We start from the raw sequence: 144,179 nt of genomic DNA on the forward strand, positions 1-144,179 counted from the left end.
TTTTACCCATTGAGCCATCTCTTCAACCCCCATTTAAATAATCTTAAAGTGCCTAGTTTGAGAGCACTGCACATGTCCATGATTACATACCAATTTCCAGAACATTCTAATTTTACAAAACTGAAATTCTTTGCCCTCTAAACAACTCTCCATTTTCCCCATCTCACTCCTGATAACCTTCCTCTTCTTTCTTAAGAATTTGATTGTACTAAATATTTTATATGAGCAGAATCATGGAAATTTTACCTTTTTGTCACTAGCTTATTTGCTACGTGTAAGATCCTCAGGGTTCACTGATATGGAAACTTTAGTCAGAATTGTCTTCTCTTTAGAGTTTGAATAATACTCTTCTGTTTTTCCATTTTTCTGTCATTGGGTCTGAGCTAATTCTACTTTTTGCCATTGTAAATAATGCTTCTGGGAATGCAGGTCCACAAGCATCTCTTTGGGACTCTGCTTTCAGTTCTTTTGGGTCAGAAATGGAACCTTTGATTTGTATGCTCCTTTTATTAATTATTTGAGGGATGTCATGTTATTTTTCTATAGCATCTGTATTACTTTAACATTCCCTCCAACCATGCACAAGGGTTCCAGCTTCTCCTTGTCCTTAGCACCTACGATTTTCTACGATATAGTGTTATAGTTATATTAAAGAGTGTGAGGGGGCACAGTGTTGAGTTTTGAGAATTCTAGTCCTTTATCAACTATCTGCTTTTAACTTTTTTCCGGTCTGTAACTTGTCTTTATTCTGTGAATGTGGTTCCTTTTAGAGTAAATTTTATAATTTTGGTAAAGTTTAACTTATTAGCTTTTCCTTTTTTATGAATCAAGATTTTGGTGTCATGTCTAAAAAAATCTTCACTAAGCATGGTTCAGAAGACTGCCTTTCTTGTTTTCTTGTAAACATTTTCACAGTTCAGTGTCTTCTATTCGAGTTGATCTATTAAGTGGACTTTTATAGGAGGTGCTAAAAGGCACGTAGATTATAGCTGCTTCAACACCAACTGTTATGAAGGTTCTAGTATCATTCCCTTGGCAAGTTGACAATACAAATCAACCAGTTAAGTTTTCAACCATTGAACTTGTCTGTCATTCCTAGAATAAATTTTGCTTAATTGGGGTTTAAATTTTTTTTGTTTATGGGTGCATATACATTGAAGCTGTTCCAGTGGGTGCACAACAATGTAGAAGCACCTTGAACTTTTGCTAGACTCATTCTATTATGTGGTGCTGATTTCTGACTCTGTCAATCTTCTTTAAGCATATTTCATTTGACATCGATCCAACAGTCCCTGGTCTTATTTTCAGTGACATCCACATGACATCTTTCTAATTTTTTTTTGAAAATGAGTTTCTTGGAGAAACCACATAGTTGGGCTGCTAATTTTTTCTCTGCCAATTTTCATCTTTTGCTTGGTATATTTAAACCATTTACATTTAGTGTAATTGTTACGTTGTTACGAGTCAAGATGATCTCAGCTATTATTTTCTCATTTGTTGTTGCTTTATTATGTCAGTTTTGCTGAGCACATGGTATTTTAAAGAATCAATTTTAGGGATGGTGAAATGGTCATTCACGAGAGTGTGGTCAACCTAAAAGGGTAACTATTAAAGGCATAATGAGAAGGTGTTTGGAATAAATTCTCTTTGGTCCATTTGGTTCCTAGTAATGGTCACAGTACTTAAATGTTGAGCAGATAATTGCCAAGGATATCCTTGTCGTCACTCTTCTCAATAGGGCTAAAATGGCCTCTGCGCTAGCTGTGGTTCTGACAGGCTCCTCTGAGAGTCACTGTCAGGCAACAACGTAGGCAGCCTTCTTTCTCAAGACCCTGGCTTTATTAATTTCTGTTTGCCAGCACGGATACTCCCGAATCCACTCTAATTCAGCTGGTTCTCATGGGTTCATGTCTATTAGCAAAAAGAATAGAGGAGAACATATCTATGTTCTGTTTCAAAGAAGGAGTACAACCCCATTTGCTGAGACAATGGTGTGGAAAGATAACCACACAATCTCGCTGTTGATACACCTGGGGATGCTGTGATTCTCTCTCCTCTATGAGTTCAGTAAATGTCAGCTTGCCAGGGGTCTCAGCATCCTGTAAACAACCTCTGGCCTTGTGATGAGTGGTGATTGTTATTAAGGTTCACTGATTTTTACTTGAGTGTTTTGCCTGTATGCACATAGGTGTATCATGTGTGTACCTGATGCCCTCAGCATCCAGAAGAGGGTTCTGAAGCCCCTAGAATGGAAATTAAGATCAGTTGTGAGCTGCCTTGTAGGATCTGGGACTCAAATCCAGATCCTCTGGTAGAGCAGTAAGTGCTCTTAACCACTCTCTCCCGTCTTGCCTTACAGAATTTTGACAGTCAAAGCCTTGGGAAAAGAAGCTTGCTGCCTATGCTGGCTGATGCAGTGCATTGTTTTATCATTGAGGTAGAGACGCAGAGCCCCTCTGTCCTCCGGCAATCTCACTTTGGTCTGATGTGTCAGCCACCAGCTGTCCTTTTACAAAGCGAGAGAGGGGCAGCAGCTTTCCATGGTGCCTTCACTGAGTAAATACACCAGTGTGTCCTCCTCCCTCTCCCCAGCAAAAACACCACAGCTGCCTCTCCACTGAGCACTAGAGGGAGAGACATGTGAGGTGAGGAGGAAGACAGCCTTTGGTTCTAGAAGTTTCCCGCACCTGCCCCAGGGCTGTGATGCCTCTCCTGGGCCAGTGTTCCATGTCCATCTGTTCGCATTCTCTCATTGGATCCACTGCATCTCTGGAACTCATATTATCCTGTTGAAATTTCCTTAACTGGTTATTTTAACATCAAGAAATTTACATTTAATGTCTTATCATTGTAGCAGACTCTGGGAACACAGCCCCATAAAATGCCCAGGGTACCGACATCTGCTCAACCCCAGGATAGCTAGACACAGGCGTGCTTCTCTTTACCTCTCTGACTCGTTCAAACAGGCCCTCAAGCATGCTAACTGCACTGTTTCATGACTCAGTGTGGGCACCTTTCCCAGTGTAGCCGTATCTCTTTGTCCCTAAACATCCAGCCGTTTTTTGCAGCTCAGTCCCTCATCTTTCTCCCTTTGTCACCATTAACCTGAGTTTTTCCTACCAAGGCAATTTTTTTTTATTGAAAAATTATGGTAAAATACAGAAAGCACGGCATCTGCTGTCTTATCCATTATTAAGTGTAAGTTCTGAGACATGCAGTACACGCCTGTAGTTGGGGCAGCCAACACCTTTCATCTGTCTTTGGAAGTGAAATTGTCCCTTCCCCAAGTTCTAGCAACTACCACCAGACTTTCTATGAATCCTACAACCTGAGATGTGTATGAATGGAGTCTTCCCCTGTCTGTGCTGATGTGTGTGAATGGAGCCTCCCCATGTCTGTGCTGATGTGTGTGAATAGTCTTCCTATGTCTGTGCTGATGTGTGTGAATAGTCTTCCTATGTCTGTGCTGATGTGTGTGAATAGTCTTCCTATGTCTGTGCTGATGTGTGTGAATAGTCTTCCCATATCTGTGCTGATGATGTGTGTGAATGGAGTCTTCCCATGTCTGTGCTGATGTGTGTGAATGGAGCCTTCCCATGTCTGTGCTGATGTGTGTGAATGGAGCCTTCCCGTGTCTGTGCTGATGTGTGTGAATGGAGCCTTCCCATGTCTGTGCTGATGTGTGTGAATGGAGCCTTCCCATGTCTGTGCTGATGTGTGTGAATAGAGCCTTCCCGTGTCTGTGCTGATGTGTGTGAATAGTCTTCCCATGTCTGTGCTGATGTGTGTGAATAGAGCCTTCCCGTGTCTGTGCTGATGTGTGTGAATGGAGCCTTCCCATGTCTGTGCTGATGATGTGTGTGAATGGAGTCTTCCCATGTCTGTGCTGATGATGTGTGTGAATGGAGTCTTCCCATGTCTGTGCTGATGATGTGTGTGAATGGAGTCTTCCCATGTCTGTGCTGATGTGTGTGAATAGAGCCTTCCCGTGTCTGTGCTGATGTGTGTGAAAGGAGTCTTCCCATGTCTGTGCTGATGATGTGTGTGAATGGAGTCTTCCCATGTCTGTGCTGATGTGTGTGAATAGAGCCTTCCCGTGTCTGTGCTGATGTGTGTGAATGGAGCCTTCCCGTGTCTGTGCTGATGTGTGTGAATGGAGCCTTCCCATGTCTGTGCTGATGATGTGTGAATAGAGCCTTCCCGTGTCTGTGCTGATGTGTGTGAATGGAGCCTTCCCGTGTCTGTGCTGATGATGTGTGTGAATGGAGCCTTCCCGTGTCTGTGCTGATGTGTGTGAATGGAGCCTTCCCGTGTCTGTGCTTTTGTGAGTGGCTTACGTCATTTGGTCTAATGCTGTTCGAGTAGGTTCCAACACCATATCAGTTCCCCCCTCCTCCCCAAATACATGACAAAAACAACTGAAGGATGGGCTAACTTTGGCTCCCAGTTTGAGGGGATATGGTCAGGGTTAGGAGGGGAAGCATAGCTGTCACAGAGTGCTCGTTGGTGTATGATGTGGCTGGTCACAGCGCACCTGCCATCAGGAGGCAGGGCGAGGTGAATGTTGGTGTTCCGTTCACTCCCTCCCCTTTTGCATTGCATTCTTGGGGCCCCCAGCCCACAGGGTGTGCTGACTACATTTTAGGTGGATCTTCTCTTCTGAGTTAATCCTCTCTAAAAGACTTATGGAGATTTGTTTTCCAGGTGATTGTACATCCAGCTAAGTTGATAATGAAGTTTAATCATCACAACTACTATAACAAAATGCCCAGGGCATGATCATGTTGGCAGAGAAAAGAGGTTTATTTAATTCAGGGTTCTAGAGGTTGAAAGTGTGAGATTGACAGCCACATTGGTTTAGCCTCTGCTAAGGCCCTAACAAATTGGGTGTCAATGGTGACCAAAAGTCATATGGATCTTATGTGTAGAACTATAATGTATTTTCTATGCCTGCCCTAGCTCTGAATAAAGACACAGAGACATATTTTTAAATTATAGCTTTAGGCCTTGCTTACTCTTATTCCTGACTAGTTCATATAACTTAATTAACCCATTTATTCTAATCTAAGCTCTGCCATGTAGCTTGTTAATTATCTCTCCTTCTGCCCCAGCCTGCTCATTCCTCAGCATCTCCCTTCCCACTATTGACTTTCATGCCTGACGATTCCCCAGAGTTCTCATCTCTGTTGAAGTCCCGCCTATTCTCCCCTTTGCTTCTGGACCAATCAGAAGGTGGGAGAGGGAGTATTTACAAAATATGATGTAGCCACATGGGTAACACTCAATTCTCTACTCACACAGATATCAGCATTTGAGGACAATCTTTACAATGGTATACAAAAAGATCACCCCAACACATCTGGAAACAGGAAGTGAGGACAACTCAGAATCTGAAAGTTGGGTTTGCCCTCAGTCGTCTCTGAGGGCAGTGCTCCCGCTGACATGAGGACTCCCAGCCCCCACCTCTCACAGATGCCCCCGTCTTTCAGTACAGCTGCACTGAGTCCAGTCCACCCACTCTTGTGTGATACCCTCAAGCCACGTATAAATCAGACCAAATGCCCCCAAGGCTCATTGCTGTGGTCTCATGTGTCAGAGTTACCCTCCTTTAACAGAATTCATTTTTAAAGGCTGAATAATTTTCCTTTGCATGTATATACAAAATGGCATTTACTAATCTGACGATGGACCACTTGAGCTGAGACTGCATTTTGTCTATTATGAATAATGATGTCATAGATAAGTTATCAAACATATCTGTGAGAGTCTTCACTTAACTCTCCAGGGCATACTTCTGGTTCACATGTAAATTCTAGTTTTAATTTACTGAGGAGCCATCACGTCTGTGATGGTTAGTTGTAACTGTTAGCACAACAAAGCCTACAACCACCTGGGAAGAATCTCAGTGAGGGATTGCCTGTGAGCATGTCTGGCAAGGAATTGCCTTAAATTGGTGTGGGAAGAGCCAGGCCACCCGTGGGCAGCACCATTCCCTAGGAAGGAGTGCGTGAACCACAAAAGAGAAGAGAATCTGAGCTAAGTGTGAGCAATGAGTTAGCATGGACTCCCTCACTTATCTCTGCTCGGGGCTGTGAACATGTGGTGACTGGTCACTTGAAATTCATGCCTTGACATTTCCACAATGGACTGTAATTCGGACTTATAAGGTGAAACCGAACTCTTTCTCCCTTAAGATGCTTTCGGACAGGATATTTTAGCATAGCAACAGAAATGAAACTAGGCCAGTGCTGTTTGTTGTCGTCCATGGTGACTATGCTATGCCAGTCTTCTCTGTGTTGTTCCAGGCTCAGTATGATGAGATGAGAACCTGGGGTGATTTGCACCCACGATGACAGAGGTTTCAGACACATCCCAGCTTTGTTAAGGTGTAATTGACAAATAGAACATCATGTGTTTTCAGTGCATGCTGCGATGCATTCATATCTCATACATATTCATATTCATAATCATACACATACACACATATATACATATATACATATCTTGTGATGTCACCACTGCAGCCAGGCCTAACTAGCATGTCTCCTACCTATGTTCTTATTTCTTTTCCTTATTTACTTATATGTGTCCCCCGAGAAAACGTGCTGCCCTCCTAACAGATTCCAGGTATTTCGTGTGTTATTGTTAAATGTAGTTTCTACATTGCGCATGAGAGTTCCAGAATATTCTCATCCTGTGTAAGGACTTAACATGACTAGCTGACCTCCTCCCACGCACTCCTCCCCGCCCCGGACCACTACTCTCTTTTAGGCTTCTGTGAGTGTGATGGCTTCCGACCCCACAGGTTAGATTCAGTGTGGTGCTTTTTTTTTTTTCTGTGTGGCTTATTTCACGCAGTGGGATGCCTTCCACTGAGGGCTGAAAATGAGTCTGCTGATGGACATCGGCACTATTCTCAGAGCTCAGCTATTATGCACGAGGCTGCAATAAGACAGAGGTGCAACAACCTCTGAGGTTCTAACTTCATTTCCACAAATAAAAACCTGTTAGGGCTGATGAACAAAGTCAATGCAGTTGCATGACACAAAATCAATATATAGAAGCTACTGAGTTTTCTCTATACCATTGGTGAGTTGTCTAAAAGGGAGAAAAAAAAAGAATAAAATACTTAGGCATAAACCTAACCATATTAGTGAGATACAGATGTTGAACATCAGAAGCATAAAACGACTCTGAACAGCCAAACCATCTTCAGTAGGAATGGTGAGGCCGGGACTAGCAGTGTGTTTTCAGTATGTATTACAAACCTGCAGGGATATAAGATAAGCCTGATAGGGATAGGCATGTACAGACCAATGGTTTGGAATGGACAGCCTAAAAATAAGTTAATGCATTACAGAGTGCCAGCAATGCTTCAGCAAGCAGTGCTGGGGAAATTGGGTGTCAATGGGCAGAAGACTGAGACTGGACTGCATCGTACATTGCATACAGAGCACGGCTCGAAATAGACTAGAGAATGAAATGTAAAGACTTGGATGGCAAAGCTCCCAGCAACACAGGCATACATACATGCACACTTATCCACGCCCAAACCAGCATGCACATGCACACACACACACACACATGCACATACACACATGCACACACACATGCACACACACGCACACACACATGCACACACACATGCACACACACACACATGCACACACACACACACACACACACACACACAGTGGAAATGAAATTAGGATCTCAGACGTACCTGCACCTCTATGTCTACTGTAACGTTGTTCATAGTAGTCAGGGTATGAAGATAACCCAACTGTTCATCAACAGACTAATGAATAAAGATGAGAGGTGAATACCCAGCCCTAGGTGGAAGACGGTACGTTAAGTAAAATAAACCAATTCTCTGCTCTTCCCTATTTCCTGGTTCCCATGATGTTTTGAATCCTTTAGGACTTACTGGAATGTACATTACCCAGTGTTCTTTAAGAGTCCATAGACCTTGTGGAAATTAAAATAACAGATAATTAAAGAATGGTTGGCTATGAATATGTGGAAGGTTTTTATTAGGTATTTAATTTTGTCATTGATAACATCCGATTTGTGGTAGCCAGTGGTCCAGTTTCAGTAGATTGCACATGCCTAAGATTTCCTTGCCCTTCCTTGATTTTCCTGTTTGCTGATGCAGTCCTCCCTGAGGCCCTCAGGGATCCTTTGTGTTTCTGTGCTGTTGTCTCTAAAGCCTTGTTTTTCCATGTCTGATTTTATTTGGGTTTTCTCCCTCAGTTAGTGTGTTACTGTGACAGATACCTGAGAAAACAACATAGGAAAGTTTATTTGGATTCAAGGTCCAGAGGTGCCAGCCCTTGGTTGATTTATTTCATTGTCCTGGGTCTGTGGTAAGCTGAAGACCATGACAGAAAGGTGGGGTGGAGTAGAGGTGTTCCCATCACAGAAGCCAGGAAGCAGACACAGCAAAAGAGCAGTGTGACATGCTGCCCTTCAATGGCACACCCCAGGGACCTGCTCCTGCCAGCCGGGCCCCACCTTAGACAAGGTATAGCGCCCCCTGAAGTAGCACCAGCAGCTGGGACCAAGGCTTACACCCCTGAGCCAGTGGAGGACTGCATATGACGGCCACAGCAGTTAGTGTGACCAAAGTATTGTTTTTGTTCTTATTGGAGATGGTGAGCCTCTCCATTTTGTTTAATCTTAAAACAAAACAGAACAACTATCATATTCAAAAACAACTAATCATTTCTTAGGTAGTTTGTATTTTTATAGTTTCAGTTTATTTTGGTCCTAGTTATTTATTTATGTCCTTCTAATTTATGTTTGTTGGTTCCTGGATTTGAGATTTCCTGAGCTGCAGCATTAGGCTGTTCATTGGAAATCATCCTTCCTCCCTTTCCCTCTTTCCCTCCTCCTTTTCTTCCCGTTCTTACACTTCTTCCTCTTCCTCTTCTTCCTCCTCTTTTTCTCCCACCTCTTCCTCTCCTCCTCTTCCTCTTCCCTCTACCTCTCCTTCTTTTCTTCTGCTTCCTCCTACACCTTTTTTGACGTAGGCTCTTCTGTCCTAGGCTTTTGCTGTATTCCACAGCTGTGTAATGTTGTATCTCCATTTGTTTTCAGAAAAATTTCAAAAAAAAATGTTTTTGATTTCTTCATTGGCCTCTATGTCAGCCAAGAGAATGCTGTCTGATTTCCACGTGTTTGTCTCACTGTTCTTAAAGTTTCTCATTGATTTCTATTTTTATTACCTGGTGATCAAAGAGTTAACATGTTGTTATTTTATTTATTCTACCTGCTGAAGCCTGTTTTTGCCCTAACATGTGACCAGTTTATCTTGGAGATGTTTCATGTACTGGTGAGAAGACCGTGTTGTAGCCTGCAACTATTGATTGAAATGTGCTGTGATTTTTCTGACATCATTTGTTCAAGTGTGTACTATACTATACTTCAACTTCAGTTTTTTCAGGGGTTTGGTGTGTCTGGCCAATTTGTCCATTAATAAAAGTAGACATGAAAGTTCTCAACTATTTTAGTAGAGTCTATCTCTTAGTTCATCTGTCAGGTGTTTGGCTTATGTGACTGTGTGCTGCAGTCCTGGACACACACACTCACATATACATACCACATAACACACTCACCCACTTATGTAATTTTTATCAGTGTACATTGACCTGGACCTTCTTTATCAGCTTTATGCTTTTGACTTAAAATTTATTTTGTCTATTTTACCTGATACAGATACTGTCTTAGTCAGAGTTTCTATTCCTGTACAAACATCATGACCAAGAAGCAAGTTGGGGATGACAGGGTTTATTCAGCTTACACTTCCACATTGCTGTTCATCACCAAAGGAAGTCAGGACTGGAACTCAAGCAGGTCAGGAAGCAGGAGCTGATGCAGAGGCCATGGAGGGATGTTTCTTACTGGCTTGCTTCCCCTGGTTTGCTTGGCCTTCTCTCTTATAGAACCCAAGATTAGGAGCCCAGAGACAGCACCACCCACAAGGGGCTCTCCCCCTTGATCACTAATTGAGAAAATGCACCACAGCCGGATCTCATGGAGACATTTCCTCACCGGAAGCTCCTTTCTCTGTGATAGCTCCAGCCTGTGTCATGTTGACACACAACCAGGCAGGACAGCTATGTTGACACACAACCAGGTAGGACAGCTACTGATGCTCTGACTTGCTTTTGCTTCCTGTTAGCCAGTGCTACATCTTTCCTCACACCTTGGACTTCCAATCTGTATCTTTGTTGTTGATCTGAGTTTTCTGTGGGCAGCATATCGTTGTTTCTTGTTTGTTTTATTCAGTCAGCTCATATGTTTTAACTGAGAATTTAATTTATTTAAATTGAAGGTTATGGTTGACTAATAAAAACATTGCTCTTGTAATAATTTGTTTGGTTCCTAGCTCTCTGACCTATAAGTACTGCAATGCGCGCGCGCGTGTGCGCGCGCGCACACACACACACACACACACCTCCCAACAGTGCACCCAAAAGCCTCAGAATCCCTTGACACTTGCATCAGGCTATACTCATTTCCATCTTTGGAATGTTATGAGCTTTCCCGCTCCTGGTAGCCATAAAGTTGAGACAGTTTCTATTTAAGCACATTCTCTTTGTCTGGGTATGAAGAATAGAATGGCCAAGTCAGACTGAACCGGTTTTGGGTGCACGCAAACTCTATGCCCTCTAGTAATCTTTTAGGGAGAGCACCCTGTTTATCATCTTATGCCTATGCATTAATTAGGCATATGTATTATTGAAAGCACATTTATTATGGGAAAGAACCTGTGCAGTAGAGAGATAATTGTATAACCTTGTCTATCAATCAAAATACAGAACCACCCAAACCATGCCCTGTGGAGAGCAGTGGAAGTAGGGCTGTGAAGTCCTGAGTGGGTGTGTGTTGTTGACAGGAGCCAACCATGTTAAAGACCAAAGCCTCAGCCCAATGAGAACTTGGCAAATCCTTCCCTCAGGCGGGCATCAGAAGGACGGCCAAGTCTTCCTCTGGTCTGAGTTCAAATGTTGATAGTATGTGCAGAAATTGCCTACTATATATCTTTTCCCCCAAGATCTTTATAGCCCAAAGCATGCTTCCTCTAGAGACTGATCCTACCAAGATTAGCTAAACCTGTCTCCTTAATTTAGTTGTATGATTTAGAGGTATTCTGAATGAAAATGGCCCCCATAAGCTCATAGGGAGTGGCACCATTGTTGGATGGGTGTGGCCTTGTTGGAAGTGTGTCTCTGGGGGAGGGCGTTGAGGTTTTAGATGCTCAAGCCAGGCCTGGTTTCTCATTCTTTTCCTGATGCCTGCTGATTAGGATGTACAATTCACAGCTACCTTTCCAGCACCCTGTTTGCCTATGGGCCACCGTACTTCCTGTGTGACGTTATAGACTAGGCCTCTGAACTGTAAGTCAGTCCCAATTAAATGCTTTTCATGTTAGAGTCGCCATGGTCATTTTGTCTCTTCACAGCAATAGAGCACCGTCTAAGACAATGCCATAAACCCTGCTTCCCTAGTCAACTGTTTATAATAAGTGTGCTCAGTTCCTAGTTGCTGCAGTTTCTCTATCAGAGTCCAGTACACCCAGTCCTAGCATCTCTCTGTGTCTTCTGGGTCTTCCCTTTCTTCATTCCTTTGCTACCTCAGTCAGCACAAGCAGCACACTGTGTTTCCACTTAGTAACAAGCGCCTCCTTACCTTAGACCCCATGAAAAACCCTCAGTCTGGGGTATCTCCATTCATGGGATGCCATCTTCATGGTCAGTGTGTCCTGGATGTGTAATCTTGACCATGCATTTTAGCCCCAAATAAAGTTATTTGGCTTCTTTTGCAAGTCTGCATGAGCCCTTATTTTCTATTCTCTGGATAAAAGTCTAAGACCCTAGACTAGAAGTGCCTAGCTTCCAGCCTGCACTGGTACCTAGCCCCCATCTTGAACTGGTAACAGTTGCTGGTGCTTTTATGTCGGTGGATGCTTTGTTTGGGGCATAGGGATCAAGCATCAGGCCCCACTTCTGGATCTTTCTCGAGGAAGCAGGGGCTGTGGAGGGAGCTGTGTCCCCCAAATGGAAATCAAGGTAGTAAAATGGGGGAAGGAGTAGATGCTAGCCAATGTTGAGTTTCCAGCAGAAATTCCCCAAGTAATCGTTGTGAAGAAGCTTGCGGTTAATACTGACTAGAGGACCCAAAGACCCAAAGTCACGTTCTCTGTCATTCAAAGTCAGCACAGGTGGTGGGATATATGGATGGTGAAAGAACAGTTTCAGCATTAACGTTTACAAGCCTGTGGGTCCAGCTCCTTGGAAGACTGAGGCAGGAGAATTGTAAGTTTGGGTCAAGTTGGGCTATGTGGTGAGAACCTCACTCAAAAATCTGTAAACATCAGAAACACCCTCCCCCAAGTGTCAAAAACACCCTCCAAACCCGAAACAAACCCTCTAAGCTTTCATCTAAACAAAAACAAAATAAAAACAAAACCTGGTTCAACCACAGGGCCTGCGCTTGCTGGCGGGCAAGGATGCGGAGTCCTCGGCTTCGTAACCAGCTCCCTCCCAGGTGTGCTGCAGTCCTCGGCTGCCAGCCCACTACTTCCTCTCCTTGGAGAATGAGGAAACATGCTCTAGTTTGAGGAGTTGAGAGAAAAATACACCAAGATAAGGGGCTTTAAAAGTTTCAAAACGGGAAAGTCCTATTTCCCCAGAGTGCCAGTCTTGGGTCGTCCCCCCATCCCACCGGGGGCACCGCTCCAACCCCACACAATGGGTCCCACAAACGAACCGGACAAAGATGCCACTGAGTACTCTGCTCACTCTCTTCTTTCCCAAGGAGGAGACCCTGGGGTCATATCTGTCATCCTGCTTTTTTTCACATATGTCCTCCTGCCTCTGCTTTTTTTTTTCCTTCTAAAGGCCACAAGGCTGCTACAGCAGTTCCCAAAGACCCTTTCTCTACTGTACATCGGAAGCCTGATCCAAAACTTCCTGTATGCCCAGGGGGTAAGCAAAGTGTAAAAGAGCTGGTTCTGGGGTGCCAGGGCACAGACATGGGGTGTGCTTCGTGGGGAATCACCCGTGAAAGAGCAGATCATAAAGAGGGAGCCTGGTCAGGGCAGTGTGAGTCCTCCTTGCTGCTCTGGTCCTCCCTGCTACAGAGGTCCTCCTACTGATGGGCCTGAAGACAAACCTCCTATTATCAAGGCAGAACCTGGTACTGACAACTCAGAGCTGTCTTCAGAACCCATAGCTCCCTTGAGAAGTTTACTGAGGGAATAAGTTGTCACTAACTTGAGGGCAAATTACATCTGTATTCAAGACAGATCTTTTAATTAATTAATAGATTGATTGATTAACAAATTTCAAGACTGTATCTTGAGCACCTCTAGTTTGCCTTGAGCTCCTTATGTAGCTGCCGACCTTGATGGCACGATCCTTCTGACTTCACCTTGAAAGTACTGGGCTTGCAGATGTGTTCCCCAATATTAGGCTTATGTGTAGACAGGGATTGAACTGTCTTGTGTGTGTATGTGTGTGTGCGTGTGCGTGCGTGTGTGTGTGTGTGTGTGTGTGTTGGCAAACACTACCAGCTGGGCTACATCTCCAGCCCCAAGATGAGTCTTTTCATATGATGTTGGTTCTATAATCGTGATGCCAAACCCTCCTTTCTGAAATGGAATTTGGGGGAGGTAAGACATTAGACCATCTTACAAGGCATTAGCAGTGGAATGTCACTTTGGGCATCTGGGAAAGAAGAGCATGATCCTCTGACTGGATCTCAGAGAAGACTGGGCTGGGGTGAGACTCTCCAACCATGAAGAATGAGCTGAAACAGGACTATAGCACAGGGGATGCCTTGATAGTGTGTCAGGCAACTGCAGTGAGAGCCAGAGCCAGTCACCCACTGCAATCCCCTCCTGCTCCCCACAAGCCTTCCATAAAGTTTTCTTAAATGTGACCATCTGGTCTTAAATGTGCCTGGGAGAATTAGGATGGGACTTTTACAAGAGCAGAAACCATCCAGAGAAATGCAATGCGGATGCAGGACCAAGCTGCAGGAAGCCACAGCAATTCAGGATGGAGCTGTGGGAAACCAGGTAGCTGCTTGAGTTTCACATGACAAACCGGGACTGTTTTGCAGGACACGGGGCTGGAAGGGATGGGGGAGGGCTTAGACATCCTTGGGGAGATAACTGACAAAGAGCCAGGCTTTCTTTCAGACCATTTGGGGACTTGAACTGTCACTCTCTAGATTTATAGGAGACAGTGGATTTTGGAAGGCTGTAGAATTATTTAGATGTATAGAAATTTTATTAGAATGTTTACTTGTTTATTTATTTATATGTGTGAGAGGTGTGTGTGTGTGTGTATGTGTGTGTGTATGTGTGTGTGTATGTGTGCATCACAGGCGTGTGCAGGCGCACAGGCATAGGCACTGAGGCCAGAGCGTCTTTTTTAATCACTCCCTAAATGCTCCTTTGTGGCATGGTCTCTCTCTGAACCTGGGTTCACTTTTCCTTGGCTTGGCTGGAAGGCAGCAAGCCCCAGGCATCCTCCTGCCTCTGCACCCACTGAAGCTGGGTTACAGGAGTACACTGGGCCACCTGGTATAATGTAGGTGTTAAGATTGGAACCGTGGTCCTCCTGGTTAGGCAGCAAGTACTCTTTTTTTTTTTTATTCAATCTATTTTTACATTTCAAATGATTTCCCCTTTTCTGGCCCTCCACTTCCCGAAAGTCCCATAAGCCCTCTTCCCTACCCCTATTCCCCCATGCACCCCTTCCCACTTCCCTGTTCTGGTATTGCCCTATACTGCTACACTGAGTCTTTACATAACCAGGGGCCACTCCTCCGTTCTTCTTGGACATCATTTGACATGTGGATTATGTTTTGGGTATTCCAATTTTCTAGGCTAATATCCACTTATTAGTGAGTACATACTGTGATTGATCTTTTGAGACTGGCTTACCTCACTTAGTATGATGCTCTCCAGCTCCATCCATTTGTCTAAGAATTTCATAAATTCATTGTTTCTAATGGCTGAATAGTACTCCATTGTGTATATATATACCACATTTTTTGTATCCATTCCTCTGTTGAGGGATATCTGGGTTCTTTCCAGCTCCTGGCTATTAAAAATAGGGCTGCTATGAACATAGTGGAGCACGTATCCTTATTACATGCCGGGGAATCCTCTGGGTATATGCCCAGGAGTGGTATAGCAGGATCCTCCGGAAGTGGTGTGCCCAGTTTTCTGAGGAACTGCCAGACTGATTTCCAGAGTGGTTGTACCAATTTGCAACCCCACCAGCAGTGGAGGAGTGTTCCTCTTTTTCCACATCCTCGCCAACACCTGCTGTCTCCTGAGTTTTTAATCTTAGCCATTCTGACTGGTGTAAGGTGAAATCTCAGGGTTGTTTTGATTTGCATTTCCCTAATGATTAATGATGTTGAGCATTTTTTAAGATGCTTCTCAGCCATCCGAAGTTCTTCGGGTGAAAATTCTTTGTTTAGCACTGTACCCCATTTTTTAATAGGGTTATTTGGTTTTCTGGGGTCTAATTTCTTGAGTTCTTTGTATATATTGGATATTAGCCCTCTGTCAGATGTAGGGTTGGTGAAGATCTTTTCCCAATTTGTTGGTTGCTAATTTGTCCTTTTGATGGTGTCCTTTGCCTTACAGAAACTTTGTAATTTTATGAGGTCTCATTCGTCAATTCTTGATCTTAGAGCATAAGCTATTGGTGTTCTGTTCAGGAACTTTTCCCCTGTACCGATGTCCTCAAGGGTCTTCCCCAGTTTCTTTTCTATTAGCACAACAGGGGCAGCAAGTACTCTTAACCACTTAGCTATCTCTCCAGCCCTATCAATTCCCCGGAAGGCTTTTTAGTAACATCTGGTAACCTCTCCTGAGTCATTGTCACAATTGTTTAGTGTGTGCTTGCCTGTTCGGCATAGGAATAAAGTCAGTAAAGGACATCTACAGTCACAACTCTCATTAGTTACTCTCAGACAGCTGTCACCAAACACCTAATAAGAAGCAACTTAAGAGAAGAAGGCTTATTTTGGCTGAGTTTAAGAAGGGCTGTAGCCTGGAGACAGATGCATGGAGTGACTGGTTACTTTGTATCCCAGGAAGAAATGAAGCAGCAAACCGGATGTGGCCCTGTCATCACTATGAAACCTCAAGGGCTGTCCCCAGGGACCCATTTCCTCCAGTGAGGCTCCACCTTTTAAAGATCCTACAGCCTTCCAAAGCAGTGCCACCAGCTGGAGACAAAGTGTTCAAACACAGGAGCCCAGAGGGGGACATTTCACATTCAAGCTGTAAAACCAAGCGGGTGCCAGGCACGGAGATCGTCCCTATGTGTATTTGCTGAGCCAATTATAAATAGTCACTTCCCCACAAGCTCCTTCCTGGTCCTCATAGAGTCAGGCACAAGCAATCCCTGAGCTGTCTCTCAACTTCTCACTGGTATTATACTCATATGCTCCACCTCAGACTATCACAGACTGTTCCCAGATATTTCTCTAAAAACCAGACAGACAAAAAAACAAAACAGCGAACAACAACAACAACAAAAACAACAAAAAAAACTCACCCCAAACCATGGAGGCCTCTCAAAAGGGAAAGGAAGCCAAAAAAATTTTTTTTTAAAAATAAAAAATTAAAAAATTAAAAATAAAAATAAAAGCCACATCAAGGAATATAGAAAATTCTAGAACAGCAACACTGCCTCCTCCGTGTTTTCATGGATTTCACTTCCAGTAGAATGTCAGATTCTTTTTTGTGAGCAGAGCCCTTGAATCCTACGCTAGGGTTTTGAATTGTAGGTTGAAGGCACTCCCTTCCAAACACAACAGGTAAAACATCCATTCCTCCCACAAAAACAACAAAAGACACACCAAAAGATTTGACTGCTTATGTCATCAGGAAAGGAGATGGTACCACACCTGCCATACCTGATGACAATTAGCTGGATGTGGTGCCTCACATCAGCAATTCCAACACCCAGAAGGCTGAGGCAGGAGGATACCGAGGTTGAAACAACAACTTAGAGTTATATTTATTTATAGAGCCCCAGATTTGTGTTTCCAGGTTTGCTGATGTTGTCTTCCAGTTTGTCCCTTTTATTAATTGACAGAGTGCTGGCTTCAAAATGAGCTAGGTGTTGGGGGGTGATGGTGCCCAGTCAATTGGAACTTGGAGAGGAGGGAGTCCCACACGTTGCCCCTTCTCCTGGGCAGGCTCTTCCTGGGCAGGCTCTTCCTGGGGCTTCCTTTTCCAACTGTTAGCAAGCTCAGCATTCCCTGAGTCCCCTCTTCTCCTGATCGTCCAATCCACAAGCCTCCAGCAGTCTTCACATGCATATGCACAGGTGCATTACAGAGGTCAGGACGCTGTGCAGAAACTGGCTCTCTCCATCACACAGGTGGATGGCTGGCCTTGAACCTGGGTATTCAAGCATGACAGCGGGTGCCTTTTACTCATGGAGGCAGCTCCTTGTTCTCTCGATTTTTTTTTTTTGTCCCCAAATTGTAGCAGTCGCCTGTCCAGGCATTTGGCAAGAGTCAGAAGAGCAGATGGTCTGACCAACTATCTTTGGAATCAGAGAGCTTAAGGTTAGCTCCTAATTCACCAAGTCACCTCTAGGTGAGCCTATGTGACTGTTTGTAATCTAATTCAGGGTCAACACAGCCCTAGTTGAGGGTGGAGGTGGGGAGTGGGGGTGTGGATGGAGGTGCTATGGTTAACAAGATGAGGAGAGTGTTCCCTGAGCACAGTGTCCCCTCAGCACAGAAACGGTTCAGGCAGCTAATAATATCACTTCCTCCCTGCAGGAAAGGAGAGTGGAAGGCCTTTAACTCTAAAACAAAACAAAAACAAAAAAAATCTGTATCCTTATATAAAATTCAGTGAATAATGGCAATTGTTGAGCTGAGACCTTGATAGCTTTTATTTTAGCATTTTCTCAGAGCAGAAACAGAACAAACTGGATTGTTTAAAAAAAAAAAAAAAACAAAACACATTAACTCCTAGCTAATCAATACAACAAAAGCATCATTTGAGCAGGCCCGAGGAGCAGAACAGACATTTATCCCTCAAACGAGGCCCTCCAGGATGGTGGCTAGGTGACTAATATCTTGCCGCCGCCCTCTGCCTTCTGCCCCTGCTGTGGCAGACATCATTAATCAATCAGAGCATCTCATTTTGTGATCCTGGATTCTGTCTTATCGTACTTTTCATTTCCTCTTTTATCCTCTGTGCTAAAGTGTTTGGAGGAAAATCTAAGATATTACTCTGTTCCATACCAACAGAACACATCTAAAAAATATTACACATTTTCTTATATAATTACATTATCGTATTTAACAAAAATTAACTGTAAGCTTTTTTGTATTTTCTAATATCCCTTTCCTAAGTAAATGTCCCCAACTATCTCAAAATAGTTAAGGTTTTGTTCAACATACCTGGGGAGTCCCTCTGGGGACCAGACAGAGTTTTAGGCAGAAGTAACTTTTTGGATGGATGAGTCAGAAATATTCCTGATCATCCTTTGGGGATTAGAAGGAGGGGTGTCTCTGACCTCAGGTTGATTTAGTACCCTGAAGTGTGTTTCCTAGGTAGGGCATCCACTGACTGACTTCCTTTGCAAAATCCTAATTCTTTGACCATTTTCTACTCCTGAGGACACTCCTGCAACAGGACACCAGGCCTTGGATTGTCCAGGTTTGAGCCACAAGACAACATACTATCTTGTCGCTTGTCCTGTAGCAAGTAGCTAGGCAATATGAGAGAGGGGTCATGGGGCTAATCCCACCCAGCAGGCTGACCATGGGAGAAAGATTTCCACCCACCCAGGCTTTACCAGGTCATCTAACCTCTCTGCAGCCCAAGAAGCAGGTCTCCTGTGTGCACTGGGTTCAACAGCCAGTGTTCTATCTGGGACCGGCATAGATTTTCCATTTCCTGTGCATGTCTGTGAGGAGATTGAAGGCTCAATTTCTGGATGCCTGGGCCTGCACAAAGGCTGTGATGATGGCTATTGTCTGCAAAATGGTTCATTGTGGAGATGGGGTGAGGGTAGGGAATTAAGGCAAGAGTCTTCGATCAATGCCTGTTGATTCTTTCTTCAGGAGCTGAGATTGGACTCTGGCAGACAAAGGTCTGATTTAGTATGGGACACTCTGAAGTCCAGAGATAAGATGACCTGGGGGCAGGCAGCTGTGAGACTCCACAGCACTCAAGGGTCTTGCTGTCCAGCTAATGGAGACCAGGGATTTAGGAGACAGGGCAGCATTGGGAGTAGGCAGACCAGTATGGTATTACAGGCACCCTAAGAGATTCCGGGACAGAAACAGCTGGGGTTTTTTCTCTGACCTCATGGTCCCCACCACATGCCTTTGTCCAGTTGACACCGAGGGAAGCCTTGTCTTTCCTGGGTCTTTCATCCTTGGTCTTTTTTCTTCCTTTCCTTACCTTTGATTTTCCTATTCACTTGATCGCCTGTATCCAGTGACCAGTGGCTACACTGTCTGCAGGGCTTACTCTGAGATAAACCAAAGACCTAGTGTGGAACAGATGGGAAGCTATAGCATACAGATATTGCAGTGATCTCAAATCACTTCGGTCCTCCGTGAAGGGAGTGGAAATGCTGAGACAGGAAGCCAGCTCTCTTACGTCATTTGTGTGTTACCTACTACTGAGGTAGGGGACCTGATTTTGGTCTTCCTGGGGCTATTCTAGCTGAATCAGTAAGCTAAAGGTTCAACGAGTGAGAAATCCCTTCTCTAATCATAACCTAGAGAAGAAATTAAAGAAGGTACCCAACAGTGAGTTCTGCCTTCCACACATGGCTGCACATGTGCATGTGTGCACATGAATAAACAGACACACGCAGGTTGTGTGCATTGTCCCTTTTTCTAAAACACCTCGCTGTACTGAGTTCACCCTTCCCCTGGTGTTGGTGTGAAGTGACACACTGTCTGCATGATGACATCAAGGGGTGTGAGCCATGCAGGCCTGTGTTAAGATGCTCCCTGAAGGCTCCCTGAGCATAGGCTCTGTGATCCTGACCTGATAGCCCGTGAGCTGATAGCCAAGGAGATGGCTCTGATTAAGGAGCTGTGTCTGTAGCACAGATAAGGAAAGATGACTCACATTCAGGGTGGAATGGAGCAGGACAACAAGAGAGATCATCACCATGCTAAGAATTTAAAACTTAATCAGGTGCTCATTTCTGGAAATTTCCACTTAATCCTTTCAGGTTGTGGTTGGCTGTGGTCAATTTAGACTGAGGACATAGAAACTGCAGATATGAAGGACCACTGCTCTCAGCTCTGTAGCGATTGCTTCCGTATGCCCTCGCTGATGGGCACCTCCCTGGCTTTGGGAAGGAGGGACTGAGATTCTGGTACAAGCCTCTGAAACACTGAGTCAATATTTCCTGGTAACTGGTTAGGCTTTGACCTTGCACTGGTTCTTGAGCCACAGAGGTTTCTACATAAATGCATATTCTAATCTTCATTGTGTTATAATGTGCATACAGTAGAACACCCTGCTGGTCCTGTTCTGTCCTTACTCATTTATCTGTTAAGACTCAGAATTAGATAGCTATTCACAGTCATGATTCTATCTTGATTGCCTCCCACCATGGTCTCTACTTAGCTCCAACAGCTGTCTCGTGCTACATTTGCTTTGTTTCATATTATTATGGCCATTTTGAATTTATGTTCTTGTGGTATATCCTTTTCACCTTCCTCTGCTCTTATAAGATATTATTATATGCTGTTTTTGTTTCTAGGAATTCCTGTCTTTTCGCTTGGAATTTTTGGTTCATTTACATTTAGTGTGATTATTGATTTGATTGATTTTGAACTTATGATTTTGTTATGTGATGCCTCTGTTATCTTCTCTTTACTTATTGTTTTCTTCCCTTCTTTTCTGCCTTCTTTAGATTGTTGAATTTTTTTTTAATATTCTAGTTTTATATGGCACTGGGAATGGAACCGGAGCCTTACAGATGCCAGGTAAGTATCTTTCCACTGAACCATGTTCCCAGCCAATATTCTAACTTTTTTGGCTCTCTATATAAAGGTAATTGGTTTAGGAACATCTATATACATTTTTAAATTACTTAATTAATAAACAGGATCTGTTTACGTAACTCAAGCTAGCTTCAAATTTACAATCTTTCTGCCACAGAATCATGAATGTGAGAATTGTAGATGTGCACTACCATGTCTCAAGCATAAGACATTAAAAAGTCTCTCTCTCTGTGTGTATGTGTGTATGTGTGTGTGTGTGTGTGTTGGTGTTCTCCTCCTCCTCTGAAACGCCCTCCTATTGAGGCTAGAGAAGGCAACTCAATAGGAAGAAAAGAGTCCCAAGAGCAGGCAAAATAGTCAGAGGTATATCTGATCCTACTGTTAGGAGTCCCACGAAACTACCAAGCTAACAGCCATAACTTATATGTAGAGAACCTGGTGCACATCCATGCAGGCCCCATGCTTGCTACTTCAGTCTCTGTGAGCCCATATGAACTCCCTTTTGTTGACTTGGTGGGCCTTGTTCTCCTAGTGTCCTCCATACCTCTGACTCCTATAATCTTTCCTCCCTATCTTCCTCAGTGTTCCCTGATCTTCAATGGGAGGCACCTGATGAGACCTCCCACGTAGACTGACTCTCTTTCCATATGATGTCTGTCTGTGAGCCTCACCTGCTTCCATCTGCTGCAGGAGGAAGCACCTCTAATGACAACTGGACAAGACACTGATCTATGAGTATAGTAGACTATCATTAGGAATTATTTTATTGACATTTTTGCCAGTTGGGTTGGGTTCTACCCAGGTCTCTGAGCTATTTAGTATCTGGTTCCTGGCTATCTGGGCAGTGTAGGTAATGGACTCCCTCCTGTGCTGTGGTCATCAAGTCAAGCCAAACATTGGTTGACCATTCCCACAAGTTCTGTGCCATCACTGCCTCAGTACATCTCTCAGGCAGGACAGACTGTAGGTTGAGGTTTTTATGGTTGAATTATATCCAGGTTTCTCTTTCCATAGCCTGCCGTGTGTCCACTCATACCAAACATACTAAAACATACCAAACATACTAAAACATAGAGGTGAAGCCTTCATGCCGACACAGCTCACCTGTCAATGTCCAATGAGTTGTGTGGGTGTTGTCCTCTGTCCTAGCTTCAGCCTGGGTTATTTAGGGATCTCCACTGACCCCCCCTCACAACCTGTGCAATCCAGTCCCATGACTGAAAGCCTGGCCTTGCTACCAAAGATGTCCAGTGTAGGCTGAGGGTTCTCTATTAATAGGAGTCCTTCCTGGGGTCACCCTCACAGATTCCAAGAAGTTTCCATTGCACCAGGTTTCCACCTCTTCAAAGACCCCAAGTCCTGATGTTTTTCTTCTTCCCAGGGACCTGTGCTCCAGTTAGTGTTGCTACAGTGGCCTAAAGAATTTCTGTAATATCTTAGAGTTCATTATCTGTGGATAATCAATTCCTCTGCTTTTACTTTTTAAATTTTCTCATTTGCCCTCACTTCTGAATTATTTTTTGAGCACAGACTTTCAGAATGATGAGTTGATTTCCTTTCATCTAAGTCACTCACTGCCTTCTGACCACCACTGTGTCATGGTGAATGAGGGGGCGTTCTACCCTCTTATCTTTGCTTCCTATCTGTGTGCATTATCTCTTCCTACTGCCTTCAGGGTTTTCCTTTTATCCTTGCTTTCTTCTGTTTTTCCTCCAGAGATTTGATTATTATATGTCATGGAGGAGACCATTGTGTGTGTATGCATGTGTGTACACGTGCACATGTGCGCGTATGTGCACATGTGTGTGTGTGTGTGTGTGTGTGTGTAGGGAGCCTGTTTATGTTTATGTTGCCTGGGCTTCATTAAGTTTTTCTGAGTTGACACCATTATCCCACTTTAAACATTTCTTTGTCTTGAAAGTTAAGAAAAACTCGCTTTTTAAAAGGACAGTTTTAGGTTCACAACAAAACCATGTGGAAAATGTAGAATTCCTCTATAGTCCATCATCCTTTTTAACACAGAGACTTCCACTGTCTCCATCCCACATCCTCGTGGTACGTTTATTGCAACTGACAAACCAACATTGACACCTTGTTATCACCAAAGTGCATGTCTCATTTTAAGGTGCGCTCTTGGTGCCATACAATCTGTGGGTTTTGACAAATGCATGCTGACCCATATCCACCACCACGGGAGTCCAGGATGGTCTTACAGGACGGCCTTCCTGCTCCAAATCTCCCAGCCGTGTCTGTCTTCTTCTGCTTTTTAGCCAGCAACCTCTGATGTTTTCACAAATCCCATAGTTTTGCTTTTATCTAGAATGCTGAATTATTAGAATAATAAGGAATGTCTTTTTTCCCAGACATACTTCCTGCACTCAGTAACATGCCTTTCAGGTTTTTCCGTGTTATCTTGTCGCTTGATTGCTCATTTCTGCCCAATTCTGAATAATATTTCATTATTCATTGAATGGATGTGTCATAGTGTTTGCTTAATTTACCTATTAAAGGCCATCCTGTTTATATCCAGGGCTTGGTGATTATGAATCAGGTTATTTATGTACTTATTTATTTATTTATTTATTTATTTATTTATTTATTCTCTCATATATTACAACCTGACAACAGTTTCCCCTTCCCCTTCTCCTAGGCCCTCCTCTCCACAGCTCTCCTCTACCCCAGACCCACTCCTCTCTGTTTCTCTTCAGCAAAGAGTTGGCCTTCCAAACATTCCATTACACATTACAATAACACTAAGCACATAGCCTCCTATCAAGGTTGGCCGAGCAACCCTGTAGGAGGAAAAGAGTCAGAAAATCAGCAGGGCGGGTGGTGGGGTGGTGGGGTGGTGGAGAGTTGGAGATAGCCCCTGCTCCCACTGTTAGGAGTCCCACAAGAATACCAAGCCACATCACCATAACATATATGCATAGGACCTTAGTCAGAACCACAGAGCTCCTTGCCTGTCACTTCAGACTCTGTGAGGACCCAGGACCCCCAGTTAATTGATTCTGTGGGCCATGTTTCTATGGTGTTTTTGACTCTACAATCCTTGCCCCCTGTCTTAGTCAGGGTTTCTATTCCTGCACAACATCATGACCAAGAAGTAAGTTCTTTCCACATTGTTGTTGATTACCCAAGGAAGTCAGGACTGGAACTCAAGCAGGTCAGGAAGCAGGAGCTGATGCAGAGGCCGTGGAGGGATGTTCCTTACCGGCTTGCTTCCCCTGTCTTGCTCAGCCTACTCTCTTATAGAACCCAGGAATACCAGCCCAGAGATGGTACCACCCACAAGGGACCCTTTCCCCTTGATCACTAATTGAGAAAATGCCCCACAGCTGGATCTCATGGAGGTGTTTCCCCAACTGAAGCTCTTTTCTCTGTGATAGCTCCAGCCTGTGTCACGTTGACACGTGACACCAGCCAGTGCACTTCCCCTCTTCTGTGAGATCCCCTGAGCTCTATCCAATGTTTGGCTGTGGGTCTCTGCATCTGCTCCCAGCTGTTGCTGGATGGAGCCTCTCTGAGGACGATTAGCAATCCTTCCTGGACAGGTTTGGGTGGACACAAGGGTTTTACTCATTTGGGCAAATACCAAGAAATGCAATGAATGCACATCTAGTATTGTAATAAACTACAAGACTGTCCTCCCAAGTGACTGAGCCATGTGCAGACTCAGTGCATTAAACTTACTGTTGTTCTATCTCTTTGTCAGCATTTGGGGTTGTCAGGTATTGGATTTAGGCCATTCCTTTAAAAAACAATGTTTTCACTCACAGACAATAAACGAGTCTCTTTTAACAGTGCAAAGTGATGCTTTGGTGGATACAGGCATTACACACTGGTCAACTTAATAAGCTCAGGCTATTCATGGGCTTGTCTGGACCATTCTAACATCTATGGAGTTTTAAGTTGCAATTGCCTACTGTGATGTTGATTATCTTTCCGTGATGACAGATTTGCGTGTTATTTGCATATCATTTGCATACCATCCTTGCTGAGGTGACCACTGAAGTATTTTAATTGGGTAGCTTTTTATTGGTGCATTTTAAGGGCTCTTTGCATATTTTGGGCAATGCACTTTTATCAGATATGTCTTTTGCAAATACTGAGTCTTGGTCTGTGGCTTGCCTGTCCATTCTTTTGCTAGTTCTTCAAGAAAGCTTTTTGCACCCATCTCTCTTTTGTGGGTTTCAATTCTACCCATACTATAAGCATTAGAATTTTTCCTGGGACCTTCAGTTGTCAGGATTTCAAGGGTTCTGTTTTCCAACTCACCGAACTTTTCTTTTTATATTCCTGTTGTTTAACATAAATTTTTCTATTTCCACTTACCATTCCTATCTGAGTCTTTTTTATATGTTCCATTTTTCCCCTTTGAGCATCCCCATCAGTTCACTCACACCATATATATCCTTCCTTAAATCTCTGGGCATATTTCCAGGGACTGCTTTGAAGCCCTTTACTTCTATGTCTGACACCAGAGTCATCTCCATGTCTCTTTCCCTTGATCTTTTTCTTAGTTATGGATTATATTGTGCCGCTTTGTGTTTTTATTTTGTTTTTGTGATAGGGTCTTGCTATGTAGTTCAGGCTAGCTCCAAATTCAAGTTCTTGCTTCAGCCTCCTGAGTGCTGGGGTCTTAGACCTTAGTATAACACCACAATGATTTATATTAAAAATAATAAAAAAACTTTAAAAATTCTATGCTGGATACTGCAGATATAGCCTTGGGATCTAGAGTTCTGTTGATGTACTTTGAAGAGGACCTTGCTCTATGGGCAGCGATTCATTGATGAGCCGGCTTGGTTCTGCCATGGATTGGTTTAGGTTTTTATAGGTGGGTGTGGAAGGGTTCCCCCTCCCCCTCAGGAGTCTCTGCTGAATGCAGGTGTTCAGTAAGATCTTCCCTCACCATCACTCAGAACTGTGTGGCCTCCAATACTGCAGTCTGGCTTTCCCACCAGACACTCTTGAGAAGCCACCCAGCCTTGCCCCATGTATGGCTAAGCATCAGCTGCCGATGCCAGCCTTGCCCCATGTATGACTTAAGCATCAGCTGGCTATGCAGACCCAAGCATTCCACTCTTCCAACTCTGCTATAGCCCACACCTGAAACCCCAGCTGTCCCAAGAACCTTTCTCTCCTCTTCTTTGGTGAGACCTCTGTTGTCTACCTGGTCGAATTCTGTACTGAGCTCTGGAAACTGTCCTCTTGCAGAGAGGTGGAGTGAGGGTCAAACAAACCTCCCTTTTGCAAGGGCTATAGACCTAGCAACCTGAGGCCTTCAGTCAAGTGGAAATCTTGCATCTCTAGACAACCCTTATGACCCTCCTTCCTGGGCTGTCCTGCAGCCACACCCCTGGGGGTGGGGCAAAGGAGCACTAGGGTACTGTAGGCTGCATTTTGTTTGTAACTCCTCAATGGAGCCCCAAATAGGGAAGCAGCTGTGTTCTGTTGAGCTCCGTGAAGAGGCAGGAGGGAGGGGCTGCTGGGGAGTGCAATTAGCTGACGGTTTGAGACTGATGAAGTGGATAATGAGAGGTGCTAGGGCGGATTTTCATGCTAAAAAGAGAAGAAAAAAAAAAAAAACCCAGAGAGACAGACAGACTGTTATGTATTACACATTACCTGCTCGGGCCTGGGCTGCTCTGGACTACCAAGAGGCCAGGAAGCAGAGAAGGCAAGCCCAGGGCAGGGTCTCTTTCTCAGGTGTAAGTTTCTTGGGTAAGTTTCTTCGTTAGCCTCAACATGACCTGCATTTGAAAGGTCTAGGTCCGAGGCCAAGCCTCCTCTGGCCTTCATCTCCTTCAGTTGTCCTAAAGCAATGCTGTACTCTCAGTTCAACTGTAGCCCACCTTCCAGACAGGCAACCTGGGTACCAGGAGACATAGGATCTTTCCTGAGAGTCATTGTCAGTGAGTGATAAAGCCAAACTCCTTCGCCTTGCTCTCAGTCTCACACACGGGGGAACTTAGCCCATGGTCCAGCTGTGGAAGGCAGACTCTGCAGACTGAACCTGGCACATCCCATTTCCTTGGCCTCGTTCGGGCTGTCAATCATTCCTAACCATACTTGTGAGTGAGGGACCAGCTTCACCTGCCTTTCACACATGAGGAAGAAATGGCAGACCGTGTACAGAGTTGGATCAAAGAGCCTTGCTTTGCATGTAGAGGATTAGCATAAAAATTGATTAGACTTTTATGTAGGGGCTGGAGAGCTAGCTCAACAGTTTAGAGCACTTGCTGCATAATCCTGAGAACCAGAGTTGAGATCTGAGCTAGATATTCTCCACCAAGGCCTATAACCACAGTGCTAAGTTAGCGGGTGGAGACAGGAGCACTCATGGTGCTAGCCAGCTTCCAGCCTGGATGAGACCTAAGCTTCGGGTTCAAGAAAAGACCCTGCCCCAGAGGAGCAGTGGGGAGTAATGAGAGAGGACACTTGACGCCTCTTCTGGTGTCTGTGTGCAGGCTCAGGCATGTACACCTGTTCACGTAACCCTCATCCTCATACGGACACACACAGGTAAATAACTAAGCTCTTAAATCTTTGTCCAGCAATTTCATGCTGAGTGCATACTATGTGTCAGGGATTATGATCTGGTTCCTGAAATGAAGCCACGAGTTGAACAGATGGAAAGCCCTGCCTGTGTAAAGCTCACATCTTAGCGAGCGACCAACTGATAGTGGACCAGTGAGCAAGCTGGGAGTCACTGGTATGGAGGAAAATCAGGTGGGGAAGTAGGAAGGGAGGGTGTGAAACGCATGTTGGAATTTGGGGCATGATTCGCTAAGGTTGTGGCTTTGGCGGCAAACCCGCCAGAGTCCCTGGATATCCTACTGAAGAACACACGCTGGCTGGAAAGGCCTAGAGGCCCTGGGCTGCAAGGTGGTCCAGGAAGGCAGCTAGGGGTGGTGTTTCTCCTGAGGCTGAGCTGGAGGTTACTCTGTGGGGTACAGGGGCCCTGAGACCCAGTGGGGTGATGACAGAGTAAGGGGAGCAGTGTGGCTAGGGCTGTTGTAGCAGGACCGTGGGGACATTTTTGGTTATCATGCAGTTTGGTTCCAGCTGAATAGGAAATGAGGGGTTGACACATTTTGAGCAAACAAGCAGCCTTTCCCACAGATCCTCTTGTCTGGTGTCTGCAGTGAGACAGGCAGGCCGACCAGCTGGAGTCAGAGCTGACGGTGGCCTAGGGCCAGGTTGGTAGCCGCAGAGGTGGGAAGAAGAGATGGGATCCTGTTACTAGTTTGAAAGCTAATAGATGCGATGTTGAAGAAAGAGAAATGTGTCTGGGCTTATGTCAGTGCTGGGTGCCAAGCTTCTGGGAGGACGGAGCTGCCTTTGTTGGTCTAAGGAGCAGGCTTCCAGGGAAAAAGAGGAGTTAGGCTGTGTAGGGAGGGACTGTCTGATGATCGTGAGATGTCCCTCTGAATTCAGAGACCAGGCACTGGGGAGACTAGAAATCAGGAGGGCCCTGTGAGGGGGCCAGGAGAGTTATGTGGGAAGGGTCTGGAGAACCAGTGGGAGGGGCCAGGAGAGCTGTGTGGGAGGGGCCGAGAGAGTAGGGTCTGGTGGAGGTGTGGGGTGTGGGGTAGGGTATGGAGTGGGGTGGGGATGAGGACTCTCTCTCTCTCTCTCTCTCTGTGTGTGTGTGTGTGTGTGTGTGTGTGTGTGGTCCTTGGCTCTTTCTCTGGCTGAGAAGACTGCTTTTTGCTCAGGCAGGAAGCTGACTGCATCAGGAAAGGGCCAGGGGATGAGCCCCAGAAAGCTAGAGCTGAAACTTTGACACTCCCACCGGCTCAAGGGTTGTCTTCTTTTGGAGTTCTGACACTCTGGTACCCATGGGTGGATCTGATACCAAGCCCCAAAGCATCTCACCATCCCTCACTCTCAGCCCAGGACAGTGGATCTGATGTACCTGAAAGAACTCACTGCAGACACACACGAAGAGGGAGGACTGCTCCCCCATCACGTGCCATCACCCACCTCTCTGGACTTTGCTCCTCCAGCTGCTGAGCGGGAACCAACTGCAGAGTTTGGCCATAAGGCTTAAGAGAGAAAACGCCCACTGCGAGACAGTGCAGTAGACAGTGGGATCACGGTCTTACCAGGTCCAGCAAAGTTAAACACACCGTACCCTTTCTCTTCTCTGTTTCCTCTTTCTCTCTGCATTCCAGCATTCTGCATGCCAAATGACAGATCCCCTGAGAGATTTCCCTGTCTCCCTGGCACTCACCAATTAGCATCTTGATCGGGCACAGTGTCCAAAGATGTAAGAAATTGGTGCCAGATAGGACCTAAGTTTCTACCTTGTCTCTGCCTGTGGATGAGCGTTAGAACCTCCAGGGTAGAATTTTGCCACTGAGACCTTGCAAGAATGAAATAAGTTATTCCAAGAATGAATTTGACACAGTGGGCTCCAATCAATACTACAGTGTGCACTTGAGTGCCATCCTATAGCTTTGCCCAAAACTCATTCACCTGGAGTTTATCTGGACCAGAGGCCAGCAAACGTTTGCTATAGAGGTCTGGGGATGAAATATTATAGACTTTGCGGGATAAAGCCTTCTTCATAGCCACATGTCTCTGCTTCACAAATGGGCAGGGCTGTGCTCCAGCCTCACTTACTAAATCATGGCAGGCTGGATTTACCTTGCAAGCCAGCTGTAGCTTTCCAATTGGTCTGGTTCAATCAGATCATTTAGCACGGAAAAAGGAGAAAGAAGTGCAGAGCTAGCAAGCCATCTACAGGGCAGGCAGGTAGGCAGGCAGCCTGACTGAAGATCTGAGCCAAAATCTGTCTTCTGTGGGTCAGCTCTCTCATTGATTTGCATGAGAGTTACTCATCAAACATTCATTGGATTGGTTCAGAATAATGATGCATCTTTGATAACGCATTGAAAGCTTTAGAAATTGGCATTTAGAGAGAGCTGGGAAATGGGAAATGGAGGGATGGGAGGGTGCAGAGGAGGGATTCAAAATCAATGGCTGACCTAGAGTCCTCCCATTGAGTCAGGAGTTCCTAGTTCCCAGTCCTAAAGGACGCTGTCAGGATGACAAGGTCAGCCCTAAGGCAGCTGCCTCCGGTGAGACATGGCTCAGAAGTCCTACTGCTATTCCTTAGTCTTCCCCAAAAAGACAATTCTCCAAAAAAGAATCTCATCTATTAATGTGATTATTAATCTAGAAAAAAAACTCGTACTTCTCAATAAAATGAATCTATGACAAGACAGATGTAATAAACCTGGTGAGGATTTATGGTGTGCCCAGGCATCGCCGTGCAGAAGATAATGTTCCCCTGTAATGTTGATTTGCTGGATGAGGACCATGTAATTTATTCTGTCAATGTACATAAGAAATGTTATCTGTGTGGGGAATGACTGATGGCCCAATGAAAGCTGGCAGGGAAACAAGTGAAACAATTTGGGCCTTAAAAACATAATCACCTAATGATCTCATCCTCGTGTTTGCGATGCACAGTGCAGCAACTGTGGTTGCTGTCCAGTCGTGGATGATTTACCCTTGAGCTTGGCCCCTGAGGGCAGCAGGGACCTTCTTCTGCTCCCTGCAATGGCCAGCTGTCTCTCCCCAGGCCTTCACTCAGGTAGCTCCCTCTTCCTGGAAGTCCTTCCTGTATCCTTCAGCTCCTTCCTCACCCAGTAGTTTATTTCCTTGGGGTGGCAGCGAGCATCCATGCCTGCACTCCGCAGCTGTACACCGCAGCAATGGCCAGGGTTTTGTTCCCTTGGGCCTCCCGTGGCACCCTCTGGATCTCAGTGATATCGTGGAGTGCTCAGCACTTGCTCCCTGGAACCTCACCAAGTGATGTCATGTTCTTTCCAGACCCAGGACATTTCCAGAGAGCTTCGGCACTCACTGGGGGTATTCACACAGAGCGTGATGGCACTCTCCCTAGGAGGAAGGCACCAGTGTTGTCACCTTTCTCCATGGAGGGAAGCCAGGATCAGAGGCCATTCACCTTGTCCAAGGCCGTATAGCAAGTGAAAGAAACACCAGCATACCAGCTGGCTACAAAGCCTTCTTCCAAGCTGTACCAGCTCTGAATTCTCCGACTTCCTCACTGGCCTTTCCCTTCTCCAAGTTCTTTCCTGACCTGGCTTCCAGATGAGACACCCTCCTGCCTCTTCCACATCTCTGAGCCTCCCTCATCTTTCCAGAACCTTCTTTCATAAATGTTGTTGTCCTGTTTGGTTTTCATGGCCAGGTTTTGACTCCCAAATTTCTATCTATGCATCAACACCCTTCACCTAACTGGGCATGCCCAAATAGACAATCCACATGTGTTTCCAAACCAAATTAGCCATCGCCACCTGCATCCTCTACCATTCCCTCAGTCCTGTTGTCTGTGGTTGGACCTTCTCCCATCCACTCACCTACATGTGGAACTCCAAGCCTCAGGGCAGCCATGATCCACCCACCATCTATCTTCCCATGGTGCATGTTTCATGAGGTTCTGTAGAGACCCCTTGTTGGAGTCATCTGTCCATCACTATCCCTCTAGTCCTAGGCATTGGTATCTGCTGAATTTTTAAGACTCAGCGGTGACATCGCAGACCTTGGTCCCTGGTTACTTTCCAGAAGAACTCACTGCCCCTGGGACGATGCCACTGTGCCCTGGAGTGCTGGCCTTTCAGAAGAAATGGTTGTTAAAGGGTCCTGAGGCAGGAGACGCCCAGGGACTCTGCTGAGCAAATGAAACCAAACAGAGCCGTCACCGAGGCCCAGAGGGTAGCCACGGGAGTCCCAGGGGAACAAAACCCTGGCCATTGCTGCAGTGTACAGCTGCGGAGTGCAGGCATGGATGCTCGCTGCCACCCCAAGGAAATAAACTACTGGGTGAGAAGCTGAAGGATACAGGAAGGACTTCCAGGAAGAGGGAGTGACCTGAATGAAGGCCTAGGGAGAGACGGCTGGCCGTTACAGGGAGCAGAAGAAGGTCCCTGCTGCCCCCAGCAGTAAACTCAAGGGTAAATGGTCCCAGGACTGGACAGCAACCACAGGTACAAAAAGCTGCCTTCAGTCTCTTCTTGACACCAAGAATGTTCCAGAACTATGGTAAGGATAGGAACTCAAGTCAGATACCAGGAATAATTATAATATAATTATTATATTATAATTATTATAATATATTATTATTAATAATGCTGATGATAATAAGTCTTCCTCCTCCTCTTTTCTAGAGAGTGTCTTCACATTCTAGTCCATGGTGGCTTTGAATTCTAAACCTTCTTGTTCCTGTGTCCTGAGTGCTGAAATTGTAAGGCCACGTCAGCCCACCTGACAGGAACACCTTCTTTGTGATTTCCTGGGCTATGGATTTAAAAAGCACAGCTAGGTAGGGAGGCTAAGACCAAGGCTCCAGTGGAGGCCAAGCCATTGAGGACTTAAGGCAAGCTCTGGTCCTGACAGTTGAGGAAGATGAGAGATCAGGACGATGAGGCCCCACTAAGCTGCTTTCTAGGGCAAAGCCTGGCATGGCAGTGACTTGGAGGCCAAGGCCAGTCCTGGAAGAGGCCAGTGCTGGTCAAGGTGGGAGAGACAGGGCAGGAACATTCAACTCTAAGACACTCAGTTCCAAATGCTAGGGAGATCATGAATCTGGGGCCATCACAGGGGCCAGACAGACAATCTTTAGACCAGCCACCATGGTTGACCATGGGAACCTTGGACCAGAGTCTGCAGAGTGTGACTGGATCATTCAGTGTCTGTAAAAAGTAGAATTCACCTCACATGACTGAAATGAAAGAACTGGAATGGAGGGATAACTTACAGAGAAAAAAACAAAATTAGGGGAACTGACAAGGGCTCCCCGGAGTACCACAAGAGCCTATCCAACCTTCTCTGTGGTAGCGTGCATGGAAAGACCAATTTGAAGCAAAGTTAGCAACACCCTTCTATGAACAAAGCAGCTAACGTGTATGAGTGATGCTTGCTGACATCATGAGGTCACATATAAAGAACAGAATGCATCTCACACCAGGGCAGCATCTGTGCATACACAATTTTGGTTAACACTCACCACAGCCATCTGAGGTTCTGCTTTTATTATTCCCCAATTATACAAGTGGGGAAACTGAGGCTCACAGAGGAAGTGCATTGTCTGAGGTCACACAGCAACAAAGACATAGAGTCTCTGTGTGTGTGACAAGTCTGCTGAAGGCGGTTAGAAGGGAACGATGCCCCTGCACCGCGTGCTAAAGGGGCCTTTTGCAGCCACACACTGAGCAAATGGTATGGAAACACGGGCAAGCCCAGGGCAGAGACTGATCGATGGCGCCGGCTCTGAGAAGCAGGGCAATTAGATGAAGGAACGCGACTGCTCTCTTGCCTCTAAAACAATAAGCATGTGTTAATTTGAAAATGTTTTCACCCCATTGTCCATGATAGGAAACCCCAACGCCATTCCTTCTGCTTGGTTGCTCCTTTCTCCTTTTGCATGGCTGGGTTTTCTCATTCTTCAGATTACAGTTTAGATGCTTGGAAGTCATCTCCTCAGAGGGGTGTTTGGCCGTAGTTTGGATGTGATATGCAGCCCCACCACACACACACACACACACACACACACACACACACACACACACACACACCCTAGGCACAGTCACGTGTATTTGAATACTTCGTTCTCCAGCTGGTGGCGCTGTTTGGTAGGTTGCGGAACTTTGAGATGCTGGAGGAAGTGGATCACTGTGGGCGGGATTAGAGTTATTATAGCCTAGCCCCACTTCCGGTGTTCTGACTGCTGTTTCCTCTTTCCCCAAGGGAACTGGTGTACATTCTGACCATTTGCCTTCTGTGCTGGCTAGTTGTCAACTTGACACAAACTAAAGAGAACCTCAGTTAAGGAATCGCATCTGTCAGACTGATGGGTGATCCTTGGGCGTGTCTGCAGAACAGAGGGCTTCCTTTGCTGATTGAGGAGAAAGGCCACTGTGGTCGGGACGTGTGCAAGAAAGGTGACGGAGCAAACCAGTAAGCAGCATTTCTCCTTAATCGCTGAGTCAGTTCCTGCCTCCAGGTTCCTGCCTTGAGTTCCTGCCATGGGCTGTGATTAGGATGTGCAAGATGAAATAAACCCCTTCCTCCCAAGTTGCTTTTGGTCAGTGTTTTATCATAGCAGCGGAAAAGCAAACTCTAGGATTCTTTCCCTCAGCGATGGACTGTGTCTTCCCCTGATAAATCCTTCTTCCTTTATGATGCTTCTCGTCAGGTAATTTGGTCACAACAGTGAGACAACAATGAGTGTCCCTTGAGTGACCCTTGTGTGATAAAGCACGCCCAAATGGCAGGCCACAGAATAAGCCCAATCCAGAAAGAAGAGTAGCGTGCCTCCCCCGTCATCGACGCTCTGAATCTGGGTGATGGGGAGACTCCTCCACCCTGACAGTGCTGTGACCAGCTGTGCAGACGGGAGGCACCCATCTGTGCCTCTGCTGTCCTGGGTTTCTTCTCTTTTTGGACTTGTTCGCATGATATCATTTGCAGTTGTTGGCATGTGCATGCATGTTTGTCCCCACCCCATGCGCCTACATACGCACCAGCATGATCACTCGATCTCCCAGGTCTAAGAACTACACACCTTCCAAGCAGTCTCCTCTATGGAACTCATGCCCAGCACCAGGTTCAATACCTGGCCAATACCCAGTAAGCGGCTGTCTAGAAAGGATGAATCTGTGTGCTTACATTTATGGTAGTGGGGAAATTTTGATGTGATGTTTTTTGGTTGTCAATAACATGCCTCTTGACTACGTACCCTCTGCAATAGGCAGAGTAGGAATCATGCAGATGTGGTTATTGGTTTCTTTATCGATGCTTTTGTGTTGTTAGAGGGGAAGAGAAACAGGCCATCAATGGGAGCACTGCACAGCTGCAGAGAGAGTTGACAGTACTGGGCGGGAACTTTGGCATTGCTGTCGCTGGATTGGATGACCTTGAGTGTGACCTTTCCCCTCCAGTCCTGAGTTTCCTCAGCTGTAAAATGAGCTTGGAACAGGGACTCTCTGGGGCTCTTGCAGCAGTAAAAGCTTCATCTCTGAGAATTACATACACTGAACTTGTATGTGGTTGAAATGATTAGACTGGAGGCATCAAAGCGTGTGCTTAGCCGCATAAGAACCAGAGTAACGTTATGCTGGGATCCTGTCTTAGCCCTCCAGTCTGCATGACTGGTTACATCACTGTTGGGGTGGCGGGAGCCCCTGGCCCATCACCCACAAGCAGAGTGGCGGTGGTTGGGGAGGGCAGGCTGCTCTTCCTTCTGGATGGGGCCTATTCTGTGACTTCCCATTTGGAGAGGCTCGGAAGGCTGATGCTTTGTAAGAAAGGAGCTGCAGAGGAAAAGAAAGATGTTTTATGCACACGTGTGCCAAAATGTGTGCGCATGCCAGAGCCTGAGGTCAGCCTCACGTGTCCTCCACAGGTGCTGTCCACCTTGGTTTTGTTTGTTTGTTTTGAGATGGGGTCTCATTTGCTAGTTGTTCACAATTTCAGCTGTCTGGCAAGCCCTGGGTTGTTGTTGTTGTTGTTGTTGTTGGTTTACCTCTTCACCATTGGGATCATAAACTCATGCCATTGTGTCCCTCTCACCTTTAAAAAAAGTGGGTTCTGGGCATTGAGCTCAGTTCTTCCAGCCTCCTCCATGTCCTCATCCCTCCGCCCCTCTACTATCCCCTCATCCCCAGACTGCATAGCCTCTGAGGGGCTGGGGATGGAATGAGAGGCAGACATGAGTGTGAGCTTTCTGGCGCTGAAGCCTGAGGAGCCCAGGGTTCACTAAGCCTGCCCGGGCCACTGCTGCAATGCCTATTAATCGGTATTTAAGTGGGTTCATCAGCTTGGAGCAGCCTCCGTGCTGCTGAGCTCAGCCTGGGCCCAAGGAGCCGGGAGCTGGGTTAATAACACCTTATTTAGCAGAAAATTCCACTCCACTGGAGCATGTTTCAGAGAGAGTTTGATTTCAATGAGGATTGATGTCAATCCTGCAAGGCAGAGGCGCCTGAAGCCGCCGCCACAGCCTCGGCTGCTAAAGGAGCCATTTGTGGTGACTGCAGGGAGGTGTGAGGAATGTCACAGGGCTCCAGCCCTCCCCTCCCACCCAGCAGCAGGGGCGCCTGGGACATCCATCTGGAGTGTGAGAATGGGCAGTCCCCGTGTCACCCGCGTATTATAGGGAACTGTGTTGAGCTAGAGAGTCTTGCCCAAATTAGGAGTTCCAGAGCTTTGCCGTGTGGCCTCAGTCGACTGGGGTATCCTACAGGGATATCCTCTCACAGTTTGGCTAACTCATCCTTGCCTCAGAGACCACAGTACCCTTCCAGGAGGTTGACGGGAGCCATGGGCAGTGAGATGCAGAGCTACAAGTTTTCATGGCACGAGGTTGGCTCTGAGACCGTATGAAAGCCCACTTCAGTCTGTTCCAGGGCCAGGTGAAGTCGTGGTGGGTTTTGGTGAGAGCAGTGGATGTTAAGAAAAACGCATGTCCTCACACAGGTGGGCTTGACTGTGATGTCTTTGTAGCATTGCCGTGAGCGCTGGCCCATGAGACCCCTTGGGCCCAAACGGCGTCTGTCCTCATTTGGCTTCTCCTTATTCCCAACGACATCACTTGCAGACTCCTGTGGCTCCAGGCTCAGAGTGACCCTAGAACTCCAAACTCAAGACAGTGTCGGCATGTCTGTCTGTCTGTCTCTACAGATCCTGGCAAGGGCAGCAGGACATGAAAGATCTGGGTTCTTAAGTTTTCATTCTTTCTATCATGTGATGCTCAGCCTGCATTTTGCAGCATTACCTATGCAGGGTTACACGGCTACAGTCTCTAACATGCCTAAATTCGAGAGACCATGAGTCATTGTCTTGACAACCCAGGAAGGGAGACTGTTTTCCCCCACTCCAAGCAGCAGTCAAGAGCCAAGGCCACACGCTTCTCTAGCTGCAGAGGGACAGGGATGTGAAAGCCACAGCACTGGGTGCCATTGTGTCTCCCCTGAAGGGCTTTGCAGGCTCCTCTGAATGGGCTCTCTCAGAGGCTTTCCCGTTTATTTTTAAAAAATCTCTGCATTTGCTGTTCTTGGTGGAGCCGGCTTAATTCTTCTTCTTCTCCGGCCTTTTCCCACATGCGCTGGGTGACAAGCCCCAGCTCCGATTGTGTTTGCTTGAGAGCAGATAGGATCAGTCGTGGCCGATCTGCTGAGCCCTGGCATCCCAAAGAGAGGCGGGACATAATAAACAGGTACCAGAGAAGGGATAAATAGGAAGGATTAGACCCGAACAAAAGCAGAAACGTCGGAGACTTACAAAAGCTTGTTCAGAGAATTGCTTGGGAGAGAAAGGATTGAAGAAGAAAGCAACCACTTCACCCGGGACCTGGCTTCCCCACTAGGCTCCACAGAGGCACAATGCACAGGCAGCAGCCTCTTGAGAAGGTAGGAGAGGCTGGGGCTCAGCACAGCCCATGTTTCCCAAGGACCCTTCAAGGCAAAGCTCTGATGGCCCCCAGCTGTCTGTAGTCTAGGGCCGAAGTACACCATGTACACCGTGGGACCCCTGCACCGCCTTTCTCCAAGCCCTATCCTCCTCCTCCAATCCCTCCTCCTCCTCAGAGATGCTGGGTCTCTTTCTCAGCAGGTTTTTCTTTCCCCAGAGATTAACAGCAGCCTAGCTCTTCCTACTCTCTGGGCCTCTTGTCTGTGGACCTTCTTTGCCCATATAACCGGGACCCCATTCCAACCTTGTATGACTTATGACTGCTTGGTTCTAGGAAAGAATTTGGTCTTTAAAAAAAAAAACCTGCCAAGTTGCTGGGGATGGTGTGACTCATTGGTTAAATACTTATGGGAACAAGTATGAGGACCTGAGTTCGGATCTCCAGATCCCTGTGAATGCTGGGTGGGCGGGGTGGTGGCCTGCCTGTAATTCCAGCCTCAGGAGGTGTAGATGGGCTCTTGAAAGCGAGTTGGCTAGCAAGGCTAGCCATATCTATGAGTTCTGAGTTTGATTGAGAGAGCCTGCCTTGTAGAATTAGGTGGAAGAATGTTGGAGAGGGAATCTGACATTATCCTGAGGCCTTAATATGCACACACGCATGTGTCCCTCCCCCTAAAGCATGCACACACACATACATACCACATAAACATATGCACGCAATACATACAAAAAATTGAAAAATGAAAACTTAGACATCACCATCATCATTATCATCATCATCATCACCATCATCATCATCATCATCAAAAGCAACCACTACCCTGGTGAGTCTCCCAGGCTGCTATGACTAGCATACTGACATGCTAGTGTTGGCAGCTTCCACTTGTCCCTAGCACATTACTTGTCTCCCTCCACTCTGTTTTCAATGCTGTGTCCAGGCAGATTCTCCTAACATAAAGACCGGACCATGCTGGGTCCCAGTTAAACCCTGCCGGAGGAAAGCCTCTGGGTCAGCTCCTCCACAAAGCCACTGGAGCCACAAGAAATGGCCAAGCACCCCAGCAACGAATCCCAGGGTCACAGCAACCCAGAGGACCTTGACTCAAGAGAAATGCCCTGGTCTTGGGAAGACCGTTGAGCACAGGGGTGTTTTCTCTTCCCTGCAGTCCCTCTCTTCCACCCTCAGCTCTGACTCAACCTTGAATGCCATCAGACTCACAGGCCCCTTGGCTGTGGGATCCAGTCACTGGGCAGTCACTGGGCAGGGAAGAAGGGTTTAGAATTCTCCCAGGAGCTCCGTGCCCAGAGAGTTTTGTTTCCACAACTCTCTAGCGGCTCCTTAGAAAAGCCCCAGGTCCAGTGCTCCTCTTTGTAGGACACTCTGTCTGAAGACTATTTGCCAGACACAACTGTGGGGCGGGGCTAGAGGGATGGATCTGCAGCTACGACTACAGTCGTCTTTATCTTAGAGGACCAGAGCTTGGTCCTGGCACCCACACTGGGAGACCCACAGTTGCCGGAAACTCCATATCCAGGCTGTCCAACACACTTTTGTATTCTCAACAGGCACCCGCACACACATGGAACATACTTATACATACATGCAAACAAAATATTGTTTAAAAAAACAAAAACAAGTTTTCTTTTAATGTTATAATTTCTCAATCTGGTGATATCTGTAGCTGTACAAGCTTTCTAGGCAAAGACTTCCAACTTTTATAAAATGTTTTCTTAAAAACTAAACAAAAATGTTTCTAAAGAATTGAAGGACTGGAGAGGTAGCCTGATGGTTAGGGCGTCTGTTGTGCAGCCACAAGATGCTGAATTGCATCTCAGAATCTGCACAGTAAGCCAGGCAGAGTCTTGGATGTCCCTGTGACTTCAGTGCTCTGGAGAGCAGAGGCAGGAGGATAGCTTGGTTTGCTGGTTGCTAAGACAGCTTAAAAAAATGTAAGCTCCAGATTCAGAAGGAAATCCCACCTCAAAGGAATAAAGTAGATGGTGGTAGAGGACACAGGACACTTTACTCTGGTCCTGTGTACACACACATGGATGAATCACCAATACACACACACACACACACACACACACACACACACAAATGGATAAAACACACATACACACACGGATAAACTACATACACACACAGATAAACCACACACACACACAAATGGATAAAACACACACACACACAAATGGATAAAACACACATACACACACACAAATGGATAAAACACACACACACAGATAAACTACATACACACAGATAAAAACACACACACACAAATGGATAAAACACACACACACACACACACACACGGATAAACCACAAACACATACACACACTTGCAAATCAGAGAAGCAGTTTCTAAAAATAATAGTCAAATGAAAGCATGGGAATGTCTCACCAAACAGACAATATCTAAAAAGAGATTACATATATAATATGTGTGTACTTTTATATGAATTCAGGTACTGAAATGTACAATCAATGAAATGAAAAATCCGCTAGATGGCCTGAACCGCAGATCTCAATAGGCAGACTTAAAGATCTATGAACTTAAAGATAAGTCCCTTGAAGGTGTTTATTCTGAGGAGCAGAGAAACTCATGGCAAATGTGGGCCGCCAAGCCAGAGACACCTAGGACAGGTGCTAGGGGTCATCAGAAAGAAAGGAGAGGAAGAGGTGCGGGGGACGCTTAACGAAATAATGTCTCCACATCCTCCAAGCTTGATGGGAAGCATTAACGTTTAATTAAGCATAATCCAAGAACCCCGACAAATATTATATATACACACACTTATACATTGTGTGTTCATATGGTTAAATAAAAGGGGAAAAAAGGAGAATTAGGAAAATTTCTACTACACTGGACTCCTCAGCATGAGCTCATAACTCAGAAGATGTGGAGGCCAGAGGCGGAGAAGACACATTCTTCATTCTGAACATGAACACAGGGTAAGTGCAGACAATCCAGCAAAACCATGCTGTATAAACAAAGATGGTACAGGCACATCCTGGTAAGGAGCACTGCTGGGAGTCCTCCAGACGTAAGGAGCACTTCTGGGAGTCCTCCAGACAGAAGCAGAGGGACACAAGACAGCCCCCCAAATCTACACAAAGAAACATAGAGCAAAGTCAGCAGACCAGCCAGGTAAATGGAAAAGACAGAGCCTGCTCATTTGTATTCATTGTTTTGTGCTTCTCCGTGACTTAAAACACAGTGGACCAATCAGCTCTGAGTCTGTGATGCAGACAGACCTGTGCAAATGACCATGCAGCAAACAGGAAGGTGGATAGGATGGAGTGGGCATACCATCAAAATTAAGTTATATGTAAATTAATGTACATATATGCAGGCAAATTAAAACATATGCAGGCAAAACATTTATATACATAAAATGAAAGAATTCTTTTAAAAGTTAGTTTATACTCACTATAACTTAATGCCTAATGCCTTTTGTGTGATGCCTAGTGCCTGTTGGAGGCCAGAAGGGAGCTCTGGATTTCATAGAATCGGAGTTAAGGGCAGTGTGAGTCACTATGTGGGTGCTAGCACTTGAAACTAGGTCCTCTTTAAGAACAGCAATTGCTTTGTTTTTGTTTGTTTGTTTGTTTGTTTTTGTTTGGTTTTGTTTTTGGTTTTTGGTTTTTTGGATTTGGTTTTTTCGAGACAGGGTTTCTCTATATAGTCCTGGCTATCCTGGAACTCACTCTGTAGACCAGGCTGGCCTCGAACTCAGAAATCCACCTGCCTCTGCCTCCCAGAGTGCTGGGATTACAGGCATGCGCCACCACCGCCCGGCTCAGCAATTGCTTTTTAACCACTGAGCCATCTTTCTAGCTCCCAAGACAAACATTTTAATCTTAAGATAGCAATTGTAAACTCAAGGTAATTACTAAGAATATTACTAAAAAGAAGCAATAAATTAAGATAGAACACTAGAAAATATCCACCTAACTCAAGTGAAGATAATAAGGGAAAGATATGGGAATAAATAATTAGCTAAAAAAAAAACTATGACATACAAAACAAATAGAAAATTTCAGGTGACAAGTCCCATGTTACCAGCAATTATATTAAATATGAATGGGACAAAAATGCTTAGCAATCAAAAGTCCAAGATGAATAAATAGTGTGATCCAACTGCATTCTGTGTTTGAGACACACTTTAGATTCAAAGACCCAGATATTATAGATTGAAAGTAAAGAGACAAAAAATGATGAATCATGGGAAAGTAACAAAAAGACAGCTGCAGGGAATGCACTAACTCTATACAAGTAGAATCTATGCAAAAATTATTACTACGAATGAAGAAGAAATTTTATGATGATAAAGGGTCAATTCATCAGAAGGGCACAGCGTAGAGTGCTTGCTTAGCATGCACAAGACACTAGGTCAACGCCCCCCTCCGCCCCCCAGAACTAAATGTGTGTCTCACATCTGTAATTCCAGAACTCTGGAAGTGGAGATGGGAGGATCAGAAATTCAGTGTCATCCTCAGGTACATATGGAGTTCAAGGCCAGTGTAGGCCACATAAGACCATGTTTAAAAAAAATGAAAAGAGAAAAAAGGAGGAGGAAGAAGAGAAGGAGGAGGAGAAGGAAGAGAAGGAAGAAGGGGAGAAGGAGAAGGATGAAGAGAGAAGGAGGAAGAGTTAGAGGAGGAAGAAGGGGAAACAGAGGAGGAGGAGGAGGAGGAGGAGGAGGAGGAGGAGGCAGAAAAGTTGTCATCTACTTTCATTGGTACACAGAAATATCTAAGGATAAGATAAGGAAAAGCCAGACAAATACTCTAGAGCAGACATCTGTACAAAGCTCCACAGTCAACATTAAGTGCACATTCTTTTCATGTGCACATAGAACATTCCAGCATAAGCCAAATGTTAAGGGCACAAAGCAAGTCTGTACATGTAGAAGGACCAAAAACATGCAAAGTACGCTTGTGGACCACAATGAAATTAAGTTGGAAACCGGTAGAAGGTACAAGGAAGCAGACGTCATTCCCAAACAACCAAGAGAATCTTTATGTACTGTGTGGAAGCATCACCTGTCAATAAAAAGCCTATGGCCAATGAGCTGAGGCAGGATTAGAAGGCGGGACATCCGACAGAGAAAGACCGGATGGAGGTAGTCTACCTGACAGGCGTGTGCTGGCAATCCCCAGGGGCTGGGCGATGTTGAATGGCTGCCTTGGTGGGACATGAAGGGCTCTCTGATCCTTATGGCTGTACTGGATTTAGGTTTATTTTTCCCCTCTTGCTATTTCCTTCATAATGAAAACTTAGCTTATTGGGTTTACAAGGCCTTGTAATCATGAGAAGGGAATCATGGGAAGGGATTCCCCCAACTCTGAGGAAGATGGCTGCATGAAACTGAAGGACAGGTAACTAGCCATGTGGCATGGCTTAGACTAGTTTAAATGGGATGATTGAGTTATGAGCTGGTGGTAAGGAGCGAGAGTTATTGGCCTAGGCATTTATTCATATATAAAAAGTCTCAGAGTCATTATTTCAGGGGCATGGGTGGAAAATCCCAGAGTTATAAGGAAGGAAAAATTCAACAAGGTCAACTAGGAAATACTCTGAAGTCAATGACAATGAAACTACAACAGAGCAAACACAGGGTGTAGCTGATGGCATGTTTGAGGGATTCACGGCGATTAGCATCTTTATCAACCAAGAAGAGATTTACAATAAAACAAAACCAACAACAAAAACAGAACCCAATAAGCTAAGTTTTCATTATGAAGGAAATAGCAAGAGGGGAAAAATAAACCTAAATCCAGTACAGCCATAAGGATCAGAGAGCCCTTCATGTCCCACCAAGGCAGCCATTCAACATCGCCCAGCCCCTGGGGATTGCCAGCACAGGCCTGCCAGTCACCTGGTGGGGGAAGGGGGTGAGAGGGGAGGGGAGGGGGGAGAGGCTAACTGTTGGCTGGATTGCCTGCCAATCTCCTGCTACCCAGCTGCTTCCTCCCTAGCCTCTCTGCTCCAGGCTTGTCCCACTTCCCTTTGCAATGTGAACTTCTGCTAAAAGAAGTTCCCAGATTCTGCCTTGACATCAAAAGGAGGTGACTGACCTGTGTTGAGCATCCCCTGTGAGTTTGGATTATTCTAAGAATTTATATTTAGCTCATTCTCTGACCATCTCAAGGGGACACTCATGGTTTGCTCATGTTACAATTAGGAGTTTTAGATTTTAAGAAGTGTAGAACTTTCTATTCTAACCCAAAGGCCATTGCAATAAGTTCTCATTCAAACCTACACCTGCGGGACCCCTGCTGCTCAGCTATACTGGACAGGGTCAGAATGTTCTGGACAGAAAGTTCCTGTTTATCTCTTTCCCGAAGATTAAATCCATGTCACCTTTTGTTCTCCCATAAACTTGTTACAGCATAGCTTTCCAGCTGAACTCTCCTGACTTCTCTGGGTTCTCTTTGACTTATCTTGAGTAGAAGAGTCCTTTCCCATTGGTGGGCATGGTTTCCAGTGTAGGATCCTCTGTAAGCTTCCCAGTGTGCAGTCTCTGCAATCAGAGGGAGGAGGGCTTTGGGAAAACCATGATGTGCTTCTCAAATGGGACAGTCAGAAGCCAGAGAAAGAAGGGACGTTAGGACATCCCTGGTGATTTAACCCAAGAATTATTATTGGGAGTATGGATGTGTGTATATAATTGATATCCTAAAACACCATTTCAGAATAAAGGGGTTTATTAATCAGCGTGATGCTTTCGTACACACGCACACAGACACACACAGATACACACACACACACACACACACATACATACACACATACACAAACAATTATATGTGCAGCAGACACAGCGGAGACTCTCCTGAGACCACGGAATGTATGGCTTCTGTCCTAAGTCCCACCTTTCAAGCTAGGGTCTAACTGTCAGACTCACCTTTATTTTCTCAGTCTCCTTTGTACGTAGCTACTAATAACTATGTGACCTGGGCTCCTCCAATCAACTGCATTTATCAGAGGCTTCAGGTCAGAAGAGAAGAGCTGGAAGAAGTAGCTGTTATTTGTAAACAAAGCTGGAGCGTGGAAGAAGGCCATAGGGTCCCAGGGGCAGCAATGATAAAGAGGCCTGAGAGTTGGTAGGCCATGCCCCAGATCTGTAGGCTCATGACTGGGATAGAGGGATCACACCTACAAATGTGTTGATCTCATGGAAGAGCAGGTCCCTGGCCTCCTCTGGAATATGTTCTCCTTGCACTCAAACAGGGTGGGGGATCCTGATTCTTGCAGTAGGGAGATAATAAGGTACATGTGCATGTGGAGCATGCATGCACACGTGTGTTATGGAAGCACATTTTCTATGTGGTGGAAGGTGGTGCCTTTGGAAATGACAGAACTGAAAACACTCGTGTCCAGCATCCTGCCAAGGGGTTTGACAGGTGTTTGTGCAGCTTCCTGGAGATCCTTGAGCTGCTGCTACAGGCTGCAGGCATGGCTTCTGCAGGGCCCACTGACCCTCAGGACTCCCCTTCCACTGGGTTTCCCTGGTGGCATCCTCTTCCATCTTCTTTCTCCGCTTGCTCTTCTGGGAGCTTTTCCTGAGACAGGCCCTGGGGCAGGGTGCCACCCAGTTACCTGCATTCTCCCTTTGTCCAGTGGCCTCTGGCCCTGAGCAGAGCTAGTAGACTACTCCTGGTTTCAGTGACCCAGGGTCAACCTGGTTTGCCCCTTGCCACTAGCTTGAAAACAAATTCCCATGTAGAGCGGTATGTAGTTTTCCTAGTCAGCTACCTCAGCAACACGCCCGCCCGCTCCATCCTGGCCCTCCTTTAGCATGCACTGCCGTGCTTCCCTTTCAGTGTCACACTGTGGGATACTGTCTGCTTTACCGACTGGAGGATAAGTTCTTCATAGAGGGAAGAAAGCCTGATGCACCTTCTGTTTTCTTTCTTTGAGCTCAGCTGAGTGTTATCTGCATAGACATTTAAAACTACACGTTGCAGAAAAAGCCAAGCCAATAAATAGTGGAGGGGGCAGGGCCAAAGACGTTCATTCTGTGAGCTGGCTTAGCATTGGCTGCTCCCAGAGGCTTACAGCCATACTCAGGTCAGCCTCCGTGTGTGGTCATGCAGGAAAGGCTCATCTTCTTGTGATGTTGCAGAGGGTGGCCTTTAATCTGTCTCTTTCCATTTGTCCTGGGCCTGGATGCAGGTGTAGATCTTGGCCAAACCTTGTGAGAACATGCTCCCTCCAAGGCAGTGGGATCCAGAGTTGGTGAGCAGGGCTTCTGAGCCTGGCTGTGAGGTTCACACCCTCAATCTTCCACTTTCAGGTGTTACACTGTAGGTGAGTTAGTGTCCCTGTGCCTCAGGCTCCCCATATGTGAAATTGTGATACTAGTATCAACCTGGGGACAGGACTGTGGTGAGGACTGAATTAGCTATGATATATGAATTAAGACATACCAAAGTGCTCAGAAGAGTGGGGTTGTGAGGATGTGTATGGTGGCAAAGAAAGCAAATACACACACACACACACACACACACAGAGAGAGAGAGAGAGAGAGAGAGAGAGAGAGAGAGAGAGAGAGAGAGAGAGAGAGGTTGAAATATCCAATAGAAAGATCTTACTGTAATGCAAAGAGCTTGCTTAACTGTCCAGGGCAAGTGTAGACCTGCAGTGACCTCCATAAGTGGAAGGGGCAACAGATCGACTCAACTTCCTGACTTTAAGAGACCAGAATCTGGATGACTCCCACTAGGTGCCCAGCCCCTCCCAATGTGACCCAGTCAATACCACAGTCACCCCAAAGCAAGTGGGGTTTGCACCCCAGCTGATTCAGACATTGGATGCTTGTGAGTTTGAAGCCAGCAGAAAAGCCATGGTTTGTTCTTTGTTCGTTCTATCACCTCACAGCAGACACGGCTGGACCTTGATGAATCCCACCACTTCCTTCTGACCTGAGGCAAACTCATCCTTCCTAGATTCTCTGCAACTACAGGGAGACATGTGTCCACTGGGGTGGGGAACAGAAGATGTGGTAGAATTCAGAGAAGAGGTGAGCTCCCAACACCCGCTCCTCTCTTCGTGACTGAAGAGGAGGGTTCCTCTTGGTGGGCCTCTGTCAGTATGCAGCCCTGACTGTCTAAGGGGAGCAGAGACCCCCCCAAGTCAATCTACCATGAACATGCACATGAGCAAGAAGAACCTCTATTTACGAAGTCACACAGCAGGGAATGTAGTGTGACTTATTAAGGGGTGTGATTTATTAAGGACTCTCCTTTTGGAATTCTACAACAAGACAAGCTTCATGCTCTGGTCATGGTTCCAGCAAGATCTGTCATCCACATTAGTGGTTAACAACATGATTTCTGACTGTTTCCTTTCGACTGAACCAGGGCTTGCCTTCTCTCTGTTATCACTTTGCTCCCCTGAAAATCCCACAATCCCCACACCCGGTAATGTTATCTCCTGAAGACTGCACAAATCAAACCAGATCAAACCAGTCTCTGGCTTAAGTGTCATCAGTTCACCTTCCTCCAGGTTCCCAAGCAGAATCAAAGACAGACTCCATGTTGTGGCTTGATAATCCCCTCTTGGGCACATCCCCTACAGCACCACAGCTCTCTCCTCTGCACCTTTCTCTCTCTGCAGAGCCCCTCTGCCCTTTCCCCATTACTCGAGTTTCCACATAAATATCTCCAAGGGGTCTTCCCTTCCCGCCCCTCCATTTATCCATTGTGTCTGTTTATTAGTGTCTTTATACTCTGATTACATTCTGGAAGCATCTTTCTCATTCTATCCATTTCCTGGGTCTTCCCCACTAGAATATAAATGCTAACAAGGCACGGGTCTTCTCTGTCATACTTCTGGTCATAGCTCCAGAGTCTAGTATGGGGTCTGATGCTTGGTAGTTGCTCAAACAGATTCCTTGGCAAATGGATAAATTAGAGAAGCATTCATCAGCATCATGGCTGGTGAGCCCTTCTTTTAAAGCAGGATGCCTTGGAATTTGACCTCTGGTTGATCAGCTAATTTGTCAGTCATTCTTTTTGGCCCATAGTCTCTTCAGCAGAGTTCAACGCTCCCCATGAGACAAAAAAAGTGACCATGGCACTGGGCAGCAAAGAACCTATGATTGTAGCTATTGTCTCTGGAATGTGACATCTCTGAGATCTGGGGGTTAGCTTGTCCCTGCAGTGTCACGTGGGCTAACCTCACTAGTATAGAAACATCTGGAAGATTTCCCTCTCAGGGATCAGTTGATATCCAGTGTTTGGAATGAATAGGAAACTCAAGCCGGAGTCTGAGAATGAGAAACTTGTGAGGAAACTGAGTCAGAGCAGTGAGGGACACTGCCTAAGGCCCTTGGCTCACTAGTTCACTTGTATGGTCACTGTTAGAGACATTCCCCATTCTTCTTTTTATTCCATAATTCCTGGGAATCCTTACCCCAGGAGCACCAATGGAGAAGAGAACAATTCCCACTCAAGAAAGCAAACATGCCGATGTTTTCCTTCCCAGACTCCCTTGCAGCTAGGGCATGGGCATGCCTCAGTTTTGGTTTATTGAACAATTCTTGGAAACTCAAAGAAGTAAAAGGTGGCAAGGTCAAGTTCCCAGGAAGCAAAGCAGCACTGCCACCAAAGGAGCTAGGTAGGGTCTGTGCTCTGAGATGCTAAGACTCCAGCTATAGCAGCTTGCTCTCACGGGAGGCGACACTGGTGCACATCCCAAACAAGTCAACATGTGGCCTTGGTGTGTGGCCTCCAGCCTTGTCTTTTGGATAGGCTTATGCTTCCAGAAAGTTTTTGAGAACTCTCTGGGAAGTTAGAGTGACCCTTCTCTGTGAATTGGGCATGGCTGGCCATCCTAGCTTTGGACTAAGATGTCTCATGGCTGCTGTGTGTCTTTATTTGCTTGTGTAGAAGTAAAAGACAGAAGCCTTGGAGAACCCAACAGAGCACTTGTGATTCAGTGAATCTCAGGACACGAGTTGGGCACTAGGTGAGGTGCAGAGAATGTCTGGGCCTCTCGATGCAGGCCCTGGGCCACATCTCAAGGACTGTGAAGAATCTGCTTAAGGCTCAGAGGAAGAGGAACCACTGAAAGGGTGTGAACTGGCTGGGGACCACACTGGGCTGCATGTCTTCCTTCTTCTGAGTGCTTCTTCAGAGATGAGCCTGGCCTTATAGGACCTCGCTGGAGCAGGCGACACAAAATGCTGACTGCCACCCAAGTCCTCATGACATCTCAGGAGAGGCCAACTTCCTTTCCTCTGCACCTCCAGGACTGCCTGTGCCTCTGCAATCCTGGGGAACATTGCCAGCATTCAGTGTGTGGAGACTGATGGGCAGCTAGCAAAGCTCAGAGGACCTCAGAAGGATACTGGGACTGTCCCTGGGGGGCTGTCTTAGCTGTGTATGTCAGCCCCCTGAGTGGCTTGGAGAAATGTCTTCAGTCTCTAGCCATCAACATGTGGAGATACAGACAGCCCCAGAGACACAGAGAGAGGCAGAGACAAGCAGATCTCCAAGTGATCCCTGAGATTGCCCTTGAACTGCCATCTCCCCTCACATACAAAAACATGTACATGCTCAAGCGTGAGCATGAACATACAAAATCACATGCACACACTTGTTGGGGATGGGGAGAGGAAGGGAGAAACAGAGGCAGAGACAGAGACACAAAGGTACTCAGAAAGAATAAGGCACTCCCTAGAGAATGAGTGTGGGCTTCTTAAGAAAAGTCACCCTTGAGAGGCTGTGATGGCACACACCTTGGGAGGCAGAGGCAGGCAGACCTCTATGAATTCAGGGCTAGCCTGGTCTACATAGTGAGTTCCAAGATAGCCGGAGCTACATAGTGAGATCCTGCCTCAGAAGGAGGAGGAGGAACAAGAGGAGGAAGAAGAGGAGAAGGGTGAGGAAGAAGTGGAAGAAAAGAAGCCCCCTAACTAACCCCCAGCTGTCCTGTGATGACAAAATCGGCATGGAGAGATGGTAGTGGACAAGAGGTGGGTCTCTAGCCCATGAATAGCTTCTAGTACTGGAAAGAAGGCAGACATAAAGAGAATCCTCATCATGGTGGCATCAGATGTTCCAGGAGTAGGGAAAGGTACCACAAGTGTGTGTGTGTGTGTGTGTGTGTGTGTGTGTGTGTGTGTGTGTGTAGGTGGCAATCACCTGCACTCTGAATCAGAAAGCAGATGACAGAGAAAGACATGGTCAGAGGAACAACACTTCCTGGAAGTGAATCCAGGGCTACAGATGAGTCTGACAAAGCCAGAGATGGTGAGAGGAAAGGCTGACAGTCAGGCACTTGGCCTCAGCCCGCCAGCTCCTGCTGGTGGACTGAGGCAGCTCACATAGCAGGTGGGGAGCACTAATGGGAGCACAGAGGTGTACAGAGAGCAACCAGCACAATGGAGTTCAGGACTAAAAGAATTCAAGGTATGGGAGTGGTCCAAGGGGCATTGAGGGTTCCTTGGACTCTGTCAGAGGAAGACAGAAGATGTGGAATGATCCCCTAGGCTGTCTTCCGGGGAAGACCTGAAGGGTCCTTCTCTTTGAGGCAGTCACTGCTGGCCAAGGATTGGGGAGGGGAACTGAGCTCCATGACATGGGGGGGGGGGGCAGGAGGAGGGACAGCAATGGGAATCTCTATCTGGCGGGGCCGGTAGGAGTAACTTTGACACTGGAAGTGAATGACTTGAGGGATAAGGTATTTCTCAGTCTGAAACCTACTTTAAAAAAAAATCAATACTTTGCATTCAGCAGTGTTTGGTTAAAAACAAGAAAAATAGCTGCAGCCTGCGCCTTCGCTGCAGAAAAGAGTGAGCCCCATCAATTTTAGCAGGCAAAACGACGGTGTCTTGAGGCGGTTTTGTTCCTTCAGCTCCAAAAATATTAAGTCATTTAGCCCTACAAACGGAACGCTTGGTGAGTGGTAACGTCTTCATTTGAAACGTTCCTGCTTAGAGTCCTCGGAACAGTGGCTTTCTCCCGGACTTGGGGAGAGGGTGGGTGATTCAGGGGCTGGGACCCTTGTTGTCAGGGACCTACCACCTGCTTGCCCTGTGAGTCACCCCAACACCCTACTCCTCTGCTCTTTTTCCATTGGGAGGACTCCTGTCTATAAGAGTTTCAGGGGGCACCCACAGCAGTTAGTGTTATAATCCACAGATCTGGGTGTTGTCTCTCCTGGCCACAGTGGTCCCCTCAGCCCCGCTGTTCTTTAGACACAGACACGTTCAACCAGAAATATCTGAAGTGGGGCTCCTGTCAGTGTATTTTAAAGGCCTCAAGGGAGGGTCCAGCCTATACCGGGGGATAGAATAGCGATGTAGAAGCCTGTGGGAGATGAGACTGTGAGACAGAGATGTCCCAGAGCCAGCACAGGTGGCTTCTGTGGGGCAGTTCTACCAGGAACCAAACTTCCACAGAAGTAGCAGAGTTCTCAGAGTCCAGCCCTCCAGGTCCAGTCCCTGGATGTGTCTGCAGGGAGTCAACTCCACCTGAAGAAATTCAGAAACCTGATGCACACTACCTGGTCACTCAAAGGGAGTTGTTTATTTCTGACCAAAGCTTACACTCAGTATTCAGGGAATCATTTCTTGCATCTGGCTCCCTAGAAAAAAAGAAACCATTCTGTGTTTGCCTCTCCCCATCTTTATCTTTCTAATAAGTACTAGTTAAATCATATATATATGTGTATGTGTACATGTATGTATACATGTGTATTATGTATTGATTGTCATTGTACTATGTGATGAATCCAGGACCTTGCCTAGGCAGGTACTTTACAACTGAGCTACATCACGAGTCACTTTCTTTATTATTTACATGAGTACACTGTCGCTGTCCTCAGACACACCAGAAGAGTGCGTCAGATCCCATTACAGATGGTTGTGAGCTACCATGTAGTTGCTGGGATTTGAACTCAGGATAGAATAGCGATGTAGAAGCCTGTGGGAGATGAGACTGTGAGACAGAGAACCAAACTTTGAAGAGCAGTCAGTGCTCTTAACCCCTGAGCCATCTCTCCAGCCTGGAGTCACTTTCTAATTTACATTTTTACTTTGAGACAGGGTCTCACTAAATTGCCTAGACTGACCTTGAACTTAATCTGTACCTTAGGCTGCCCCCCCCCCCACACACACACACGTTTATTTATGTGCATCATATGCATGCAAGAACCTGCAGAGGCCTGAAGAGGATGGGATTCGATCTCACAGAATTGGAATTATAGGTGACTGTGGCTGTTGTTTGGCTGCTGGAAATCAAGCCTGGGATTCTTGAAAGAACTGCTCCTAGCTGAGGAGCTGTCTTGCCACCCCAGGGCCTTTCTACCCTTCTGCCTCTGCCTCCTGGGTGACCACAGGCCAGTGTCACCATGTCTGGCCCATACATGTGTTTTACAAGGTAATGATGAAGTGGTTTTTGTGGTGTATCAGAGCTGGGGGCATTTACTGTAACCACATAGCAACTCTAACCTCTTTCCAACTACGGATGAATTCTGCCAGTGTTTACTTTCTCACACTAAAATGTCAGGTCTTTGACAGGTTTCACTGTTTTCAGTCACATGGTGTGCTCATGTGTACAGTTATGTCTGGGGTAAGTACTCCCTGATTAGGCCTGACCCAGAGGAGGGACTCCTAGGGGGCCACGGAGATGACTGTCTCTGCTCTTTTCGGTCTTGCTTCTTCTCCCTATATTACACTCTGCAAGAGAGATGTCCAAAAAAGGCTTCAAGGAAGAGAGGTCCCAAGGTCAACGTTGAAAGACAAAGTTGGATCAAGTTAAATTCTAATAAATTCCTGCCCATTTGTGCATGCTTATAGTCCCAGCACTTGAAGAGCCGAAGCAGGGGAGTTTTGAGTTTGAGGATAGTCTGGGCTACATCGTAAGACCCAGCTTTCAGTTTGCTTACAGCGAGACCTATGTGATATCAGGTTGAGTCAGGTCATTCGAAGAGACAGGACCTTAGCTATGCTCCTTAGCATGAAAATCTCTGATGGTTCCTTGGCGTGGCATCTATACGCAGCCTGGGCCGTGGGTTTTTTTCCCTTAGGGTGTCCTTGGGAGCAGCTTTCTGGAGAAGAGGTCTGGGACAAGCTGAGCCACCTTATTCTGATTCCTCTCAGGCCCCAAGGTTTTAGATCTAAGAGTGACTCCAGATTCTGCAGTCGGGACTCCAGGCTCACTCTTCTGGGTCCTTGCCGACATGCTGTCTCCTCGAAGGCCTGGCCTCCTTTGACCCCAGAGGCTCCGGCAGCCTCTGCTGTGTCTCCCACCTTTAGTTCCTCCCACCCACCCAGCCCTCCACAGCAGCAGTTGGTCACCTACCTCTTCCAATGCAAAATTCATTTGCTGCTCCTGGTTCCTAGCCACTACACCCCCTTCTCAACTGCCCGCTGTGTCAGAGGTACCCAGGCCCTTTACAAACTCTGCCCACTGCCTTGACCCAAAAGAGAACTGACCTCTGTCTGCCTGGGGAACACCCAGGTTGAGCAGAGGCAGAGGGATGGTAGCAGGGGAGAAAAGAAGGAGAGGGCAGAGGTGCCCTCAAAACGAGTAATCAACAGGAGTCAGTGCTGCCTCTGGAGGAGGGACCGGTGCCCTGGGCCCATGCAATCTGTCTCCATGGTAACCAGACTGGAAAGCCTGCTTAGAGCTGAATGCCTGGCTGGGTTCTATGCATCTTCCTCCCGGTAGCTGAGCATCTGAGGGTCCTAGGTCCTCCCTGCTCCTCCCCACTCTCTTTGATTTCTTTCTGGGTTGAGTAATTACCAAGGAACTCAGCTGACAGCCTTCAATTTGAGGATGAGAAGATGCAGGCTTTTGTTGGCATGGCAACATACTTCCCAGTACACAGGAGGCTGAGGCAGGAGGATTGCTTTGAGTTCAAGGCCAATCTGAGTTACAGAGCAAGACCATGGGGGCAGGAAGAAAGGGAAGAGAAGGGGAAGGGGAGGGGAAAGGGGAGAAAGAGAGAGAAGGGCAGAGGGAGAGAGAGAGGAGGGAGACAGGGAGGGGGAGGAGAGGGGGGGAGGGAGAAGGAAGAGGAGGGGAGGAGGAGAGATGGAGAAGGCCAGGCTATGTGTAACCCCAGCACTGGGAGGCAGAAGCAGTAGAATTAGAAGTTCAAGGTCATTTTTGGCTATATACTAATCTTGAGATCAGCCTGGGAGATATGAGATCCTTTTTTTTTTTTTTTTTTAGAAGATTGGGAGAAGAAATATGGGGAGGAGGAGGGGAGTGGAGAAGGAAGAAGAAGAGGAGGAGGAGGCAGAGGAGGAGGCAGAAGGCTTCTGGTTTCCAAGCACTTCCAAGCAATGATAACGGAGCAGTTTGCTGCGCCCCACCATGCTCCGACCCCCTCTCATATATACATTATTTTATTCCCTCATCAATCATGGAATTATCAGGGCTGGAAGACCAGGGATGGGAGCCTTAGCGACTATCACTGCAGTGATTCCCAAAGTTGCTTTAGTAACAAGCTCTGTTCTCTAGAGCCATTTGCTGGAGAGGGTCCATGGACAAACCAGACACGGTTGGTTGGTACTATCCTGATGACACCCTTGTCTCTGCAGTCCCTTTGCTTTTAGGGGACACTAGGTCCTGCAGAAAACCACAGGAAAGCCACAGACTTAGCCATATTCTTCTTTTTAAAGGTTGTTGTTTGTTTGTTTGTTTGTTTGTGGGGTATGGGAGTTCACATGCATGTGCATGTCGAGGTCAGAGGAGAACCTGTGGGAACCGGTTCCCGCCTCTGCCACATGGGTCCGGGGAGTCTTTGGGTTGTCAGGCTTGGTAACAACTGTCTTTACTCACTGACTCATCTCTCCAACCCTGCATTTTACATGGAGGAGAAGTGAAGCTGGGAAAGCAGGTCTTGTTGAGGTCACACAGGAAGCCTGGGCTTCCTGGACTCAGCTCCTGACCCACTCTGTGCTTCATGCTGTTCCGCCCTGTCTGGGGATATGTGCTGATATGGATGGAGCTCGGGCAGGCTCCATCTTGATGCAGAGGCAGGAACCAGGCCTTCTGCTTACACTGTGGTCCAGTCATGTGCCAGATAAAGGGCTGTAGACTGAGCTGGTGGACAAGTGTTGGGGAAAAACGAGGCAGAGGCCACTGGTGTGGCTGGTTTCTCTCATGGGGCATCCTTTCAAGATCCATCTAATGTACCTGTAATTCCAGCGCTTGTGAGGCAAACGTTGGAAGAAAATGAGCTCAAGGCCAGCCTAGGCTACATAGCAAGACCCTGATTAAAAATACTTGTTTCCTAGTATAGCAGGCTTTCTGCTTGCAAGGACGGATGGTAGCTGGGCGATTTCCCAGAGCAAGGGTCCTGGCGGTACAATTGACTGATGGAAGTCTAGGTTGGTTGGAACTCAGTTCTCTGTACAGCAGGGTCTGTCACCTCTTACAGCTTTAATGAGAATGATCCCCACAGGTTCATATATTTGAATGCTTGGTCTCCAGTTGGTGGAACTGTTTGGAAGGATTAGGAGGTGTGGCCTTGTTGGAGAAGGTGTGTCACTGGGGGCAGGCACTGGGATTTCAAAAGCACAGTCCATTTCAGTTAGTTCTCTATTCCCAGGTAGTTCCCTGCCCCTCTCTGTTTTGCTTCTGGATCAGATATAACGTCTCAGCTACTTCCCTAGTGCTATGCCTGCCTGCCTGCTGCCATTATATTAATCATGAGTCTAATCCTCTGCAACCATGAGCTCCAAATTAAATGCTTCTGTTTGTCTTGGCCGTGGTGGGTTTCCCCCCCACAGCAATAGAAAAGTACCTATGATGGAAATTAGTACCAGGAACGGGGTATTGCTGTGCCAGGGCCGATCATGATGTCTTTGGGAGTTTGGACTAGGAAAGCAGTTGAATGTTTGAGAGTCATCTTAGTAGGAGCTAGAAGACAGTTCTGAGATCTGCGTGGCTTATGGAAGCTCAGCCTAGGAGATTTCAGGAAGGGAGAATAGTAACAACAGGGTTAGAGACCATTTTTTGTGATACTTTGTCCAGGAATGTGGCTACTTTTTGCCCCTTTTCCTAGAATTTGTGTAAGGCTAAATTGAAGACTTATAGACCAATATCATCAACAGAGGATATTGCAAGAGAATCTAATATTGGTGGTGTCACGGAGTTATTACTGAATACTCTCATGAAAATCTACAATGAGAAAAAGCAACCCAATAAACAGCACTCCGCCATGGCTTCTGTGTCAGCTCCTGCCTCCAGGTGGCTGCCATGTTCAAGTTCCTGCCTTGACTTCCCTTACTGATGGACTGTCACCTGGAAGTGTAAGATGAAAAAAATAATCCTTTCTTTCTTGGGTTGTCTTTGGTCGGGTGTTTCACCACAACAATAGAAACCCTAACTGAGATACCTCTTCTTTTTCAGAGATCTGGCCACAACAAGAGAACCAGTCTGGGAGCATCAGAGCAGGAGGCTGGCATGTCCTTCATCCCTTCAACAGTGTTCTTTGCTCGCTAGAAGAGCATGTGTGCCATTTAGGGACACTCTGGAAGCATTTTCCTTCCAGGGTGACACTATTCTTGTGGAACACATGAGGTCTCTCTCAACTTGAGGTTGGCTCTAGCAACAGGCTAAAAGGTGGCTGAAAGGGTTGTGTGTGGTGATAGGGAAGTGCCTAGTTGTGTGACTCTAGAAGATTGTGTGTGTGTCCCATGCAGTTAACACCAGCACTAGCAAAAGCATAGGCAAGGCACTGCCCTCAAGGGCCTCTCTAAGGAAGTCGCTGATCACAGCCTTGGTGACCCCATGATTTGTTTTCTAGTTCTCTACCAGTTCTTCACCACATGCCTCAGAGTCCATAGGCAATTCTCTGATTGTTCAGTTCCTGCCCTTGTCTGCCTCTAAACCACAGACTTTGCTCTTACTGGATGCCTGGGCCATACACCCTGCCTAGCAGGAAGTCAGAACGTATTTATTGGATGAATAAACGTCAGTACAGAGCCCCCTCAGAGCCCGTACTTTAGCATGAAGTTTCTGTGAAGCTGTGGGCTTTTTGTTTGTTTGTTTTTTGCTTGGTTTTGATTTTTGACACAGGATTGTGTATAGTTCAGGCTGGCGTCAAACTCACTGTGTAGTCAAGGATCACTTTGAACTCCTGATACCACCACCTCCATCCCCCAAATGAGTGCTGGAATTGGCAGGTACCTTCATGCCCTCTGTGCTGGGGATATGCACTGGCTGATTCTGTGTGTCAACTTGACACAGGCTAGAGCTATCACAGAGAAAGGAGCTTCAGTTGAGGAAGTGCCTTCATGAGATCCAGCTGTAAGGCATTTTCTCAATTAGTGATTGAGGAGGGAGGGCCCCTTGTGGGTGGTGCTATCCCTGGGATGGTGGTCTTGGGTTCTATAAGAGAGCAAGCTGAGCAAGCCAGGGGAAGCAAGCCAGTAAGAAACATCCCTCCATGGCCTCTGCATCAGCTCCTGCTTCCTGACCTGCTTGAGTTCCAGTCCTGACTTCCTTTGGTGAACAAGCAATGTGGAAAGTATAAGCTGAATAAACCCTTTCCTCCCCAACTTGTTTCTTGGTCATGATGTTTTGTGCAGAGGGAAGAGGGCTTATGCGACTTTCGGGGAGGGGGGGAATCCAGGAAAGGGGAAATTATTTGAAATGTAAATAAAGAATATATTGAATAAATAAAAAAAAGAAATCCTGACTAAGACAGGGTAGGACCCAGGGTTTTATGTGTGCCCGTGTGAAACAAGTTTTGAATTAAAGCATAGGAAGTGTTTGAGTGCTAGAGGTAGGGTAGGGTGGTACCCCAGGAAGAGCTGTGGGGAAGGGTGACTGGGGGTGAGGGGGTTGGGTTTTATTCAAAAAGAATAGCCAGGTTACCTGTGGGGTCTCTAGGGATATAGATTCCTGTGGGAAAATAGGGGGTGCCCATGCTGAGAAGACATGGTGACCTGTCCTCTTTTTTCAAATACCTTGGAACCAAGACCAGAGAGAGCTAGAGAGACTGAGGTCTCCATTGTAGTTCATGCCCACTGGCCCCCACAGTCTTGTATATGGTTATATGTAAAATTGTCATATGTAAGCCAACTGTAAGCACAAGGTCCCCGTAGCCAGGATGAGGCATCTTCCTGGCCCTGAAAGAGAGGCAGGAGGCAGAGCCCAGCTTCGGAAGCGTCTCTCCAGGTGGTTCCACAGGCTGAGGAGTCTCTCATCATGAGTCTGAAGAAAGGTTGCAGCAAGGTTGGGGGTTGGGAAGGGGAAGAGAAGTCCTCCTGGGGTGGCTTTGCAGTGACTTCCTAACCTCGGCAGCTCGAGAAAGCATCGAGACAGACACTTTGAGAGGAATCGTGGCACCTGGATATTGCACGATGTAATGGAACCAGCCAAGTGGTAAATGTAGCTTTTAAATAGGTTTTGTGTTCTCCATTAACTGCCCTGATGTTGATTAGCCCTGACAGCTAAGAAGGGGCAGTCAGCAACTTTCTCCAAGTTGTGAGGGCTCAGCTGGCCCATCCTTCTACTGACCAGCATTGCAGGGAGGCCCCTATGAGGTGGCGGAGAATGGATTGCCTCTATGGGTAAGCAGGGCAGGGAAGGACCCTGGCAGGCCTCTGGTAGGCCGACTCTCTTTCTATCCTTTACCCTGAGGCTTCTCTGAGATGGGGTTGAACATGGACATCTGCAGGGAGCTGGAGGGGTGAGGCTTCCTTTTGCTGTCTTGGTGTGGGAAAGGACCACATTTGTGAAGGAGATACTTGGTCTAGTGACCTACTGGGGAACAGAGCCATCCCCTGGAGCTTGGAAGCCATGAAGGGATTTGTTGGAATATTCTAGATGCATCTTTGAGCTCAGGTAGCTTGATCCTAAGAGACAAGATCAGGTGAAATCCCACAGACCATCCAGTTACTACAAAGGATTTTCCAAAACAAGGATTATGACAGACCTTGAAAGATTCCAAAAGTTTCGTAACTCTCACGTCATTGGCTTTGATGGAACAGCTGGGAAGATTTAAAGGGAGAGGCTGGGGCTGTAGCCCTCGGTGGGGTGCTTATCCAGCATACTCAAAACTCTAAGTTTGATCCCCAACACTGCCTCCCTGTAATCCCAGCACTCGGGATGTGGGGGCAGGAAGATCCGAAGCTCAAGGTCATCTTCGGTTGGTCATTGAGTTCGAGGCCAGTCAAGGATATTCTTGAACAGAGAGGAAGCAGAATGAACCTTCTGGCTTGTAGGGAGGGCAGAAGCTCAGAGAAAACTATCTAGGTGAAGGAATAGCTCTAGACTCTCTGCCTCTCGCTGTAGACCACAGAGGAAGCCATGGGGTGTCCCTCCACTTCCCGTTCTCCTGAGACAGCTCAGGATTCCAGCTGGATCCAGAGCACTCGAGAAAGGAGGCTCAGTCTTTCCGAAAACTTCCTTGTGTTGACCCGCCCTTGCTCAGCCAGGGCTGGGGGGAGTAGCGAAGGCCATAGAAATTTCTATGGAGTAGCTGCTCTCTTCTGCTTTCTCCCCTCAGCCTCTAAAGCCTCCTCCACCCTCTACCCCGGCATCATGCCTTTCCTCCCTTCCGCTGGGGAAACCCTTGTGTCAGCACCGCTGAGGAAGTTGCAGAGCAGATTTTAAACTCTGGTTCTTCTGACAGCAATGCTCCCTCTTCCATCACCACCTCTGCCTCATGCAGCCCCTGCATAAAAGCGCTCATCATGACAGAATCTATGAAATAAAAAAAGTGGAAATAACCTAAACGTTCAACAATTAGGGGGATGTTTAGTAAATCACGGTGCATTCATTTGTTAGAACATTACACAGACATTAAAAATGATCATTACGGAGACTGTATAGCGACTGGGGAAAGGTTTATGAGGAGACACTAAGTGGAACCACAATGCAGATGCTACAATTGCTTTGATTGCAACGAGAGGAAATATGTCAGTGTGTCAACAAGGGCCGTGAGATAACACACAGGAGTGAAGAATGGCTTGGCAGGGCGCGGCAGCTCTGTGCGGCTTTTTATTTTTTTCTCCTTTAAAACGATTTGCTTCTCTGTTTCTTCTCTCTCTCCCTCCCTTCCTCCCTCCCTGCCTCCCTGCCTCCCTCTCAGGATTAATGTAGACCATGCAGAATACAAGAATAGACAAGGTCAGAGGATGGGAAGTGTCCCTCACGGGAACCCGTAGACCACGATGCTTGTTCCAGCCTGGGAAGGAACCCCAAACTCACATCTGCAACTGCCTCAGAGTTGGATCCAGAGCTCCAGACCTGTTACTACCAATGGTGTGAGCCCAGGCCTGGCCCAGAAATAAGTATCCCAAAGTTTGCAAAAATGTAGAATTTGGAAGCTGTTAACATCATCTGATAGGCGAGAGCTGCCACTGAGGAAGTGCCTCCATCAGATCAGGCTGTAGGCAGGCTGGTAAAGCATTTTCTTAATTAGAGGTGGATGGGGGCGTGGCCAGCCCATTGTGGGTGGGGCCATCCCTGGGCTGCTGTCCTGGATTCTATAAGAAAGCATGAGCAAGCCATGGGGAACAAGTCAGTGAGCAGCATCTCTCCACAGCCTCTGCATCGGCTCCTGCCTCCAGCTCCCTGCCCTGCCTAAGTTCCTGTTCTGACGCCCTTTGATGATGATGTGGAAGTGTAAGTAGAATAAACCCTTTCCTCCCCAGTCACTTTGGTCACACCATTTCATCACAGCAATAGAAACTCTAAGATAGCAGGTAAAGGTGCTGGCTGTCTTGGTGACTTGAGTTCAATTTCTGGGTTCTACATGATAGAAGGAGGGAACCAAGCTCCCCCTCCTCGTCCTCTGCTCATACACACACACACACACACAGGCACATATGAGCCCTCCAACTGAAAAAAGTAAAGATGAATGCAATCATACATGGAAAATGAATAAACTCAACACAGTATACACATGCACATGGGTGTGTCTGTATGTTGTACATAGGCGTGTACACGGGTATGAGTGTGTGTGCTCACACAGGTATGAGTGTGTGGGGGTGTTTGTGTATGCTGTATATGGGTGTGTGCACAGGTATGAGTGTGCATGTGTATGCTGTATATAGGTGTGTACACAGGTATTAATGTGTGTGTGGACACAAATATGGAAGGCTGAGGTCATTGAATCTTCTTCTTCAGTCAGCATCCACTTATTCTTTTTAAATTATGGAACTTTTTTTTGCCCTAAACCAAAACCACACCATCAGGGCTGGAGAGATGGCTCTGTGGTTTAGAGCACTCACTGGCTGTTCTTGCAAAGGACCTAGGTCATGTCTCAGCACCCACATGGTGACTCACAATTGTAATTCCAGTCTCAGGGGATCTGGTGCCCTCTTTTGGTCCACAAAGGAACTAGGCACATGAAGGGTGCATATCCATCCATCCAGGCAAAACACTCATATACATATACATAAAAATAAATATTTTCAAAAAATCATATTTTCATGTATTTTGGGGGAGTGTAGTCCTGTATGCTCTGGTAGTTGAGTAGCGTTCAGAAGAATATTTGTGAGACCCCCTCAGCGAGGCCATCAGACTCAGCGGAAGTGCCTTTACTCACTGAACCATCTTACCAGCCCTTTATGTTATGTTTTGAGGCAGGGTCTCCACCTCAGCTTGGAGCCCATCAACTCTGCCAGGCTGGTTAGCCGCTGAGCTCCAGCCGCTGCTCCGGGCTGCAGCACTGGGGATATAGACCCAGGCAGTCTTTTACAGGGGCCTGGGGATCCAAACTCAGGCCCCCCTGCTTGCCTAGGCGCTTGCCCCAGTCCCCCTGTAATCCACTGTGTGGTTGAGGTCTGTGTTCTACACTAAAGCTTGGCTCAGTGCTTAGTGTGGGAATGGCACTGAACCAGGAGCCGCCCTCTGTGATCCTGGACCACCAGTCTGCACACGTGTGGCTGCTTCTCTGGTCAGACGATGGCTGGTGTTCTCCCTGCCTGATTCCACTCCTCCATCAAACTACATGTATATCTCCAGGTTCTTCATCAGTGGAAGATTTTTTTAAAAAGTAATGACACTGGGGTTTCTGGACTTGGGGAAGAGAGGGAATTAGAACAAGTTCTGTGCCCCGAGCAGAGAAGGTGGGTGGCACGCCAGCCCTGACTGAGTCATGATCCCAGTCAGCAGCAGCAAGGCCTGCCATATACTGGGCAGAGAAGGGGCGTGTGAAGCATCAGTGGCCTCGGTGAGCATGGGACCGGGACTGATGTTGATGTCACAGGAACCAGGACTGATGCTGATGTCACAGGAACCAGGACTGATGCTGTTGTCACAGGAACCAGGACTGATGCTGATGTCACGGGAACCAGGACTGATGCTGTTGTCACGGAAACCAGGACTGATGCTGATGTCACAGAAACCAGGACTGATGCTGATGTCATGGGAACCAGGACTGATGCTGATGTCATGGGAACCAGGACTGATGCTGATGTCATGGAAACCAGGTCTGGTGCTAATGTCACAGGAACCAGGACTGATGCTGATGTCACGGGAACCAGGACTGATGCTGATGTCATGGGAACCAGGACTGATGCTGATGTCACTTGCTGAAATGCTTTATAAAGTATAAACATGGCTACATTAGGTTTATAGTCTTTCCCCAAAATGACAGGAATCGGGAGGGTGTCTCCAACAGGAAGCTATCTGTGATGGCTCCATGTCTGACCCAACCTTACGCTTCCTCTATTTACCTATCTCTAAGTTTCTCTGTGCTCAGATAGTCTCCCGTCCTTCCCCCTCCCCCTCCCTTCCTCCCTCCCCTCTCCTCTCTTCCTCCCCCTCCCTCCCCTTTCTTAACCTCCCTCCCTCTTCTCCTTCATTCCTTCTTTCCCTTCAATCTGTTTTACCTTGTTGAAAAAAAAAAACTCCGTGATTTTCTTTAAAAATTAATCGGTTCTATGCTACAAAATACGTCTAAAATATTCAAGAAGGGGGAAAAGTTTCTCTTCAAAGTAGCTTGGGTAGAATTCTTTCTGTCAACATAATCGAGTTAATGAGCACCCCTTTAGAATGTAATGCAAAGGAACTTTCACAGTGGTGGGGAGCTTCAAAGATGGGTGAAGAGATAACTAAAGAGCTCCGTTCCCCTTGGCAACCAAGGTAAACTTCCATCCGGATTGGGTGAAACTCAAGGATGGGATGGAATACAGTGGCAGTTTGCAGCTCCAAGGAGAAAGATAATAAAGGAAGAGAGGTGATTTTATGGATAGGTTTTTGAATATAGCAGAGGCTCTCCAGGTGGCCTGTGAGGCTCACAGTAAGCAGAGCTGTAGTGGCTAAAGGCAGGAAGGTCCCCAATCTGTTGGACCCAAGGCAAGCAAACGCTGTTAGCAAAGCCCACCCAGGAGTCCCCAGAGCAGCCAGCAACAGAGGTGGGGCCACTGCTGCCCCTCAGCCCCCAAATCCAGAGCCCAAGGCTGGAGTACAGCCAGCTCAGACAGGCTGCTAGTGTGGGGACACAACTAAGGAATTCCTGACCCTCAGTCTGAGTCCTGAAGATGCTTTCTACCTGTTACCATTTCTTTCTTTTCCTTTTTCTTTTCTTTTTTTCCTTCCTTCCTTCCTTCCTTCCTTCCTTCCTTCCTTCCTTCCTTCCTTCCTTCCTTCCTTCCTTTCTTTCTTTCTTTCTTTTTGAGACAGGGTTTCTCTGTGTAGCCCTGGCTGTCCTGGAACTCACTCTGTAGACCAGGCTGGCCTCGAACTCAGAAATCTGCCTGCCTCTGCCTCCCAGAGAGCTGGGATTACAGGTGTGCGCCACCACCGCCCGGCTCCTGTTGTCATTTCTATCCCCGTTTCCTCCATCTGAAATGCCCTCATCTAGGCCCTTCCTCTGTCTCACCTGACCGACTGCAGCAGCTTCCACGAAGGCCAGAAGGGTCCTCCTTATGCTCCAGACAACCCTGCCATTCCTGTCAAATCCTCTTCAAAGGGACACAAGTTCACGAGTGCTGAGCACAGGCTCTTCACCATCCTCTTCCAGCCCTTGTCACTGGTGGGCAGCCTGTCCCCTCTCCCACGCCCTCCATCACCCTGCGCCCCATTCCAAACAGCCCACTGCCCACTGGCATCTCGTGGACAGCCGGCTTTCTTTCTAGGTTAAACTAGCAGATTCTGTTTTTCTCTTTGATCCTTTCCCAGATGCCCCGTGGCCTTCAGGCTTGGGGGACATCATTCCCTGCCCACTCTGACCTTTGTCACCTTGAGAGTCTCAGCTGGATGCCTTGCCATGAGTCCCCAGGCTCTCAGACACCAGCTCAGTTAGTTCCGGACACCTTGCTTTCCAGTCCTTGGATCTCCTGTTCTGTTTTTATCTTAGGTTCCTGAAAGGCCAGGGCTGTATCTTGGCTCTGATAGTGCCCAGGCTGGTGATACAGTGCCTGGCATATGATAGGCAGGCAGCAAATGTTTGTTGAATAAATAAATGAACAAGATTTCCAAGTAGAAATTAATTATAGACAAGGTTGAGAGTGAACAGGGAGTGCGTGGCTCCCCAGACACGGCGTTTGCTCAAGTCTTTCTTCAAATAAAATTTTCTCCTAATTTTAATATTCAGTCAGGGAGTTAATGTCACCAATATTCGTGAAATTGGATGCTTTCAAGATAAGAGACATAGCACACATGTACAAATAGCAAGGAGAAGAGAAACCGTGAATGGGGGAGAGAGAGAGAGAGAGAGAGAGAGAGAGAGAGAGAGAGAGAGAGATCTAGTTTGTTTTTCTGCTTTCCTGTTGCTGGAATAAACATTTTGGGGAAGAAAAGGATTTACTTGTTTCATATGCCCCGATCACAGCGTGTCACTGAGGGATGTTAGGACAGGAACTCGCAGGAGCAGAGGCAGAAACTGTGGAAGAAAATTACTTACTAGCTCGCTCTGTTTGGCTCTTTCTTATATAACCCAGGGTCACCTGCCCAAGAGTGGCCCCACAGTGGGCTGGGGCCTCCCATATGAATTAGTAACAAAACCTGCCCCTCAGACAGGGACACAGGTCAATCTGATGGGCAATCCCCTAATTGCAGCAATCCCTCAGATAACTGCACTGTGTCAAGTTGGCAGTATAAGCTAACTAGGAAAGGGAGGGAAGACTCTACTGAGCACAGTGCCAAGGAAAGTGGCAGGGTCTGGCTGCAGGTGGGAAATCCCTGCCCCTAGCTTCTGGTGCCCAGGTTGCTACTCACACACCAGGACTGGAGACCACCTCTCGGAAAATGTTCTGTGGCCCCAGCCCTGTCCAATGAGGTCGAAGAGCATCTTTTGTGCCACCTCAGTTCTTGACCTGTCTGGCTTCCCACTTCAGCTCTGGTCTTTCATTCTGGTTCCATGCTTCCTAAAAGGTCCCTTCTTTGTTTTCTGGAAGTCCTCTAGGCTGTAAGCTTACCGCGCTGTTCCCACTGATGGACATTGTGTGCGTGTTAGGGGGTGGGAGGGAGGATGAGATCTTTATCTCTTATCCTATTGGCTCCTTGCAATGGAGTTCTGAACCTTGCAATGATGAAGGAAGTTTGTGGACATAGTAAAGAGTGAGAGTGGAAGGTTGGTCCTGAATGAGTATCTGTCCGTGCCAACCTAACTTCCTGGCAGGTAGGTCTTTTCAGAAGGCATCCTTGAGGGCAGTGGGTAGTGCCTCTCTAGGCACCTACTGGATGACTCTGGGGAAATGTGTGAGAGCCAACAGGAGAATGTCAGAGAGAACACTGCCAGCGATTCAGCAAGGAAGCAAACATCAACCAACATCACTGGGACTTCTCCAGCTCAGCCCAGGAAGAGCCACTGCAAACTTCTGAGGGCATGGAGGCAGGAGCATGGCCAGGGTTGCAGCCAGCCAGAATAACACAAAAGGAGACACCACTCTCCACATGTGACCTGAGGGCTCAAATGTAATAGATGCAACCAAGAGCAAGAGATGAGTTGGTCCCAGGGTGGGGGCATCTAGGAGACCTGGGGCGGCCTCCAGAGGAGCCCAGACAAGCTTCAGGTCCCCTCAAGTCCGGTGATCCTAAGGCTAGCACCAAAGCGATGGCCATCCTCTCAAAGCTGGAGACTTATGCTTGGAGATGTCATGACTCTGGGCAGTTGGGAAGATGATGGGGTGGGGCCTCTGGAGATTTGTTCAGGAAGAATAAAGGGGTAGTGAGCCAAGTAATCCGAGGCCAGGAGAAAAGACTCCTGGGCACATGAGGAGCCTGGCTGGGCAGGAAGGAAGACAGGCAGTCAAAGCATGGCTGAAGCTTCGTGCCCTCTCTTACTGACTGCTTCATTGATTGATTGACTGATTGCCCGACTGGTTGATTGAGGACCAGTGTCTTGCAGCATATCCCAGGCTAGCATGGAACTTCCCATTTCCCCACCCCAACTTTCCAAATGTCAGCACCATTCCAGATGCTCTAAAATGGTGGTTCTCAACCTTGCTAATCCTGTGACCCTTTACTTCAATTCTTCATGTCGTGGTGGCCTCCAAGCATAAAATTATTTTGTTGCTGCTTCATAACTATAATTTTGCTACTTTTGTGACCCATAATGTAAATATCCATGTTTTCCAGTGGTCTTAGGCGACCCGTGTGGAAGAATCGTCTGACTAAAGAACCTTTGCTTTAGTGACTATAGGTTGCTATTTGGACAGAAGGTGTGTTTCATCTCTGGCTCTGCCCTCCCAAGGAAGGAGACTCTGCATGCCGTGCAGCCCAACATCTCACAACTTGGTAGGACATTCTGGACTGTCATCCGAAAACAGGGGCCCTGGATCCAGGGGTCCGTGAAGGCAGCGGGATCTCTCTGCGTCCTTTGAACTGCTGACAACATCTCTTAGAACATAACAGACGCATTTACCTGTGATCAGGCTGCGCGAGGCTGATGACTCTGTGGCAGGTTCCTTTGCTCTGGGCTGGCACCGCTGCCACTCGGTGCAACAATGCGCCTCCTCTCATGCTGATCGGGAGCGCCGATTGCCAGCTATCGACGTCTTTGATGAATAAAAAATGGGAAGCCAAATTAATTATTTCTTATGAAATGCAGATTGTTTGGTAGACAAATATCTTTCAGATCTTGGGGCCCATTCGGGAAGATCATAACATTAACCCTTGATAATTAAGGGGGTTGAGGCAGACAGAGTTAGGAGAGGTCTCAAGAGTCTAATTCCATACTGTGTGACTGTCAGACTTATCTTGCTATCTCTGCTCCTGGATGTCTTTGTGTCTTTCTCTGGTCCCGTCTGGCCTCTGGCCTCCCTTTCCCTATGGTCTCCCCTCCTTGCTCTGGGTCTCCTTTCCCATCCTGCTTCTGTTTCTTGAGCTCCCTGACATCAGCATCTCTCCGGTGGTCTTGGTGTGTCCTGGCTTCCCTTGTGTCATGTCCTTTATTTGATGTTCTCTCTCTTTCTCCCCCATCTCCCATCCCGCTCCCTGGGTTACTGATGGTTCTTGGATACCATCAGTAATACCATAAGCTTCTCCCAGGTCATTGGTGATAGAGATTTTGTTTTATTACTTTGCCTCGTTGTATGGCTGCATTGCTACCAAGATTGCCATGTCGGAAGACTTCTCGCCTCTACTGCCCTTTGCTCTATCGGACAGGAAACTTTAGGAGTTAAGAGGCTGTCTGCTCACTCCCAAGTCCTCGGTGTCTGCTCAGCTGACTGGCCTATCCCTAGGGTCTCTTCTCTGCTGTTCTTTCCACTGTCCAGGTTTCCACACCTCTGTGTCTCTCGTGGCTACTCACTGTCTCTTCCCGGATCCCAGTCTGTCCACAGCCTCTTTTTCCCTGTCACATCTTCCTTGTGTGCTCTGTATTTTCCAAGCCTACCACCCCATAGTCTCCATCTTTCTTCTCTTTCTGCAATATGAGCTGGGGCTGGAGGTCAGTGCAGAGGCCAGGCTACCCCAGACTTTGCCCAATGTACTGTTGTGTTGAATCTTCCTTTATGCCTTTTCAATGCGAACTACAAAGCTTTGCTTTCTTGGAAGTGAACAATATTGCCTCCTGGGTAGGAGAAACCATCCCTGAGTTGTTTGGACCCTTTCCCTTTCCCAGCCAATGATTAAGGGCAGTAAGAAACTACCCAGGACAGCAGCTGCTACTGACCCGCTCCTAGCTATGTTGAAGGGCGGAGCCTACTTTCTTGCCCTGCTTGTGGTTGAATTGGAGAGTAACGAAGCTACCCCTGGATAGAGTCTGTCTCTTCTGACTCCTTTCTTCACTTAAGCCAAATAGACTGCAGGTGTCCAAGCTCTGGGAAGGGCTTAGCCCTGGAGGGCAGTACCTGTGGGATTTGAGCATCTATACAATCAAATCAGAGATTGAAGTCTGGAGTCACATAGGCAGTATTCAAAGGCCAATTTAGCTACTGACCTTAAGCCTCTGCTGTGGTGAGAATTCTGGAATTTCGGTTTCTTTAAATAACACAGAAATATTATAAGAATATGTTTTCATTTTAATCCCAGGTGTGGGATTATAGGGCTGCTTTCGACTGTCCTCAGCAGCTGTGATGTGTCTCGTGCTCTGGCAGAGGTGTGACTTTGCCAGCTGCAGATAGTTTCTGCGATTGCATGACATTTAGAATTCTGGGAACTTTTCAGAGGGCATATAAATGCTAGAGACCCCAAGAGGCAGAGTTGGTGATTGGTTGTTGGTTGTTCAGGGAGGGAGGGAAGAAGGGAGGGAATGAGGGAGGGAAGGAGGGAGGGAGGGAGGGAAGGAAGGAGGGCTTGGTTGTGGTTTGTTAGAAGTGGTACTCAAAGAAGAAACTAGAAGGAAGACATTATATTTGGAGATCTCTCTCTCCCCTCTCCTTTTTTTGGAGATCCTTTCTCTCCTATCTAGTAATGTGGGTGAAGCCATGAGGATAAAGGTGGGAAGAAGAACCCACCAAGTAGCGAAACCAGCTACAGTCTGTCTTCACATCTACAAGAAGGGAGCATAGGGTGGACTGTGATCACCCACGAAAGGCATGCTGTGTCACCATCAAAACTCAGCAAGCAGCAGCCTGAGCCATGGGAGGCAGGGGACGGCACGGGAGTGCTTCTGCACAGGAAGGGGTGCGGGTGCCCACTAATGGTCACTTTGAGCCTCTTGATTGAAAACCATCCAAAGGAAAGCGTTCTAAAGGGCCATGACTTTACCTTGCCATTGGCGCCATTTCCTGCCTCAGGCATGACTCTGCAAGCCTTCCGACAGATGGTATTCTTCTAGAACTCTAGGGACAGACACGCCCAGCCTCTCTCTTTCCCCATCTTTAGCTCCCCTTCCTTCCTAGGCAAGATATGTTTCCTGGCATATCATCCCAAAGCAGCTTTCGCACATGCCTGTTGCCTTTAGTAAGGGCTTCATGACCCCAAAGAAGAGCTCTCTGCTGCTGGCCTCTCAGGTGACCCTTCTGCATGTGCCCTCTGGACAGCTCAGTCAAGATTCCCCCCCACCCCCACCCCTTCAACAAAGTACAGGACGGGGAAGACGCCAGAGAATCTGCGTCTCAGAGCCAAGTACTCACTTGAAAATATCTCCAAGGCCTTTCCCAATTTCCTGGAAATTGATGAGTGTTTCCAGGACTCAGATTTTGTGACTAGGCAAGGCCTGGCCCCTGCCTGGCCCTGTTAGGCCTGCCAACTCCTCGCTACTGCCTGCAGGAAGCCAGCCCACCTACGGGAGGCTCTTCTCCCTATCCTGGGGGGGGGGGCAGGGTCCCTCTCTTGCCTCCTTGCTGTGGTCTTAGCAATCTTGGCACCTGCAGATGCTAGTGGAGCTGGAGGGAGGTGTGACTTGTTTCTCCGCCTGCCCACATGACTCACCGCCTGCCTTCAAGTTTCTTTCCCCATCCTTACATAATCCTGACTCCAGGATTAAAAATACTCTGCCGAGTACCCATCCATCTGTCACAGTCCCTCTCTAAATATATATATGTAGTTATACATACATGATTTTATTTTTAAGACGCTTTAGAAGGAGTACTTCTATCACTCGTGCCGTTGAGAGCAGGCTTCCGAGTCAGTGCTGGCTTCCTGCAGAACAGCAGCCCTGGGGGAGTGAGACTTCCCGTACCTCGAGGATTGCAGTCTGGTTTGAGTAGGTTTGCCTTAGTCAGGGGATGAGTCCTGGGCACCACCCAGATCCATCTCAGAACAGCCAGAGCTGGCCTTCCATGAGAAGCCCAGCCACCAGGCTGAATCTAAGGCCTGAACCCAGCCCCCGCCCCACTGTGGACCCAGATTTCTTGTACAGCTCATGAGCCCCTACCACCTGGTCTCTTTGTGTCCTCCCTGGACTGAAGGAAGAGAAATGGGGCTTATTCTTGGCCTAGCCATCACATTCAGCCAAGTGTCCTTGAGACCTGGAGGGATCAAACCTCCTCACTCACATTCTGCTTGTGTACAGTGGGGAGTTGGAGTGACTGGATGAAGGTGTGTGCAGCGAGGGAGGGAGACCAGGTACATGACCGCTGCCCCAGCTAGCCTCTAGTGTACCCATCTGTACAATGGGCATGACCTTTAGACCATGGGAGCCGGCAGAGTGCCCAGGGAGTGAAATGACCCGAGGGAGCATAGGGAGCGAGGGCAGACTGGATAAAAGCCTAGAATACCGCTGAGAGAAAGGTGATGGTGTAGGCTGTCTCCAGGTGAGCCTGCCTCCTGAGTGATGCTGTCTCTGTGAGACTCCACAGCCAGCCGTGAATCTCCCACCCACCGGGCACACGTTATAGAAGCAGTCTGTCCAGAGCTCAGGCTGAGGGTGCAGGCTCCATGACTCCAGCACCACAAACACACACACACACACACACACACACACACACACACACACACACACACACACACACACCGGATGGAAGAAAAGGGGAGTAAAGGTCTGTAGGGCATAGGCTGAACCTTCTGCCCTAGTCACGGCATCTGGCTTGAATTTTTTCCAGCTACCCTCAAGGCCAGAATCCTGTACCCTTTCCCCAGCCTATATGCAGCTGGACAGAGACCTGGGTGAACAAGTCACACATACCCAGCACCTCCCAAATTCACCAAATTCACCCAGCACCTCCTGAATTGTTAGCGGCTGCTCCTCAGGCTCCTGGGCCCATACCTGCTTTTCTGACGCAGGCAGCTGTTTTCTCTCAGCGCTCTTTTGCGGGTGCTCACCAGAGCCCTTGTTCCAGTGCCAGGCACAGCCCCTGCCCTCCTCCCCCGCACTCTCTGCTCGCTCCAGTGGAATCCTGCGCTGCTAATTGTACTTCTTGGCAAGCTGGCCTTCCTGTGCTTCTTCTTGTTGTTGTTTTTGAGGCAGAGTCTCTCTATGCAGCCCAGGATGCCCTCCAACTCACACACCTCCTACCTCCACCCATCTGGCCTCTGCTTCCTTTTCTACTGAAAGACACTGGGCTGTGGGTGTCCCTCCCCTACTCCAGAGATGAGAGAGAAATCTTTCTCTATTATCCCTGGCCGGGCATGCATAACCTCGGCATGGACAACAAGGTAAAGACCAGGTGAAGCGACCATCTGCAGATGATTGCAGATGGGGCATCTTGGAGCTGACGTTGTCTGGCTTTGGGGGCTTGAGAACTTGGTGGCAGTTTCCTGTCTGCCACCATGCTGGCCTCCCATGCCTGGAGCATCCACTCTTGGACTGCAACCTGAGAAGCCAACAGGAGCCACGGCAGCTCCATGATCTGAAGAAAAGGGTGACTGAGCTGTGTGTCTCTTTCTTTCAGTCCCGTGGCCCTCAGAGGAGGAGGATAATTACCAGTGCAGGATTCCACTCGAGTGAGCCGGGAAGGAGGGGGAGGTAGGCAGGGGCTGTGCCTAGCATGTGTCAAACTGAGTTCTGAGCATAGAGACACTTGCTGGGCTGTTGCACGGCCCGAGAAGATGCTACCTGCCCACACAGGGCTCCATGGGAAGATCTAGAAGGAAAAAGTAGAAGGGAGGGGAAAGCTTTTTTGATGCCCCATCCGCATCATCCGCAGACTGTTATATAATCAATAAAATGTCAGTACCCGGGACTGGGAACGGCCTCGAGCCCCATGGAAGGGCCAGCCTCGGTGCTGGGGACTGTGCTGTGATTGTTTCTGCTGGACGGGGTGAGACGGCTTTCAGGAAACTTGGCATGGAGGTGTGGAAGGCGGCCAACTTTTGCTTCCGCAGCAGGGCCACCGCTGCTTTTGCTTAGTAGCCCTCCTTCCCCTTCTCTGCCTCTGCCACCAGATCATGGAGTCCTAAAAGGCCTGTTTTGAGTTCAACCTTGCTTATGCCCTTTGTTCCGGGGTGGGACTCTCAGAGTGAGATTGTCTAACGTGTTCGCAGATGCACGCTCATAAGCCCACTGCTCAAACGCGCAGGTGCACGCGTATACCATATTCCGTTGCAGAAACAGCAGCACCGGAGGCCACCTGTCCCCGGCTCAACTTCTGAAATTCACAGCTTCTCTGCACGCCCCTCTCCCTGTTGGAGATGAAAGGACTTGGCAGCAGTGTCTCTTTGTCTCTGACTTTTCCTCCCCCAGCCTCTGGCTGGCTCAGCACTCCCTGTCGCTTGCAGCATCTGCACCTAGACACAGGAGGTACGCAGGGCAGACCTATACTTCCTCTCTCCTTCAGATGCAAGACTTAGGTAGGGGTGGATCGGTGGGAAGCTGCAGGGCATGGGTGGTCCAGCCCAGAACCTTGACAAACAGCCTTGGTTCAAATGATGTCTAATGATTGTCTAATGGACTCCCAGCTGTGCAACCACAAACTCAATGCTCAAATACTCAGGGGCATGTGCATACAATATCCCATTGCATGCACAGCTACACTGTTGCACAAGAGGCTGCCTGGCTCTGGCTGAACACAGCAAGAGCCTGGGTGGTAAGACTAACTATCACTTCCAGGCAGCCACCCTGAACTGCATCTGAACGTGCACGTGGGCATGCTTTCCCAGTTTCTCATGTGAGCAAGGATGTCCCCAAGAATTCTTGGAACCTAATCAACCATGCTATGCTGGGGCCACAGCTCGGTGGAAGAAGAGTGCTTCCCTGGCGTGCTCAAGGACATGGGTTCCATTCCTAGGATCTCAAAAGAGACAAAAGATGGCACAGCAGCCCGTCTGTGACATGGTTTGGCTGTGGGATGTAGCCCGGACACTCATGTGGTTGAATTCTTGTTCAAGACGGCGAGACTGTCTTGGGAGGTTGTAAAACCTTCTGCATACGGGGCTTAGCTGATAGATGTTGGATCACACAAGTAGACTTTAGGGTCAGAGGCTGGGGTTCAGGGTCAGAGGTTAAAGTTCAGGGTCAAAGGTTAGACCTTCAGGGTCAAAGACTAGGCCTCCATGCCAGAGGCTACCTCACTCCTCAGATTCTCTGTTTACTGCCCATTGACTGATGTGCCATGTTACCTCTGGTTCCTACCACCACCAACAGAGCTCAGTCTCGCCTCCATACCTTCTGACTCTGTTCCCTCTGACCCAGGGGTCCAAACAACCTTCTCCTCTTTCAGTTGCTTCTGTCAGAAACTCTGTCCCTGACAGCAGTACGTTCCTTGTCTTCTTTATTTACAGATTCTGAGGTTGACCATGAGCAAGATACCCAGCGCAGCATGACATGTCAGTGGCAATGGGGATGCCACAGAGACTCAGTGACAAGATGGCCTAGGTAGGCTCATATAATTCTTCCATCATCTCTTTGTAAGGAAAAAATGTGCTTCTCAGCATCACATGGCTACTAAGGCCAGTGCTGACTTGGAGGTTGGTTCCTGCATCATATGATACGCTTCCCATTTATGATGGCTCTGTGCCCCAGGGCAGAAGCTGGGAATAGAGGCAGGAGGTAGTTTTGAGGGAAGACAGCCATGGCTTCGAGTTTGACACTGACTCACTCATGTCCAAGGCACGACAGTACAGGCAGGTGGAGAGCTAGGAATGGCAGGTGATACCTTTGTTCCCAGCTGGCTGGTCAATGACAAAGAAGAAGGCAGGTTTTGGCCACATGGCGGGGGAACTATAGGCCCTGGTCCAGGGGATGGGTGGTAAGAGGGAACAAAAAACTTGGCTTTGGAATGGTGAAGGCTCCTGGGGCAACAGTGGGCTGCTCTAACGTCAGGTCAACATGGAAAGGTATATGGATCATCCACAGGAGCCCAAGGCGGGGCACAGCTCACTCTATTCTTCCTGATCAGAGGCGAGAGCTTACGTGGGCTGAGCCTACGTGGACAGTGTCAAAATTAAGGTCACCTCACGTGAGAGGCAAAGGAAGAACTCCATGGATGGGCACCTGGGTGGGGGATAAACCTGCTCAGTACACCACATACCACAGAGAGGTAAGACGTCTCTAGTTGTTCCATAACTCCAGCGGGTTGGAACTGCAGCAGAAAGGATGGAGAGGCGCGGGGCAGCCTGGGGTTAGACAGGAAGAGTGCTGGTCTGGAGAGAGCAGGAGCAAGGGGTGACCATCAGAGGTAGAGGGAAAACAAAGAGGTGTCTGGGTTGGACCCCAGGATGAGGGTGTAGTTCCCTGACGTGAGACAGCGAAGCCAGAGCGAAGGTGGGAAGTAGCGTCGTGTGTTCATTGAGTACAGTGTAATTTTAAGATAGGGTCTCATCAGCCCAGGCTGGTTTTGCAACCCTTTATATGGCTTGAAACTTGTGATATGTCCTGCCGCAGTTTCCCAAGAACTGTCACCACCACACACCTGGCACTACTAAATGGATGAAGTGGGTTGCTTAGGGTGGGGATTGGACAGAGATGTGGCTTCTTGAAGCCTGTCCCCACCTCTCCCCTACCCCCTTGCCACCCCCACCACGTGCACACTAGTCTTTTCTGTCCATCAGGACTCAGCAGAAGCCCCTCACACCCAGTGCCTCCCCGAGCTCCTACAGTCGCAGACTTCCCTCCTCCCCTCCGGGCCCATACAGGGTGCTGCCCTCTGCCTCCTTTCCCTTTCTTCCTTTCCTGGTCACCTCTTCACATTCCTTCTATCTCAGCCTTAAAGCAGAGTCACCTCACCAAGGAATCCCCATTCACCTGAAGGCCAGGGGGGGTCTTCTGGGAAGATCTGACACATCTTCCTCCTTGTCCTCAGCACTCAACTTAGGTCCAGAACCATACTGGTGTCACTGGCTTGTCTCACAGACCCTCTGCTGGGGACAGCTATAATCCTAGGTGTCCAGAAGGCCAACAAGGTACCTTGCACATAGTAGGTCTTCAACCAGCATTTGTCAAATGCATGTTATGCATCCCATTTTAAGGTGTCTGGTATTGAATCCCAGCACTTGGGAGGCAGAGGGAGGGGGATTTCTGAGTTCGAGGCCAGCCTGGTCTACAAAGTGAGTTCCAGGACAGCCAGGGCTACACAGAGAAACCCTGTCTCAAAAAAAAAAAAATTGTCCGGTATCACAATGCTGGTATAGCAACAGCTGATATCCATTGTCAGTCAACTGGTCCTAAAGAAGTAGAGACATAGATGGCACTTGAGGTGTGACTGTCTTTGGAGACATCTTCAGCCACTCCACAGGCAGGAGTTCTTCCCAAACGCCATGCCTGTCTTCAGCTGCTCACTAGTCTGTCTGGGTCGGAAGCAGCTTTAAAGTATTCCTACCCTAGCGATCCTCTCTGTTGGCCACACCCAGCCTGGAGGATGCCCAGGGCAGGAGCAGGGATCCCAGGCAGTTAAGTCACGCACAAGAGATCTCTGGACACTTCACTGGGCTGCCTGGGTCTCTCACCTGGAGGGTGTGGGCTCAGCCATTAGGTCCCAGCTGGGGACCAGGTAGAGACAGCAGCGGAGAGACAAGCAGAGTCTGAACAGAAATGCTAAGGCGCAGGTTGAGAGCACTTGGATTTACGTACTTTTCAATTCCTGATTTTGAGATGATATGTTCTGTCAGCACTGGGAAAGACCCCCCAGGAAGAACTATAACCCAGAGCAGGAAAGCTGTATGAAGAGGGAGATCTGGCATCAGGCACCCATAGGCTTTGCTGGTGATCTCTGCCCGCACCATCTTCTGGGCTTGCTCTGGTCTACCTGGCCTCAGTACAGCACATTCTCCCATTCTGCAGATGGCCAGAGAGGCTGGGCAGGATTTCCCACGTCTGACTATCTTTGCATCCTTGGCTGTCTTTGATGCCCTTCCAGTCATCTATAGCCCTTATCTCCACCCCTGCTCTGTGAACTAGCTTGGGTCAGCACTCAGCCAGCACCCTGCAAACAGCACCAACCACCTTCCTCAAGACCACAGCGTTGATCCAGTGCCACCTGGTTCAGGGGTCTTCCCTTCTCCAGCTTCCTGATCAGAAGGACCCCCACTCCCAGCGGCACGCCCCATCGGTCTTGTCTTTTCCTTACCCTCTGGGGTATCAGCTACAGATCCACATGAACTTCTCATCAGTTCTTCTGGGACCTCCTGCCCCAAAGCCTCTTCGGTGGGAGAAGGAATATAGCAGAGCTTCTAGGCGCATGGATACTGAGGACAGACTACCAAGGGCAGATTCTAGGCTTGCTTTTTTTACTGTGCGACCTTGGGGATGCTCTTTCCCTTCCTGGTCTTCACCTGTCAGATGGTAAACTCTACAGATGAGATGCTCCTCTCTGGGGACTGTGCCAGCGCTGAAATGAGGAACTGAGTTGTCAGTAGGGAAGGAAGGTCCAGGAATGTGCCTCTGCTGTGAACTTATTAGTCTCCCCTTTTCTGGTTTGGCATCCCCAGCTGCCACCCTAATACAGCAGCATGAAATTCTCTCAACATCCCAGTACATCTTTTTCAGCCTGGTCATTTTGTGGAGTCACGGGATGGTACTTTTGCTCTCTTCGAGGAGGGCTTCTCTATCTTTCTGAGAATGCCTTAAAGCCCTAGCAGAGTGGTGCACACTTAGGGCAGGGACTCTTTCGCTCTTTCTGCCCTGGTAAGTTCTAGCAGGTGCCTGTGTCCCCTCAGCCCTAGCAAACCCCACTGAGAGGCTCACTCTGCAGTGGAAACTGAGCCAGACTCTTGTGGGTATGGGCTCTTGTGCGTGTGTGTATGTGTGTGTGTGTGTGTGTGTGTGCCACAGTCAACTTCAAGCACCGTCCCTCCTTGTTTCAAACTTGAATACTGTTGTGTAAATGCATCGCATGGTATGTGAATGTGGGCATGCCACAGTGCGTGTGTAAAGGTGAATAAAGGTTGGGGTGCAGCCTTAGAAGTTGATTCTCCACTGGCATGTGGGCTCCAGGGATTTGAACTCCTGTTGTGAGGTTTCCACAGCAAACACTTATCCACTGAGCCTTGTTGCTGGCCCTACCTCATTGTCTTGAGACAGAGTTTTCACTTGCTTGGGGCTTGATGGTTAAAGAGTGCGTGGATCTGTCTGGTTCTGCTTCCCCGTCACTGGGAATATGGAGCATGTGCCAGCACACCAAGCCTTTTTCTGTGGGCTCTGAGACTCGAACTCTGGTCCTCAAGTCTGTGAGTCGATCACATTAGCAGTTGATCTATCTCTCCCTGTAGCAGGAACAGCAGGGCACCTTTATTTAAATGCTGGGGGCCTTGCAACTGCAGAAGCATCTCCTGCAGGAGGACTTAATTGAGAACTACCTGTGACACCAGCATTCCTGCAGGAGGACCTAATTGAGGACTGCCTGAGAGACCAAGGATTGCTAGTGCAAGCGATGCCAGCCAATCAGGAACTGCTGTTCAGGACAGATGCTTTCTCGGGCCCAATGGGGGCGTGGGTGGTGGGTATTAAAGGAGCTCGCAGCAGTGCTCAGATGAGCTTGCTGCAGAGTTTCTCACCTCCTCCCCCAGTTTGTGTTCCTGACTCAGGACCACCTCCCCTCCAACCCCCAAGGGCAGGTAGGGTCCGGTGGAGAGCTGCCCAGGGCACAGGCAACATTCCCCCCTAGTCTCTTGCAGACACCACCCTAAATCCAGAACTCTTTCTCAGCATGCGTTTCTCTGGCTCTGCTGAAGCCCAGGTCTGGCTGCTGGCCACCTTCCCTAGGGAACAGCATCGCTTTGCTGTGACCACAGAGACTTTCTGAGCCATTTCCTTCTGGACAGCTTCCAGTGTGGTACCATGACCCCAAGGGAGGAGCAATGCTTGCCAGGCCTTCTAGCCATGCTTTACAGCCCCCTCCTCCAGCACACACCGTCTGGACTCTAGATGGAAGACAGTGACGTAGAGCTTCCTATAGAAGGGGCTTGCCGTCCTAGAATACCGACAAGCGCAGCTGGGGTTCCTGGGCAGGAGTGGCAAGACCAGGGCAGCTGAGTAGAAGGTAAGTCCTGGCCGGCATGCACAGACAGCTGTCCTGGCCGCCATGCACATACAGTGAGCGGCCACTTGTTAGTGGAGACAGCAGAAGTGACTTCCTCATGGGCCTGTCTGTGTACCATGGTTTCAGAGGTCAGCCACAAGCAGGGTTCCCTAGGCACTTGCCACACTTTCAACAACCCGCTCCTGCTAAAACGCCCAGGGTCCAAATTTGTTGCTTCAAACCCAAGGCGCTACTGAGGTTCAACTCCCTCACTTCCAAGCTGTGTGTCATCAGCAAGCTACTCATCCCCTCTGTGCCTCGGATCTCTCATCGAGAACTGGGAGGCTCACTGTAGACTTGATGCAAAGATCCGCAAAATGTTTTGCATGCTCCTCAGCACCTGCATGAAGCAGGTAATAAATATTAGCTGGTTATTATTTTCATCAAAAATGAGAAAACATAAAACCAATGTTCTTATTAACTTAAGAGGCACGAGGGAACCAAGAGGCTTACGAAAGTCACAAAGCGAGCATGCGGGAGCGCCTGGCCTCCAGATTGGGATTTTTTTTTCCACTCTCACTCTCGGGCAGCTGCTTGGCTCTGTGTGTGTGTGTGTGTGTGTGTGTGTGTGTGTGTGTGTACATGTGCGTTCTTTATTGCATAAAGCCACTGTATTATGTGTGCTGTCAGATATCCTATTAAAAAGCAACGTGAAGAAACCAGTGAGCAGTCTTCCTCTGCCTGCGCCTGCACTGATTACAAAATTAAATTAAGCTCTGGGGCTCGCTGGCGCTGTTTGATGGAGAATACAATGAATTGCTCTTTGCCTCCCTGTGAGAAGTCCCTGAGACTGGAGCTGGGGGAGCTCAGCCCCAGACAGTATTTCTTCCTCCCAATGCCCGGGAGGCAGAGCCTTCCTCTCTAGAAATGTTAAACCCCTGCACCCGGCTGCCTTTTTATTAGGTTAATAAAACACCAGGTCCATCAAGTCTCTAACTCGTAAAGGTCAGTGAGTCACATCTGAGTGCAGAGGGGAGCTGGAAGGGGTAGCTGTTCCCTAGAAGTGGGGGTGAGAGAAGCCCCCAGGCTGGCATGGACTCTGGGGCTTGGACCAGTGGTGCTCCAGGGGCAGTGAGGATGGCACGGCAGGGAGCCACACGGGCACCTGGCTTCAGAGTGCAGGGTCACCAGGTCAGAAGCAGGCAGGAGAATGGCTAGTGGTCTGGAGAACTGGAGACATATACACTGGCACCAGCAGCTCGGGGGAGAGGCAGTGTTCTCTAGCACCGTGCCTGCATGTGCTTTAGACCTGCCATGTTCTGGACCAAAGCATGCGCCTTAGGCTGCCTTTGCCCTGAATCTATCCTGTGACAGGGGCCTGAGGACGTGGGATGGGTCACCCTGAAACAATGGCCAGCCCCTTCTCTCCTAAGGGTCTTGAGTGACTGGGTGGTTCTTCTGTTCCATGCAGTGACCACTGGGTGACAGTAAGTAGGCATGCCACCTGCCTGCAGCTGGAGCACAGCTGGAGCTGTAGAGACCTCGCTTCCCTCCTGGGTGGAGGCTCCTCCCAGCCAGTATGAGCATCCAGAGAGGGCTGGAGACAAAATGGTGAATGTTGAACTTTGAAGGTTTGGGTGAAAAAATCCACATTAGTACTTCTGTGGCATCCTATTGCTCCAAACGGAGGATCAGATTAGAGGGGAAGGGAAATAGATTCCACGTAGCGCAGGAGGAGTGGTAAGGAACTGGCCGCCATCTTTAACCTACCAATCTTCTCTGGTTTCCTTCTGCCTATGGGATAGATTGCAATCCCTTTACCCTAGTGGCCTCCAGACACAGGATGCCTGATACCTACCTCTTGCTTCTCTATATCTTGTCTGCTGTATGTCGGTCCACAGCCCCTCCAAACCCTCCATCATGCCAAACCATTCTACCACAGGGCCTTTTCACTTACTGATATTCATGCTCCTTGCTTGACTAGCTATCATTCTGAAGGGGTCAGCCAAAAAAGTGACACCATATTATAACACTCCTCCTTTGCTTTAATGCTTTCTTTTTCTTTTCTCCGAGGAAATGAAGACCCAACACACACACACACACACACACACACACACACACACACACCACACCCAGAATATGTACCAACCCAGAGGGAGTGCTGGTGGCAGATGTGTTGAGAGAATAAAAGGTATTGCTTAGTCTTGTGTCCTTGACAAAATGACTTGACCTTGAACTCTCAGCCTCAGTTTCCCCACTTGTGACTAGGTAATTGAGAGTGTCTTTCTCATTGCCGGCATACAGCAAGATGTCATCTCCACATGACCTGGAGCAACCATTGTCTCATTAATGAGGTCTTGACTCCACTGCAGCAGAACGCAGCCTGAGTTCTGGTAGAGTCAAGGACCTTGCTGGCTGCTTCGCAGTCACATCTCCAGGGCCTATCACAGGGCCTGGCGCTCAGCGGAGCAAATTTGCTGATTGACCAGGCAGCCTGTGTGGGTCCATCCTCACAGAGGTCCTACACCATTCTCATTCTAGAAACCTTGCAGCACGCCGTACCCTTTCCTATTACAGAGCTGTCTGTCTGCCACGAGGCTCAGTCCCTGCATCATTGACCTCTGAAAGGCAGGGGCTGGGAGAGGTTGTGCTTCACCTTGCTCTTGGTCATCAGTCTTTTTTTTTATAAAAGAGAGGACAGAGGCCCTTGCTTGAAGGGGTCTTACTGAGTGCCAAGCACGGTCACTGCTTCCCAGTTGTCCCAACTGAGGCTCAGAGAAGGTGAAGTCACTTATCAGAGACTCAGGAGTTCACCTCAGTTTGATTTTGTGTCCAGGCTCCTTTGTCCTTGGTCCTCCACTGGCTGCCTCACCTCTGCGTTCACCTCTGAAGTTGCCCCTTGCCTGAAGACACGGCAGCTGGGTGAGCCTGTGACCTGTACCACAGTCACACACACACCTTCATTCTCAGAAGGCAGTCAGTCTTGACTAGCCACCCCATTGTCACCATGTTGAAATCCTTGCTGTTAGCCTAGCTGTGTTTTCACCCTCACTTGTCAGAGCCTGGAGGGTCCAGGAAGGCACTTCACCCCCACATCCCTAACAACATCCCCAGGCACACCTGAAATATTTGTTGGTCCTGGGAGGGGACAGGGACATCGGGGTCCCAGGGAGATGGGGATGTGATGACCCAAATCCTCTCAGTCTACTGACCTAGCACTGGGGACATAAGCTCTCTTGCGTGGCTGGCTTGCCAGCCTCTGCGCCCAACTCTGCTTCTAGGTGTGTAAATGTCACACGACCGAGGGCAAACACACTCAGGCTGCTGTGCCCTCCTCTCCGTTTACCTTTCCCTCCAGTCAGAGCAGGCCAGGAGACTGTAGGCAAACTCCAGCCACAAGGCCCACCCACCCCAAGGAGCCTCGCCTGGGTAATCAGGAGGAGGGATGGAAATGGATTCTCTCCAGCTGAACAGACAGGACGCCTGCCTGGATTAGCTTCGGGAAGGCTAGAGTTGAGTGTGTGCTTTAACCCAGGGGCCTTTACCATGCTGTTCGGCAAAGCACCCACACAGGGTGCCCTTCTATTTGGGTCAGGAGTGTGGTCTTCTTTTTGTAACTCAGGTTAACTCAGCTGAATCTCATTACCCACTTCAGGGTCTTCACACCACACTGGAGGATGGAGAAACTGAGGCACCAAGGGGGGGGGAGTGGCTTCTCCTTGTGTCTTTTTTTTTTTTTTTTTTTTTTTTTTGGATACCACAGCATAGAATGGGACTATGGGACTGAGGAGTGTCTGAGTGACTGACATCTGGCCTTCTGGGTTTGCTAAGTGGTGGCTATCAGAGGTGGGCAGTGCTCTCAGGGAAGAATGTGCTAGAAAACCCCTCTGGAATTGGGGGATCTCAGGAGGGAGCAAGAAGGGAGTAGAATGGATAAGAACATACCTACTAGACACAGAGAAGGGAAGGGCAGGAAGGGAGGCGAGCTTTCCCTTTCCCTCCAGTCAGAGCAGGCCAGGAGACTATAGGCAAACTCCTACACTAAGGAGCTGCACCTAAATGGCTAGGAGGACCTCACGGTCAGTGTGGAAAGGCAATTTGTCCTTTGGTCCCATAATCTGTCCCTGCTGGCTTTGTGCAAGTTACCTATTGGCTGTCTGCTAAGCTTTCTTCTTCCTGCCTCTTCCCCCTCTGCTTTCCTCTCTTAATGAGGCCCTGCCTCCCCTCTGGCAAGGTTTAAACTTGACCTGGCCCCTGGGGCTTAGTCCTCACGACCCTTTCGGTCAGCGTCCTTGGTGGTCACCCAGGCTACAGGTGCTTTTCATTTTTTTGGAACCCAGTGATTTAGGGACCTGACACACAGCCCATGACACATTGTGGGAGCTCATATTGCTGCAGAACCTGGTGCCTTCGAGGTAAGCACTCACCCCACCCCCCATATCCGGGTGCTAGTCTGGGCACATTTGGTAGCTTCTTTCTCTGGATAGTATGAGTGCGGTGGTGCACATCTGTAATCTCAGAACTTGGGATGCTGAGGCAGGGAATTGGCCATAAGTTTAGAGGCAGCCTGGATTGTAAAGTGAAGTCTACACACACACACACACACACACACACACACACACACACAGAGAGAGAGAGAGAGAGAGGCTGTAACTATGCCCCAGTACCCACCCCCTATCCTAGTCTTCATGGACCACAGACAGGCCCCACTACTGGGCTGACTATCTGTCCCTGCACTATCTCTCAGAGTCTGCTACGGGATTCTGGTTCTGTCTCCATATGTTGCTTCCAGATAAGTCTGTCTCTGTACGTCTCTGTCTATTCTACCGTCCTGTGCTTCCAGTTCTCTGTGGTGGGTGTATGCCCACACCCCCTCCCATCTCCAGCCCTTCTGTCTTCATCCCCCAGCTACTTAGCATCCAGCATTAAGTGATGCCAACACCTGACAGCAGGGACAAGCCCAGAGCATGTTCTCCAAGCCAAATTACTCCTGGACAGCCAGGACCTAACTCAGGACCCTGGGCCACGCTGTCTCCCCAGCCCGCCCCCTCATCTTTCATGTCACATCGAAGAAGTTTCCTGAACTCTGTGTGACACTGCTGTCAGGGCCCGACTTACCAGGGGAGCATGAATAATTAAAAGCTGCAGCCAGCCTTGTTCCGACTTAAGCTGTATTAGTGTTGCTAACTGTCCCGACCCGTTTAATATTCATGCCTTTCTTAGCTCTTTTAAAGAGGGGGGGGGAGCTTGCTACCTGATTTAAATTGTGCCTGTCAGTTTCGATTAAAGATCAGGTTGACCACAGTTGCAGGGAAATTAAATGAACATTCTCTTAAGCAATATCATAGAATTTAATGTAGCAATTAATATCTATTGCAATGTGGTGCCGTCACAGATGCTTGGAATGGAATGGACTCAGGGGGGTAGGGGAGGCTGTCAGGGCCCCTAAGTCTCTGTTCTCAAGAAGTGAATGCCCTGGAGGGACCTCAGACCCTTCCTGTCTGAGGGAGCAGAGAACACAAATGACACCTGCTGTCATGCAGGGTCTAACATTACTCACAAAGCCTTCTGTGGAGCTTGTTTTGGGAGACTGAGGCACTGGACATCAGAAGCCTGTTCAAGGACAATGTTGATTTGTGGCCCAAATGGAGAGATGTGTGGCAGGAGCCCCGCCCACTGAGGACCAGCCAGAGGCTAAGGTGAGAGGAGGGTTGGCCGAACTCTCGTGCCCCGGGGCTGCTAAGGCAGCTAAGGATGCCAATGGCGGCTTCCAGACAGTAAGCTGAACATGGATCCTGGCAGTTGGCTGGCTGGATCTGTCACAGATTGGTAGTGGAGGAGATGGGGATTATTGAATCTGCTTCTGGTGATCTGAAGTCAAGCTGCACAGAGAGCGTCTGTGGCTGCGGCTCAACCTTGGTTCCTGGTCTGAAAGATGGAAGTCATTACCTGCTGAGATCCAGGATGAGAAACCAGGATAACTGTGGTCTGAGGGGATGTGTTTCCTAGTGGTTAGGGACACCACTTTAGGAGCCAGGTATGCTAGATTTGGACCCTGGCTCCTCCCTGTAGTAGGTGCCTGTTTTGGGGCAAGGGAACCTTGCTGACTCAGTTTCCCCACTCTCAAAATGTAGATAATAGTCCTTTGTCACCTATCATAGACTCAGGGGTAACTGTGGTAATGTAGGCTGTGTGTTCAAAGCACAAACTGATGCGAGGGTCCTGTGAGCCCTTAGATGTGGTCCCTGTGACAGTTGGGGATGATGCTGAGGTCATGTCTGAGACGAGGACCGCTTGTGGGACACCGTGCAGGAAGGAGGTGCTGGCTTCCCCTTTCATCTCATTCTTACACAAGTACATGCATAATATTTAAGGCATATTTGTTATGGAGATAATAAATGAACACCAATATCTCACTCCAGTCTGAGAACTAGAGCCTTCCCCGGGCATGGAAACCCTAGTGAGGGCTCCCCAAAGCCCAAGTCGCACTCCAGCCCCCAGAACTCTCTCCCAAAATTGGATTTGTCACTGACCTGCTTTCTTTAAAAACCATAAAGTCTGGTGAATTGTGTGTGTGTGTGTGTGTGTGTGTGTGTAAATAAAACAGACATTTATTTTACAACTCTCCTCCTATTTGATTTGCTAGGCTGTTTCCTCTGTGTAGCTGCAGGAGACTTATTTCCAGGGCTGTTTAGTTCAAGAGGGTGGGGTGATCCCTGCTGTGAATCCAGGGTCAACATCACACTGTAGTGAACATTCTTACTGTAGCTCCAGGGCTCAGGGCCATGGTTTCTGGAAGGTTCGTGTTCACAGGACAATCACAGGGTACACAAGGCGCAGGCAGCATGGCCTTGCTCTTTATGGTGTCGTCCAGTTTCTAGATGTGTCGAGAGAACACAGTGACATCAGACCAGACCAGGCCAGACCTAGGGCAGTGGGGGTCAAGCAGAAGGCACAGACATAGGATAACTCAGGCCTCCAGGAGTCAAGCAGAACCAACCCAGCTTTTGGAGTTCCTGCCCTGAGCCACATCCTTCTCACACTCTCTACACGCAGCCCTGGGATAAACAGGGTCCATGAGGATGAACAGCTGAGTCTGGAGGTTGCCATGAGCAGCCTGGACCTGCCTGGAGGCCTAGCCTGCACCTGACCCCCTTTCTTCCCCACCTGTCCCCATCAGAACCAGTAGTGGAGAAACTGAATGTTAGAGAGGCTGGCATGGTCAGCACTGACTTATCCACTCAGTAAGTGCCTGAGCTGTGCCCAGCACTGTGTGCCCCTCCCCCACACTAGACATAGAGGATCAGAGGAAACTGGGTACTACGGGACACTGCAGCCACTCCGTTGGTGGCTACTGGAGCACCACCTGATCCATTCAACCTGCTTGGGAAGGTATCTGGGAGCACAGAGACTTAGAACTAGAGATGCGACATCTTCTAGAAGCTTCCACTAACATCTGAGGAGGAAAGTGCCCTCTAAAGCTCATGAAGAGAGGGGTTTTTTTTTTTTTGGTTTTATTTTGTTTTTTTTTTTTGTTTGTTTGTTTGTTTTTGTCCACAGACAGGGTTTCTCTGTGAAGCCCTGGCTATCCTGAAACTAGCTCTATAGACCAGGATGGCCTCAAACTCAGAGGTCTGCCTGCTTCTGCCTCCTGAGTGCTGGAATTAAAGGCATATGTCATTACCATCTAACCATGAAGCGACTCTAAAATGCCACCCTTTAACTCTCTGAGGAAGGTTCTGGGCCCCAAAGGACCTTTGGTTGGGAATTTAGAATCTTACCGTTTGCACTTGCATCTCTGCATCTGCTGGAGATATGTGGCAAGCTGATCCAGCTCCGCTCTGCCTAGCAGGACTACTTCTCACCATAAGTGATGCATTGGCTCCAAAGATGGAGGTCACGCACTGAGTCGTGTTGCGTTAGGGAGAATAGGAGTACCAGACAGCTTGCTGAGACTGCAGTTCCTGGGTCTGTGATTCCAAGTCTCCAAGATGGAACTGAGAAGAGGTAGCCCTAGACAGCTTACCAGGCAATTCTCACCTGGATTGCTCCAGACCACAATGAAGAAACCATCAGGCTGGGTGAGAGTCAGCTATGCTGACATCTGTCTCCCTCAACATCACAAAGCCTAATTTTTTTTTTCTGAGACAGGGTCTAGCTACGTAGCTCTGGCTGGCCTGAAACTCATTGTGCAGATCAGGCTAGCCTCCAGTTATATAGCCTGTTTCCTCAGCACCCCAGCTTCAAAGGCTAGTGTCTGCTGCAGGCTGGGGAAGGGGCAGGTTGCTCTCCCCTCAACTGGTGACTCAGAGATCCAGGCTCCTCCTGTCTGGGGATTTCACCATTCCTAACTCATGTCTCCTAAGTCACTGAGAAAAAAGAAGAAAATCCAGGGATACTCTCTCTCCAGTGGTTTTAACAGCCTGCCTAGGAAGGATAGTTTTCCATTCTGCTCACTACCCATTGGCCTAAATCCAGCCACATGATCCCAATCTAACCGCAAGGGAGCCTGGGAAATGTAGTCTTTTATTCAAGAACAATGAATTGCTATGAGATCTGGGGTGCAACTAGCTTGCTTTCTATCATGGAGACTGGACCCTTTCTGGTACATAGGTTCCTGCACCTTTTGGGTAAAGACAAGTGGCTGGGCTGTGTCTGCTTCTGGAGGCCTTGCCAGTCACACTTGGGTCTCTCAGCTCATTTAGAAAGAAGGTTAATTTTTTTTTTTTGAGGGGGGTTGACTATTTTTCACACATGGCTCTTCTATCCCCATCTTGTCCATCTGGAGTTAGATTGGCTTATGGGGTTCCTATAGAATGATCACTATGTCTGTTGAAGAGAGTATTTTGGCCTTGGTGGGCAAATTCTGTAATCGAGCAGTGATGTCTGCCACTGTATGGGAGGGGCTGGTGCTGGTGTAAATGCCTTAGAGTACAACTTCTATAGTCACTACAGGGACACTCGCGGCCCTCCACGACTTGTCCTTGAATCCGATCCCCCACAGTCTGTCCCATCTCTACTTGTCGCAGAGTGAAGAATAGGTTTGGAGCAGCTTTAGCTCTTGATGGTCCCATCATGCTTGCTCCTGTGAGCCAAGCTGCCATGCCTGTACCCCATCATGGTAAGGCATCCTAGAACTGGGCTGAATGTAGGTGATATGTGCATTGACCAACACAAATTAGAACCATTCTCTCACACACCCTCCCTTCTGCACCTGGTCCCTATTAATACAGCCACAGACTGTATTAGCCCCTCATTGACACATACACCAGCGCTCCACTGATCAGCTCTCTAAAGCCCACATGTCTGTCTCATACACATTACAATCAAGCCCCGTGTCTCGGGCTCCCCATCTTTGTTCAGATTCTCCTTACTGAAGATTGAGACCTTGCATTAACTCCTGTTTTATTTCATCTCGTGTGGTTCACCTTCAAGACTGCCAAGGCCCCCTTTTTTGTGCCTTGAATGCTCTTTTGTCTGCTCCTCAATTGACTTTTCACAGCCGGTGAGAAGCAGGGCTTGGAGCAGCGAGCATTGTAATCACCGTCCTCACGGCACACTGGCTCTGTCTGGTGTCATGCACTTTGCATATAGCAACTCGCTAAAGCTTCAGGGGGTTATCCGAGACCAGACCCCAATCACATGCATGGATGGAGATGCCCCCTTGAAGCCCCAGTCCCTGGGACTCAGAGGCAAGATATGATGCAGCCTGGATTTACCTTGATGCCTTTCTAACCAGCTTTAACACCGCTAGCCACTGCACCACCCTGTCAGAGAGAGAGGGAGGAAAGCCAAGGCCAGACTTGGAACTGTCCATCACAGTTAAAACCCATTCCAGTTGTCTTAAATAGGGCATAATTTATCACAGAATGGAGTTGCTCCTAGAACTGCTGAGAAGATCAGGAGACTGCACAGAAAAAAAAAAAAATCCAACCCCAAATTGAACTGTCCTATCAGCACACAGAGCCTGTGAGTACAGGAAGTGCAGGGCTCAGCTCAGGTCTGGCTTTTGGCTTTGGCCAAGCTTGTCTAGGCGAGCCCAGGCTAGGTAGCAATGAAATCGTGTGACATGCCAAACTCTCCCTGCAGAGGTGTCATGATAAAGAAGTGGTTAGCTTGGTAGCCTCTCTCGTTCCAAAAGACTCAGTGCCATTTACCAAGCCTGGGGAACCCCTGACTCTGCTCACTGCCCCCATCTTTGGGGATGTCTGCTGTGACAGAATATTTTTTCCACCTCTAGCCAGAGCTTTGGTTTTTTTCGGCTTTGGAGGCACACAGCACAGAGCAGGAGAATGTGAGCAGCTTCAGAGTGTCCTGCAGGGGCAGGGTATAAGGGTTCTGGGTGACTGCTGCTAAGCTGGATGGTGTGAGTTTGATCCTCAGGCTCGTGTGGCAGAAGGAGAGAACTCACTCTCATGAGCTGTCCTTCGACAAGCGTGTGGCTCCTCATGTAGCTCCCTGCATGTTGGACCTACCTCCTACCCGACTCACGACGTCCAGCATCTCATGGTGGATGAGCTGATCTCTACTGTTGCCCCCAGGAACCTTCCCATGCTGCCCTCCAGAACTCACCCATAGGGGTGTCTTCCTCTTGGGGAGAGGGGGTCTTTGATGTGCACTGGTGTCTATCTGGGTCCTTGTTTATAAGTGACAGACATAATCTTAAAATTATAACAAAGGGACTTTAATAGAAAACTCAGGTCAGTTGAAGAGATGCTTCCTCCCTCCCCCTCTCGCCCCATCACTCCCCCATCTTTTCCCTCCTCCTTTCTCTACCTTTATCTTTCTCTCCCTTTTCACTTTTATGTCAACCCTGTGCTCCAGAAACACTGCTCCCAGAATAAGTGCTCAAGAACACGCACTGGTTCTTTCCACTTGTTGTGCCCACAGTTTAACCTCCAAGGGTCCAGAGCTCCTGTCTGTGAAGAGTATATGCCCAAGCCAGTCTGAAGTGCCAAGAGGCAGGCACTTTGATTGGCGCTCTGTGGTCTGGAGGAAAGGAACTCTAATACTGAGGGAAGGCAGCTGCTCCCAGAACACACAAGGGAGACTGCAGACTCAGGCGAGCAGTGGGCACCCATTGCCACTGCCCAGTCAGTCAGTGCTCAGCAGGGTCCTGTGGAGAGCATGTGTGTCTGAATTTCTGGCCTCCAACATGTTGCTTGGAACCATGACAGTCCTTTTCAGGGCCCTCACCAGCACAGACACGTACAGACAGCAAATGCTAAGGCGCTCCCGCATGGCCAGTCACCAGAGGCAAGAACCCACTGGGTCCAGCCTCCTTGGAAAATGAGGTTCCTCTTCTCCTCCTCACCCTCTCTTCTTCCTTCCCTGCCACACCATATCTCATTCTGGGCACGAAACCCAGAAAGTTGTACATTCTAGGCAAGCACTAGCATTGAGCTATACCCTTCATCTTTATAACGATACCTTTATTTACTTAAATTAATTTTATTTTATATGTAGTGTGTGTGTGCATACATGTTTGTGTATATGTCCATGTGCCCACATCAAGGCTTATTAAGAAAAAGCAACAGAGGTCAGAGCATGACATAGGGTGTCTTCCTCTGTCACTCTGGCCCTTATTGTCTTGAGACAGAGTCACTCACAGAGCCAGAAGCTCACCATTTTGGTTCAGTTGGCCATCCAGCAAGCTTTCAGGGCCCGTGTCTTCTCCCTCCAGTGCTAGGGCCACAGGCACACACAGCCACATGCAGCTGTTTACATGGGTTGTCTAGATTCCAACTCAAGTCGTCCAGCTTGCACAGCAAACGCTCCTATCCACCATCCTTCTCCTCTGCCCATCAAGACAGTTTTAGAGTAAAACTGGCAAGAAGTTTTCTTTTATGTTCAGTTAGGGGTGGCTGGCTGGAGCTCCGGGTTGTAGCCTACACAATAAAGATCGCTGTGATCCATTAGTGATATCTGCCACAGAGGGAAGCTGAGGGAGAGGTGGAGGGACGACATGCTACAGTGTGCCTGCCACTGCATCTAAAAATTCCCTCTAATAGAAGAAATAAGGCTGGAGTTCCAAAATATGCCAAACTGGAGAAGCTAATTGGGGGCAGGGCTCATTGTTAACCTTTGCACCCACCCTAAGGCCAGTCTCTGAGTATCTACCAGGACATCATCCCAGGGTTCGTGTCCTTGAGCCACCCTACACTCATGGGTGTTTCCCAGGCCTGACTAGAGTCTGGATGTGGCTCGTCATTATGTAAAGCTGCCATAGGACCTGATGTCTTGTGAATGACACCGAGACAGAGAGAGCGGCTTACAGGGCCAGCGCAGGCCTCAACGACGTCCCTATCCAAGGGTGATCTCTCCTGATGCCCTCGCTCACCCCAGAGAGGCTCTTGTCGGGATTACTTGCTCTAAATGTTCTAGAACAATTGCAGTTATTTATATTAGCCCCTGGTTGGCAGCATAGCTATTAAAACAGAAACCTGGTACCAGCGTCCCTCTCACTGATTACACATAGTTCCGAGTCATTGAATAGAGCGGTCCCGGGAGGCAGGAAGGTAGAGTACCAGAGTGCCAGAGCTCCGTGCAGGGTCCGGGGCGAGTGATGACAAGGTGCCCAGATATGGGCTCCTGCCTCCGGCCCTGGCTACCCGCAATCAGAGCCAAGGGAAAGAAAGGCAGGAAGCCTGATCTCAAACGCACCCCGTGACTTTATAGGCTCTGGAGCCAGTGAGCAGTGACAGCGATTTTAAGACTGAGTTAGAATTCGTGCTTGACCTCCAAGGTCAAGTTCAGGCTGGTCTTCTAGGGGCCTCTACAATTCCCTCTTGCTGGCAGTTTCACCTCCTGGGGTCACAAGACCGTTGTCAGAGTGTATATTGTCTGAAACTACAATCAAACCTTGTCAAGCAAGGAATGCCATGATTGATTAGTGATGTCTGCCACAGAGTCTGGAGGATTTGTGAATAGACTTGAGCCATCTTCTTGGTTCCAAGTCTGCTAGAGCTATCTCTGCTTTTTCTCTTCCTCATCTAGGACAGCCAAGGTTCCTATATCCAGGGGGTCTCACAATGTTCTGGTCTTGGATAGAAGTTGCTTCGTGTGTTCTGTAAGACAATCCACTCTAGGATGCCTATAAGGGTTTGGTCTCCTACTGTCTCTCTGTCCACTCCACCCACCACCCACTTCTGTCACCTCTAGGGTCACAGAGGACAGACATTTACAACCACTTTCAGTGCCCAGTATTCTAAGCTGTCTTGGGGGGGGGGCGGAGTGCAGAGGCCATGATCTGGTACTGGGAGCATTCTACAGGAAGCTTAGTTCTAGAGGCCTGTTGGAAAGTCTCAGAGTCCTGTGCACCATGGCTGTCAGTCCGGATTATCTATGTGAGAACCCAGGCCTGCCGTACAATAGCCACAGAGCCTCCTAGAGCCCTAACCTCCCTGACACAAAGTTTGTAAAAAGCACTGGCAAATGGCTTTCTGGGTACAGAGCCAAATGACCTATTTGTCTCCCAGTGTCTAGGTAGCATCAGAGAGACTTGGCCTGCAAAGTGAACTCTGCTCTAAGAGCATCGTGTCCTTTGGTCTTTGCAGGAGCTGGTGGCCCCCTCTGACCATCCAGCCTCCACCCTGATTCTAACTGGTCAGGCTTCACAATCTCTCTGGTTCTTCCTGCTATGGAACTTTATTTTCCCTTTGAAATAGGGGCTTACCCAGGCTGGCTTCAGTTCCCATTGTAGCTAAGGATAGCCTTGAATTCCTGATCCTCCAGCCTCCACCTCTTGAGTATTGGGATTTTAGGCTGGCTCCTTGTTGCCTCTGTCTTCAGGGACTTCTCATCTGTTTTCTCTAGCCCTGGCCTCAGGCTTGGCTTCTGGCCTGGCACCATGTCCTCTCCCAGCAGCCCTGGCTTCTCACCCTAGGCCCCATCCGCTCCTGCTCTTGCTTCCTGGCAGCCAGTCTCCACCCACTCCCAATTTGCATTTACTCCAACTTCATCAGCAGAGAGCTCCAGTGGCTTCCAAGGAGAACAGGTGCATGCTGCTACACAGGCGGGGGTGGGGGGTGGGCTGGGAGGCTTTGCACCTCACTCCCAGCTCCTGGCAAGCCTTTCTTCAAGGTGAAAGCCGTTAGCTTCTTGATATTTGTGTTACACAGATTTGGAAGCAGAGGTGAACCAAGAATAGTGATCCTCCTGGGGAACTGCATCTGTTATAGTCTTGTGTCCGGGACGACGGAGGATGTGGCTGGCCTCGGCCTCGGCCTTGGCCTTGTGGGAGAGTGAGCAGAGGGTAAGGGTTCACCTGAGCATGACAAGGTGATGTCCCAGGACCATTTTAATTGAAGTAGGAGGATGGTTTGTATACCGGATTCAAGCTCATGATGCCAATAAACAGCCAAGATAAGATTCGAACCCAGACAGTCTGAGCTTGGCCATACTGACTAGGGAAAAGGGAGTGTGGAGGTAGTGCTCTTCTGAAAGACTCTCCCAGGGAGAAAACTGAGGACATTTTCCCTGGGTCCTCCGAGGTTCCAGGCAGTTTCTAAATAAGGATATTGACCTCATAGGAAGAAGGTTTTGCCAAGGTCTAAGATGCAGGTCTGACGACAGATTGTACTGGCTTCCAGTTCTAGCTCCACCCCTTCCCAGCTGGGTGACTTTGAACCACTTACTTCCCTTCTCTGGGCCACATGGCCAGCTGTCATTGTAAAATGCAGGCAACATCAAAGCTGGCTGGTGGCTGTGTTTAGGATTCTATGTATGATTGCATGGGGGAGGGGAGAGCAAGCAACTGGCACAGCCAGCTTCCTAAACGCAGACTACAGTTGCTGAGGTTGGAAGGTGTTGCCGTGTTGTCCCATCCCACTGCCACTGGCTGTAGGAAGCCATGCTTAGAAGCCAGGGTCTGGGAGGGAGCAATGGCTTGAGCCAGGAGCTGCTTCTTCTTTTCCATAGCACAAGCACCTGGAGGCACCAGAAGACGGGCTCTCCTGTTCCTAGGGGACTGACACATGTAATCATATAGTTTAACAGAACAACAAAGTGGTCATGGGTACAAGATTTGTCACTGGCTGTGAATAGGGCTGGCTGCAGGCATTGCCTGCAGAAAGATCCCTGCAGGAGATTCCTGCTGGATCCTGCACCTGCTGCCTCCTGCCTGCTCCAGTTGGGCCGGGCCAACTGGCCAGGTCTCTGGACTTTCAGAATTTGATTCTGAGAAAGTCCTTCCAGGAATGTGCTCTGCAGTGTGGGCTGCTGAGGAAATGCTCCCGATGCTTCAGAGAAGGAAACTCATTGCCCCCAATAAGTAGGAAAGATGTAGCAAGTTACAGCCTGCAGCTCTGCCTGAACCCAAGGATGAACGACCAGCAGCCTTCCTCGGTGGTTCTCAGGTCAGTGGAGGACCCTGGTCTTTATTTCCCTGAAATATCAAAGCTCTCAGAAGTGAGCTTCCTTAGCCCCACCCCATACCCAATCATGTAAATGCCCATCTACCTTCTCCACCATGACTGGGTGGCTCATTCCACCACAAACACAGTTAATTATATAGCCCATCTCAAAAAATGCCCCTCTCTGGCCCTCACTTGCCCAGGTCCAGTTGATTTCTCTACTTCCCTTTGCAGTAAAGCTCTGAGGGGAGAGGGATAAAGACAGCACCCTCTATCTGAACTGTCACAGCCCCTTTCTCCCATGTCCTCACTCCTGGCCACCAGGCTTCCATGTTCTCCATGCTCAGTCTCCCCAGGTGAAGATCAGACTCACCCTCTACCCACACGGATGCCAAAGCTAACAGTCAGTCTTCTGACCTCAGTGGCAGCAGGGGTTGGCTGTACCCATCTTCTGGATCCCCTGCTCCAGCTGTTCCCCCTGTCTCTTTTGTAGATTTATAACAATCTCCTGACATCTGACATCTGATGATCAGGGAAGCCCAGGGTTTGGGAGTCAGGTATTCCTTCTGTCCCGCACATCAGTTCTCAGCCTGTATAGATTGATTGCCAGGTCGACCAGATGGAGAAATGCTCACAAGATTCTGGAAGCATAGCTTGGGGCATGTTGTTGAAGGTATTTCCATCAGCCACGAGGGTTCTGACCTAAGGAAGACTTAAGCCACTAATGGAGTGGAAAATATGTGTTGGGAGGCACTGCAGCTATAAAAGACGGGCCTAGCTGGAGGTAGGGATCACTGGGGGAGTCTTTATGAGCTGTATCTCGCCTGGGCCCCTTCTGGTTGCTGTTCCTCCTTCTTTCAGTCCATCATGGCTTGAGCTGTTCTGTTTCACCTTCCTTGTCACAGTGGCCACAACCCCTGAAACCATGAGTAGAATAAATCTTCCCTTCCTGTTCTGCTTTAGGTCCTAAAGGTCCCCTGCAGGGTCATGTGTGCAAACACTGGTGCTTTGGGAAGACACTTTGTAGCAGGTGGAATTGCTGGGAGAGGTAGGTCACTGGGGACAGGTCTTGGAGGGATGTAGACCATCATGATACAGGCTTTGAGTTTTTGGTTTTCTGATCTGCCAGGACTGGAGGGTAGGATCTACTTAACAGAATAGTGTTGTGACCTCTTCTTTGTAAGCCTAGCTGTTTACATAAGAGACTAGCATGCAGTGGGTGCTTAGTACATGTTTGCTGATTGGAGGATCTATGTTTCCTTCTCCATCCAGGTATTTCAAACTTATGTGCACACAGATGGTTTCTTGCCATGCCAGGCTTGAACACTGGATGTCTTCAGCAGTCAGTCTTCAGATTGTTCTGCCCAGCCCCGAGAATGATCCATGGTGGCCATACTTCCAGTTTTGAATGAGTGACTTTATTGAGTATATAGTAAGCCAGCATCAAAGAATGAATAGCAGGTGAGTGATAGAAGCAGATAGTAAAACATCATCAAGTCTGGTGCTGAAGACATCCAGCAGGAACCGCCAGCGAAACCTCTATTGAATCAGACAGGAGTCAGTGCCTTCTTTATAGTGGAAGGCAGAGCAGAGGGTATCCCAGCTGAGGCTTCCAAGTAAGATAACACCATCAAACTGAAGGTTACAAATGCCCAGCAGAAGTCCACTGGGGAAATAGAGGCAGTCTCCTGGAGGTCTTGATTATGAGAGTTCTCTCCACTAATGAGCTAACTTCAGGGATGGAGCTCAGGTTTCCCCTTACACCACAGGCAATTTTGTATCACAGGGTAGATGATAGTAACTTCTGTTGGGAATGGTTTTGCCTTCTATCTGTTCTCAAGGACACACTGTTTTTTTACTCTTGGGCTATTTTGAGATCTCTTCCTACCTTGCCGTAGAGTTATAGAGGCCAGTCCACTACCCAGTGTGTGTCTGGGGGGGGGGATTGGTGATTGGAAGACAGCTTGAGACAAAAATGGCCAAGTCTTCAATGGGTGGAAGGGCCAACCCCACTTCAGAAGCCTTCTTCTAAGCCTTCTACGTGAGCACAGGATAAGTTACAATGATTATTATATCATGCTCCTGCTGTAGGGCGTTCATGTGCCTTGGGCTTGAGCTCGGTAAGTATCTATCTTCCCCCATCCCTGAGGTGGTCTTGAGGTAGCCACTCTCCTTAGCTCTGTCTTCAAGTAAAGAAGAGTGATTGGTCTCAAATGTGTTCACACAGAGGAAAGTTCTAGAAAGAGTAGAGAGTGACCAGGAATCACTCCAAGGAGAAATTTGGTCATGCTAACCTCATTTTCCTCAGAGTCTGGAATGGGAAATGATGAGGATTTTGTATTGCAAAGGCAAAGAATTAGATATAGGGTAACCGAGGAAACCACAGCCACATCTTGGTAGCTGTATCTACTGTTGCTCCAATGGCTCCTTTGTGGCTGAACATCTTGAAGATGTGGTGAGGATGCTCTCACTGGATCAGAAATGAACTCACCAGGACATCCTCACACAGGTGTGCAGTATCAAAGGGTCTGCACCCTCCAAAGGCCCAGCATCACTATCATACAATGTGATCTGCACTGTGGCTTTGGCCATCTGTCCCTGGCTTTGTGAGCTTTTCTAGAGGAGGAATTCTCTAGAAGGGTGGTCCTGCCTACCATGGAGGGGGAAGGGTGATCTTGTCCTATATATGTGTCCATAAATACTGTTTAAACTTATTCATAATCTACAATGTAAGCTGCTCAGCCTGAGTGAGTCCTTTCCTCTCTTTGGAGTGTTGGCTTTGCTTAGGTTTGCTAAATAAACCAACCTTTGCTCAAACTGTCTTTCTTTGGACTGAATTCTTTCCTTCAAGAACAAAAACGACCCCATCACAGAGTCAGCCACTCTCAGAGGCAGATGTATTTGGACCGTTTTGCAAGAGTCACACCCTTGAGGGGGCCGTAAATAAAGTTGCCACCTGCCATCGTGACCTGTGACTATTAGACTCTGCTCTCTTGGAATTCAACTCTGAGCCACATCACTGCCCACCCTGGAGGCTTTTCATTCTTGCTCTCCTTCTGGGACTATAACCTCGCTCATTAGTGCGTTCATTCAACACTTTTATGGAATGCACACTGTGCGGGACTCTGGCGATGCATATGTACAACCCCCGAGCAAAGATGAGCAAAGCCGAGGTCAGGCTCGAGCCCTCAGGGACTAATTGGAGTGGTCAGAGCCGTGATGGCCACTTATCGATGGCCTGCCTGACAGCCAAGCAATAAGGCCAGCGGGCCTTTGATGCTGGCCCAACCACTCCATCCTCCCCAAGCCCTACCAAGGTATGGCATCTACCTCTATTCTAGATATAGACATTACGATCTATATCTGCTATGATATAGGATACAAATCCAAGCCGTTCAGTTTAGGAGTCTGAGTATTCTCCTGCCCCTACACATCCAGCTAATCTGCAACTCTTAGAGGGCCTATCTCATACTCAGTTGCTAATATCTGAGAAGCTGTGAAGTCTGCCCAGAACTCCTAGTCATCCTACCCCAAAGCGAAGCAGACAAGGATTTGTTATATGACCACCCCAGGCCGGTTCACACCGTGAGGTTTCTTGATACCAACTTCACTGGGGGAGCTTGGACACCTGCTCACCTGGGAGAACTGCCCAGGGTGTAGCGTGATGGGACCTGGCTCGTGCCCTGAGGATGCCCCCGCAGGTAGAACACTCCCACCCTGCCCACCCCCACCACTTCAGCAGTTCCCTTTGTTCTTGCTGTAAGTCACAGGTGACAGCGGGCTCCTCCCTCTTGAGGAAGCTGTGACAGGATGAACTCTGGGTCCTCTGGAGAGCCGCTCACAGGAGGCTTTTGGGGAAAATCCTGATACTATAAAGCTATGCATCACTTTGGGGCAAACTCCCCTCTCTTTCAGCCTCTGCAGTGGTGTAAGAGAGGCTATGGGAGTTAAGGTGAGAATCAGACAGATTGTGTCTCTTGGCAGCCTTTACCCAGCTGTGGATGCTGCCACTATCCTGAGAATGTGCACATGCAAGACGATGTCCCCTGACACAGCTGTTCATGTATGCCCACCCAGGGGCTGTTGGATGCATGCTCATACATGTGTCTCTGGCACATGGGTCTGGGTGATGACTGGCTGACCTCTGCTGCCTAGAAGATGACCCATCTGTCTCTGTCCACACACTTCTGTGCTGGGAGCACCTCTCTTCCATGCATGTCTCATCTGCCTGCCAAGACCAGTGGCCTGCCCAGGTACACTCCTTCTGTGGTTATGAAGCTTCTTAAGACCTAGCCTTGGAACGGTCACTCTGCCATGCTGACCCTATTGTATTGGTTAAAGCAAAACACACGACTGAAAAAGTCAAGGCCCGACTCCCTCAATAAGAAAGCACTCAGTGGAAACTGGAACCACGCTCTGCCACACTCTGCATGTATGTGTCTCTGTGGATAGGCCTGCGTGTGCAAGTGCAGAGGTGCTCTTTCATACGTGTATTGTGCATGTCGATGAGAAAGGAGAATGCTAAGTTAAATATGTATCTGAGTTTCTGTATATGTGTGTAGTAGCATGCGTGCGCGCACACACACACACACACACACACACACGGTGTGTGTCACTACAGAGGCATGTACACTGAGCCTGTGCCTTGCCTTGAGTCTGTCTTAATCCCTCACAGAGACGCCTTCAGCCCCAGTGAGTCACATGGTGTCTGTTTGTGCTGAGGTAGATTTTGCTCTGTTAGTGGCCCTGAGAAGATTCACTGGTCAGTTGTCTTGTAGTCTATTATTACCCAGATGTCTGTGTGTTCCAAACAATTGTTTTTAGATTGCTTCATTAGTCTGTCTCTGCAGACCGGATCCTGCCACACATGACTGGCTCGCGTTCTCTGGGGCAGAGCTGGTAGAAGCTGGGTGTGCAGCTCCCTTGCTGGTGTACCTCCAAGTGTGGAAGAGGGTTCCCCAGAGAGAGACAGGAGAGAGCCACCACATGACCCAGGAGGCGACATCATGGAACAGGAAGGAACTTTGGAACTAGATTGGAAGCCAGAACCTGCCATTTGCAGACTGGGTCACTCCTGTAAACTCACACAAGAAGGGGTATTATGGGTATTATGAGGAAGACAGAGTTAGAAGGAGACAATGTATGGGGGCCCCAGCACTGCCTCGACCCTTCTGGCATGGTCTTCCCTATGGTCACTGCGCACAAGGCTCAGGGTCCTCACTGGCAGGCCTGAACAAGGAGCTGCTGCCAACTGTGGTTCCCTTCTTGACTCAAGTAAGTCACTGAAGCTCTAATGGGAACCCGGGAGACCCTCTGCCACAGCCAGCCCTGCTGAGGAACGAACCGGCAGGCAAAGCTAGGACCTAGGGCCATCCTGCCTGTTCACCGTGCTCACAAATGCTATGACCCTGTCCTAGAGGCCCGAGTGCTCCTCTGAAAGTGACGGTAACAGTGTCCTGGGGGCAAGCTCCCTTCTCCCTTGCAACTCCTGCCCACCTTCTGGGAGAGGGTTGTCCTAGAAGTCTTATCCACACACACCCCCCCCCCCCCCCGCCTCCCTTCCTAGGAGAACTTGACAGGAGTATCTGCGCTGCCAACCCTTGTGCCAACCTAGAGCCACAGAACAGCGTTGGCTCTGGGAACATCACTTTCTTCTCTCTCATTAGCTGCCACTTTCCAAAATAGTCGCGGTGCCACTGGCCGCTGCTATGCTCTGTACCCGATATTGATTATTCCTGTGAAGGGCCGCCTGATAGAAGAGTTTAGATTCTGTGGGCCACGAGCGGTCACTGTCACGTGCTCTTAATCTCATTCTCTCAAAATTATGCATTTGTTTTGAGTCGGCTCTGAAGTGTGCCCCCAAAACTTTCCTGAAGTGAAATATCTTGGTCATATTAAAGCCAGCACCATCTGCGCAAATGGACCAATCCCTTAATGGGTTTATAATTTGACAGTGTTACTGGGAGATGGTGGAGAGGCAGAGGTGGGCCCTGCTGGGAGAAAGTGAGGGTGTGCCCTGGAAGGACACACCTTGTTGCTGCTTTCTTTTAAATTAATTTTTAAGATTTATTTATTTTATATATGTGAATATACTGTAGCTGTCTTCAGACACACCAGAAGAGGGCATCAGATCTCATTACGGATGGTTGTGAGCCACCATGTGGCTGCTGGGAATTGAACTCGGGACCTCTGGAAGAGCAGTCAGTGCTCTTACCCATTAAGCCATCTCCCCAGCCCCTTGTTGCTGCTTTCCATGTGGCAGCCTGAGGTATCCGCTTCCCCTTCCACACACTCCCGCAGTGATGTTCTGACTCACTCCAGGTCCAAAGCAGGGAGCCAGCCCACCAGGGAAACCTCCGGAACTGAGAGCTAAATTTCCCTCTTTAAATTGTTGTTCTTGGACCATGAGATGGCTCCTTGGCACTTGCCACCAAACCTGAGGGAAGGGGAAAAAATGACTCTTGAAAGTTGTCCTCTGACCACCACACATGCACCATGGCGTATGTGAAAACAACAGAACCCCTTATACAAGCACGCACACACACACACTGTCTCAGTCAGGGTTTCTATTCCTGCACAAACATCATGACCAAGAAGCAAGTTGAGGAGGAAAGGGTTTATTGAGCTTACACTTCCACGTTGCATTTCATCACTAAAGGAAGTCAGGACTGGAACTCAAGCCAGGTCAGGAAGCAGGAGCTGATGCAGAGGCCATGGAGGGATGTTTCTTACTGGCTTGCTTCCCCTGGCTTGCTCAGCCTGCCCTCTTATAGAACCCAAGAGCACCAGCCCAAAGGTGGTACCACCCACAAGGGGCCCTCCCCACTTGATCACTAATTGAGAAAATGCCCCACAGCTGGATCTCATGGAGGCACTTCCCCAACTAAAGCTCCTTTCTCTGTGATAACTCCAGCCTGTGTCAAGTTGACACACAAAACTAGCCAGGACACACACACACACACACAACTACCATACTATTCTTTGGGGGGTAGGGCTTAGAGACAGGGTTTCTTTGTGTAGCCCTGACTGTCCTGGAGGGTTGTCCTGGCTGGCCTCAAACTCAGAGATCTGCCTGCCTCTGCTTCCCAAGTGCTGAGAACAAAGGCATGCCCCACACCACCTGGCCAACATCCTATTCTTAGCTCAACAGCTACATAGACACAGGCTAGATAGGGCCAATGAGGTGTGTCTTGACACTCTTGGAGAGACAGGCAGGTAAACATCTGAGTTAAAACACGTGTGAACTGGCATTACCAGGGCTCTGAGTTGTACAGGGGCCTAAACACACCTGTGTTCCACCCTGAGGAGACTGTGGCGAGGCAGCTTCGGGCCTCACCTGGTAATCTGTGTGCCGTTTGAGGTGAGGTTCCCACCATCTCCAGCGCTTACTAAGCACAGGGTGTGAATGGGGACCTCCAGGTGCCTCTTCATGGTATTGATAACTTGGGCCACAGAACTGTAACTCAAAAGCACTGGTTAGAAGAGACTCAGATGACTGGGTGGGGAGGGGGTTGGGGGGGGTTGGAGGGGAGAGGGAAGCAGAGAACACAGCCGATTCTTTCAGCCCATGTCCTACATTATAAAATTGCCTAAATAGCATAATGGATTAAAAAAATGTTTTGTAATTTTCTTTTGTCCATTATTATAAGAATCAGTCACAGAAATGAACCAAGAAGAAAATAATAAATCCTACCCCTCGACTCCTTCAGAATCAGCCAGTGCTGCCACTCTGGGAAAGATTCTGCAGGCACCTCTGTCTGGTCGTAAACACATATGCACGCCGGCTTAAATGAGCACGAGCAGACTCCACATGCTGTTGTAGAAAATGGTTTTTCTTCTCGACAATATGTTGTGGACATCTTTCCATGTCAATAAATATAGATCAGCGGCGGCGTGTTAAACGGCGGTGCTATATCCGATCGGGTGCACAAATAGAAGTTTGAAATGCCAGAGAGGCGTTAGCTCCGCTCGTCTCTCAAGTGCTGGGCACTTGGTGATGCTCAGACAGCAGTTTGGGAGAGACAGACCTACTCACAGTAACCTCTGACAACCTTAGGCTCCAGGGGCCATCCTGGCACAGAGCTGTGGAAGAAGGTGGAGCTCCTGACTCGCCCCACAGAAAGGCATTGCCCTTACTATAGCCCTGGATTTCGGGACCTTGGTTCTTCACTTGCCACAAGCCCTGCAAACAATGGCCCTTTACTCTTCCGGTTTCTCTTTCTGATTCATGGCACCCCCTACCCCTACCCTCTACCCTGTACCCCTTTACCCTTACCCCCTACCCCCGTTTCTAGTCTTGACTTGTGAAGTGAGTCTATGGCTCAATGGCCCTGTTGTACTCAGCAAAGGGTCCCTTATAGAACGCTGGTGCTCATTTGGAGATGCCATCTGTAAGAAGTGGGCACATTTCCTCATTGTAATACCACAGGCAGCACTCAGGTGTGGCACTTCAGCTATAGGCTGTCACTGACCTGAGGCTGCACCTCAGTGCCCTCCTGGGTCCTTACCTCGTAGACTCACGGGTTTCGCCTCCACTCCCAGGCTGAGTCCCTTCTCCTTCTCCTAATGCTGTTTTTCTCTGAGGGCTCTCTCCTGTTCTCCCTGTTGATTCTGGTCCTCCGTGCCTAGTCAGGTTTTATTTGCACAAGAAGCAAGCCCCCAGACGTCAGTGACTTACACATCAGCAGCCACTGATGCACACTCAAGGGTCTGCCTTGGTTGTGGTTTCTCTGATCTTGGACAAGCCCGGGATATTGGCTTCAGCTGGGTGTCTAGTTACTTGATTTGTCTTTATTCTAAAACTCAAAATCGTGTTCCTCTCTTGGGGTGGGTAGATGCTCAGTACAAGATGGTAGAAGCAGGCAGGTGTTAGAACCTTCCTTCAGCACTGATGTGCAGGCCCCATATCTGTTAAGTAAAGCTAAAAAATCGGAGTGGAGGAGTGTGGGATAGACTCCATCTACCAGAGGAGGCCACTTCAGTAGTCCCAGGCAACAATCCATTCACAAGGATTCTGGTGGGTCTACCTCCCTGCCATTATCTAGACCCCTCTGGTGCAGGAGGAATCTAGAGATTAGCTTTGCATCCCTATCTCTGGCCCATGACTGGGCAAACAGAGGGGCTCAGGCAGAGTTTGCAAAGTGACTAGCTGACTTACCAAACTCATTGGAGCACTGTTGTGGCCTTAACCGTCATCCTCTGCCCTCAGCACAGATTTGGAGATGCCATCTGTAAGAAGTGGGCACATTTCCTCATAGCTGTGACATATTGAGACCCTTTTGCTTCACTGCACACCCCCATCTATCTTTAACTCTGGGATGATATCAACAAAGTGGGTGACTCGACCCAGGCAGTAATGAGCAGACTGTAACTCAAACCCAGCTCTCTGGCATCAAGTCTGTGATATCACATAAAAACTGCAGTGGTTCATCCTTTCCGGAAACTTGTAGTGTTCTTCAACCTCGGCCAGTCAGACGCTGGGTAGACAGCACCACTTGGTGTAGGGAACAGGGCTTTCTTAGAAATGGCAGAAGGTTCAGGAGTAAGATAGGGGAGAAGATGAATTTGTTGTTCTGATCCTTGAGAGCCTGGTCAGACACAGGTTGCTAAGGAAATGGGGGGATGCTTCCATCAGCAGGGGAGGTTGCTGGAACACCTATGGGCTCAATAAGGGTAGACATATGAGAGCTTCCAGGGCACCTGGTGGGACAAAAAGTCCCTGACCACGCAAGGCTGTGGACAAGGCTTGCAGATAGCTTAGGAGAATGGTCCCCAGGTCAGCCTTGGAGAACAGGGTCAGCCCTGATGCGCTTGCTAGCTCGATGCAGAGTGGGGAATGGGGGTGTACTCTCACCTGTTCCCCTGGGGCAAGAGAGGGCCAGCTGCCTCTCTACCATTTACATTCAGCCCTTGTCTGTGCCAGACTCTGCGTGCAGCAGCCTGCTCCCAGAGATGAGCTATTTTAAGTGCTTCCCCTCCGCCCCTAAGGGTGCCATGTGTTTATCTTGCTTTCGAGTTAAAAGGGAAAATCAATTTCACTCTTACCTTAGGAAGATTTGGGAGTGGGGGTGGCGTCATTTCATTAAAATGAGAGTAGGAACGGGCAGCAGAGGCTTCAGAGCCCCACCCCTTTGGCCAGTCATGAGTAAACAGTAACCTGCCGCACAGCCTGCTCTCTGGACACGCGACACACCTGCAGCCCAGACAAGGGGACTTCAGAGGCCTGGGCTTTACCAGAAATGGTTGCTGAACTGTATCTTCCAAGCCCATCCCAGGGAGAGGGAGGGAGCCAAGCTCATCACTGGTGGTTATGGGAGCATGCGCACACATGTGCATTTGTCTGTGTGTGCTGAGGTCATCCATAAACTCTATATATGTCTGCAGGATGGTCAGTGTCCGGGTCCTCGGTCACTCAGCTAGTCAGCCATCCGGTACCTGTTGCCATGGATGGATGGACATAGCCCTGCCTTAAGTTTCTGGCTTGGATTGGTGACTTCAAGCTCAACTGGACTAATCTGAGTCTGGTCATGTGCCTTGCCCTTGCTGTCATAGCTGCTACCTCCTGGTCTGTTTCTGCCATCACTCTTTCCAGGAGTCAGCAGAGACCCCCAGCTTCCTCAGATGTCTGCAAGACCTAACACAGAAGATAGCTTGTTCCAGAAGGAGTCAGGGGAAACCCACTGGGGCTCCTGATCTCCTGGTGTGTGTGTGTGTGTGTGTGTGTGTGTGTGTGTGTGTGCGTGTGAAAGATTTGAGACTGGAAAGACTCAGTGTAGCAGTATAGGGCAAAACGAGAACAGGGAAGTGGCAAGGGGTAAATGGGAGAACAGGGGGAGGGAAGGGGGCTTATGGGACTTTCAGGGAGTGGGGGGCCAGAAAAGGGGAAATCATTTGAAATGTAAATAAAAAATATATCAAATTAAAAAAAAGATTTGAGACAAGAGGGAAACTTGATGGGGAAACTTCTAAATGGTACAGGCCATCTTTACAAGAGTTCCCTTCCAGAAGACCACCAGCCCTGAGGCTTCAGAGAATGCAGACAGAAAACTGTTGGTCTGAGAGCCTGAGCCTGGGCGACAGTTTTATTCCCGCCCACCTGCTTACTAACTAACTAACTAACTAACTTACTAACTAACTAACTAACTGCTTACTAACTAACATCTGTGGAGGATCCTGCAGCCTCAAACTGTTTTAAAGTTTCTTGTGGCCAACCCATTTGCCTTCCAGTTGAAGGATGCCCTGTGGTCCTAGCCACAGGGAGTTTATGACCCAAAGAGAACTGAACCCAAAACAAATTCAATGAGGCAGAAACTGCCAGCCTATCAAGCATTTGTGCTGTGAGCAGACACTCTAATGCACACCCGAAGGGAGAAGGCTCATGGAGACTCGGGCTCCATGATGCTCCCAGAGCGGTGCTGCCTTTTGTAAGTGCCAGTCCTGGGTATGGGTTTGAGGGGGATTTAGGACAGGCTGGACCAGCGTGTAGGAGTGGTGTGGAAACGAATGAGAATGGACACCAAATGTGCTGTTCAGAGGCCACCGCTGGCTCAGCATCTTACTGAGGATGCTGCTGGCTTCCTCGTGTGGTGGTGGCTGTACTTCAAGGCCAGTGTGATTGTCACCAAGGCACAGATAAGGGAACCAGGATCCAGAAGAGCCACAGGGTTTGTTGGATACTGGTCACATGTAAGTAGCAGAGTAGAGATGTGAATCAGAGTCTGTGTGACCTGAGGAACCTTGCAGCCAGAAATAACCAGTTTGGACTGTTGGAGTTAATGATGGAGGAGCAGTAACATGGGGACTGAGGATATGGACAGTTTCTGAGAAGAGAAATGGATGAGGCATGGACCAGATATGGACAGTGGCTCCCTAATCACTGAGGCTGGAAAGGAGTGCTGTGAGTGAGGCGGAAAGGATGCTGGGAATTGAGCACCAGACATAGCAGCTGACGGGATGACTTTGGAGTTGTCTCTGAGCACTTTATCTTACAGAACCAATGCCTTGGGCGGTTCTCATGAGATACTCTGACCCCCTCCATGACTTCTGATGAAGCTTGCTGAATGCTGGGGATGGAAGTGGAGTTACCCTAGGCCAGGACTCAAAACCATCTCCACTTTGGACTGGACTTCCACACAAGGGTGTTCACACCTCTCTTGTGGCCAATGCCCCACCTATTAGGGATGACTCTACCATGGAAATAAAACCTCTCTGAGGCCTCCTCCCCTCAGCCAGATTCTGTCACCTGGGGCAAGACAGAAGGACCTGCTTCATATAACATACACCTGGTCATCAGACACTCAGTGACAACTCTCCTGTTGCAATCTCATCTCCAGATTATACGGCAGTAATGGATATAATGCAGGTGTTTGATGGCCTTCTCTGTTTTAGGAACTCCTCTCAGAGCTTCACAAATGCTGCCCTGCAAGGCTGGCTCAGGAACATCTTGGAAATATCTCCATAAGGTGGCCCACTGTAATCAAGAGGGGATTCAACTTTTTAACAAAGAGGTGAGGGACATTTTGGGAAAGCAACTCAGATGTCTGGCATGAAAAGCACCATGGTAGGAAGGATAATAAGGTCTGGGGTGCTGTTGAAATAATTCAGGTGGAATTTAGTGGGGTTAAAGAACATGGTAGAAAAGGGGAGACTGGAGAGAGGTTGGCAAAACACCCCAGCTATAGAGCTGGGGGCAGTTGGGTGTGGGAGTCGAGGAAGAGGGGAACAGGAGACAGAGACTATCAGATTTTGTCCCAGATGAACGTCTGGACATCAGGAGAGGCTGGAGCATTCAGCAGCTGGTCAACTAGGAGAGGTCACATTTAGCTCTGCACGCAGGAAGAGGTAGAGATCGCTGGAATGCTACCCACTCATTGGTTAGTTTGCTCAGTTGTTTATTCAACAAGGCTTCACTGAGTTACATGTGTTTGTGAACTGCCTGACACAGATGTTGGGAACAGGACATGGGTCTTATACAAGAGCAGTGTGTGCTCTTAATGACTAGAAATCAGAGATGACCATGACTGTGCAACCCTGGCACCAAGTTGAGTGTTTGGTACATAGCTGATTTTCAGTAAGGGCTTGCATGATCCTAGAGTCATGACTTAGAGCAGGAGAACAGATATAAACTGATGGTCCTGTCAAGTCACATGTGTGTCCTTCAGTAAGTGCACAGATGATAAACTATGGTACACCCATACAGTGGAATATTACTCAAGTGGTAAAAGGAATATGCTATCAAACATGAAGAGACATGGAAGTAACTGAAAGCCACGTTGCTAGGCTAGAAAGGGCTTCCTGAAGAGGTTATTTCTTACGATTCCAACTACGTGGTGTTGTAAGAAAGGCAAACTCTGGAGACAGTACAAAGATTGGTAGTTTCTAGAAATAAAAGGGAACAGAGTGTTGACCGGGCAGAGGAGTTTGAAAATATGTCATGTGATGCGGTCATGGTGGGCACATGCTATTATATTTGTCAAATTCCATAAAATGCCTAAAGCCAAGCGAGAATGTGAACCATGGGCCCTCAGTGACAATAGTGCCAGTGTGGGTTCATCGAGCGCAGCAAATGCGCCACTCTATCAGGGGGCATTGACAGTAAGCAGAGGGGCCAGGGACAGATGGAAACTCTCTGAGCTTTATGCTCAATTTAGCAGTGAAGCTGAAATTGCTATTAAAAACAAAGTTCACTGCAATTAGTATTGTAAGACTGGAATCAGAGCAGAGGCTAGGATGTGGCTATGGCTCGGATGTGACCCAGCCCCCGGAAGGGGAACATGTATCTGAAGCTTAGTTTCCAGCTTGTGGTGCTATTGAGGGAAGCAGGTTGTGAAAGGGCCAGCTTTATCAATGGGCTCATTCATCCATACTGAGCATGGGTATTAGGTGGGGCCTGGGTAGAAGGAGTCACTGAAGGGGAATGTCTTTGAAGTGTATATCTTGCCCATGGGCCGTGGCCTCTGACCCTTCCCCTGCCCTCTTACTCCTGACTGCCATGAAGGAAGGAGCTTTCTTTCACCACAACCAGACCTTCTGACTCACCACAGGCCTGGGATGATGGAACCGATGCCGTAGACTGATACCTCTGAAACCATGAGCCAAACAAACAAATGGACAGATGAACAAACCCTCTTCCTCCCTTTACATTGGTTCTCTCGAGTATTTTGTCAGAGCAACAACAAGTTCATGCAGACCCTGAACGTGTCAGGAACGGTGACCTGTGACCTGGGACTTGTGACGGAAGTTAAGTGGAGAGATGGGTACTCGGCCTGTGGCTTAGGTGAGAGCCCTGTGGGTCTCAGTTTGCTTCTCTGTTGCTGGATGAAATACTAACCAAAAGCAACTTGTGGCTTAGGTCATCTTATAACTCTCAGGTTGCACTCCAACACTGAGGGAAATCAAGGCAGGAACCTAGATGCAGGAACCTAGAGGCAGGAACTGAGGCAGAAACCAGGGGGCAAGGCAGGAAGGCTGATTAATGGTTCCCTTCTTCCCCTTGCCCCTGCCCACTCTCACACTCACAGTCAACTGCCTCTCTCTCTCTCTCTCTCTCTCTCTCTCTCTCTCTCTCTCTCTCTCTCTCCTGGTGGTAGTGGTGTTTTTTTTAAGAAAAGGTTTCTCTGGAACTCACTCTGGAAACCAGGCTGGCCTAGAATTCACAGAGATCCTCCTATCTCTGCCCCCACCCCCATCCCCACCCTCCAGTGCAAGGTTAACCCCATGTGCCACCACATCTGGCCTCGGTTGCCTTTCCCTCGAATAATATCCCTCACTGTGGGCTTGGCCTTCCACATCAATCATGGAGAAAACGCCCAGCAAACCTACCTGCAGGCCAATTGGATGTAGGTATTTTTCTCAGAAATGACCCTAGCTTCTGTCAGGTTGACCAAAAGCTAAGTAGTGCAGTGGATGAGAGGAACTTGGAGGTCATGACAACGAGGATGGATGTGGCAGCAGATAAAGGAGCCCCAGAAGAGGGTGCTTCTATATAAGGCTAGGGGTGCATTAGGGCCTGAGGGAGGGGAGAGCTGGGCCACCTGAGGAGGCTGGGGCTGAGAGGAGAGACACTGAAGGAAGGTGACTTCTGGATTTAGAGACAGCTCAGTCCTCAAAACAGAATATATAAAGGAGAGCGATCAATACAGCTCCGCTTATTACAACCAATGGGGATCAATAAATTGGCTGAAGATCTGCTAGGTCGTCTGAATATGAAAGCCAGTGTGAAGTCAGAACCACTGAACTATGACTATTTTTGTCATGTCTAGTAAATCTGAAATGCAGCTGCGAGGGTCGGGAAGAAACTGGTCTCAGGGCAGAACACAGGGTAACTCCAAGGGAAAGATGGGCAGGTCTGTTCCATGGCTGTCTAGAAGAGAGGTGGCCCTGGCTCAGGAAATCCCATCCTGACGTCACAAAGAAAGGTCTTAAGCCATAAAGCTTTTCACTTTCATGTTCCAAGGCCTCTAAAAGCAAGAGGGGTAGAGGTGACGTCTTGAGGAGGCCTCCTGTCCCTCTGTCCCACTGGCCTTCTCTGAGCTCAGTATGGACACCAAGCTTCTGTCCAGCCCCCGAGGAGATACGACTCTTAGATGTGAGGTCCTTACTCCAGCCTTTCCCAGTGCATGCTGGGAATGAGGAACATCACTGGCTGTCTCAGCTGCTTATCAAACTTTATGTGCCCCTCCCCCATGCTCATGCCTCAGTAGAAAAGGAACATTCTCCTTTAGCATGTCTGCACACTTACTGATGCCTGGCCATGTAGATGCAGGTCCCCTGTGCCCACCATGTCCAAACTCTTCATCCATGCCCAGCTTGCCTTCTCAAAGACTTTCTACTTCATCATCCTCATGGGCAGAGGAGGAGGCTATAGGCAAGCCTAGCTTTTAAACTCCATTGGTCAGACATCTACTGGCATATTTGGTTCTATTTCCTTCACATAACAATAGCACATAGGAAAACACAGTCTACACTAACTCTGACCACATCTCCACCCTGGACTCTCCTTTTGACCTTCCCCTCCCCCTCCCCACCACCACCCCTGTTCCTTGAGGAAAGACTTTGCAATAGTATGACATCGTAGGTCGTGTCTGGCCTGTGATCTCAGTACTAGGAAGACTGAGGCAGGATTGCTGTGAGTTTGAAGCCAGTCTGGGTTAAAGAGTATGGCCCTTTATAAAGAAAAGCTAGAGATGTAGCTCATTTGGTAGAAGGGGTGTCTAGAAGGCACAGAGCCCTCGGCTTAATCCTGAGCACCACACACATTTGTCTTGTTGATGCGTACCTGTAATCCCTCAAGTACACCTGTAAACATTGAAGGGGTGGAGATCGGAAGGTCAAAAGTTCAAGGTCATCCTTGCCTGCACAGTGAGTACAAAGCCAGGCTAAATTCCATGAGACTGACTCAACATAAATAGATTAATTAATTAATTAGTTAATTAATTAATTAATTTTTAAAAAATTAAAAATAAGAAGATTTTTGGCGATCCTTATTTTACCAGACATAATGGCCGTGTATTCAGCGGCACTCTGCCTGCTCACTCTTCCCTCTGCTTCTTGGCCAATCTACTGTGTCTTTGCAGACTCTGCTATTGCTTGGAGAGAACCATGATTCCCCGCCCCCCCACCCTCGCCTCCAAACTGTGCTTTTACCTTTGACCTTCTACTGGTCCCAGGCTGACTTGCCACACTGCAAGACTGACTGGTGTGTCAAGGGTGCCCTCTGGCCACTTAGGGAGTGCATGGCCTGTATGTCCTCCAAGAACTGCCTCCCAGTAGCTGTCTCTTTGCAGGCAATTCTCCACCCTGCTGCCATTCTTCCCAGCCTCAGGCCATACCCCCTACAGTTCTGATCCCCCTTGATTCTTTCTCACCAACCACTGGACCAGGTGTGGGTGCACCGAGACTCACATTCTGAATGCTGGTTCTCTTCATTTCTAGGCCAGCCACTGGTAGATGCTGTGGTGTGCCCAAACCCACAACGGAGGGATCTTTCTCTGGTAGCTTCTTTCAACTGAAGTGTAGCCTGTACCCAAGGCCCTGTCCCTCCCTAGGCCTATATCTCACATCCAGGACTTGTCTGTTCCGGTGGACAGGAACCTGGTTGTCTCTTTCTCCTGATGCAGGATATCTCCCAGGGCTTGAGTAGCTCAGAACTTCCTGCTAAGGCTCTGGTCAAATGTCTTGCTCTATTCAGTCCCACTGACCTCACTACCCCTACCCAGGTGATAGTCTCACGGTACTCCATAATAGATGACCTGCACTAAGGCCCCGGATTGCAGGGTTGGTCTCCTAGGAAACCTGACCCACGACCCTCATCAAAGAGCCCCCTGATTTCTCTTCCACATCCTCTGATCACCATCCAACTCATCTTATGATTTTGCCCTTGCAAAATAATCTATTCATCATGCAGCCACCAGAGTGATTTTTATTTTCCAAAACAAAAATCATGTCAATGACTTCTCTGCTCTCAACTCTGCTGCTTCGAGATTGCCCTCAGAACACCATGATGTTCCCTGTCCCCATCCTGGGGTGGCCTAGATGAGCTGATGGCTCTCCTCCTGCTTGTTCTCTCAACCCTGTCCCAGTTCTCAGCCTTCTGTCTGTTTCCTGAACACTTTGGAATTTCCCCCATATGGAGGCCTTTGTGTTGTCTATTTGTCCAACTTACAATCAACCGGCTCCAGTCACCTGCAGAGGAAGCCCTCTCCTATCACACAGCCTAAGCTCACCTGTCTATTGTAGTCTTTCCCTCTCCCTTCAACCTGGCTTTTATCGTAACACACACCTCATAAATCTCGTTGCTCATTTACTCATCAACTTATCTCCCTCTGTGCCAGGAACAGACTCTCCATTGACAATAAGGACTATGCCCATATTACTACTAAGAGCCTCAGCACTCCATCTGCAACACCCAAAAGTGTGCAAGTGTATGTCTGTACGGATGAATGGATGGATGAGTGGATTGATAATGGATGCAAATAAATGAGTGGAAATTATTAGGAGCCACCCTGATGGGTCTGATCAGTCCGGAGGCTTTTTGAAAGGGGCTTGGATTCAATGTTTCCCTTTGACAAAGCTCTAAGCTCCTCTAGTCAAAGCCATCAAAGATCACAGAGAAGTCAAACACCTCCAGATGTATCCCACTTCTCTTGAAGAGAACAGCCTCTGTGGAGGGGGGGGGATACAGGGGGTCATCCAAGTGGGGTGAACAGAGGACAGGAAGCAGACACAGGAACCCGGGGAGATACTGGGCAGCAAGTGAAGGAGATTCACTTCTTTCTGCCCATTTCTTGAGGTGGGCTTAGCTCGTGTGAGCTAAGGGAAGGAGCTGTCCTGTGGCCACCAGCACCAGGCAGTGCTCAAGGGCCGCTGGTTCTCGAGAGCTCTTCGTCTGTGATCATTTTATGCCACTGAGTTACTGCAAACAAGTTAACCATCACACGCTTCTTCAGTTACAGCCTTCATGAGTCCTGATATGACTGCCAGGCCCCCTACATAGGGTCTCATGGGCTTCAGACATAGAGCTCGGACACATCTTATCTGGAGATTCAACTGGCAAAGGACTCACTCTAGGAATTGATGGAACTAAGTTCCCTGTGGTTACGGCACCAAAGGCCATGGCTCCTCTCCTTGATAGCTATCTGTTAAGAGTTTCTGTATTGTCTCCAGAAACCCGCTGATGGTCCATCGTTCCAGAAGCTGCTCAAGGTCCCTCCTGAACACCTGAACCCATAGCTTGTCTCTTCAGCCTCTCTAACAAGACCATTTACTTCACCAAGCTGGTACCTCACCAAGCTGGTAGTCTCTATCCAGGTCACTAAGATGGAAGTTTCTACAAAGTGAGAAAATTCAGAGTGCATCCCTTCCGTCCCCTTCTGTTAGAGGCATGTCATGATCCCAAGCTCACTCAAGGGAGGGGGACTACCCAAAAGGTGGGACAGCAGGAAGAGGGGGTCCTGAGGCCACCTCAGAGTCCGTCCATCCTAACTTTATCATTTTGTCCTCATAATGATAAACACAACACAACAGGTGGGTCTTGTTAAGTAACCTCATGCTGTAGAGAAGCTGGGGTAGGGGTGGGGAGGGGGGAGAGGGAGAGAAGGGGAGGAGAGAGAAGGGGGAGGGGGAGAGGAAGAGAAAGGGAGGAAGGGAGGGAGGAATAATCAGAGTATATAACACTCCCAACAGCAACAGAAGGGAGTGCAGAGAGCAGGCAAAGAATTCTATAAGCATTGGAGACAGCTCAGTCAGGGATGCTGGGGATGGAGGATAGGAAGATTCAGATGAACTTACAAGATCTGGGTACCATTCTAGCTGCCCACCCAAGGCAGAGGGAGATGTGTGCACACAGAGACTTGTGTACTGTTCTGGTGGTGTTATTCTTCACAGGCAAAATGCAGACAGAACCCAAAGATCCCTCTGTGGTAGATTCCTAAGCACACATGTTAGAGCCACACAATACCACAACGAAAGAGGGCTAACTATTGACAGGTGCTCCAGGAAGACCTTCAAAGCCATTAATGCTAAATAAAAGAAGTCAGGCACAAAAGACTCCATATCACACACTTTCATTTACATGAAATGTCCAGAACAGACAAATCTAGAGTGACAGAAAGCAGATTAGCGGTGGCCCTGGACTGGGGACGGAGAGCAAAGAGATTGCAAGTGGTGTGAGCTCCTTTCTGTGGTGATGGGAAAGTATTGAGAATGGACATGGTGATGGTTGCACAACTCCATCAATACACTAAAAATCACTGAATCGTACACTTCAGACAGGCAAGTTTTACTGCATGTAAATGACAACTCATAACACAGCTGGAGGGGAAGAAAGATCTGGGCAAGAAGTTGTCCGAGTGCCTGCTGCCCCTGTGACTGGCCTCTTCCTCTCCTAGGCATCAGACTCTGAGGATGAGCAGTGTGGCGGGCATGAGGGCTGTGCAGAAGAATGAGAACTGAACAGGCCAGTGAGGGTGGGGCTGGAAATGCTACAGACCGGAGCTGGCACAGGGAAGGTCATGAAAGGTCAAAGGTCATGGAAGGTCACGCCGAAAGAGCTGAGGTCTGACCCAGGGTGGAGACTGAACTGTGGACAGCCTATCATCCTCTAATCCTGCTCCCCTTAGAAAGCCAATACCTCAGCAGGAAAATAAATAAAGAGGGGATCAGTTAGATTAAACCCGACTTGGCATTTAGCTGAATAAGGTGTGTGTGGGGGGGAGACAAAGAGATTGAAGGTGTTGGCAAGAACAGGGCTACTTGTGAGGGAGTTTACATCATTAATGAGCAGGGGACAAAGTGGCGGCTGGGACAGGACAATCTCTGTGGACTGGAATGGGTTCTTCATATCAACGGCTGAGCCCAGTGGCAGAGACTTGAAGTCCAGTCAGAAGGGGGCGCGGTGCATGCTGGTCCCTTTTCTCCTCTTGCCCTCTGCCTACCATTCTGGAGTCTCGCCAAATCCCCACCCCATACCTGAGAAAAGCAGAAGGGATGGCCTTAGTTACTATGCTAAACCCGTGAGTTTTCTATAGTGTTTGGCAGCTCAGAGCAGAGGCTGCGAGGAGGGTGAGGTCTGTAGCCAGCCCATCTGTGTCAGATCCTGAATCCACGGCCCCTGATCATAGCTTCACAATTCGCAGCGTTGATTTCCTCAACGGGAAATAAGGAAAATAGCATCGACCTCCTCAGGCCCCTGTGGGGAGATGATGAGGCGGTTCAGCGGAAGCCTGAGGAGGGTGCAGAGCTGAAGAGACAGCTTGGACTTGGGTGCCCTGGTGGCAGAGTGCTGACTGATGTGGACACTGAGCGCTTGCTCTGTCAGGACGCGGCCCTGAGCTGTGGGACACCGGCCGTTGTAAGCCAACAGCTGGGGTTGAAACTCAATAGCAAAGCTGCACCACTGTACTTAGGATGCCTGTTTCGTTTTGCAAACTTCTTGGTCCAGCCTGTGGGTGTCTGATCCCAGATCCCTATCGGCAGCCCTCTGTGGCTGTTTACTGTGCTTGACTACAAGGGGCTGCCGTGAGTCTGTGATAGAAATATAGGCTCCTGAACCACTGCAACATCTCATTGTCTGCAGCTGAGGCCTTCGTCATTATTTATTCAAGGGAGAGAAACGCCCACCCCACCCCCACAAAAATAAACAACAATGAAAAACACTCCCATGCAGAGGGTGGGAGGACCCCATGTCTTCTATTTGGTTCATCTCTGGGGCTGGGTACCGTCAGAGCCCCTGTGGAGGTAGAGGTGATGCTCCCCCCTCCCGCCCCCCTCCTCCCAGCCTCTCTGCCCAGAGCACCCTCAGTGCATGCTCTGCCCCCGCCCCCCAGGAAGAGAAATCGATGCTTTTCTGTGTCTCCTGGAGACAGACCCGTGCATTCCTGTGGAACTGGCTATCGACAGCCCTCGCCTCTCTCCCATCTTCCATACTTCATTTGTGAAAAGAACCGTAATTACCCTCGAGGAGTCATTGGAGGGAAAGTGTGCAAATTGAAAAGGGCTGGAAATGGGCACCCCTGGCTGCGCGGAAAACACTTTCCATATTGAACCGTTCTCTCCCCAGCCTGGGTACTTCCACTTGCCTGGCCCTCGCCTCTCTCCTCTGCTGATGCAAACCAGAGTCAGCTCCGTGCCCACCCTGACGACGGTTGACATCAATGCATTGAGACCAGGTTTTCCCGTACCCCAGCCCCTTCGGTGGATAACCACTTTCTTTTCAATTCCTTACCACTAAATAACTTGGACAATTAATAAAGCCCTGGTTGTCCTTCTATTTTCTCCTTTCTTTTTCACTTCCCGTTCAGTTGCTTGTTAACTCTGCCTCAGCCTAACTAGCCATCCAGTGACCTGGTCAACTGGTACAAAGACTTTGATCTTGCCGAGGGTAGAGTGCTCTGAATGCAAGAAAGAAAGGTCCCTGCTCCAGGGTGTTATCTGAGGTCAAGATGTTGAAAGCTTTGTCCAGTAGCTAAAGAGCAAACTTGGGCCAGGGCCAGCGCCCAGCCTGTGCTGTGGTTCACAATGCGGCCTTTTGGCCTTGATGGTTTTCTGTTTTGTGTCTGTATTGGAAAGGTTTAGAACTAGAAGAGTTCAGATTTTGTTCTTGTTGTTTAGCTTTTAGAATAGGTTCACAGGGTCCACAGAATATTCTCACAGGGTACACTGGATTATATCAGATTTGGGACTTTCAGATTAGAAATACTCAACTTGAATTGCTTTTATGATGGGGTGGTCTGTCATACAAATGAGCACAACCAAAATTCATTTTTTCCCAAATCTGGATGAAAGCCACAGTGTCCGCGCTATGGATTGTCTGAGGAAGGGCCCATCCAATGCTCGCCAGCCACTGAGTCTGCCAGCCATCCCCAGGCCCCAGGGCCTTGCTCCTGGGAGACTATGCTACAGACTCAGCTTTTTAAAATAATAAAATTACTACCATCATCTTCATTATTATTTTTATTATTTTATTGCCTTGCCTTCTCTATTTTTGTGTCCTTATTTTTGTCTCTCCTAAGCCTGACTGTCACTGGGTTTAGGGACGACTCTACTCCAGGATGGTTCTCCATCTCCAGTCATGACTTTAAGTACCTCCGCAAAACCTCTAATTCCAAATACAGCCACATTCTGTGGGTCCAGATGGATCTGTCTTGTGGGACATGATTAAACAATTGCAGGGCCAAACACAACTTGAAGTGCTTTTCTTGTATGTATACCTTGTATGTGATATGGTGTTACATGAAGATACCTTCAGACGAATATGATCCCATGCCAAGTACGCCCCACCCACTTCTACCCTTCCCTTCCTCTCCTTCTGTTCTGCATTGGCATCCTGTTTCCCTAGAAAGTTACATAGCTACTTTCATATACATATGAACTTCATGTGTCTGTGTGAAATCTAGGAGCCTCATGTGAAAGGGCTCCTAATATGATATTTTTCTCTCTGAGATAGGCTTAATTCACTTAATATGATCAATCCGTCCCGGCTTCGTTCATTTTCCTGCAGATGGCAGACCCTCATCTATTTTTAAGATTGAAAAAAACTCCATCATCCAATGCAGAATTTTGTGCCCCTTGGGACTCAGATCCCTGGAAGTTTCCAGTCCCCATTCTCTGCCCAGTTTGGGGGATGGCCATTATCTGGGGTACCTTACAGCTGCTGTATGACATTAGAGACCCTCCCTGGGGCAGCTGAAGAAGGGGCATGAGTAGGAGCCACTGTGGCAGCGCAGGTCCCTCCGATCATCAATCGCCTGCTCCCCTGCTGTCTGCCCTGCGTGCAGGAAGCCCTCAGATGCATGCAGAGCTGGTGGAGACTGCTCGAGACACCACTGCTCTGAGCCCCCTCGCTCTTCATCTTGTCTGCCCAGTCCAAAACTCTCAACCCCAACCAGTCTGTGTTGGGGACTGTCCCCCTTCTCCCGGTGACCTGCTAGCTTTCCCCAGCCCCCACTTCCTTCGTTGACTTGGACGACAACCACTGAATTAAAAGTAACTCCCTGTCATGTTTTCTCTGTTCTGGGTGCTGCTCTAAAAGCACATATTGGGTCATTTAAAGTTCACAGCAGCTTGATAGAGAGGGCACCGTTACAGTCACCTGTTTCTTCTACACAAGGAAACTGAGGCAGGGAGCTTCATGGATCCCTTTACGGCAGGGTTTCTAGACTTCTCAGCATTGACACTGTGGGTTGATAAGTCTGTCACAGGACCACTCCCTGCCCAGTCAAATGTCCTTACAGCAACTTTGGCCTTGGTCATTCAGTGCCTGCCATGATAGCCCTCTTGACAACCCGCAGTCATGACAACCAAAAAGGTTTCCAGAGCTTGCTTAATGTCTCCAGGGTGGAGAGAGCAAAGTCACCCCTCAGTTGAGAGCCACTGAGTGCAGGTCATACATGGGAGGCGAAGCTGAAGAGAGAGCCCAGAACTCCCCAGGTGCCCTCCCCCATCTATCTGAGCCCTCACCTGGGTGTGCATTGTCACTGAAGGACAAAAATGAGCCCCACTCACTTCACAGACTTCAGGTCCACCCGGTCTGTCACTTAGCACCCCAACAATGCACCAGAGCTGTGCCCTCAGAGGAGGCCACTAGCTTTTTTGACCTCTGTTTGTTTGCCTCTGTACTTTCCGGCAATGACTAGACTCAGACAACAACGTACAGCGACCATATAGCTTCCCCAGCTGACCCCCAGCGTCTGCCTTGGTAACTTGCATCCCCACCTCAGAAAGAGAAGGGTTCTCATCCACTAAGGCTGTCCTGGGAACATTGAAAGGACCACAGCCCACCTCTTTAAAGACAAGAGAGATTCCCACTGTGCACATAGAGTGGGGGAGGGGACACCTCTCAACTAGCTTGGACTGTGACTGGTGCCAACTCTAGAAAAAGCAGGGCTTTGGTGTCTATAGAGAAGGCAATTAAATGCTGGGTTAATTGTCCCAGTGGCCATGGCTTCCTGCCCTGGCTCATGTCCACCTCCTCTTCCACAAAGAAGAAAAGAAAACCCTTACCTCTTGCGTGCATGTGTGCGCACATTCACACCCCCCCACTCTCTCTCTCTCTCTGTCTCTCTCTCTCTCTCTCTCTCACACACACACACACACACACACCACATGTTCACACACAGGAATTGTGAAAGGCTGTACATATCTTTAATAAGAGCTCATCCCTGTCAGATCCCAGATGAAGAAGACAGGCTCCAGTCTTGTCACTCTTGGGGGGGAGGGGGGTGTACCTGCTCCTCCTAAACACACGCTGTCTCTGAGGTGCTGGCTGCGTTTCATCACCTGCCATCATTGCTCCCGTTTTATTGGCACATAAAAGGGCTTCCTGGAAAACATATTAAAGCTTCCAATTCAGAATGGAAGGCATTCCACGTAATGCCTCTTCATGAACAGGAGGCAGCGTGGGGCTGCTGACATGCTCCCTGCGTGGAAGGGACAGAGTGCACGTCTACATGGCCTCGACACCACCCCTCTGTGACGGTGACGGGGTGGGGAGAGACAGAAGGCAGCTGGGCCCTACAGAACTCTCGACAGGAACTGCTTCTCCTAGGCCGAGGGTAGTGACATGGGTTCCCACTCCTGCCCAGGGCATCTGAAGTGAAGGCCAGGCATTCTTCTCGGCTCCCAGGTGCCTGTTTTATTATTTGTTTTGAACAATTGAATTCAGATGATTGAGGAAAAGACTGTTATTATCTTCATGAACAAACAAGTGTGGAAATATTAGGGAGTTGTCTGCAAAGGCTATCAAAGATGTGCGCATTTGAGATGAGAACATAGAATTTCAGAGACCTGGCTTCACTTCAGTCAGCGGCCCCCATTCAAGTAGAGGCTATTTTGACAGGAGTGTTTGAGCTACGTGGACGCTGGGGCTGGGCCCTAGTTCTCCTGTGAGACATCCAGAATCCTTTACAACCTGACTCCATTGCTAGGGTGAAGAGGACCATCTGCCCGTCCGGCGAACAAGCTCCTTGAATGGAGTCTCTGAGGCTGTGGGCCCCAGCAGGGGGCCTCTATGCCCCCCCCCCCCTACATACCGTGGGACTTGGTGCAAAACTGTCAATTAGCAACTGTCAGTAAAGTCAGCAGAAAGCAAGAGAGTTGGCAAATATCCCACTGAACTGTGAGCTCCATGCCAGCCCAATCCAGCGATGCCCCCTCCTACCTCCCATGACCAACCCTTCACCTCTTTTTTTTTTTTTCATTCATTTAACCAGGAACCAATCACACCTTCTCTGTGAACATCCCCCATCCTCCGGCAGAATTCACCTCTCCTCTGTGGCGCCCCCACCACATCTCCATCTCTCCCCCAGGATGGGCCTACTTTTCTAGATAGGTATCGGTTTCCTTCCCTCAGAAGGGCGCCCTGAATACTTCAGAGTCAGCATAGTGACTTAGATGTGAGGGATGGAGATCAAGAAGCAAGAGGGTTTGAATCCTGTCTGTGGCTGTGGCTACAACACAATCCTCGGGCCTGGGTCATTTATAGTCAGTAGATGTTGGTTTGGTTCTCGGTTCTAGAATGTCAACATCTGCCGGGTAACAGACGAAGGTCTCCTTGCTGCACCGTAGCATGGCAGAGTGAGCAGGTGAACCTGCTCAGATTTCTCCTCCTCTTTGTGTAAAGCCTACTCTAGCTGGGTGCGCATGCGGCTCAGTAGGTAGAATGCTTGCCTGCCTAAGGCCTTGGGTTCAAACCCCAGCACTGCATAAACCAGGCACAGTGGTTACTCTGTAATCCCAGGGCTGAAAAGGTGGAGGTAGGAAGATCAGACATTCAAGCCCAGTCTGGGCTACATGAGACCCTGTCTCAAGAAAGGAAGAACGGAGGGAAGGAAGAAAGGGAGAAGAGAGGAGGGAGGGAGGGCAGGCCATTAATGCCACCATGAAGATCCCCCTCATAACTTCATTTTGTCCTAAGTAATCCCCAGGAGGCCCCTCCTTCGAATGCTATTAGCGTAAGATGCAGGAGTTATGTTCGCAGTGCATGAACTTTGGGTGGGGGGAGCGCTACACCTAAACTGCGAAGGCTCTGGTCTACAGCTTTGGTTGGATGGTGGCAATGACAGCATGTGGGGATTTGAACCTTAGGATACAGGGAGGTGCTGGACAAATTTATCACTGCAGAAGCCACCTATGGAGAACGAGGCTCAAAGTAGTCAGAGTTTTGAATCTCTCTCTCTCTCTCTCTGTGTGTGTGTGTGTATGTATGTGTGTGTGTGAGTATGTGTGTGTGTATGTGTCTGTTTCTGTTTTTCTGTCTGTGTCTGCCTGTGTGTGTGTCATGTGTCTGTCTCTGTGTGTGCCCGTCATGTGTTTGTGTGTGCCTATCATGTGTCTCTGTGTGTCTGTTTATGTGTGTGTGTCTGGCTGTGTGTATCTATCTGTGTGTGTCTATGTATGTATGTCTATGTGTGTGTGTGTATTTGTGTGTCTGTGTATGTGTGTCTCTGTGTGTCTGTCTGTGTTTATCTGCCTTTGTGTGTGTCTATATGTGTATGTCTGTGTGTGTGTGTCTATGTGTGTGTCTGTGTGCAAGTGTGCACTCATAAGCATGCATGGGGAAGCCAGGACACAGGGTATCTACTTATTCCCTGGAGATAGGGTCTTAGTGAACCGAGACCTCGCCATTTTGGCTCATCTGGCTGGCCCACAAGGTCCCAGGATCTGCCTGCCTTTGGCCTCCAACATTAGGGTCACAGGCACACCGTGCAACCATGCCTAGCTTTTATGTGGGTGCTGGGAATTTAAACTTAAGTTCCCCTGCTTGTGCCACGAGTGCTGTCACCCACTGAGGCACCTCCCAGATCCCTCCCCCGCTCTTCATCTTGAAGATGTTCATGCGCATTGCGTCCTAACCACTGACATGCTTGTTCCCGTGTTCTGTGATAAAAATCAATGTCTGGAGTCACAAGTGCTGTGTAAGTGTCAGAGGCTGCTTCTGATTTCTAGCAGGTTCCCTCTCAGATCACAGATCGCTGTCTCCCCACAGATCCTCCCTGAATGCTTCAAGACCCACACCAGCTGGGACTCAGCCTGTGGGAGGCAAATGCCCGGCCTAGAAGCTTTGCAGAGGGCAGACATCGTGACTTTCTGTCTTATGTCCCTGACTGTGTGGGGCTGTGACAGATCATGTGATGGATCACAGGGACAACAGTCACAGACCGGAGTATATGGGGGTCAGCACCAGGCAGCTGATGCAGCGTCACGATCACCAGACACCTCATTTCCCTGCCTGGAAGGACAACCGCAGAAGGCCTTTGTCCTGGCCTCACTTCTCTGGGTAACTTAGAGGTCACACTGGGCCTCCTTAGGCGAGTGGGATTGAGCCAGCAATACATGTGGCTTGGAATGGAAGACGTTCAGGGCCCTAGGGACAGGGTCTGCAGCCGCCATTGGGATTTCCCATGAGCTCGGGACTCTCCTCCGAGTGTCTGCACTGCTGGTCCTTGCATGTCTCCTCTGTGTTCATCCTGCCCAGGGCGTGGTTCCTGAACAGCCAGCAGCAGCAGCAATAGCAAGGATCCCACCCAGACACACTTTAGTTACCAGATTGCCAGATGGTCAAAAGGTGAGAACCAGCCCCGCATGCCAGGACCTCAGCTAAGCTTTCCAACTCTGCAGTCTCAGGTCCACTTGGTTCTCTGAAAGGTTCTAGAGCAGTGGTTCTCAGCCTGTGGGTAGGGACCCCTACAAAGACCATCAGAAATCACAGATGATTACATTGTGACTCCTAATAGTAGCAAAATCACAGTATGCTACTAAATATGAAGTAGCAATGAGATTACTTCGTGGTTGGGGGTGGAGGGTCTCACCTCAACATGAGGAACTGTATTAAAAGGGTGCAGCATTCGGAAGGTTGGGAATCACTGCTCTAGAGAATCGAGATGGAGTGGTCCTGGGATCCGCCCAGATGTGGGCTCTGGGCCATACCTGCTGGCACTTTAAAAACGAAAGATCTAATTCTGGTGCAGACAGTTGCAGTCACAAGGTCCCATGTCCACGGCGTGGCCTCCGGGTGTACTATGACAGCATGAGACAGGCCTCAGTTTTCAGGGGTCACATTCATGTTGGCCCTGCTCAGAACAGTACCATAAACAACCTGTGACCATGACATGCTGTGCCCTCCCTGCAAGTGTAGCAGCAGGCTTTGTTCGCAGATTGTGAGCCTCTGGACACACTGCTAGCCTGGCTGTCTGCTGGGAGGGCAAGCCCTAACTATTCCCAGGGAAGCGAACTCAGTCTCACAAGGGCAAACTAACTTCCCCAGTATCACCTAGTTGAAGCATCACAGTAGAAACTCAATTCCTGACACCAAGTCAGTGGTCCTGCCTCCCCACAGTCTGTGGCTATCTGTCCAGGCTGAGGCCCTTTGCCACAGGGTCCCTAGACTCAGCATCCTAAGATGTCAAGTGTTAGAAACCCAACATGAATTGGTGGCACAGTACAAGGTTAGGGCTGCAGGAGCTGCATGAGACTTCTGCAATAGAAGTCTATGTTCGGCCACAGTGATCGCATGTTAGCCTTATGTTAGGCACTCCTTCAAGAGTGTTATATGTATCTGTTTATTTGACCTTGGGAATGATCTCATTGCTGTTATTGTACCCATTTTACAGACATTGAAACTGAGGCACAGAATAGTTAAGCACTTGTCTAGCTAGGGTCACAAAACCAGGAAGTACAGGAGTTCAGGATTCTAACACGGGTCATCTGGCTATAGAACAAGCCTTTACTTCCTCTTTTGTGTTTGGTAGGGTATATGGGTGTGGTGGTGCATATGTGTATGCACACATGTATGCATGCCTGTGGAGGTTGGGGGGGTGGTCAATGCTTGGTGCCTTCTTCAATCAATCTCCACCTTGTTTATTTATTTGTTTGTTTATTTATTTATTTGAGACAGGGTTTCTTACTGAACCTGGAGTTTACTGATTTGGATAATCCAGGGATCTGTCTGTCTGCCTTCCCAGCCCTGGGATTAGAGGCATCTACTGTTGTTCCTAGGTTCTAGGGATTGAGTTCTTGTCTTCATGTGTTTTATAAGAAAGCACTGTGCCAGTTGAGCCCCGCCCTGGCCTCCATAGCTGCCTCCTAAGCTCCGTGGTGCTTGCTTGTGTTCTGCGGGGCCAGCAGACCCGAGCCTCCATATCTGGTTAGAACACTCGTCCTCTGGCCCCACCTTGGAAACGCACAGCAGGAGCTCTGAGGCCGGAGCTCAGCAGTCTGGGGTTTTGGGAATCCTCATGGGGTTCGTGTGCATGGTAAAGCTTGAGAGCCACCAACTCACCCCACTGGAGACGTTCTGGAAATCTGGATAGAGCCTTTGCAAGATGGTCCCTTTTGCTGTGACCTGCTTGCTTCTCAAGTCGGAGAAAGATATCCACTTCCTTGGTAAAGGTCCCTACAGGTAAAATAATGGTGACGGTAATGATCGTGGTGATGATGGTGGTGATGGTGATGGTGCTGATGGTGGTGATGGTGATAGTGATAGTAAAGGTGGTGACGGTGATAGTAGGTAAAACCTGATCTTAGATTAGGTAGAACCTACCGGGCTCACTCATCATCTGATCTGCCGAAATGAATGCAGCCGCCAGGAATGGTCATGCTCTGTGTCTGTACTGGAAGGGGCCTGCAGCCTCCCCCATGGCCCATCATAGAAGGTCCTTCTTTTGACACATCGATCTGATGGCTGGCTTCAGAGCCGGACCTGACCCACTCTCCTCTCAGATGCCCCTCTCTGTCCACACGGCCCTTTTGCCAGCTCTTAGCCTGTGCATGCTCCGGGGCCACCAAGGCCCGTCCCGCTAGAACCAGCTTGTCCCTCTTGTCACTTCAGGCCACCATAGGTGGTAAGCGGCCTTTCCCTTCCCTTCCCTGGGCTGGGTATATAATTGGCCTGGCGTTCCCCAGTGGTCTCTGGGGAATTGCTTCTGTCAAGGGCATAACAGGCTTATCTGTTAGCCTGAGTTATGCCACCGTGTGCTCAGCGTAAATCTAACCGCCTTCCTGACATTCTGGGCCTGGATGGATTTGTGAATAATTTCACCACCACAATTATTTTACAATTTTGAATCTTCCCTGGCAACTTAATGCATAGTTCGCCGGGAGAAGCTGCATAAATCAAGATTTCAAACAAAGGCTCTCCACCCAGGCCAGGGCCTCCCTAGGACAGAGGCTGTGGAAGTCCAGGAGCGGTGGAGACAGAGCTGGACTTCAGTCTCCAGCCCCCAGCGCAGGACCTCAGCTCAGGGCTGAGTCCGGCGGGGGTAGGGGTGGGGTGGCAAGATTCCCCCAGGCAGCCTTTTCTCTGTATTTTGGTGGGCTTGGCTGATTTCTGTGTTAATAAATGGATGGCGATTTCACTCCTTCCCTGTTTCTGGAGCCGGTCTCCTCTACCATTTCAGAATCCCAGGAAGGCAGAGCCCACCGCCGGAGGATGGAGAAAGGTAGGAGACTTTCCCACCCAGCAATCCAAGTAGCTCTCCCGCTATTTCACAGGTCCAGCTTCTGTTGGCAGGAAAAGGTTGAGCTACGGATAAAATTCTAGAAGTCCTGATCTTGTGACTTGGGGCTTAGGTGTTTCAAAGCTACTGACTGACTGATTGATTGGTTGATTGATTGATTGAGGTGTCGAGTCATTTTGCTGGAAGCCTGTAAGTTAGAAAAACGAGCTTGGGTGTAGAGCCCCTAATCTAGCCTCATTCATTAACTTGCTCGTGTGTAACTGCGATGGCGTGTATGATTGGCCCAGGAAGTAACCGTATTAGGAGGTATGGCCTTGTTGGAGTAGGTGTGTCACTGTGGGTGTGGCCTTAAGACCCTCACCCTAGCTGCCTGGAAGCCAGTCTTCTCCTAGCAGGCTTCAGATGAAGATGTAGAACTCTCAGCTCCTCCTGTACCATATCTGCCTGGATGCTGCCATGTTTCTGCATTGATGACAATGGACTGAACCTCTGAGCCTGTAAGCCAGCCCCAATTAAATGTTGTCTTTCATAAAACTTGCATTGGTCATGGTGTCTGTTCACAGCAGTGAAGCCTTAACTAAGACAGTAGCTGTAAACTAAAGTTACTTAACCCTCAAAGCCTCCATTTCTTCATCTGGTAAATGGGACCAAGGCGGGAGTCTGTCTTGTGTTGTAAAGGGCGTAATAGATGAAGTGCCTATCCTGACATCTGGCACACATTATATATTCAGTGCATTGGTAAATTTGAGCTAATATCATTAACTAGGGTCTGCAGGGATGGATAGGGCAAACTATCCTTTAGCAGACTCCAACTATGGAGAAAGGGGAAATCAAAACGAACGGAACACACTTCCCCTGCCAGGGCTCTGCCATTTTGCCTTCGCAGCCGAAAAGGAGGGTGTGTGAGGGAGCTCCCAATCTGCCTTTTGCCTTTTGGATGGAAGCTGTGCGATGGACAAGAGTGAGTGACCTTGAAGCCTCCTGTAGTTGTGACCCCATCACGCCTTCCCCATATCAGACACCTGCCGGCAGGAGCCTCCTCGGCCATTCTAGCCTAAAGGACTCTGCAGGCTTGCAGCTCTCAATCCGGCCATTAGCAGCTCTTTAAGCCCCGTTATCTGTTTGCTCCCAGAATGTCTCATTAGCAGGCTTTATTTAGGCTTTGCTGGTCTGACCAGGCTTGCATTCAGAGCATTCACAGCCTTCTACCTCTGTGTATTAGCCATACTCTTGCCTGGTTGGGTTTTGTTTTGCTTTTGAAACTTCTGCTAGTATGAAAGGTTTCCAAGGGATGGGGTTTGGGGGGAGAGGTGTCCAAGGGTTGGGTTGGGGGGGGATGTGTGTGAGGCACTGCTCTTGGCTTTCAAGAGTCCAGAAGAAGTCATTCTTCCTTTGGACGCAGAAGGATCATTCACTCATTAATTTTTCATTCATTCATTCATACTCATTTATTCTTATTTAATGAATCTGTCTAAGATACTGTGGCCACAGAGACAGATCTCTGCCTTCTTGGAGCTCAGAGTCCAGTGGGAGATTCCCTAGCTTTCTGAGCTATAGGAAAGATGAGAGTACTTACTATCCACGGGATGTGGGTACTGACCACCCACAGGAACACTTTGCTAGTGCAGATCTTAGAACCCAGGACAAGAGACAGCCCAGAGGTGGTCCCTATGGGTCTGATGAAGGAGTGCCCCTGATACAGGAACAGGATCCTGCAAGTTCTTACCACATACCTGCCCAGTTGTTTCTCTCAGCCATGTGGTTTCCAGCCCAGCCTGCCCGGAGCTGCTCCACACTCCTTCCTCAATGGCAACACGGGCAGGGCCAGGTAGGGTGGGCACTAGTCCATTTTGCTATCATTGAATGTTCTTTTTCCAGGCCAGCCTTTCTTCCCTGGTATCTATGCAGGATCTGGAACAGAACTGAACAGAACAAAACTTTCCATTTATAATCTGCATGTATGTGTTCATATATACATACGTGTGCAGGTACATGCACATAGACTTGTGCAAACAGGGAGGCAGGGATGCAGAAAGACATATTTACCCACTAATAGGTGCCTGAACACACACACACACACACACACACTGAATTCATACACACAAGAACACAAGACATGGAGGATGGCAGGAGAGAGGAGAAAGACAAAGTCCCTGAATCAATGAGTTCAGTGCTAAGGAGATGAGGGAAAGACAATTTAACACAAAAATAAGTCCAGACCATCAAATGGAAAGGACACTTTGCAGGAAATCAACAGGACTCTGAGAAATAACAGCGGGGAGGGGGGTGTACTTGAATGTCAGAAGCAGAGGCAAACAGCAGGCCAGTTTCAAGCATGGGGTACACACATGCAGAAGCCCAGAGTGCGGAAAACGTGAGAGACATTCAAGGACTAAAAGGTTGAAGCCCGGTGTTCCTAGGGCGCCCAGCCCCTGCATGGGCAGCTATGTGCCGACTCAACATGCATACAGGTAGGCAGCCGAGCACACACAAGAGGTACGGGGTCTCACAGTGCACATGTGTGGGCAAGCACACACAAGTACATACACGTAAACAGACAACACAGAGCTGTGCACACATTTAGGCATGAAAAAGACAAATACACAGCCTTGGGAGAGTACGCTGACACAGCGCAGGGGCCTAGACACACAGGTTAGTGTGTGAACGCACAGGCACTTACCGTTTTTCTTCACAGACACAGATGCTACATAGGTGGACTCTAGATCTGCATAGATCTGCTGCCCCCTACCCCCGTGGCGTTCACTCGTGTGTACACACAATACATGCAGAGAAAACCAGGAGCTTCCGGAAAGCTTGAAGATCCCTGAGCTAAAGATCATTGAAGTCAATGGCTGTTAAGTAGCTAATCCCTCATTCAGGTCCCTGAACATTTAGGGGCATAATCCTTGGCCTCCTCCATTTCTGGTGGCTTTGAAAGGATTCCAGAGGGCGAGGACAAGCGACGGCGGGAGACTGGAGTCATGTTAGGGTCCTTGCCGGTGCTAAGCCCATCCTCTCCAACAGCTTCTCCTCCAGCGGGGCCGCAGGCAGCCGAAGAGCTCTGGCTGTAGAGGGATCTTTGCTCTGTAATCCGTTTTCTTTTGCTTTTCTTTGGAGATTAGACATGTTCCCTGCTGGCCATTATAACAAGCCTGAGCTGTCTGGGGCTTGGAGGGGTCTGTCCCCAGCCGGAGGGGGATTCCTGATGATCTGGGCAGCAGTCTGTACTTTGTGGGCAAGGAGGGAGGGGCTGGAGACCCCACTCTCTAAGGAGATGTGGCCCAACCAAGGTGCCAAAAGATTTAATCAAAGTAAACAAAGACATAACATAAACCTTAAAATAGAAATCAAATGTCATCTGCTGAATCACTCACAAAGTCTCTATTTTGCCATCTGTAAAATGGGACTGAAGGCACTCTAGTTCCCGTTACCATGGCAGTTATAGGGAAAATGAAAAGCTGCTCTCTGGTTTCCTTCACAGAGGTCTCTGCTAAGCCCCTCCTGGCTGTCCCCCTTGTGTGTAACCTTTGTTCCCCTCATCTCCCTGCCCTCTCCTGAGGCAAGGTCTCATCACCAACAACAGCCTGGCAAAATGGACCACTCTTTTCTTAAGCCCTGCCCCCCTACACAACACACACACACACACACACACACACTCACACACACACATACACTTTGCCTTCCAAGAAATGCTCAGCCCACACTTGCTTGCAGGAACAATTGCTTCTGGTTTACTCATCACTCCCCGCCAGAAGAGGCAGCCTCCTCCCTGGAGTACTGGGATCTGCGCTGGGTTTCAGGACATTTCTCCCCCAACTGTCCTGGCTCCTTGCTGATGTCCCTGTGAAGCTGCTTCCTCTCTGTTGCTCGTGAGCCAACAGCTGCTCCTGCCTGATTTAGAGCCCCTGTGAGGAATGGGAGCATGTCCCTACCATGTCCCCTGGGTATTCTGGAGAATGCAGGGCAGCAGAACTGACAAAGCAAGCTGAAGAGACAAGGCCCTGGCCATTCCGAAAAGACAACTTACTTGTTTGTTGGCAGAGCGAGAGACTGAGCCCAGGCCCTCTAACATGAGAGAAGAGCTGCACCAGTGAGCTTCCTAACTCGCCCTGTTTTTGCCTATTATCTTGAGACACTGACTTTCTCAGGTGGGCCTTGAACTCACTCTGTAGCCTGAGGAGGTCCGAACTTGCCTTTCTCCTGACACAGTCTTCCCAGGAACTGGAATTACAGATGACCCCCCTCCCGTCCTCCCGCCACCCCCTACCCCCCAACCCCCCCCCCCCAAGCCCAGCTCAGGCAACCCATCTGGAAAGCCAGACATGGAGTTCCTCTCTCTGGAAGGGCTCCCTTGTCCAGGGAGCAGCTTAAAGTCTTTGAGGGGGAAGGGGATCCCCACTGCAGTCCTCTCGGCTCTGTGTATGGTTAGAGTAAGCTAGAAGGCCGCAGGAAGAAATAAAGCCAATTGTTTGCAAAATGGAGTGAAAGAATGTGGTCTTTCAGAGTCAGTATCAATAGCAGAGAGAGGATGGGATAGAGAAGAGGGACAGACAGGGGGAAAGGTACCTCAATGAAGTGAGGATTTGTATCTGCATCTGCATCTGCATCTGCATCTGTATCTGTCTTTATACATATCTATAGACACATACATATACTATGTATTAGATATAATTTGTATGTATCACATATAATATGCATTGTAATACATTAAATATATAGCTTGCTTATTTATACGCATGCGCCTCTCTTTCTTTCTGCGTGTGTGTGTGTGTGTGTGTGTGTGTGTGTGTGTGTACCTGTGCTGTGGCACATGTGGAGAGGTCAGAGTATGACTCTCCAGAGTCAGTTTTCCCTCCATCTTGTAGAACCTGGGAATTGAACTCATATCATCAGACATAGTGACAAGTGCCCCTCCCTACCCACTGAGCCATCCCCACAGCCTCTGAAATGGGACTCTCAAGATCATATTTTTCACACCAGCCTTGTGCTGGCACCACAAGGTGACACCTCTCCCACCTCGAAGACTTCAGTGAAGTGGGATTTCTGTGAGCTGTTTGCTTGAAGGCGCCTTGGGGCAGCACCATGAGCAGCAGCACGCTGTGGACTCAGCCATGACCTCCAGGACTTGGCAGGAACCCTAGACCAGGCCCTGACCAAGCACTGGTAGGATGAGGTGGATCACAGTGACATGATGGGATCCCAGGCCCGGCATGGGAGTGTGGAAGGAGGGTTCACGAGAGAGGTTGGGCCTTGGATCTTCTTGGATCTGAAGCAGACTTGCAAGGCACCACAAGAAATGATCAGTTATATTGACTCTGTAGCTAGGAGGCTTTTTAGGAGACACCTGTTTCATCCTTGGCAGAGGCGAGAGAAAGACAGTTCACAGGGACCTGTCTGTGGGCCGAGGCTTCCTCCAGGTCATTCTGACCCCTGTGTGGGCCTCTGCTGCAGCCCCTCTGCCTCAGCACCTCCTAACTGCTGAGGCTGAGGACCCATACAGCACACAGGAGGCTCCAAAGAAGCCTCTCACTCCCCCCTCTGGGGAGGCCTCACGGAGCTCACTCCACCAGCAGCCTTTCGGCTTGTCTATTAAATTAGATTGAGCAATTACGCTGGGTTTCAAGGTAGAATGGTGAAGGGGGAGGCAGGCGTGTCGGGGAGAAGTGTGCAGTGTGAGGCTCCAGTTACACTGCTAAGCCTTACACAGCCCACCCCGAAACCAAAGCCACGCTCCGGGAGACCAGGCTGCCCTGCTTCCCTGCGTGCTGACAGACTGGACTGGGCCTAACTGGGGCTCTGTGGGCCTCCCTGATTCAGGAGGAGCTGAGAGAGAGCTCTCGGACAAACAAGGGTTAGCACGGGAGGAGCTGACACTGGCTGGTCTGAGAGGGATTCGCAGCATGGGCAGGCCACACTGGACAGCTCAGGAGAGACTCCCCAGAACCTGCGTGGCCAGGGAACGGAACAAGAGTCTCTTTTTTTTCTTCTGTCCAGCAGATATTTATTAAGAACATGCTAGGACCCGGTGTGCCTGGCCTTCAGTGGCGGGTTTCTGTAGAGCAATTAGGTCGGAAAGTGGATGCCAGGACAAAGCACAGAGCCCTGAGTGTGAACTCGAAGCCCCAAGTTCAAGTGCTTTTAGTTCCTCTTAATCAAGAGAAGTTGCAGGAAGCATCCTTGACTTGACAGGGAGGGGGGCCAAAGGTGGAAGGAGGGAATGAACTTGGAAGTGTCAGCTACGGCTTGACTAATGAGCCTTCAGTGCCAGCCCAGAGGATCCACCTGTGCCTGAGGGCTGGCACCAACCACCTCTGTAGACAGTGATGGAGGCCTTTGGCACTTTGACCAGCTGAGCAGAACTGCGTGTGTGCTAAAGGTGCTGGGCCCAGGACTGAAGAGAAGCGAGAGGTTGAGGGACTGCAGCCTTGCCTTGCAAGGTTTCAAAATGAAGCCAGGGCTTGCAATCAATGGGAGTGGGGGTGGGAGTGGGGGCGTGGGTGGGGTCTGGACCAGTGTCTCTCAGGCATGTGGGGCTAAGGGGAGGGGCAGCCTGGAGACAGCTCCTGCTGGTCTCCTCTAAGCATTTGGAGGCGCTCCAACAAGCAACTATGAGTCGCTGGCTAAGGCTCAGGCAGATAGCGCCTCAATAGTGAACTTACACCTGGCTGGGATGTGGCTCCCTGCCCCAGGGACCAGTGTCACTAAGGAGCCAGGAGCCAGGTGAGTTAGGTACTAGATGGGTCAGAGGAAAGCCAGGCTAACCAAACAGAGAAACACAACCAAGGCAGAAAGCACAGATCAAAGCTGCAGTCCACCCCCAGGATGCCCTTTAGAAAGCCCAGGGACCAGGTACATCCCCCATTGGCTTAGGCTTTGGCTGGTTGTCATGGCAACATTAGTTTGGGCTTAGGAAAGTGTGGTGGTGGTGGCCAGGGAATATGGGGAGGGGAATAGAAAGAGCCTTTTCAGGGCTGGGGGGAGGGGAGGGAGGCGGGAGATGTAGGGCCTGGGCTCGTTCCTGGTCAAGCATCACAGGCCAAGCCCGGTAGTCACTGCTGAGATGTTAGGAAAATGAATCTAAAATGTGAGGGTGCAGAAAACTGTGAGGACATTGGGGGAAGGTTACAGTTCGGTTCCATTTTTGTCCATTCGACTGGTAACAATACGGAAATACAGTGATACCGGTGCAGAGGAGGGAGAGCCGATGGTGGGGGGACTACAGATGGGAGCAGCCCCCCAAAGCACACTGCTTATCTGTCTAGTAAAACCAAGCAACCCAAATGTCCTGTGGCCTGGCAGCGTCCCCAAACACGGATGCATAGAGACCCTGTCGCCCCTGCCCTGGGGACACACACGCTCAGAGACGCGGAGCAGCTAAGCTCCTCACAGTCAAGGTAAACACATCTGCTCTTCACAAAGTCTGTTCTTAAACAGAAAACGCTGGCATCCGCAAAGAGCCCGGACGTCGTCCGACGCTGGAGGAATGGCTGGGTGAATTGTGGCCGAGCCCCTACAATAGAGCCACACAGAGCAATGAAAAATGGAGGCACGGAGACCACACACAATAACCTTCATAAATCCCAGAAACGGACAGAGCGTAAAGGGAAGTCTCCAAAGACTACAACCCAAATAAGGAAAACTTAGAGATGTATGTGTGTGTGTGTGTGTGTGTGTGTGTGTGTGTGTGTTCATAGTAAGGAAGGGGGAAAGGAAAGGGAGGACGAGAGAGAGAGAGAGAGACAGACAGACAGACAGACAGACAGACAGAAGGGAAGAGGAAGGGAAGGAGAGAGAAAGGAGGCAGAGGAAGGGGGAAGGAAGAAAACCAGGCAAGTTCCACCTAGGATGATGGCGGCAGCGGCATGGAGGGCCAAAGTAGAATTGGAGGGAGCCCCAGTGAACAGCAGGACTGGTCAGGCTCTAACAGGCAGGGCAGAGCCCTGGGATCCTGGTTATTTGTTATTAAATAAAAACAAAAGTAAATACTTAAAAAAAAAAAGAGGGTTGTGACTCAATACTGAGTCCCAAACAAGTTTTTGACTAAAGCAATTTATGTGGTCAGAGGTATACAAAAAAATAAACCGTTAGGGACCACCTTAAAGAAGCCTCTTGGGAGGCCTTCTCTAGCCTGACTCTGTCATCCATCGGGTGTCCTAGGGCCCCACCCTGCCCCCTTCCCACCCACCTCTTCACACTACTGTCAGTAGACTCCATCTGTGCTCAGCTTGGAGAGGCGTGCAGCAAGTATCGCCGCTCAGGGCTGGGATACAGCTCAGATGACAAGGTGCTCTGAAGTCACAAGCCCCAGCATCCATCCCAAGACTATATGACCCAGGCATGGTGGCACACACCTGTCATTCTGTCACTTGGGTGGTGGGAATCAGGAGGATCAGAAGTGAGTTCGAGGCCCTTTTAAGGTACGTGCAACCCTGTCTCAAAATAAAAACAAACAACAAAGTAATGGCGTACGTTGTGGGTCTCCGAGCAGAGGAACCACCACCACCTCCTGCCTTAACCTTGTTGCCAGGGAGCGCCAGTGGGAGCGGTCTGGCCTGGCGGTTCATTATCTGCTCTGGTCTCTGCATGTGGAGTCTCAGCACCTCCTGGTCCCCTCAAAACAACTTTCTTTGCACAGGAAACCAATACTTGAGACTCAGAAATCATGTCACTGCCCCTCCTAACCTTCCCTGCCTGTATCCAGAGTTCCCTGGATCTTCACTCCATCAAGGGCACTGGCTAACGACTTGCCTGTGCCTGACAGTGGCCCAGCATCGGGCAAAGGGAACCACAACATCGCCCTCAGTGGGAAGAGACAGAGTAGGGAGACAGACAAAAAGCAAGATCAGCCTGAAAAACCCAGGGTAGTTGTAAAGTGTTGTGCAAGAAAAGCAGGGAAAGTGCAAGGGAAAGCCTGGGCTTGATGCAGATTAAACAGGGGCTTGAATCCTTGAGGGGATAACCTGGGAAGGGGTCCAGGGAGGAAGGAGTGAACGAGAGCCTCAAGAAAAAGCGCATGCGCAGCAGGAACAACAGCGACAAGGTGTGTGGCAGCAAGAAGAGTCAGGCAGAGGAGGCTCAGACCAAGGAGGAGGACGATACATCAGAAAAAATTCATAAGGGCCGTGGCTTTAACTCTGAGTGAGCCAGGAGTCGCAGTGTATGTTGGGGGCGTGGGCCCCATGGGTCGAACTCATTTCCTCAGGCTCGGCACCGAGCCCTCCTACGCCGAAGGGCTTCTTGCTCCACCATGCCATGGAGGAAACAGCACGAACCCCACCCACCTACTGACCTCCTAGAGATCCCTCTTCTCAATACTATCATACCAGGGGTGATGACTTCCTCCTAAAACCACCTACCCATGTGGTAGAAAGAGAGCTGACAAAGTTGACATTCACATGTGTGCTGTGACACACAGACACACACACAATAAATAAATGAATGAATGAGTGAATGAATGAATATGTCATAGAAATTTTTAAAGAAGCCCAGCAAGGTCAATCCGTTGTCTCCAGCCCAGGGTCCTCAACCTGCAGGCTTGTTTGCCAAGGTGAGTCTGTACCGTCCTATCTCTATCTAACCTATCATGCTTTGGACTATAGTTGGGGCTGTGCCCTGTCCTTTACTGGGGCCTCATTTTCCTCCTCCTTAAAAAAAGGGTGGGGGGAGGTTGAAAGGATTCTAGTTTAGAAGAGCTTGTGGCTAGACCGAGCTGGCCTTGCTGTGACTGTCACAGCCTCTGTAGGCATGTGCTCCTGAGGCTCAGCCAGGTTTGGATGTAGGAGCGAGGAAACCACCCGCCACCCTCCACCTTTGTGGGATTCCACTCAGCTCTGCCACCACCCCCTACCTACCCCGCAGCTGTGGGTAGACCTCTCACCACTCAGCCCTCCCCCTCCCTCTCTCTTCCTCCCCCGCCTCTCCCCGCCTCCCGCCTTCCATGCCCAGACCCTGAGAGAGGGTCATGGTCATTCTGTTCAGAATCACTTGTGAGACTAGCAGGTGCTTGGGGGACAATGGACTTGAGGAGAGTCCTACTTCCTGAGGCCTCTTAGAAATTGGGGACAGCTTCTTAAGATGCAGTTCTGTTTTCTTTTCTTTTTTCCTTTTTCTTTTCTTTTTTTTTTTCCTCTTTTTTGGCCCTGGCAGCACCAGTCCAAACAAAGGCATTTGCTGCTGGGAAGGCGACAATTGTTTCCGCTCAGCATACACTTGCTGCCAACCCCAGTGTTTTCTCTTGGAAGCCAACGTTTGGTTGAGAAGACAATGCCAAGCTAAATATTTTTCTCTGCATAAAAATCCCTTTAATTTTTTTAATCATTTGGCAAACATCTCCTCCTCCTTCCCCTCACCCTTCTGTTCCTGGGTTCCCTCTCACTCTCCCTGCCTCTGGCTGGGTCTCTGCGACATCCAACATCTGGGTGGGCAGGAGGGCTTGGTGGGTCAGAGAGATGTCCCACAGATGCTGGGCTGTGTATAAATGTGCATCTCAGCTGTGAGATAGCATTGCTTTTTAAGACATCTTAGCTGAATGTTGGGCTGAATGATTGAGACCGTATCTTGCTCTATAGCCCAGGCTAACCTCTCTTCATTATCGTACCTCAGCCTCCCGAGTGCTGGGATTGCAGGTGTGCATGACTGCACCAGATTTTTATATAGATTTGAGTTCAGACATAACATCCTTCTGCCTTTTCCAAGACTCTATAGGTCTCCCGTTTACTCTGCTTAAGAGATCAAGCAGACCTCCATGAGGGGACCCTTGGCTGTCATCCAAGGGCAGGGGAGGTTCATGGCATCTCTCCATGCTCTGCGGTTAGTGGAAACATTTTCCTGTTCCTTTTTTAAAAAATATTTTTTATATTTAAATTTTTAAACATATTTATTTATTTTATGTCCGTGAGTCCACCATTGCTCTTTTCAGACACACCAGAAGAGGGCATCAGATCCCACTGCAGATGGTTGTGAGATTACTGGGAATTGAACTCAGGACCTCTGGAAGAGCAGCCAGTGCTCTTAACCACTGAGCCATCTAGCCCTTTCTGTTCCTTCTTGATTCCTCCATTCTTCCAGAGAGGAAGCCAGGCACTTGCTCCACCCACCGTCGGGAGCTCCTTGGGAGTTCCCAGGCTTCATAGAAGAAGTGGTCCAGGTTCCCTGCTCTGACTCCACCTCCACTGGGTCAGGATTCCTTTCTTGCACCAATGCCTCCCCTGCTGAAGCCACCTCATCCCCGATCACCTCTTGTACTCTGTGCATACTCATGTCCACTGGGAGTTGTTTATCTGTGACAAGCTTTTAATTTGTATTACACGCAGATCTCCTGAGCAGAAGCAAGAACCCCGGGAGAGGAGATATCATCTGAGTGGGTCCTGCAGAATGAACTTAAATAAATAACCCAGTAAACAGAAAGGCGATGGTGAATCGGAGAACCCGTGAATGCATGTATGAGCCACCAAATGGGTGAGAACCAAGCCCTGTGCCCATGCCTGAGGATATAGCATTTGCTCTGTCATTGGAGGTGAGATGGAGAAATGTGAAATTGTGTGGAACAAGTCTCAGCGGAACCCTGCCCTACAAAGGACAGTCATGTTTGCTCATCTTTAGCGACAAGAGCCCCTCCGTCGCAGTCTCAGCTTTGGAAGGTGGACTGTGTGGCTGGGTTTGGCTCCTGCCTTAGTCATTTTTTAACTCGTGTCTCTGACCAGTAGCTTTGCTCCTCTGAGCCTCAGTTTCTTTGTTTGTGAGATGGCACGCAATGCTTCATGGGCCTGGGCATCCCTCGTGGGCATGCATATCCTCCGTAGGTGTGCACATCCTTCGTGGGCATGGACATCTTTCATGGGTTCACATATCCTTCGTGGGTTTGCAGGGACCGTGGGCATCTGACCAGATGGCACTGGTTTAGCATTGGTTTTTGTGTCCATTAAGAAGGATGAATCTTTAGGCCAGGGGAATCGTAGGCTTTGAGGGTAGACAAGGCCATCTTTAGACCCCAAGGACCATCTGTGCTCCCTCTAACCTCTAACATGTGAGCACTAACCTCTAACCTAAATGGGAACACCAGTATTCCTATCAAATCCCTGTGTCCTTCCCTTAGCTGTTCTAGCTCCTGGTGAGTGTCTGATATCATGGGACCCAGGTCACACTGGTAGATTTAGAGTAATCCTCCAGATAGGAAGGGGAAAACTTTCTGGGAGCAGCCACAAGTGGGATACCAGCACGGGAGGCCAGTGGGCTCGGTGGTTTTCAGGCATAGTGCCCATCACAACCACTCAGCACCAGGAAGCAGAGAGTGGGCCCTGCTGCAGGGCCAGGGCACAGGCAGGAAACGCATGCCGGCTTTGTGACCTTGTCCATGTGATTTGACTAGCCTACCTCTGTCTCCCTGTCTGTCTCCCTCCCGTCTGTACCACACCTACCAAAATGCCTAGAACAGCGCCTGGAACACGGAGAGGAGTGCACAGTGTTAGCCCTTGCCGTAGACTGGAGACTTGCCCCCACTCTCCAGTTCCTCTCATTGCAAGAGGACTGTGTGGCCCCACCATGTTGACCCTGATCTTGGCCATGTGACTTACTCTGGCTATGGACTATGCGTGAGTGGGCTAAAGGGGCCTTTTAAAAACATCTTCTGCCCCTCTTCCTTCATCCTCATCAGAAAAGCACCATGTGTTGAGCCTCAGTGGCATCTTCACCCTGGGACCTGGGATTGAAAGATGTGAGAGATTCAGCCGAGTGCTGCAGCCAAGTGCAGGTGAGCTGTGTCCCTCACGGCAGGAGATCAAGGGAGGAATGTTTGTTACCATAAGCTGCAAGGCCACAGGACTGCCGTGGCAACAAGTATGTGCTTCCAGTCTCCCGGTGGTCATTCTCCATTTTATCCAGTCTCCCGGTGGTCATTCTCCATTTTATCCAGTCTCCCGGTGGTCATTTCTCCATTTTATCGCTGAGGGGAATGACCATCTGGGTGACCAAGTGACTTGCTCATAGTTACAGAGATGAGGTAGTGAAGATTGAATGCCCCACTCATTCGGCAACTGTTAGCTGCAGCTACCCTGGGGTGGGTGCTGTGAGGGCTGAGAGCCCCATTATCAGGGAACTTACCTCTGTACAGGCAGCAACAAAGAAAACAAGTCACTTAGAAAGCAGACAAGAAGATGCTAGGTAGGAATAGAAAGGGCTGAAGGATATGTAATAGGATGGTAAGGATCAGGCTTGTCACTGAGTCAGTAGATGTTCGCCTACCACGTTTTGGACCCTGGGCTCAAAACCCAGCAATGCTTAAATCAGGCATGGTATAATCCTAGCACTAGGGGAGTGATGGCCAGAGGAGCAGAAGTTCAAAGTCATCCTCAGTTACACAGGGGGCTTGAGGCTAGCCTGAGGTACATAAACTCCCGAATCACAAACGAAAAAAGAAAAAAGAAAAGAAGAGGAAGGAAGAGGAGGAGGAGATAGGATGATAAATACATGAAAATGGGGGGCATGGTTTATAAGGAGAAGGAAGAGGGTCTCCAAAGAGAACACATTCTTAAAGAAGTGTGTGTGTGAGTGGGAGAGAAAGAGAGAGAAAGAGAGAGAGAGAGAGAGAGAGAGAGAGAGAGAGAGAGAGGGAGAGAGGGAGAGAGAGAGAAGGGAGAGGGAGAGAGAGAGAGGGAGAGAGGGAGAGGGGGAGAGAGGGAGAGGGAGAGAGACAGAGAGAGGGAGGGAGATGGAGGGAGGGAGAGGGAGAAAGGGAGGGAGAGAGAAAGAGAGAGGGAGGGAGGGATGGAGGGAGGGAGAGGGGAAAAAGAGAGAGGGAGGAAGAAGGAGGGAGATGGAAGGAGAAGGAAGGAGAGGGAAGGAGAGGAAGGAAGAGGGAGGGAGAGGGAGGGAGAGGGAGGGAGAGGGAAAGGGAGAGAGAAGGAAGGAGGGAGAGAGGGAGAGAAAGGGAGAAAGGGAGGGAGGAAGGGAGGGAGGGAGGGAGGGAAGGAGAGAGGGAGGGAGAGAAGTTGTAGGAGGACCAAGACCAGTACATGCAAATGTCCAGAGGTAACACAGAGCACCCCAAGAGCCTAAAGCAGCTGTTTGGGGTGTGGTCAGTAGGAAAGGCAGAAAGTAAGAGGGAGGTGCCCCAGAAAAGCAGACACAGGTGTCCGTGCCTCATGCACTCACTAAGGAGTCTAGAGGTTATGCATAGTTCAGGGTGGGGGACTGAAGCCCAGGAGAGAATTCCTGGGGCTGTTGTTTTCAATTTGCTGCTGTTAGTGAGGAGAAAGGATGCAGGTGGTCAGCTGGGCAAGCTGGCAGCACATGAGGGGGCGAGGGGGTGGCCCTGAATGAGGTAACCACGGTGGAGCCACACCCGATAGCACCAGGGGTCGATTTTATAGGTCACTGGAAATAGGGCTAAGACAAAGGTGACTTTGTGTGTCGAAGGTGCTGAAGGAACTGTGCTGGGGAAAGTGGGAGCTGGTGTTAGTCTGTGATGGGGGTAGTGGGGGAGGGGGGGGAGGGGATGGAGGGGGGGTGGGAACAAGGTCTTTGCATAGGATTACCCCACAGCCTCCCAGGAAAACTGTGAGCTGACCATGTAAGGTTTCACACCAGAGGTGGGGAAGATCAAGGCTGGGGCACAGATGTTGGCACCCCCTCAAACTGAAATAAATTAAAAGGATGTGGGGGAGGGGATGCAGAGCACAGCCCAGGAGGAGTCAGGAGGAGCCAGGAGGCACCACTGTCCAATTCCAGACGTAAAGGAAGCTTACTCTCAAGGAAGTCCCTTTGCTCTCCATACAGAAGTCACCAACCCAGTGTGTCCACACACTCAGAACGAGGCTAGCTCACACCAAGATGAAAAGTGTGTGTAAATTTGCACAAGGTTCCAATAGCTGATTGTGAGAAACTGTGTAACATGATCCCACACACATGTTCACACTGATTTCACATTAAAATAATAAAATTTCAAATCTAGTGGCTTGATTCTTCATTTCTTTTTGTTTCAAAAGTGGTTGTTTGTTTGTTTGAAACATAGAAAATGGTTTTGCAAGGTGGTGCCCAACACTAATTCCAGGAGACGGAGGTAGGAGGATCACTGTGAGTTTGAGGCCAGCCTGGAATACACAGGGGAAACCTTATCTCCAAAAAACCAATAATGCCAAAGGAAAACCTTCTTTGAACCCTGAAGCATGGTTGAGCTGTTTTTGTAGGTAATCTTTTAGAGGGTCACCACAGGTACCCCAAGTACTGTTACTGTTGAATCAAAATACAGTCCACAGTTGTCCTCAAGACCTTTCTATGCTCCAGGGTCCCCAAGCTTCCTCAGCCAAAAGTGGATGTCAGATACCTCTGCAAAGGCAAAGGTAATAGGGTCTCACGCTAGCCTGTACTAGACTTGGTTTGGCTCAGAAACAATTTTTATCAGAAACATGTCAGCCAGAGAGTACAGGAAAGAGTGAAATGTTTCCAGTCCTGTGCCCCAGTCTCCACTCCACTGTTTTGCCCCCTGCACCATCTTCAAACACCAAGGCATTTGCCACATGGTCAAAGGAGTCATTTGGGAAGGTGTTCACAGACCACAGTGGGCTGGTGTCTGGCCTAGAACTGCATCAAGAACTGATGGTCTTGATTTCCAGCTCAGAATCTCCTCATGGTCCTAGAATACCCAGGGGTTCTGAGCGACACACACCTGGACTTCGGCAAGACTTTGAAGGGAGTTAAGTCAGTTTTTCGAAGGCACCATCTTCCTCTTGGCCACCCCCTGTTTACTATTCTTGGATGCCTATATGAGGTGGTGCTCCAAGGGCAGTGGTGGTGCACGCCTGTAATCCCAGCACTCAGGAAGGCAGAGGCAGGTGGTTTTCTGAGTTTGAGGCCAGCCTGGTCTACAGAGTGAGTTCCAGGACAGCCAGGGCTATACAGAGAAACCCTGTCTCGAAAAAAACCAACCAACCAACCAAACAAACAAACAAACAAAAAAAGCACAAAGCGAGCTAGTGAGAAAGAGGCTCCAAAAAACACAGAGTGAGGTTGGGTCCTTCAGGCCTCCGGGGACCAGTCCTAAGGGTTGCTGAAGGAACAGAAGGAAGAGAGCCACACGTTTTCACTCCTTCCAACTCTTCCTATTACTGAGCAAGGAGCCAAGAATGTGATAGAGTGAGATAGATCGCCTTCCACCTCCTGGGCTTACAGGCCAGTTAGCAAACTATGAAACACATGAGCATGTATGCCTATGTCTAATGAAATCTGACAGGCACTGTGAAGGATGGGGATTTGGTGTTGTGAGGTTGCCAACAGAGGTGTTGGAATGAATCTGAGAAACTAGGAAAGGGTTCCCTAAGGATGACATTTGGGGCTGGCATCTGAAGTGTGGTTAATTGCCCAGAAAGGAAATTAAGTAAGGCAGGTAGAGAAAATGGCATGTACAAAGGTCCTGCGGCAGAAGGGACTGATTTGTATCTGTAGACTTCAGTCCAATCTAACTAGCGCAAAGACAATTAGGGGACATGGTAAGACATGCACTTGAAGGAAGGAATGACTGATCCCATGGGGCCCGCACAGATGTAGCAGCCAGATTGAGACTTTGAAGCTGTGTGCTGTAAAGATCAGGAGACTAGTCCATCAGAAGGTCAGGAGCCCTGGCTGTCGGCTGAGGGAATGATAGGATGAGGTTCCAAGCCATCTGGCCACATTTGGGTACAAGCATCCCTGGTTGGTTCCCATCTATGTCATTTTCTGGTTCACTGAGCCTCAGGCTGGGTCTATATTCCCCCTGGCTCAATATTCAATAGCCTCATCTCTAAAGGAGAGATCAGCTTACCTGGTGGAGGTATTGATGACTCAAGACAGCACCAAGACAGATGTTACAATGTGTTCTACTGTGAAGTAGGGATGACAACCCAGATGGGAACACTACAGTAGAGCAGAGGTTTGGAGACAGGGAGGGTCCAGCTGATGAGAGGCAAAGCAAGTGTTGGGGAAGTGACTGGAGCAGGACCCCCATCGGCCCTCACGGTGGGAACCTGCTCAGGTGGTGGTGGCATCACAGTTGGGCTGATGGCTGTTGTCTTCCAGGAGGGAGGTGGAAACAGGACATCCTGGGGCTCAGCGCTGGCCTCTCTCTCTGTCTCAGTAGGGACCTTGACTCTGGAGCCTGAGTTAACAAAAAGAAGAGCCTGGTTCCCACCTGTGTGCCTGGTGCCAACTTCTGGGGCCTTTCCTGTGGAACCAGGTACTCTAGAACCTTCTGGATGGATGGAGTCTGCAAGGGAGCTGGGGAAGTATGTTGCTGCTGCGGTTCACATCAAAAGGTGACAAGACTGAGAACAAGTCCATGCATGTAGGTCTCAAGATTTTAGTCTGCCTTTAATTGTAAAATAACACTTATCTGTATGCATGCGCGCGTGCCTTCGTAGGTGGTGCGTGGTGTGTGTGTGTATGTGTGTGTGTGTGTGTATGTGTGTGTGTGTGTGTGTGTGTGCACGTGTGCATGTATGCACGTATACCTATGCTATAGTGTTACACATGGTGGTCAGAGAATAATCTACAGATTCTATTTCCTTCTTCTACCATGCTGGACCCAGGGAGTGAACTCAGGTTATCAGGTTTGACAGCAAGCACCTTTATCTTCTGAGCCATATTGCAGGCCCTTAGTCTGCATTTAAAAACTGTTCTCATCAGTTCTAAAGGCTTGAGGTTTTTGGTTAAATGTATTTAAAGAAATGTGAACAAAATAACTTGGGGAATTGGGGAGGTAATTAGTACACATGTAATATTTATTGGCTTTTGCTTAATTATAAAAGCTGCATATGTTCAACCTGGAAACTTGTAAAACCCAGGAAAAAAGCAAATTGAGAAACTGGAAAAAAACAACACCACCAAAAAAACCCAACCACTCAGCACAGATTCTCACTGTTAAAGTATTCATGTGCATTGTGTTTTACAAGGTGTGTGTGTGTGTGTGTGTGTGTTTGTATGCATTGTGTGTGCATGTCTATGCCTGTGAGTGTATATGTGTGAGTGTGTGTGTATATATGCATGTGAGTGTGTGTGTGTGTGTGTGTATACTTTTATTAGAAAAATGTGGCCAATCATGTAGTGGTTTGGATGTGAACTGTCTCCCACAGAGCCATACTTTTATCATTGGCTTTCCTAGTCTATCTGATTATTTTGGGAACCCATAGAATCCTTAGTAGATAGAGACCTGGATGGGGAACATGAGGCAGTGGACAGGCTTTTAAAGGGTACACCTGGTGCCTGGTTCCTGTCTCCTCCATGCTCCCTGGTCTATGATGATGTGAATCGTCTCAACACATTCTAGCTGCCCTGGCAGGCTCTCCCATGCCTTCTCCACCATGATGAATGCCTGAAGCTTCAGTTGTTTTGGTCATGTATCATGGTCACAGCTCTCCAGAAGAAACAAGCAGCATCACTGGACAGGTGTGCTCTTGGAAGGAAGGCCTGTCATCTGTGAAGTGGGATTGTCAACAGAACTTCCTTAAAGAGTTCTATTAAAAAAGGAGGTTCAGGCCACTCTCTAGTCTTTTGGGGGGCACTAGGCAAGCAGAGGCGGAGCTGGCTCTGAGCTCCTTGCAGTCCCCTCCTGCTTCCTGCCCAGGTCCCGGCCACACCTCCCACTTCTCTTTGCGAGTGTGTGCACTCTTTGCAGAGTGTGTGCACTTATATTTATACTTCTGCTGACGGCATCCTCAGGCTGCCGAGCGCTGCGCTCTGCTCCTGTGTGCGTTGGCTCAAATCAACATACATTCTTCTAGGGCACTATTTTGAATGTCTGCATAGGATTCTGCAGTCTAGACAAGTGGCTGGTAAACTTCTCTCAGCGTCATCTGGGAACTTGTTGGAATGCAAATCCTCATCCCTCACCCCCACCCACCCTCTTCCTTCTTGCATCTGAGATTCTGACGATGGAGTCCAGGAAGCTGTGTTAAGACAAGTTCTCACATCTTTAGATGGTCTGTGTTCTTCATAGCTGTCTCCTAGAGTTGGTGTGGTTGGAGTTGTCCCCAGGTTTGGGCCATCGAACACAAGGTGAACTAAACATCCTCATCTATTCATATCTATGAAGTTCCAAAGAAAAGGTTTTAAAATGAAGCAGGTATCGAAACCCAATAAAAACAAACACAAATGTAATCGATGGGATATTTAAAAAGAGAAGCTGAAGAGATTTGGGTTATACTTAAGAAAAGTACTGGCCAGGAGGAATGGGACTGAAGCATCACAAATCACGTGTGGTGACAGTTCAGGCCCAAAGTCATCCTTGGAGTTCCCATGTCTCCAAGCATTTCAGTGTGTGCAGGCCTTGGCTAGCTCGGCTCTAAAGGCTGAGATGTTTATTAACGAGACAGCTGCTGTCCAGGCCCACCCATCAGGGGGAGGCCAGAGGGCTCCGGGACTGTGGAGACAAGATCAGGAGGGCAGGCTGGCCACTTGCCTCCCAGCTGGCGTGCCTGCTGTGAGGGCTTGGACAGCTCCTCATGGCTGCCCTGCCAGGACGCATCCCCATTAGCTCAAGGCCAGCATAGGCTTTCCGAAATCCTCCCAAGCCCTTCCCCAGGGTCTCAGAAGACACCCCCATCTGGGATCACACTGAGTTCTGTCAGCAGGACCCTGCAGGACCTATCCTTCCTCCAGCCTGTCATGACTGGCTGCCGATTCTAACTCCCCAGCCAGCTCACCAGCCTGTCTACTGGCAAAGTTCCCCTGAATCTGCCAGCCTGAGGAAGGGCCCCTCACTGAACGGAAAAAAGTACCTTCAGATTCCGGCACATCTCAGTCCCCCTGCCTGTGAAATGGGACAATAGCCACTGTCCCTTGGAAAAGGGCAGCCTACTCAGGCCATGACTGACCTGCTTCCATGTTACAGGATTTTAGCATCTTTACTATTTGCTCTGGGAGCTACTGTCTCTGACAGGTGAGGAAAGCACAGGTCTTTGGGTACATATTAGGGCTAGGTTCGAAATCACAGCTCACCACTTACTGTCCTGCAGTCTGGGACAAAGAACAAGGCCTGGTCTTTGCTTTACCGGTCCTGAGGACCACCGGATAGAGATGGAAGACCTAGCACATGTGAAGCAGGGGCTTGATGAAGCCGGGTCTCAATTCTGCTTCTTCTGGAAAGTTCACTTGCCTTCTTGGTAAGGTGAGACTCATGTTATGAACCACCTCCTGCCCGTGCTTGGTCACCTGCCACCTGCCACTTTGGATCTTGACCTTGTTAGCTCACACAGGCCTGGGATAC

Source organism: Apodemus sylvaticus, chromosome 3, assembly GCF_947179515.1.
Source record: "Apodemus sylvaticus chromosome 3, mApoSyl1.1, whole genome shotgun sequence".
Classification (NCBI taxonomy): Eukaryota; Metazoa; Chordata; class Mammalia; order Rodentia; family Muridae; genus Apodemus; species Apodemus sylvaticus.